At 38.4% G+C, this 144,021-nt stretch overlaps 2 protein-coding genes and 1 long non-coding RNA gene across 6 annotated transcripts; all 3 read right to left on the bottom strand.

Moving 5' to 3' along the window:
* Positions 1 to 7,045: 7,045 nt before the first annotated feature.
* LOC128225125 (uncharacterized) lies at positions 7,046 to 12,511 on the bottom strand. 3 transcript variants are annotated; one of them, XR_008259612.1, is made up of 4 exons: positions 12,207 to 12,511; positions 10,051 to 10,179; positions 9,643 to 9,744; positions 7,046 to 7,983 (listed from the first exon to the last, which is right to left on the bottom strand). It is a non-coding gene; the product is annotated as an uncharacterized LOC128225125 (long non-coding RNA). The 3 variants fall into 3 exon arrangements; XR_008259611.1 differs by lacking the exon at positions 12,207 to 12,511 and adding an exon at positions 10,764 to 10,905; XR_008259610.1 differs by lacking the exon at positions 12,207 to 12,511 and adding an exon at positions 10,817 to 10,893.
* Positions 12,512 to 22,388: 9,877 nt separating this feature from the next.
* Positions 22,389 to 96,575, bottom strand: LOC128205559 (uncharacterized). 2 transcript variants are annotated; one of them, XM_052907294.1, is made up of 23 exons: positions 96,520 to 96,575; positions 96,377 to 96,429; positions 83,560 to 83,662; positions 83,118 to 83,207; positions 82,704 to 82,781; positions 82,447 to 82,512; positions 76,721 to 76,825; positions 76,257 to 76,509; positions 70,973 to 71,134; positions 62,565 to 62,664; positions 60,647 to 60,758; positions 49,050 to 49,205; positions 48,588 to 48,670; positions 47,735 to 47,810; positions 46,905 to 47,009; positions 45,439 to 45,645; positions 44,484 to 44,610; positions 43,653 to 43,821; positions 40,989 to 41,124; positions 39,308 to 39,418; positions 38,859 to 38,968; positions 32,193 to 32,277; positions 22,389 to 31,393 (listed from the first exon to the last, which is right to left on the bottom strand). In XM_052907294.1, the coding sequence occupies exons 1-23, from the start codon at positions 96,553 to 96,555 to the stop codon at positions 31,208 to 31,210; spliced, it is 2,709 nt and encodes a 902-aa protein (XP_052763254.1). In that variant the 5' UTR covers positions 96,556 to 96,575; the 3' UTR covers positions 22,389 to 31,207. The 2 variants fall into 2 exon arrangements, with proteins under 2 accessions (XP_052763254.1, XP_052763261.1); XM_052907301.1 differs by lacking the exon at positions 83,118 to 83,207.
* Positions 96,576 to 121,430: 24,855 nt separating this feature from the next.
* LOC128205332 (protein disulfide-isomerase-like) lies at positions 121,431 to 142,562 on the bottom strand. The gene is made up of 11 exons (XM_052906894.1): positions 142,337 to 142,562; positions 139,779 to 139,976; positions 132,958 to 133,091; positions 130,796 to 130,933; positions 130,402 to 130,506; positions 129,986 to 130,108; positions 129,400 to 129,600; positions 128,674 to 128,794; positions 127,020 to 127,198; positions 126,217 to 126,312; positions 121,431 to 123,236 (listed from the first exon to the last, which is right to left on the bottom strand). The coding sequence occupies exons 1-11, from the start codon at positions 142,479 to 142,481 to the stop codon at positions 123,174 to 123,176; spliced, it is 1,503 nt and encodes a 500-aa protein (XP_052762854.1). The 5' UTR covers positions 142,482 to 142,562; the 3' UTR covers positions 121,431 to 123,173.
* Positions 142,563 to 144,021: the final 1,459 nt, after the last annotated feature.

Here is a 144,021-nt window from a genome sequence, read left to right as displayed (position 1 = left end):
CTTTTAAATCTCTGATAGAAAATTAAATGAAATTATACTTCTGATGAGAGTTTTAACAGAAATGTGATAAAAAACAATATCGGAATACTTTTGTTAGTAGCTGCTAAACATAATTATAAATAAGCTGTAAGGATTTGACGCTAAAAAGTAGTTTTACATTGTGGACATGTCAAACAAAGGAGGAAAAAATGGCGGGGCGAACGGGAAAACACCAAAACAATCGACTCTTGATGCTAAAAATCTCCAACAAGAGGACTCAGTGGATCCCCATCTAACGTACATACCCCCTTACAGTGGGCCATCGCCATATTTTCCCTTCCCCATGCCTGGGGTTGCAAGATCCAGGTTTGCCCCATCGGGATTCCATAACCACATCGGGAACCAACAAGGACCACAGGGAACACCAGACAGTAGTATCCTAGGTATGTTTAATGAACTAAACTCACGTTTAAAGTCCATGGAAATTATGCTCACCAAAATATCCCCCATAGAGAAAGACGTCTCTTACCTGAGAACACAAATGCACGAAATCCGGGAGGAGAGAAAATCGGCAACATTGAGACTGGGTGAAGTAGAGGACTTCTGTGTTGAATATAGTAAATTTACTGACGAAATCCAAAAATCAAAACATGACACTGAACACGAAATCCGCTCATTGAGAAAGCACAACACTTTTCTTTCCTCTCGAATTGAACAACTGGAACAAGAAAATGAGAGTATAAACAATCGCCACCTTGATATACATGCTTAAATCATGGAAAACAATCTAATATTCTTCGGTATTGAAGAGGCCCGTCCTTCGTATCCACCGGACACGCAAAGAGAGCAACAAAGAGAGACCCCAGAAACAACACTCAGAAAATTCCTGATAGAAAAATTACAAAACAATGAGTACATCTCGGGCGAAAACCCATTAGACATTGATAAAATTACATTCAACAAGGTTAGTAGACAAGGTAATCCTAAAGAAGCAGCCAATTCATACAAAAATAGACCTATTGTTGCCATTTTTGAACGCTTTACTGATAGAGAGGCGGTGCGTAAGGCTGGAATAGTACTTAACAGAACCCAAAGACAATACAAAATACATGAACACTTCCCAAAAGAAATTGAAGACCGACGTAGGCAGCTATACCCAGTGGTACGCAAACTTGCCGAACAAGGGGAAAAAGTCAACTTGGTGAAAGACAGACTATATGTTAACCATTCCCTTTTCGAAATTGATACAGGTCATTACATCGACAAACGCGGTGACCGGCGACAAGAGCGTCCATCGAACCCACCACTCTACGGGGAACAGCGTGAACTATACAAGAACGCCCCTCGAACGGACGTCCCACGATACGCGGAACAAACGTCCAGACAGCAACTGGGCGGCCCCAGAGTTGACCCTCAACCAACATCCCGTACACTATTTGAAACCCCAAATAGATACCGGGTACTTGCTGATAACGGACCACCAGTAGTCGAAAGAACAGCAAAAGGAAAAGAGAGGTCCCCGCTCGAGAATGACAACATTAAACGTCAAACCATAGACAATATCGTTACCATCACCACGGCGAACGACGAGGAGGCCACATCTTATCCCTGGAATTCTGATGACGGCTCCTCCAACGAACCCCCCGTGGAACCTCAAGATCCCACTGACCATTTGGGACCACACAGAAATAGGCCAGGCACGGAGAGCCAATGTCCAAGTGTGAACTGATCGGGAACGATACCCGTGATCGTGAAAACTGTCGCTTGTGTCATATAATCGACCAAGAGATTAATAAACATGTACCCATATTTAAGGTGCTTAACAGTAATTCAAAGCATACTTTAAACCCATTAAGTTATGATAAACTTGATAATAATTTATGTTATTGCTATTGTGTGTTAATTGCACGCATATACCTTTATTGTTACATAAACCATGTTATGTATTACTGCATTCATAACTTAATTTACAACATCATATACTTGTCATACTTATTGAACAGATGCGAAATCACGCGTTATGAATTGTTTTGCACAATATTTGGTAATATATCTCTGAATACGTTTTATCATTCTCCTTACAACCGAATTTCTGACAAATTAGTAATGCGCTTAGATACATTTGATATATTTGTTAATTTAGTAGTGCATGTCATCTCTTACGTATTGTTCGAAATTTATCGGATTAGTTGTACTTTAAGCATTGATGTATCAAATTTAAAGTATTCAATTGTTAGAAATTTGTTGTATTTACTAAACGAAATGCCGTTCTATAAATATGAATGGTTTAATAACATAGATTTAAATGTATCATTGAATATGTATACTTTGGAATTGATAGTGCTTATGAAAGAACTAGTTGATTTATTAGCAATCTTTAATACCAATTTTATGAGTGAATACTCAACCAATGTATGTGGTATGTTGTATGATGCTATGTATTTATACTATGCCCAAGAGTTTATGAATATTTGTAATATTGTTGCAACTGATTTCTACAATTCAATAACTGTGAATACTAAAGATTTTTATTATTATTACAAAGAACCATATCAGTCGCATGGGAATATTGTAACGTATGATAATGATGTCACTGGCAATGATAGAAATAGTATTGATATTATTAATGACACTGGTGATATTGTTATTAATAATGATAAAAATAATAATCATAATGACAATGAAGATTATGTTAATTATAATAATGATAATAATGACAATTATAAGAGTGATAACATTAACAACGAAATTGATAATAATGACCAGGTTAATAATATGAACGATATTAATAATGGAAATGATAACAATAACAATGATAATAATGATAATGACAATAATGATAATCATAATAATGATAATAATGATAATACTGATAATAATGATAATGCCAGTAATGAATATTATGATAATGAAAATAAGGATAATAATAATAATAATAATGATAATGATAATGGAGATGATGATAATAATGATAATGATGATAGTGACAATATTACTTTTAACAATAATAGCAGCAACATTACAAGCAACATTAATGACCAATTTAATTTGAATGTGCTTAGTTTAAATGTCTGTGGCTTAAAAAGTATACTCAATAGCCCTGAGTTTATTGACCTTATAAATAAATACTTAATAATAGGGCTACAAGAAACAAAGCTCGACGACCTTGACTGTGTAAACATTGAAAACTTCGAACTATTTACAAAAAACCGCAAGAAAATAACTAGGAGGAAATCAGGAGGGATAGCGATAACAGTTCATAGAACGATTTCTAAATACGCTTCAACGCTCGAAACAGAAAGTAACCTCGTACTTTGGTTTACTATCTAGAAAATAATGACTAAAACCGATTCGGATCTGCTTTGTGGTGTAACATACATTCCGCCTGAAAACTCCGACTAAGCTCGAGATGACCCGTTTCTTAATATACGTACTGAAATGAACGAGCTGAGTAAAAAAATATGATCACATATGTATTTTTGGTGACTTTAATTCTCGTACTAAGAACACTCAGGATTATATTATCGCCGATAAATCGTTCTTAGAACTACAAAATTTACCCCAGGTGTACGATGAATATGAAAACGAAATGTTAAAATTCGATTTAACAAATAAACTAAACAGGGTTAGGAAAAGTTTCGACAAATCAACAAATAATTATGGTTATCGATTCTTAGAATTTTTACAATATACTAACCTAAATATACTAAATGGTAGAACCGAAGGCGATGAAAACGGACAGTTTACTTGTAAAGGCGTTAGTGTTGTAGATTACTTTATTTGCAGTTCGTCATTATTCAAGTTGGTTAAATGTCTAGAAGTACTAGAGTATTGCCCCCTTTATTCAGACGCGCATAACCCAATCGCACTGAATCTAATATTTGCGTCTAGACCGGAGCAAGCGCAAATCGACAGAAGCCAAGTTTAAAATTATGGGATACTAAGAAGACAGACGAATATTTAAGAAACTTCAATTTAGATCAAGTTCAAACTATAGATGATAAAATAGTGAGCATTTCAAATAACCAAAACCTTTGCCAAAATCAAATTGATGAGATCGTGTCTGATATTACTAATCTATTTGTTGACACAGCTGTATCTACTTTTGGATACCATCGTACTAGAATTATAAATAGGAAAATGCCCGCATGGTTTGGTCACGATTGACGTGAAGCCAGGAAAAAATTCCATAAGGCTAAGTACGCATACAAGCTAAATAGAACCCCTATCTACAAAAATATTCTTAAGAATGAAAGTAAAAAATATAAAAATACAAGTCAAGTCACAATTATAATAAAATAACCAAACTAAGAACCCTTACAGGAAATAATCCGAAAGAATTCTGGAAAATCATTAACAAAGGCAACGAGAGTAAAACAGAAGCATCTGTTGAAGACTTGTATAATTTTTTCAAGAATGTAAACTTCGATAGTGAAATTGATAATAATAATAATAATAATAATAATAATAATAATAATAATAATAATGTAAATTCACCTATTACAGAAGAAGAAATAGAAAAAGCAATTAAACTTTTAAAGAACAACAAAGCAAGTGGCATCGATAAGATTGTAAATGAACATATTAAAAATACCTTCTACATAATGAAACACATATATGTGAAATTGTTTAACATTATATTCGAAAGCGGCTTAGTACCAGAAGTTTGGACAACTGGAATTATAAATCCAATTTACAAAAATAAAGGCGATAAAACAAAACCTGAGAACTATCGTCCAATAACACGTCTAAGCTGTCTCGGCAAATTATTTACCAGTGTTTTAAATAATAGGATAACGAAATATGTTGAAGATAATCATGTCATTAATAACTGTCAAGCTGGTTTTAGAAAAGGACACTCGACATCAGATCATATGTTTGTCCTACAGCATCTAATAGCTAATTTGAATCACCACAAAAAGAAGTTATTTTGTGCATTTATTGACCTTAAACAAGCCTTTGACTAAGTATGGAGATCTGGATTATGCAATATTTCAGGAAAATGCTTAAGGGTCATAACTAATATGTATAATAATATCAAATCGTGTGTGTTCTCTTCATCTACTGCAAAATACTCAAATTATTTTCCTTCCAATATAGGAGTCAGGCAAGGAGAAAACCTTTCGCCTCTTTTATTTTCATTATTTCTTAATGATCTACATGAATACTTGCAGTCAAAGCCAACCGTAAACGGAATTTCAATACGACTAAATGAAGACAATGAACTTCCCTAGTTCCTGAAGCTTTTTATTCTGTTACATGCAGATGACACAGTTATAATGGCAGAAACGGCACGTGACCTGCAAAATGCTCTCGATGCCTATTCTAATTACTGCACTGACTGGAAACTAAAAATCAATACAACAAAATCTAAAATACTAATTTTCTCAAAAGGCCGACAACCAAATTAATTTTTTTCACTAAACAATCAGCCGATTGATATAGTGAAGGAATATAAATACCTAGGTGTGTTGTTTAGTAGAACAGGTTCTTTCTATAAAAACAAAATACATGTTGCATCGCAGGCAACTAGAGCAACTTATAGCCTCCTCAGAAACTCTAATAGACTCAATCTTCCGATCGATCTTCAAATAGACTTATTCAATAAAACAGTTAAACCAATTTTACTTTACGGCGCAGAAATCTGGGGTTACGGAAATCTTGATATTATAGAAAGAGTTCAGCTGAAATTTTTAAAGTATATTCTCAAATTAAAAAGTTCAACTCCTAATTATATGGTTTATGGCGAAACTGAAACAACACCAGTAGCTTTAGATAAAGAAGAGAAAAAGATGTCATACTGGGTACGTTTGTGTAATAAAAATAATAATAATAATAATAATAATAATAATAATAATAATAATAATAATAATAATAATAATAATAATAATACTGATAATAATAATAATAATAATAATAATAATAATAATAATAATAATAATAATAATAATAGTAAACTATCATCGATGATATATAAATGCATATACAAAACAGTTCAGACTTTTCCTCCAGACATAATAAGAACACGATATCAATGGTGCTTCAAAATAAAGTCAATACTAACAAAGTGTGGATTTATAGGAACTTGGGAATATCAACAAGATGTAAATCCTAAATGGCTTAAACTTGCGGTTAAGCGCAAGCTTAAAGATCTGTTCTTAACATCGTGGTACTCACTTATTGAAAATGCTAGCAACAGTCAATTTTATAAAATCTTCAAAACGTCATTTGGCTATGAAAAGTATCTTCATTCAACACCCAAATCATTATTATATCCACTTATCAAGTTTAGAACAAGAAACCACAGACTACCAATAGAAACGGGCAATTGGAATAGAACACCAGTCAATGAAAGGAAATGCCAAACATGTAACAAAATAGGGGATGAATTCCATTTTTAATTCGAGTGTAACATTTTTGATAACGAGCGTAAGCAGTATATAAAACCATATTTTAACAGACATCCAAGTTGACTCTCCCATTGTACTTAACCCATTTTATAACTCATAAAGTTTCGTAAACACTGCTTGAATCCAATGATCCATGTGCAATATTTATCCTGTTAAACGGGACTATCTGGTCTTTAAATATTTGATTTATTTGAATGTATGTTATGTCTTTAATCCTCAATTTGAGCCTATGAAATGTATTGTCTTTATCAATTACCTCATTTTTTTCATGTTGTGCATGAATTTGAGTGAATAAATGTGTTGACTTGACATGTGTTGACTTGACATAAAGTCTCAATGCAATACATCAAGTAGTTGCTGGGAAATTTACCTATGTGTGCTTACACGCAAAAACTTAACCAAAATTTCTATGTCGAATAATAAAGGGCAATTATTTGCATTAAATGAAACTGGAGCTATCTTACATGGGGAAGTTTGATGGTTGAGTACAATTGTATGAGTCTCAATGCAATACATGAAATAGTTGCTTTGATATTTATATAATTTGTGCTTGCTCACAAAACCTTAATTAGAATATCTAAGTCGAATAATAAAGGCCTATTATTTGCATTAAATGCAAAGTCAAGTTACCTTACTTGGTTAATTTATAGGTTGGATGGTTGAGTACCATTGTATCAAGTCTCAATGCAATACCTCAAGTACTTAATGAGATATTTACCTATGTGTGCTTGCAAGCAAAACCTTAACCAAGGTGTGACGCTGACGCCGACGCTTGGGTGAGTAGTATAGCTCTCCATATTCTACGAATAGTTTAGCTAAAAATTGATATGAAAATACCATCTGCATGCAGACAGAACATGGAAACAAACAACATAGCAAATGAAACGTGTTTTGTACAAACGAGTAGTACAATGTTTTATTTACATATCAAAATCAACGTAAAGTAGTAATACATTCAGTAAATGTCTGTGTTGGAAGTATGTATGTGAGCAAACTATGCATGTTTTGATGAGGTTGGCAATAAACACATGTGTAAATGCACATGAAAAATGTATCAACATTATCAACATATACACTGAAAGAACATGTACAAATGTATGAATGAAACATTTATGTGTTATCAGTGTTTATGCATCATTTTCAGTTAAAGTTTCAGTATAAAGCAACAACTGGTACAAAAAAATGTGGTAATTTGCAGCATTGCTGTATTATGATAGATGGTACAGTGTAATTGCAAGCATGTTTAGTTGTGGAATATGGATGAGTAAGAGATGCTTATGAGTAAGAGCTGAGCATCGTTAATAAGGATTGTTTGTCGTTATTCAGTAAAATATACATCGAAATTGGCTGATGAAATAAACAGAGCATCCGAAAAGTTTATGGTAAGTTTGTGGTACATCTCGTATTCAATACAAGTGACAGTTTGTGTGCTCCTCCTCATAATGATTTCCATGGCAACAGGGCAATGGTCCATTTAGAACGTCTGAATGTTCTTCGAATTGTGGCTTGAAGGCATGTTACATCACAGCTGAGTACATCAGAGCTGAGTAAATCAATATCATGGTGGCGTTGACTTCCTGAAGGCTTCAGTTTTCTGAAAGTACATGTACCACATACATAGTCATTAATATTCATTGCATTATACAATGAGAAAGTGACTTCAACACAATTTTTTGGAACTTAATAGAAACTTCTATTTTTATTTTATGTGTGCTGAAATTTGTAAGTAGTTGTTCATTTTATATTCATACACAAACAGGTCTAGATGAACAAGAGACGTCATTTGAAGGTGAAATGGTGGGAACTGATTCATTTCTGAAAAATGCATGCATTTAAAGTATGATAGAAAAAGAAATGCAATGCAATGCAAAGCATTGTATGAAAATAAATAGTAAATAAAACCTGACCTGTTGGTATCTGAATTACATGCAACATGTCAACATTTAATGTTGATGAAAAATATACCAAACCCTAACAATACATATATGACTGATAACTGTGGTCTTGAGCCTATTTAAGCAACATTTTTTTCAGAAACAGACGTCAAAACTCCTAAAGTTCATCTTCAGGCTATATGCAACACATACTGCAAGTTTGGAAATGATATATCAAAGAATAAATGAATGAGACAAATATTAGCACCTGTGGTATTTTCATAAAAAGCAGAAACAGCCATTTCCCTCAAATGGTAAGCTGCAAACCTTTGAAGAGCCATTATTTCCTTATGCATTGGAATAATTTGACCAAGTAAAGTTTCCCTTGTAGCTTTCAATGGTGTCTATAGAACAGCCCCACAAAAATGGCCTGCCTGCTCTTTTAAGATTTTTTTCTAAGCAAAATAAAGTTTTTGCACTTCTTTTGCGCTTAGTTTTACATAAATATGAGGCCTATGCTCCACTGGCTGTGTTTGTGTGGTCAACATCACTGTTTTCGAAAAGAACCAACCCCTTATGGGTATCTCAATACTCAAAACTGAAGACAGTATCATGTTCGCAAGCATTTATTACACATTTTTTAGCATTTTTTTACTATCAAGGCCAATAATCTTAGCATTTCAAGGCCCATATTCTAGGCATACATGGGCAGATCTAGCTGGTTTTCGATACCAACCCAGCTCTAATGGATATCCACATACTGTACAAGTTTCATCAAGATACAATCAATACTGAAGGCTGTATCGTGTTAACGAGCAATTGTTTACTGACAAACTGATTTTTTTATACTATCAAGGCCCATAATCTAGGCATGCATGGGCAGATCTGGCTGGTTTTCGAAAGGAACCAAGCTCTTATGGATATGTAGATACTGTACAGGTTTCATCAAGATACAATCAAAACTGAAGGCTGTATCGTGTTAACATGAATTGTTTACAGATGCACGGACGCACATACAACGTACAAATTACCATCGCATAAGCTCTACTGGCCAAAAAAATGACATAGAGCCATACTGAAATGCTTCAACTTGTCAAAATTTTGCTTTTCTTATCCACTTATTATAGTTATATACAAAGGTAACAGAACTGTTCAGTTTAACAAAAGAAATTTAGTGATAATGTGTTTGTAGACAGTCTAAACACAATTTTATGCCAAATTGTTTGCTTCCGGGACAAATGGCGCAACAAAAGAAATGGCAAGACAACACCAAAACTGAAAGATTCATGACAACTGCTAGTGTTTTCATGTATGAGGCGGCTACATGATGTAGAAAATGCAGAGATAGCATAAATATGCCCATTTTTATTTTATTTTACTTTTAAATTGGATTCAGAGCTGCATCTCCTGGATTCAGATTGCAGGACTACTGCCGGGAGGAAAAAGGCGCAGCTAACTGGAGCTTATTAGCACATCATGATCTGCAAGCAAGACACAAAATCAATGTTTTACACTTATAAAACTATCTGCCAATACTGTTAAAGTTTGAAAAAGGCCTGTAAACACTCATTTGAGGCATACACAACCTTTTATGTGGTCATAAATGTGATAAATATGCAGAAAAGCTCATGAATTGAAAGATTTTCAGGACAAATTTTATGAAATATGTAGTCTTTTGGACATTTTGCTATCAGTTTTTAACAATTCAAAGGTTAATCTCATCTTATTGAGTACCCAGATGCATTTTGAAAGCATTAAAACCAGACATGCTTAGAATTTCTTCTTACTTGGAGACGGTATTCCTTTCTCTGAAATCCTTGCTGAGAGCCGGTATGGAAAACCACATGAGACCACATTTTTACCAGCAATGGTTCTTGTCCTTGAAGATTCCCCTGTGGCTACAGCAACCAGGCTGGCTATTGAAATAAACAATACATTAGAGTTTTAAGACATTTATAATGTTTTAAGGTTGTTTTTTAATGCATGAAGGGAAAAGGCTCTAATCTTTATGAAAGCAGCTCACTTTTTTATTTCTTTTGCCTTGAGAAATGTCAAATTTTTTAATGTTTAAACTGAATAAATAAATGAATATATATGAATGATTGATAGAATAAATGATTTAATTAATGAAGGTGGCATTATTTCTTTAAAATAGGTATCTCATTGTGTTGCTGTGAATGTTGAAGTTATGTTTTCTTGTCCATAAGCTGAAAATCATATGCACACTAAATAAAACATCATTCTGCATCAAGTGTGCAGTAAGTTTTGTTTTATTGCTTATAGAATTTTAAATAAATGTAATGTTTGCTTAAAAGAGCAAACAAAATGTGCGAATAGATGCACAATACAGATCAAAGACTAATACAAATCAGCAGTTTCATTAAAAAACAATATTATTATCAAAGCCGCACCAGAAATGATCGACAAACAACATGAAAGAAATTCATTTAGGAATGGAACAAACAGTATCAATGGGCTTATATGACCCAAACTTACTCACTTTATACTTCAGTTTGGATACAATTTTCCATTAAATGATCTTGAAGTACTAACAAATTTCATCATGTCGGCATGTTGGCATACACCAAGTACAGCTCGGCCGGGTGGGCAGCTCAGCGGGCGGGCTGTCTATACAACATACTCAATTAACACATCTCTGGCATACCAGTTTAAATTGATGGGTTCAACTTTTAAGTGTTCCTCCACGACCAAAAGCTGCTCATGACAGGTGCTTCAAAGCCAACACTTGGAAGATGAACCCAATATCACGTTTCAGTCTGAAAACTACTGATGTAACCTAAATCTGGCATTTTTCTTGGTCTTTATTTTATATAAACACGTATTTATTACATACTGTAAACATATTTGAGAACGAACGTTTTTTTTACAAATATTTAAAGAATAGACATAAAATGTATTCATTCTTAATGTTTACACATATTTACACAAGGTGTACTTGCAGTTTGAAGCTGTCAGCAACTGTTTCATGCATTAATCATCAAACATCTGACTTAGTGAAAACTGTAGTTTTACTTCGCGGCAGCCATTTTGGATTTTTGTTTACATTTTAGCAAAGTCTATAAATGGTCTAAGAACGTTCATAGTCCAGTTGTTTTCGTATCAAAAGTGATAAAACACTATGAGAGACCCCTCCCATGCTTAAAAACAAACCAAATAATCCTTTGAACTTGCCTTAGAACATGAAAAAAACGTTTAATCAAATTTTCACTTTCGTTTTTCTTTTAGAAAAAAAACACGTTTTCAGTTAGTTTTCAGTGAACTCTGACTGGATCCCAGAATATTTCATCATCTAATTTTAACTATAAATAGCTACATGGTTCTCCGCAAATGTTGATATAGTATATATGTGTTTTAAAGGGTGTATAAAACCGGTACCAGCATATGGTCGCCTTCCGTGGAAAATTAATATTCATGCGATTCATAAGGGGAGATTATTGCAATTGACTACAATACATTCCTACAACTACGTAGTAGGTAGCTACAATAATGAGCGATCAGGGATACTTTTTTTATTATTTTGACATGTCATGTGTATCCCTGTAACCAGTCTGCCATAGTCTAAAAATCGTCAAAAGACTGGTTGACGGCCATTAAGGTGGACTACGTAGTAGGTCACCTAAGGTCACGAAACTGTGTGAGCCACGAACGGCACGAATGCATAAATTAACGAAAAGCATAATATACGTCATCAAAATTAGCTAGATGAACTACTCAAATTCTCATCCTAATCCAAACAAATTAAATAATAGAATTAACACGCATGTTCATGATTTAGGCCTCTCAATTAATGTAGGTCACGCACATAAACAACGCATATTGACAGGTAAATATACAGTGTAAATAATGAAGCAATTTCAATAACTGTCATGCCACGCACACGTAGAGCCGTTCATGTGTAACAATCTGAATATAAAATACTTACAATACACATTTATTCCAGCTAAAGTCCATGAGACACTCTTAGGCAGGGCGCTTACAAAATGGCGACGATCGATAAGTGAAATGACTAGAATCTATGCTAGTACAAGCGGAGTAATCTGTATAATATACTTTATTGATATACGGTTTCCAAAAGGCATTCACTTCGTTCGTTTGTTTATTGATCAGTGAAATAGTGTTTACATATCATTTCATTTTTAAGGAAATTTTAGAATTGTTTGGAATTGATTAATCAATTATGGTAACTACTTCTTATAACCGATTCACACCTGTAACAATACACTTCGGTTTTCGCCGTTTTCGAGCGGTTGCGTATAAATATGTTGTATTAATTTTGTGATTTTTTAAGCTGCATTTTCAGGGTTATGCAAAATGTACGAGTTCAAGTGTACATTACTATACATCAATTCAGATTTGTTGAAGTTTAAAGATGTCATGTGTATTCAAGCATTCAATGAGCGCATTATTTCGACTGAATCACCGTGTAATCATTTGTAGTAACGATCTGATGTGCCTACTATGAACGTGGCCCTGAAGGGCCCCCGTTCAAAAATGATGACGAATTAGCATTTTGAAAGACTCGAGTATAGAAACGGTCGGAGTACACTACAGTCTGAAATTAAGTTAAGCATAATATCAGGTGGCATTTTAATTGCTTAAATTACACAACTAATCGTTGTAAAATTTTATCAATATAAAGGTATATATATGTAGCACGTTATGCCTGAATCCGGAAAAAAAATCGCAAGAGAAAACTTACAAATGATTTAAAAGCTTTAAATTTAGAAGAGAGAAAGCAGAGAAAACGGAGGCTGCAAGTAATTTGGGAAGAAGAAGTCCAAACGAAACTCGCTAAAGACATGTATGTAAATATTTCATGTTTAAAGCTGCACTCTCAGAGATTGACCATTTTTACAACTTTTTTTATTTGTTGTCTTGGAAAGGGCAATTTTTTGCAAATATCTGCAACCCAATGATGTAAGATTGTTGACAAAAAATCAGATCGTAGATTTTCATATTTCCATTCGAAAATTAATATTTTATAGCTTAAACCGTTACTAACGGTTTAAGAAAAATGCATAAATCATCAATTTTTGAACTTAAATATAAAAATCTGCGATCTAATTTTAGTCAGCTGTCATATGTAACTGGCTTCCATGGATTGTCGCAACAATTTGCTCGTTCCAAGACAAAAAAATAAAAAAAAGTTGTCAAAAGGTTTAAACTGTGAGAGTGCAGCTTTAACATGTATTAACATTTTTAGCTATATTCAAATAGTCTCCACACACATAGGGGAATCCATTAAACGCAGCCTGACGAATTGGGTAAATATGTCAATTCTGCCAAATTTTCACCGAAACTGTAAAAACTGGAGTGGGTCCGTTTTTTGACTTCGTTTGAGTTTTTTCTGAAGAAGACTTCTCTGAACTATTTCCGTTATATGCTGATTGTTTTGGGGCGGCCGTTATCTTTGATTGTCTCGGTCTTTTAGTAACCCTATGTCAATCATCGTCATCATTCTTTGGCGTCGATTTGTATGTGTTTTTATTTGTAGTTTTGCTTTTCCCTTTGCACTGTTCCTCCCCGTTGAAGCTGCTTTCGTCTTCTTCTTACTAATGTTGGTCTGTGGATCATTTATTTGTTCTTTTCGCAGCAATGTAAATTTCTTTTCATGTTTGTCCATGACAATGTTCTTCTGTTTCGTTGAATATATCATTTTCGAACGACGAGAAATCTGAGTTTGACAGTTGTTCTTTCAATGTCTGTCTTGTTTCATCAATGATGCCGCCAAGCGAGACAGCGCGACGAATGTGGTCTGCCCGAATTCGTTCATATATTTCAATGCTTACTTAATGAAGTAAGCTGTCGATGTCATTCTGAAGGTCCGTAGCGTCGGATCCTACGCTTACTTTTAGTCTAAGTCGGAGCCCCCTTGGAATTATGTTTTCGTTTATACAGTCTTGAAGGAAACGGCCATGTAGTTCGCTTCTCATCTGCTGTACTGCAAGATTCCTTAATTTGTTACGTGGATCTGTTGCAGATGCCATAGTGTGATAATTATCCGATATGAATAGGAATAAAATAAACCACACAAACACGTAAAGTTTATTATTTTAACCGTTTCGGCGTAACACCTTCATAATTAGAAATATATTTTTATTATTGGTATATCTAACATCGATGACTATAATGGGGTATGATATACATTAAAGGTAAAATGCACACATTTTACAAACTGCAAAATTGTGAGTAGAGGTAGATATTTCTATTAAATATGATTAGCCTTCTGATGTTGTAATGTGATAATTAAGTAAGCGAGGTGGAAATGTTAACTAAAATCAATTTATACAATGTTGAGAAAATATTTAATTAATGGTGAGAGCTAAAATATTAACTGTGATGTACTATTATCTCTTAAGGTAGAAATACCGTGTTTACTGCACCCTTCTTTCAAAATTAACTCTTTATACTTCACAAGAAAAAATTCTTTCTGGTATAGTAAATCTTATTTGGGAGTAAGAGTGCATCGTAGAGGGTAGAGTAGTGTTGTACACCGGTTAAGACGTGTTTTTTACTCTCGATCAAATACGTGAATCAAACTATTAAAATGTGATCAAATCTGGATAAAAAATATATGTGGACTCTGATAAAGTACTGTGCTTCAATTATATGATCAGTTAATACCAAAAATTATAATAATTATGATGATTATGACATTTTAACATAAAACAATAGACTGACAAAGGGTTCACCCGACAAAGATATGCTTTGCTGCACATGCGATTTATATACATAACAAGTAATGGAGCATAACGCTAAATAGAGGTGCTGTATGTGACTGATTGTGTTTTGTCCTCGAGGAAATACCGTTAAGCATTTAAGCCGTGTTTTTTGCAATACTTTCTACGGAAGAAGGATAGGGCCATTATGGGTATTGACATTTCCTCTTACCGCAAGCGGATCGGATTCTTCGGACCAGGCAGAGGATACAGAGGTCACAAAAGTTTTAAATACGACCCTTTTACCACTGGCACAGATATCCATCTTGTGATGTTTCTTTCTGGCGTTTTATTTATTGGAATATTCGGAGGTGGAGTTCTCTTGATTAACGCTATATCTGCAAACATCTCATCTCAACCAGAAGCAAGTCTGCCATTAAACTGGTGTATTCCAGCACATATGGCAGTGCATTTAAATGGTTGTATGCAGTATGGCACAACTTGGTCAAATGCGCCTTATTATACCTACTTTTCTAGAATCCTGCTTCTCGCTAAGGACGTCGAAACGAACCCCGGACCATTCACTCCTTCAGATAAGGAGGAGATATTTAATGCAATTAAATCAAATAGTGACAGTCTAAGGTCGGACATACATGATTTAAAACAAGACATTGTAAACATTCAGTTAGATATGAAGGCTGTTTGGGATATTTGTAAAGATGTTGACTCGCGAGTAAATAAAGTAAATGAAAGGCAAAATCGTAATGACAGAAAATTATCCAACATGGAGACTGATATTGAAAACCAAGTGTATGAGAGAGAAATGCTACAATTGGATATTGATGCAGTACATAAAGATTGTGATCAAAATTTTGATAAAATTTCTAGTATCGAGCTGGCAGTTGACAAGTTGGAAAAGGTTAATATTAAGGCAAATATAAGGGTTTTTGGCTTGCCAGAGTCCGCAGATGAAAATAGAATTAGTTTGAAAGTAAAAGTTCTGAACTCTGTAATGAAAATAGCCTGCTCTGATATTGAATGGCCTACAGACTCAATACTGGATACATACAGGGTAGGGAAACCTGGAGATTATAACAGAACTGTAATTGTCAAATTCAAACACGCTGAAAGCAAATTTAATGTTTTTGCGGGTAGAGAGAATCTCCGAAGTAACGCTATAAAAGTTCCAAATGATCTTACGACGCGTGAAAAGGAGTCGCTTTATAAATTAAAACAGAAGGGGCAAACGGGGTATTATTATAAGGGTAAACTTCAGATACGGGCCAACAAAATACAAGACTCTGACGTTGTGAACACTCGAATCGTTAGGCGGGCACACAGGAGTCGCGACCAGCAAGCTAATCCAGAACAGCAGACGCAGAGTGACGCTGGTGAAATGGAGACTGAAGCTACGCCAGACAGTGTACACGCCGAAGACTAGGGGGATGGTCAAGGCTCATATATTAAGAACTTTGGCATGAAATGTATTTCTTGGAAAATTTGTGGAATATATAGTAAACTAAGTAATGCAGAATTTATAGAATACTTGATTTCATTTGATATTGTATGTCTTCAAGAAACTTGGTGTTTAGATCTAAATGATATCCAACATATTTTACCTGGATATTTTTGTTATTTTTGTCCTGCCAAACAGTCTTCTAAAGCTGGTAGAAATATGGGGGGAGTAGTGATATATATAAAAGAACATCTTGTAAAACATGTTAAACGTATTTGTGAGGATTTCATTTTCGGAATTATACTAGTTTTTAAAAAAGTTGTTTTTGGACTAGATAAAGATGTACTTTTTGTGTCACTTTATAATCCTCCCCCTTCGTCTCCTTTTTATGATGATAAAGTATGTAATGGATTAGACGAGTTTGAATCGTTGTTGTGTAATAGCGAATGTAAGTTACAGAGATATGACCTGATGCTGTGTGGAGATTTAAATGCTCGAACTGGTTTATCTAAAGATTTTGTTGATATAAATTTTAATGTTCCGTTATTCGCTAATTTGGAATCTATATATGTGAATGATATAACTGTAGATCGTTATTCTAAAGACACTACTGTTAATACTTATGGAAAATTGCTTTTACAGTTATGTATATCATACTCATTATGTATTATTAATGGTCGTATTGGGGATGATAAAGGTATAGGAGATTTTACATACCACGGTAATATAGGATCGAGCGTTGTAGATTATTTTATATGCAGTCATAGTTTGTTTAATATATGTAATAATTTTCAAATAGATGATAACCCGGAAAGTGATCATGTGCCGGTAATTTTGTGCCTTGGTAACAATCTAAATGCAGATTGTGTTGTTGAAGACAAATGTGAGTTTATTAGCAAAATATATTTAGATAAGAATAACTGTGAGCAGTACCAAGAGGTGTTAAGACAGAGTATACTCAGTGGTGATTTTAAAGCGATTGATGATATGATGGAATTAAATTCTGCAAACATTAGTAAATTAGTTGAGGAGTTTCAAAAGTGCATACTAATAATTTCTGATCAATTTGTTAAACAAATAAGAAAACCTAAGAAGCCTAAATTATGTTTGAACTGGTTTGATAAGGAATGTAAAGAATTGAAACGTGCTGCGGTACGAAGTCTAAGATTGTACAGTTCGACGAAATCCATGACTAGATTATTTGAGTATAGGTTAGCGAGATCTAAATATAAATCTGTTTGTAGATATAAAAACTTGCAGTGCCAAAAACGCACAGCTTTGGGGCTTGAAATGTCAATGACTAATCCCAAGTTATTTTGGGGTAAAATAAAACTTTTAACAGGACGACAAATGCCTGATCCGGATATAAGTGGTGAGGAATGGCTAAACCATTTTAAAATTTTATTTCAACCTGAGACTGAAGCAGGTAATGATAATCGTATTGTCAACAATTCTAACAATGATGTTGACAACATAGATAATAACATATTAAATTCCAAAATTGAAGCCTATGATTTAAAGTTTAATAAGGCTTCTGCTGGTGAGCTACAAGCGGGTCATTTTAAATATGGTTTATATTATTTGTTACCATATATGATTCATATTTTTAATCGTATATTTATGTCTGGGCAATTTCCAAGAAGCTGGACACTGTCTATCATTGTACCAGTACATAAGAAGGGAAATTATGATAATCCCGATAATTATAGAGGCATAGCCCTTGTAGAAGTGTTCAGCAAAATATATGTAAGTATTCTGAATAGAAGACTTACATATTTTACAAAAGTTAATAACACTATAAAAGAGTCCCAAGCAGGTTTTAGATGTGGTTACAGCACAGTTGATAATGCTTTTGTCTTATATTCTGTTGTTAGCAAATACTTATGTAAAAAGGGTAAAAAATTATATGTCGCTTTTGTGGATTTTAAGAAAGCATTTGATTATGTTAATAGATGTAAGCTATATTCGTGTTTATTTAGACAAAACATTAAAGGAAGGTTATTAGACGCTATTCAAGCAATTTATACTGATGTTAAAATGTGTATCAGATGTAAGGAAGGCGTTACTGAGCCATTTAGTTGCCCAATTGGTTTAAGGCAAGGTTGTAATTTAAGCCCGATTTTGTTTTCACTGTTTATAAATGAGTTGAATGATTATATAGGAAGATGTGGTACACATGGTGTTCAGCTGTCTCCGTCCGATATAGAAGTGTTCCTTATTATGTTTGCAGATGATGTTGCGCTATTGTCGGATACAGTTATCGGTCTGCAAAGGCAGTTGAATTCCCTTTATTTATTTTGTTCTGATAATAAAATGCAAGTAAATATTAATAAGACAAAAATTTTGGTATTTAAAAGAGGTGGGCAGTTATCTCGAAATGAGAAGTGGAACTATAATAATGAAGCCATAGAGGTAGTACCAGGGTTTACATATGTGGGGATATATTTTAGTAGTACATTGTCATTGTTTAAAATGTCTGAGAGCTCTGCTCTAAACGCTAAGAAAGCTTTACATTGCCTGCTTCAAGGCATTGATTCTTTATCTTTTGTAAACTCTAGTGGTTTTTTTTTAAAAGTTTGATACAAAAATATCACCGATTATGCTATATGGTGCTGAACTTTGGGGGTTGACTCCAATGAATGTTATTGAAAATGTGCATGTTTATGCTTGTAAAAGGTTTTTGAATGTATCATTTAAAGCATGCAATGATGCGGTTTTGGGTGATCTAGGGCGCTTTCCTTTACATATCCATGCTTCTAAACGATGTCTAAAATATTGGTTTAAAATTTTAAGACTTCCTAATGATAGATATGTTAAGTTGTGTTATAATATGTTAAAATTGTATGATAGTTTAGGTTATGAAAACTGGGTTACTATTTTACGCATGAATTTGTATAAAAATGGTTTTGGTTATATTTGGGAAGACCAGTATGTTGAAAACGAATTTGTTTTTCTTAATGAGTATGTTATACTAGAATAAGGGATCAGCATCTTCAAACATGGAATCATAAGTGTGCAGAAAACATGAAACTTAATAAATTGTATGTGCATGTAAAATCGTGCTTAAGTGTAAATAAATATGTGAACTGTATTACTGTTAACAAGTTTCGAAGATGTATGGCTAATTTTAGATGCTCTTCGTACCACCTGGCTATTGAAACAGGCAGACATTCTGGAATTGCTAGAGATTTAAGATTTTGTTTATTTTGTAAAAACTTTGTAGAGGATAAATACCATTTTGTAATCAAATGCCCATTGTATAAGGACATACGAGAAGTTTATATACCTCCGAAATATTATACTAGTCCTAGTCTTCATAAGTTCTTTTTGCTAATTGCATCTGAAAATGAAACAATTATTAAGAAATTGTCTATGTACTTGTTTTATGCTGATAAAGTAAGACAAACCTTTGTGAATAGCAACTAACAAGTATTTGATGTATATCGTGGTACTACTCCAATGCAAATTTGGTCAATTTGTCTGATACATCTCATATTTGCCTTATGTGTCAACACTCTCGTTGTTTATAATTGATTGTATGCATATGTGTATAGGGGCTGGAGGCCTTCATGCAATAAATGTTTGAATTTGAATTTGAGACTTGTCTTATGAATGTGTCTTAGCCTTAATAAGACTTTTTTTATTGAATTGGGTACGGATCCGCCGCCCAATTATTTCGAAAAATAAAAATAAAAATGAAAAGAGAAATCGGATTGATTATTTTTCTAAGGACGTGAAAAGTGATGTATGTTCATGTAAAACCTGATGACTGTTCCTTTGTAACATAAGGGTGCCTTTCTAAAAATTGTTTTCAAAATGAAGCTGCGGTCATATATAAAAATAAACTCCCATTTTAAACATACCATCTGCATCTAAACGATTTTTTGTAAGAACTGACAACTCAACTGTAAGTGTGCGAGATGTAATCGCATCAGCAAAAGGTGAAACAAAATAGCACGCTATTTATGTGTCAACCGATGAAAAAGACTGGACGGAGATATCACCAGAACTCTGGGTTAGGGTTAGCGTTAGGGAGTAGGATTAAGTATGTAATTGTAATTGTATTGATTGTATGAGAAATGACCTGCCAGCATGTCTTCGATTTCGGAAACCAGTTGATCAAGGCTGATGTCTGTATCATTGGTACGAATTCGCATATAAACCAGTGTTATTGTTAAAATACATCGGCCCGTGTTGTTTAAATATGCCATATATACATATTTGTGGTTAAAGTGTTTTCTTGTACCAAACATTATTCACAGTTTAAATGTATAAAAAATATATTTGGAATTGGCCTGATCCAGTGTAAAGCTTAAGCACACAGGATTTTAACTTAACATACCTGTCACAAGTTTTTTTTTAGTATTATATTTCTAAAATTGTAGAGTCAAACGCTGGTGAAGCCAAAGAAAAGGAACCTACAACTTATGCCTTCAATACCATGATGTAAGTCCTGAAGGTTAACAACAATTGCCAAATCAAAAAAAACATCGATAGGGTTCATCTATTGGTGATGACCAACATGCCTACCAAATCTGAGGTCATTGCCTTCTTCAATTGTTGATTGGAAATGTATTTTCAGGTTAAGATCACCATAACCTTTATCCACTGACCTCAAAATCGATCCAGTTCATCTGCTGGTCATGACCGACCTGCCTTACAAGTTTGAGGTTACTGGGCCTAAGCGTTCAAAATTTATTTATTGTAAACGGCAGGGACATGATCAGGGTTGCCAGCACTTTGGTGAAATAAAATTCCCTGACTTTTCCCTGACTTTTCACTGACCAATTCATGTTTTTCACTGACCAAAATCGTCAAACACATAAACGGCCTCCTGACCTCCCCTATAGCCGTCCAATCCTCCCATTATCTTTTTGCATGTAAACTTGTATTTATTTTCCAAAATATAAAACATTTACATTGTACATCAAAGTAATGATTCAAACATAGTGTTCTACTATTCTTAACTATTTCTATTCAAACACAGTGTGACTGTTGGTCAGTGAAACATGTGAAACATTAGCATGAAAACAAGAACATAGGGCTCATTTTGGCATATCATGAAATAATCACTATAAAATTAAAGACTTTGAATGAGTATGGTAAGTAAGTGTGAAAAAAAGTTAGTGTGAAAAACATAGCATTGCATAATTTAACCAGTTTCCATCATGTTTGCAAGACAAATCCTCTTGTACAATTTCTTAGTGTCAAAGCAAAAAGCAAAGCAGGTTATATGCCAATATGGTAGTTTGGTATACATGTATACTGACTAGATTTTGTTAGTAATTAAAAGCCCTTCTAGTTCTACCCAACACTTAAACTCTGTGTCCGTAAGCCAGTTATTATTGAAAGATGTCTGTTTTGAAGTCATATTTGTTAATTTGTCATGCTAACAAGGAAGAGCCTGAAACAGAGTAATTTAATTATATTATCTGCCATCAAATCCCTTTATTAGATGATATAAAGAAACCGCAACACCTGAAACAAGGATAATAATCTATAGATTAGAATATAATGTCAGGTAAATTCTCTTTTCTGGTGTTATATTCCTACAATACAACAGAAATTACGTATTAGTCAGCTCTGGAGGCAAGGGTTGCAAAGCCTTTCAGTCTTTAGGCTGAATGATGTTCTAAGGTAAATAATGGGTATTATAATCACTAAGTTAACATATAATGCTTCTTAATATCACAGTTTACTGTTATTTGAATTTAATGCTTAACTGTGAGAGTGATAAAGTCAAATATTAAATGCCTAAAGACTGCCATAGCCAAGAAAGACCTTCAATGCGTATATTTTTCGACCTTTGAAATAATTTTTCCCTGACTTTTCCCTGACTTTTCAGGATTTTCATTTTTCACTGACCAAATTTCAAAATTCCCTGACAATTCCCTGACCTTGAAAAAATACCCAATTTCCCTGACTTTTCAAGTCCGCTGGCAACCCTGATGATACACGGTAACAAACATGTACACAATAAAGCAGAGCAGATTTTTCAAAATTTATTTGTAACAAATGACAATTGTGGGTATAACAGCTCCCTGGCTACTCGGAACAGGGAGGTAAACCCAACTGACAGACAAAAGAGCATTGACACTGGCACATGAACGCCTGATTCAAACAAATACAGTGTTTTAAGCAAATAAGGGCATTGAAACAAAAAATACCTAACTATTTAAATAATTGTTTCAATGTTTTGTCTGAAATTAAAAATGCATTCTGTCATGTTAAAAATGATTTAATAGATTTTGTAACAAAGGTGTTTTCATCATAATGATTTAAAATTTAAAGTTTAAACACTTTCATATTCATTGATTTCTTCTTTAAAAACAATGAAAGATATGATATATAAGCCATGATAAAATGACAACACTTGTTGATACGCTTAGATTAGATTTAAAGCTGCACTCTCACAGATTGAACGTTTTGACAACTTTTTATTTTTTTGTCAGGCCAATTTATGCGAAAATGCATTGACAAAAAAATAGATCGCAGATTTTTATGTGTTAGTTCAAAAATTGATGTTTCATGCATTTTTCTTAAACAGTTAGTAACGTTTTTAGCCATAAAAAAATAATTTTCGAACGGAAATATGAAACTCTGCGATCTGATCTTTTGTCAAAAGTCACTGGTTTGCAGATATCGGCTCATTTCAAGGCAAAAAATAAAAAAAGTTGTCAAAACGGTAAAACTGTGAGAGTGCAGCTGTAAGACAACAAGCTAAAATCACACAAAATAAAGTTTCATCTTAAAGAGAAACCAAGCATGCAAAACAGCAACAACACAACAACACAGCTTCAACAGTTAATTATAATGTAACAAATACATTTATAAAACACAGACTGATAAATACATCAAACATGGCATAGTTTTATCACAAGGAAATGTTAGAGCCAGAATGATGGTCCTTAAAATGCACTGACAGACAAAACAAATATTGCAACAATAATATATGCATGTACATGAATAAAACAATGTGAAAACAACAAAACAGATCTAAAACACTTAATATCAGAGACAACAGTGATTATCAAAACACTTACTCCACATAACCACACAAAAGCCCTTAAACCACATGAGCTATTACGCGGCTGATACGTTTCTTGATTGTAATGTTTGGTGAAACATGCATGGATCACTTTTTAGTTAGATTACATGCAAAATACTAAGGGCTATTCCATTTAAACATATAACCCACGGGGAAAAGGCACTTCTGAACTAGACCTCCCCCCTACAGAATAAGTTTTAAAATTAAGAATGCTAATTAATTATTTCTCGCTTCAAATGTCACCATAAAACAGTTTTCACGCACCATTCAAGAAATAATGCTTCATTCTCCTTAGAACTATTTAAAAAGAACGATTTTACTATTAACATAATCTGAATGAAACCTGGGCAAATAGCCCCCAAGTCAAATAGCCCCCATTTTAGTCAAATAGCCCCCACACTTTTGGTAAAATAGTCCCCACTTGGAAAAAAATGGTCAAAACGCCCCCAATTTGGTCAAAACGCCTCCATTTTGGTCAAATAGCCCCCACTCCTTTTTTTATTTGAAATTATATTTGAAGGTAAGTTGTAATATTTTTAAGATATTTGAATGTAAGTTGTAATATTTTTAAGATATTTGAATGTAAGTTGTAATATTGTTAAGATATTTGAATCATTATGAATGTATATTTAAAGGTAAGTTATAATATTTTTAAGATATTTGTATTTATATTTGAAGGTTAGTTGTAATATTTTTAAGATATATTGCATTTACATAATTGCTAATCAAACACTAGCATTTCTTCATAATTAAAATGTTAAAATATAAAAAATATTTTGCACATATTAAAGATTTATTAATTAGATAAGATAGAGCATCTAAATGATCACATTGTGCAATAATCCTTTGAAGAAAGATTAAAGTGGGTTCACACTTAGTTTTATAACTGACTTCAAATAATTTAGTTTGCACAATATTAAAGTACGTTCACACTAAGCTTAATAACTGACTTCAAATAATTTAGTTTGCACACCTTCTCTTTGATATTTTTAATAACAATTAATTTTGATTTAGTTTAAAATAATTGATTGTTAGCAAAGCTTTCATTGTGGAAATGAGTTCATGAATGTGGTGCTGGATGACAATTTTTAAAGTGTATATTGGATTATTCATGTTTGTTAAGTCGTATTGAGAATCTTTTAAGTGTATATTGGATTTTTCATTTTTTATTAAGTCATATTTATTAATTGTGAGTGTTTGGATGCAAAATGGACTATCCTTGTATAGATTGTGAGAAGGAGGTGCGGCCTAGGCAGCATGGAGTGGAATGCGAGTAGTGGGGGAGATGGCACCAAAGTTACAATATATACTGTGTTTCATGGCGATCAGTATGCAATTGTTAGTTGTTGTACACCTCTCTTAGCCTGTAGCATAATACAATGTAAATAGTCACATATTGATACATGATTATTTTTTGTCTTTGAACGAGCCAATTTTTGCGAAAATCCAATGAAACCAGTTATATAAGACTGCTAACAAAAAATTAGATCGCAGATTTTTATATTTAAGTTCAAAAATTAATGTTTTATGCATTTTTCTTAAACTGTTAGTATAAAACATTGATTTTCGAACGGAAATATGCAAATCTGCGGTCTGATCTTTTGTCAGCAATCTTTTATCATTGGTTTGCAGATATTTATGCAAACAAATTCTTTTTCCAAGACAAAAAATAAAAAAGTTGTAAAAACGGTAAATCTATGAGAGTGCAGCTTTAAAAAGAACATGGTGCAATAATTTTAAAAGAATACATAAAAACAAATTAAAACTGTTCCATATTTAGGTACTCCAAGGACAAAAATGGCAGTCCTTGATTGTGCGGTTAATAAAGTACTTTTCATGCAGATTGGTAGTATCTTGAAAAATGCCATTTATATCAACCAATTGGTCTGACTTGAATCCTAGTATGCTGATGGAATTTTTTTTAGTTGTGGTGCAAGTCTAACTAAAAATATTTCAAAAATAGTGCCGAAGGTGTTCCTATTTAGGTACTCACCCAGTACATTCAATGGTTTCAAACAAGAATTATACATAGGATTTTAGCTAAACTCACATTCTGTTTTTCTGAAGAGGAAACTTTGATTCATAGATGTGAATAAAATGTAAATTATTTCAAAATTAAAAAAAAAGTTAAAATATATAATTTCTTGTTGTTACTTAATTTCGATGTGTAATCAATATTAAAATAAAGAAAAACACAAAAAAACTTATGGCATTTAAAATGTAGATTTGATGTACATGTACTAATATATTATTTATAAGTAATATTTTAAAACGTTTGATATTCTTACTTGGTAAAATTGTCAGATTTATTAATATACAAATAACGTTAATTGAACTTCCTTTTGAAAAAAAATAAAGGTTTAAAAATGTTTTGGAATAAAATAAGTATGCATACATACATATAAAAAAAATATAAAAAAGTGGGGGCGTTTTTTGGGGGCTATTTGACCAATTTTAAAATGTGAGTGTGGACTATTTAACCAAAATGGGGGCTATTTGACTTGGGGGCTATTTATCTAGGAAGCATCTGAATCAATGCGCCCATATCCATGACAACCATGAATTATCAAATATCCATATGCATTATTTTTACTACGCACAAAAGAGTTCAAGCAACAAATACATTTTTACTAAATTTTGTTAAACTGAGGTGGGAGAAAAAGCATCTACCATAGCCGCTCGTGTAAGATAGGTTTATCCCGACCCTCGCGCAGGGTGTTTTGCGGAAACTCGGTAAACCTCGGATGAGGAAACTCGGTAAACCTCGTTTCCGCAAAACACCCTACGCTCGGGTCGGAATGAACCTATCTTACACTCTCAGCCATGGAAGATACTTATAATCCTACTTGATTAATTCAGAAGGTTGGATGGTAGGGAGTCCTTGAATAAAGTTTCAATACAATACATAATGTCTGTGATGAGGTACATGTACTTACTTAAATGTGGTTACATGCCAAACCTTAACCAAAATTCTAAATCAAATAATAAAGGAACATATTTGCACTATATTCAATAGTGTAATCTTACTTCATGAATTAAGTTTGATAGTTGTGAACACATATCTTAAGTTTCAATGCAATACAAAATGTATTTGCTGAGATAATGACTTAAAGGTGCTTAAATGCAAAACCTTAACCAAGGTGTATCACCGACGCTAGGTTGAATAGTATGGCTGTCTTTATTCTTGTACAATAAATTTGGCAACATTACTTACATTGCTATTCATATTGCACATACATCTTATATTCATGTGCTAACTAATGGGCTATAATTACGCTCCATAGGCAATAATTAAATAAAACTACAATACAATAGTTCACTAATGCTCAAAATCATAATAAAATAAATATATTCAGTTGATTGGCCTTCACATATTGCCACACATGAATGATAGGTAGAATTCAACTTCTAAGATCTTCTAACAATAATTTCAGAAAAAAAGCTTTTGGTAGCAGAACTTCAATACATGAGTTGCGTACAGGAAAGTTGTATACATGTACAATTAGTCAATTACATCTCTAGAATGATGTCCAATTTTCTCTACTGCATGTGCATTTTGTGGCAATATTCAATAAAAGTGAACCTTTAAACTTAAAGAATTGAATTTGCACACTTTAAAAAGTTAGAATCTGGGACCAATAACTATTAATCCTACTCCCAGTTAGAATTGAGTGGTAGAAAAAATGGGAATTGTGTTTAATGAATTAACTTTCATTGTATTTATTAGGTGATAAAATGAATTATAAAATGTTTCAATACACCTGAATGATCAAATAGTATATCAAATACTTGTCTTTCATTTGATGTAAACATGTCAAAAGGTCAACTTTTGTTGACAAGTCCTGAATGCTGAATGTAGATCATATAGTTTGCACAAAAGGAAGTTTTGTTCAGGTAGGTGATGCATGAAGAAGATTGTACATCAAAGCAGTTTGGTCAGTTGAAAAACCAGCACCCTTGCATAAAGTGAAATAAAACAATAGATGTCTGCAAAAAATCATGCTCCCTTATGCTTCAAGAGTTACAAGAAGAAATGCATTGGCAAAATGACCTTGTATTTGACACTCAAACAATAGGGAGGATACATTGATCAGTTACAACCTACCCATGAGTTTGCATGGTCCTAGGTCAAAGAATAATTGTTTTGGAAGTTAACTGAACAATATTGGTTGTGACCTTGACCTTTGACTTACATAAAAACAAAAGGGGTCATCTACAGATCAACTACAAACTACCAGCAGTACCTAGTCAACCTATTATTAAGATACTGTTTGGATAAAGATTTCATGCTGTTGAACATAACTATATCTTTTGACCTACTGAACCCCAAAATCATTTGGGTCATCTACTTTTCAAGGTCAACCTACCAGTAAAAGATCATGATGCTAAGTCAAGTTTGACTATGGCCTTGACCACTGACACAATGACAACAGAAAGAGATTGATATACTGGTCAAGAACATCTTACTAGTTTAGTTCCTTGATTGTATGTCAATCCATTCTGAAGTATTTTGCAGACAAAAGTTTCATTAGACTGCTGAACGTAACTTTGACCTGCTGACACAAAAACATACTGGTCAAGGGCAACCTACCATTTATGATTGAAGATTCACGGTCTTATGTCAAACTGTTCTCAATTAATTATGTGACATAGTCTTAATAACAACACTGTTAAACGCCCTCGGTCGATATCCTTTTATCAGGTCGATAAATCACCATATCGACCTCACTGAAGTGCAATAATTGTATAAGATTGACCTTTGACCTACTGATAAAAAAACCAGGGCTTATCAACTTGTACAACCAGCCCCTGATGTTTCAAACTGGTTCAGAATTTTCTCAAAATATTGTGGGAACACTTTTCATACTTCATGGTGATCTTGACCTTTACCCTACTATTCCATACCAAATATGAGTCATCGACTGGTCACGAACAACCTATCCATGAAATTTCATGGCCCTAAGTCAAACTGTTCTCATGTTATTGTGTGGACAAGACATGGTCTAGCCATCTGATCGACCTACTGACAAATGCAAACCTGTATCATATACATCAAAGGGGGCATAAAATCAATTTACTTCTTCATAAGCTTTTATGGTTGAAAGACAACAATCTATATTAGGGGGAAAAATGAAGCTCAATCATTATCATCTTGACATTATAATACTTAAATAGCTACAATTACAATATCTGCATATAAATATGAACCAAACAAAATACTTATTATATATAAAGCAACAATAGCAACCATGGTAAACATATTATGACAGTTAACCATTGTTTAAAGAAATAAAAATAACCCCCCCAAAAAAACACATAAAAAAATGTGCCCCCACAATAATGCATTAGTCCGATGAAAGCTGATTTGAAGAATTGTGCCATACTAAGTCAGTTCGAAATTGTGAATGAGCATTATTTAACATGCAAGTATTTTTTTACAATACTTTAAGTTCTTGTCAAAATGCATGCGGCATAAAATCCATCCTTTATAATCAACATGCTTTTTCATCTGTGACTGTTGGAAGCAAATCATTGAAATAGTGAAAGCTGAATTTAACACACAAGATTATTTGACTGTAATAAAACCAATAATGTGCCATAATCATGGTCAATATGGAGGCAGCAGGAAAGCGTTTGTTTATGATCACCTGCACATGATACCTGATCGAGTTTGGAGCAAACCCTCAAAAAGGTGTTTGAAGAGTTTGACACACTAGATGCTCAATATAGAAAAAAAGCAATAATTTGCACTATTCTTAATAAAACAAGAGCTGTCACAGAGGCAGCGCGCTCGACTATTCCGCCACTTTTCAGTGTAAGGATTGAAAAGTTTTGGCGAAACAAGCATGGATCACTGTAAGATTAGATTTCAATGCAATACATGATGTGCTGAGATATTAACATAAATGTGGTTACATGCAAAAGTTTAACCAGAATTTTTAAGTCTAATAATAATGGGCCATTATTTGCAAAATACAGTTATCTAACTTGGTTATTCAATTAGGTTGGGTTGTTGAATACCATTGTATGAAGTCTCCATGCAATACATCAAGTAGTTGCTGAGATATTATCCTATGTGTGCTAACATGCAAGACCTTAACCAGAATTTCTAAGTCGCATAATAAAGGGGCAAAAATTATATAATATGAAAGATAGAGTCATCTTACTTGATTGAATAAGAAGGTTAAATGGTTGGGAGCCTGTGTGTAAAGTTTCAATACAATACATGATGTATTCGCTGATATATTAACTTAAAAGTGGTTACATTCAAAACCTTTACCAGAATTTCTATGTCAAATAATAAAGGGCAATTATTTTGCATTAAATGCAAACTAGAGTTATCTAACTTGGTTAATTAAGTAGGTTCAATGGTTGAGTACCATTGTATAAAGTCTCAATGCAAAACCTCAAGTAGTTGCTGAGATATTAACCTATGTGTGCTTGCACACAAAACCTTAACCAGAATTTCTAAGTCGAATAATAAGGCCTATTATTTGCATTAAATGCAAACGAGAGTTATCTACCGGTAACTTGGTTAATTAAGTAGGTTGGATGGTTGAGTACCATTGCATAAAGTCTCAATGCAATACCTCAAGTATTTGCCGAGATATTAACCTATGTGTGCTTGCACCCAAAACCTTAACCAAGGTGTGACGCCGACGTTGACGCTTGGGTGAGTAGTATATCTCTCCTTATTCATCGAATAGTTCCGAGCTAATAAATGTAGTACAAAATCTTTCCTTAACAAGAGCTGTCGTAGGACGCTATTACTACAATGTAAGGGTATATGCTGCTTTGTCTTAGATATGAATACAATAATTTTGTAATATGTGCCTGCCTGCCAAAAAAAAGTCCAATTAAAAAGTTAATAAGAAATGCGGCAATGTGACAAAACCATGTTTTCAATGACTATTATGGTGTTATGTTACCAAATTTGTGAGATGGCTACTGTGTAAAATCGAAGGCCATTAATTGAACAGTTTTTGAAATTTGAGTTAAAACCCAAAGTTGACCAAAAAGTTACCCATAACTTTTTCAGTCAATCAAGGGCCATCATTTGTATTTCGGATAATATAAAGTATGTTACCTAATTGTGTGATGACCATTAACAAGTGTATGAAGTATTAAGCCAATTGAATGAAGGGTATAGATGTAATTTGTGAACATCATAAAACTTTAACCACACACAATGTGATGTGCCCTAAAATTTTAACCTAAGTTCCTAAGTCAATCATAACTTAGGCCATAACTTGTATTTAAGATGAAATGGTGTTATACAACTTAACTGTAAGATGTTCGTCAATAATTGAGTGAAGTATTCAGTCAACTGAATGAAGAGTATAGACCAATGTGCCCTAAATCTTAAACCTTAGTTCCTAAGTCAATAAGGGGCCATAATTTGTATTTGAGATAATATGGATGTACATGTATGTAACCTCATAGTGTGATGGTCCTGAAGAATTAAGTGAATTGAATGAAGGGTATTGGAGTAATAAGTGAAAATGCCAACTAGCCCTTAAACTTGAACTGAACGCCGGTGCGAAAAGTAAAGCCTCCTTATTCTTTGAATAGGTGAGCTAAAAGTCAATGACTATACGATGCCTAATCATCTGTGAAAATTTGAAGCTAATCACTCAAACTATATAAGAGGAGTTTGACTCACAAGGTAGTGGGACATACATACATACTGATGTAAGAGCAACTCTATTTGACTCCCATTAAATGTTGTGGGACATAAATACAATCCACACATTCAGCCCTCATAGGAAGAAAAAATTAATGGCACGGTTGAGGTCGCAGTCGGCAGCGAGGGAGATGCTCACAAGCTCGTGCTCAGGAACATCAGGGCCGACCACTTCCCGTAGGCCCTCTAGACACTCTTGCAGACGGGCAGACTCAGGAACAGCAACCTCCGATGAGCTGGGGGATGACAATGGGGACTCAATCTGACAAATAAAACACAGCTTGTCATAACTATTCTTCATGGGGACTGCTTGCTTGCGCTCCTGAATTCATACTCCAGAATGCACAAACAATCTATAAATGTATCTGAAAGGGTTTGTTGTTCAAACACAATGAGTTACATTATATTTTGGTGATTTTGCATAGTCTTACAGCCAAATAACTTTATGAAATGAATCATTGAGTGACTTAGTGTGTTGTGGCAGATTTATAGTACAGTAAAAACTGTATATGCGACCACCCCATTTACACGACCAACCCGCTAATAAGATTGATTTTTTTCATACCTGATCTTTTTACTCTATAATTCAATGGTCATAAGCCCCCCCAAAAAAACGTTATTCAGTAATACGACCACTTAATCCAGTCCCTTTTAATTAATCACATGTTAAATTGATCCGTTAATGTGGCTGCAGGTACTATACATGTTTGTGTTAACACCTCGATTGACACGCAATACAAAGAAGTTTACAACACGTGTCCCGGTTGTCCCAAGGATAATCACCAACCACTTTACAACAACAAGTAGCGGCTTTACGATAGAGGTCAAGATTACATGGAAAAACACGGAAGTGTTTGATAATTGTCGGGTTTTTGATTGATTTAATGCTTTTAATGGAATTTTCAGGGAGACTTACTGTGAAAATATAAATACAGGACATTAAAACCCGCTATTAAGACCATTTTCTCAAAGTCCCACAGTAGGTCTGAATAGAGGGGTTTTACTGTATCATTAATTCTGAGAAATAAATACACATCGAGAACACAAAACATAAAGCTTACATTCATCCTGTCGGTGAAGTTGTCTATCTCGGACACACTGGAGGTGGAGCTTGGAGTGTCGGTGCTCGAATGAGCTTCTTGCAGGCTGCAATAACATACAACAAACCCCATGCTCTAAATCAGATATATAAAATTTTCAAATTCAATCACGCATTAAATAATCTTCAAAGGACTTTACAAATTAATATTATGACCATTTGATACTTTAATTACGTAGCATACAAAATAGACTATCCATTGTAACGTCCAAAGTTTCTTATAACAATATATAACACAACAGCTTCTTAAAGAATGATCAAAAACCCAAGATGCTGCCGGAACATGGAATGATAAAAAAGGAATGATAAAATCTACCTTTGTTTATAGATATTAATTTTAATGAAATGAACATCTTTGATTTTTCTAAATATATAAACTGTTTAACTACTTTTTTTCTAATTTAACCATGGGGTATAACTCTTGAAACAGTGTAGTCTGAGCAAAGTAACAATTTAGTAATTGTCTTTGACACTTACCTACATGTATGTATGACAAAATCTCTCCCAACAATAATCACCAACCCCAACATTATTCAAATTTCTTGGTCATTTTCAAAGGTGAGGTTTTCAATGATTGACAGAATAACTTAAGCCAGGAATGTGTTGTGAGAATTATATGTAAGCTGATTTGTACGTAAATCATCTATATGGCAAGGGCATAAAAAATTAACAATTTTTCTTGTAAGCCAGATGAACCCACCTTAAGGTCACTATAACATTTCTATGGCCCTAGATATTTCCTTAAAAGATTACACAGTAGAAAACAAGTTTATTTTTTACAAACAGTAACAATATTTAGATATAAGAAATGCACTGTTACTAAAGATATTCAGTCCCATAAACTCCTCCTATTTACCAAGTTTGGTTAAAAATGCTAACCCTAACTGAAGATATTCAATTTCAACTTTTTTCCATTTTTAGTAACAGTGACTTTGATATTGACCAAAGGCGCCCCAAACACAATCCCATAAAAAACCTCCATAAACTCATCCTAATTACTGAGTTTGGTCACAATATGTCAACCCTAACTAAAGATATAGTTTCAACTGTTTTTCTAATTCAAATAAAGTTACCTTCACCTTGATCCTAGGGCAGCCAAACACAATCCCATGAAAGGCCTCCATAAAACTCTTCCTACATACCAAGTTAGTTTGGTCACAATATGTCAACTCCAACTAAAGCTTTCCATTTTCTACCATTTTTCTATTCTATTTTCAAACACAATCCCTTGAAAGGTCTACATTAACTCTTTCTACATACCAAATTTGGTTAAAATATGTCAGCCCTTACTAAAGATATTCAGTTACAACTGAGATATTTTAGTTTTAACAGTTTTTCTATTTTTCATAACAGTGACCATGACCTTGCCCCTGGAGCCCCAAATCCCAACTAATGAAAGACCTCCATAACCTCTTCCTACATACAAGGTTTGGTCACAATATGTCAACCGTAACTAACGTTATTCAGTTTCAAAGGTTAATTGGACTAAACCTCCCAACTCCTATCTACGTGGGATGATAAAAATAAACAGGATTGTTCTTAAAAAATATACATCAAATTAAAAATTATTAGCAAGACACAAATAGTATCCGCTAAAAACACTGGACATACTATGGCAATAATATGTAAGGTGCAAAAGTTAGAACGGTCTGAACAGGGTCACTACACACTTCTGAACAACATTCACAGTGTCAAAGACCTCAAACTAGTGTTTTTAAAAATACTCGTACTGAATACACCATTGGTGGCGATGAATCCATTTGTGTCGGAATACATTTCTATACTACCAAGGGTCATAATCTTAATATTTTCAGATGTTGCTGTGCGGATATTTATCAGCAAATCAAATCTTCCTCTACCCTCTTCATCTTCAAGGCTTTCTCTGCCATCACAGAAATGCCAGTGACATTTAAAAAAACAAACCCGAGTGTGACTGACATTGTTCTTAACGCTAGTCATCTGTTTCATGTTGCATGTTTGTGTCAGTGTCTTGCCTAGTTCATTTCAAAAGTTGATAACTGCCCAAACTTCTATGTGATCTGATGACGCCATTTTGCACGTTGTTACTAGTATTGGGTGACACTTGTTTTTTTTAGCATATAACATTCAAATAACGTCAAACTTGCACATGACGTCATCATAAATACTTCAAATGATATTTTCGCGGTTTTCCATTATTATTTCAGCAATAGTTTTGAAGGTTATTACAATTGCATTACATATATATTAACTGCACAAGATACTGCGCTGTGTGCACAATACCATAGTATCAAAAGGAGCCATTTAGTGAACAAGAGGGCCATGATGGCCCTGTATCGCTCACCTGTAGCTTTGCTAAATAAAGTGAACATTCTGACCTATTATCATAAAGATCCAATGAAAAGTATGGCCCCTAGAGGCCACTCTTTTATTTGTCCCACTGACCTAGTTTTTTACCCCACATGACCCTATCAGTAGGCAATGCTTCAAACCAAATATTTAAGACCTAGTCCTTGTGGCTTCAGACAAGAAAATTTTAAAGTTTTTTCCTATATAAGCCTATGTAAAACTTGTGACACCCAGGGTGAGGCCTCTTTTCACCACAGGTGCACAAATTGAACAATCTTGGTAGCGGGCCACTAGGTTATGCCACATATAAAATGCCAATGTCTTGTTGGTTTAGACAAGAAGTTTTTTGTTCTATATAAGCCTATGCAAAACTTGTGACTCCCCCCAGGATAGGGCCTCTTCTCCCCAGGGGCATAAATTGAACAATCTTGGTAGAGGACCACTTGGTTATGATACATACCAAATATTGAATGCGTAGGCCTTGCATTTTCAGACAAGAAGATTTTTAAACACTTTCCTTATATAAGCCTATGTAAAACTTGTGACCCCCTAGGTGGGGCCTCTTATCACTTCAGGGGCATAATTTGAATAATCTCGGTAGAGAACCACAAGGTAAAGCTACATACCATATATCAAATGCCTAGACCTTGTGGTTTTAGACAAGATTTTAAGTTTTCACTAAATAAGCCTATGTAAAACTTGCGACCCCCGGGCAGGGCCTCTTATCACTCCAGAGGCATAATTAGAACAATCTTGGTAGATGTCCATAAAGTAATTATACATGCCAAATATCAAAGCCCTAGGACTTCTAGTTTTGGAGAAGATTTGTTAAGTTTTCCATATCTAAGTCTATGTAAACCACGTGACCCGGGGCGGGGTCATTTTTGACCCCAGGGGCATAATTTGAACAATCTTGGTAGAGGTCCATTAGGTGATGCTACATATCAAATATCAAAGCTCTAGGCCTTGTGGTTTTGGAGGAGAAATTTTTTTAAGTTTTTCTTATCGGTTACCATGGCAACCAGAGTTTCGCATAATTGACCTAGTGACCTAGTTATTGACTGCGTATGACCCAATATCGAACTTGACCCAGATTTTATAGAGATGATCATTCTGACCAAGTTGCATTAAGATTAGCCTAAAATTGTGACCTCTATTGTGTTCACAAGGTTTTTGTACTAATTGACCTAGTGACCTAGTTATTGACCGCAGATGACCCAATATCGAACTTGAACTAGATTTTATAGAGATGATCATTCTGACCAAGTTGCATTGAGATTAGGCTAAAATTGTGACCTCTATTGTGTTCACAAGGTTTTTGTACTAATTGACCTAGTGACCTAGTTATTGACCGTGAATGACCCAATATCAAACTTGACCTACATTTTATAGCGATGATCATTCTGACCAAGTTGCATTGAGATTAGGCTAAAATTGTGACCTCTATTGTGTTCACAAGGTTTTTCTACTAATTGATCTAGTGACCTAGTTATTGACCGCGGATGACCCAATATCGAACTTGACCTAAATTTTATAGAGATGATCATTCTGACCAAGTTGCATTGAGATTAGGCTAAAATTGTGACCTCTAATGTGTTCACAAGGTATTTCTACTAATTGACCTACTGACCTAGTTTTTGACCCCAGATGACCCAATATCGAACTTGACCTAGATTTCATAGAGATGATCAGTCTGACCAAGTTTCATAAAGATTAGGTCAAAATTGTGACCTCTGTTGTGTTCACAAGGTTTTTCTAATAATTGACCTAGTGACCTAGTTATTGACTGCGGATGACCCAATATCGAACTTGACCTAGATTTTATAGAGATGATTATTCTGACCAACTTGCATTGAGATTAGGCTAAAATTGTGACCTCTATTGTGTTCACAAGGTTTTTGTACTAATTGACCTAGTGACCTAGTTGTTGACCGCGGATGACCCAATATCGAACTTGACCTACATTTTATAGAGATGATCATTCTGACCAAGTTGCATTGAGATTAGGCTAAAATTGTGACCTCTATTGTGTTCACAAGGTTTTTCTACTAATTGACCTAGTGACCTAGTTTTTGACCTGGGTTGACCCAATATGGAACTTGACCTAGCTTATGTTAAGATGATCATTCTGACCAAGTTTCATTAAGATAAGGCTAAAATTGTGACCTCTATTTTGTTCACAAGGTTTTTCTAATAATTGACCTAGTGACCTAGTTATTGACTGCCTATGACCCAATATCGAACTTGACCCAGATTTTATAGAGATGATCATTCCGACCAAGTTGCATTAAGATTAGCCTAAAATTGTGACCTCTATTGTGTTCACAAGGTTTTTGTACTAATTGACCTAGTGACCTAGTTATTGACCGCGGATGACCCAATATCGAACTTGACCTAGATTTTATAGAGATGATCATTCTGACCAAGTTGCATTGAGATTAGGCTAAAATTGTGACCTCTATTGTGTTCACAAGGTTTTTGTACTAATTGACCTAGTGACCTAGTTATTGACCGTGAATGACCCAATATCAAACTTGACCTACATTTTACAGCGATGATCATTCTGACCAATTTGCATTGAGATTAGGCTAAAATTGTGACCTCTATTGTGTTCACAAGGTTTTTCTACTAATTGACCTAGTGACCTAGTTATTGACCGCGGTTGACCCAATATGGAACTTGACCTAGCTTATGTTAAGATGATCATTCTGACCAAGTTTCATTAAGATAAGGCTAAAATTGTGACCTCTATTTTGTTCACAAGGTTTTTCTAATAATTGACCTAGTGACCTAGTTATTGACTGCGTATGACCCAATATCGAACTTGACCCAGATTTTATAGAGATGATCATTCCGACCAAGTTGCATTAAGATTAGCCTAAAATTGTGACCTCTATTGTGTTCACAAGGTTTTTGTACTAATTGACCTAGTGACCTAGTTATTGACCGCGGATGACCCAATATCGAACTTGACCTAGATTTTATAGAGATGATCATTCTGACCAAGTTGCATTGAGATTAGGCTAAAATTGTGACCTCTATTGTGTTCACAAGGTTTTTGTACTAATTGACCTAGTGACCTAGTTATTGACCGTGAATGACCCAATATCAAACTTGACCTACATTTTACAGCGATGATCATTCTGACCAATTTGCATTGAGATTAGGCTAAAATTGTGACCTCTATTGTGTTCACAAGGTTTTTCTACTAATTGACCTAGTGACCTAGTTATTGACCGCGGATGACCCAATATCGAACTTGACCTAGATTTTATAGAGATGATCATTCTGACCAAGTTGCATTGAGATTAGGCTAAAATTGTGACCTCTAATGTGTTCACAAGGTATTTCTACTAATTGACCTACTGACCTAGTTTTTGACCCCAGATGACCCAATATCGAACTTGACCTAGATTTCATAGAGATGATCAGTCTGACCAAGTTTCATAAAGATTAGGTCAAAATTGTGACCTCTGTTGTGTTCACAAGGTTTTTCTAATAATTGACCTAGTGACCTAGTTATTGACTGCGGATGACCCAATATCGAACTTGACCTAGATTTTATAGAGATGATTATTCTGACCAAGTTGCATTGAGATTAGGCTAAAATTGTGACCTCTATTGTGTTCACAAGGTTTTTGTACTAATTGACCTAGTGACCTAATTATTGACCGCGGATGACCCAATATCGAACTTGACCTAGATTTTATAGAGATGACCATTCTGACCAAGTTGCATTGAGATTAGGCTAAAATTGTGACCTCTATTGTGTTCACAAGGTTTTTCTACTAATTGACCTAGTGACCTAGTTTTTGAACCCAGATGACCCAATATCGAACTTGACCTAGATTTTATAGAGATGATCAGTCTGACCAAGTTTCATAAAGATTAGGTCAAAATTGTGACCTCTATTGTGTTCACAAGCAATTGTGAACAGACGGACGGACGGACAGACGGACGGACGGACGACGGAAGAAGAGTGATCACAAAAGCTCACCTTGTCACTACGTGACAGGTGAGCTAAAAAGGGCAGTACAAACATATTCTGCATTAACATGAAGTGTGGGGAAATACATTACCCCAGTCCTAGTCAGGGAAATACATTACCCCAGTCCTACTCATTTTGGATCATCTCTCTAATTCTTTATTTTGATGTAACTTGGTACCTTTCAGCACTAACTCCGACAGTTTTTTAGTAAATGTCCAGTCAATTACTGCTTAAAGTAGATGAAATTGCTACTAGTATAGATACCGCATAAGGGTGCAATATGAACCTTCATGTAGATTAGATTAAGCTTACGTAGTAAGAGAGACGGCCTCCACCTCCAACTGAAGATGTTCTGGCAGGTCTGATATCACTTCACAGGTAGAGAGTTGGGAATTCTCAGACAGAAATGACATACAGCTCTCCTGTTAAAACATAAGCAAATATTGAACTAAGTCTCAAATGGATCTTAATATTTTTAGATAGATCTGCTGGCTGATTGAAAATTTACATAATAGAGCCCCCTGTTTTTTTTCTCAGTCCAAAAGCCACAAAACTCAACAATATTTTAGCCTGAGTTATGGGAATATATGTACATGTTGCAGTGAAATGTGTTCAATGTACCTAGTTTCATTCTATTACTAATAAATATCTTTCAAGGTTTTCAATAGCATTAAAGATCATTTTACCATGATGAAAACAACAAGATCTCATAATAATTTTCTACAAAAAAAACAACAACAAAGACAGTCTAATCCACTGACCTTGAGGTTTTTAGCTGTAAGCTGATCAGCCAGGGTGAGAAGGTAAAAGACAGTGTTTTCATCTAGGTGGTGCTTCAATGCATATTCACACTTTGACCGCAGACATACAACCTACAGCAAATATTTCAAGTCTATTTAGAACACTTCTGCTTATTCCGATCATTATGTAAGATTGTGTACACAAAATGACAAGACTTCCATATCGACACAATATGAGACATCAAAATATACATAAAATGACACGACATATTTACACAGCCTGACAAGACATATTTACACAGCCTGACAAGACATATTTACACAGCCTGACAAGACATACATATTTACACAGAATGACAAGACATACATATTTACACAGCCTGACAAGACATACATATTTACACACCCTGACAAGACATACATATTTACACAGCCTGACAAGACATACATATTTACACAGAATGACAAGACATACATATTTACACAGAATGACAAGACATACATATTTACACAGCCTGACAAGACATATTTACACAGCCTGACAAGACATACATATTTACACAGAATGACAAGACATACATATTTACACAGCCTGACAAGACATACATATTTACACAGAATGACAAGACATACATATTTACACAGCCTGACAAGACATACATATTTACACAGCCTGACAAGACATACATATTTACACAGCCTGACAAGACATACATATTTACACAGCCTGACAAGACATACATATTTACACAGAATGACAAGATGTCCATATTTACACAACCTGATAAGACATCAGTATTTACACAGTCTGACAAAACATCCAAATTTACATAGTATAACAAGATATCCTTATATACACAACGTGACAAGACATCTATATAAACACAGCCTGACAAGACATACATATTTACACAGAATGACAAGATGTCCATATTTACACAGCCTGATAAAACATCCATATTTACATAGTATAACAAGATATCCTTATATACACAACGTGATAAGACATCTATATTAACACAGCCTGACAAGACATCCATATTTACACAGTGTGACAAGATACCATATTTACATAGAATGACAAGATGTTCATATTTACATAGAATGACAAGATGAATATTTTTACATAGATTGACAAGACATCCATATTTACATAGAATGACAAGACATCCATATTTACACAGCATGACAAGACATCTATATTTACACATATCTACACAGTATGACAAAATGTCTACAGAGTATGACAAGACATACCTTTTTAGACATTATGGCAAGAGTCCAATAATTACACAGCGTGACAACACTTCCATATTGACACAGTATGACAAGGCATCCATATTCGAACAGCGTGACAATACAATATCTTTGGTCTTAAACCACGAAAGCTATCCTTGCTTGTAATGTTTGCAAAAAGCCACATTTACTACAGGTATGTCTTGAAGTCAAAGAACATGTATTTCACTTTTTAGAAATTGTAAAAAGAAATTTGCTTTAAGGAAGTGGAAAACCAATTATAAGACATAATCTCAGTGAATAATCCTTTAGCAATGTGAGCCATGTGATCAATAATTGATCTAGTTCATGGGTTGGTTTGTGGGTCTAGCAGTTTAACTGGCATTGAAATAAAAACAATTCAAAAAGGCAAAAATTGGGCATGTATCCTGACTGCAAGAATGCCTGTCCATTTCTAGGTACTCACATCATATCTGTCTGCGAGTGTCATCATGTCAGATATCTGTTCAGTTGAAAGGTCATTGAGCTCCACCTGTCCGCAGTATACATACTCCAGAAACACACGGAATAAGGATGGGTCGGTGTCATGTACTGTTATCTTCCTGTCATGGCGTTATGTCAGAATTACATATTTGTCACAATGAAGATAATACTAATAAAATTGTTTTTCAATCAATGCCTGTAAATTCAGTTTTTTTTTAAACACATAAATATAATGTAATAATTGCAACATTTTAGTCTATGATGTGGCTTGAAAATAACAGTGCATATTGTTATTTACATATGCATGTTGATGTGGACTGGTAATGATGTTGGAGATCTAGTAACCCATCATATCAAAAGCTCATAAAGTATAAAGCCTCAGCAAAATTTTGAAATTGACCAATGAGGCCATGTGTAGCCTTATAAACTGAAAGATTAAGCCTTGAAACAGCTTTACATTAAAACTGAGATTGTTCAAGTAAGCGATCGTTGAAGTACTTGTTATCAGTCGAGGCTTAGTCCTGACCATTACTTCATTTTCATATAAAATATAAATGGGTCGAAACCTACATAAGTCGAGGACTCGAGCACCATTGCCGGTCCCAAGTACACAAATCATGCGCAAAACCTTTTGATAACCTCAAGGTCACATTTTTACACAGTTTCACAAAATCGTGTTCCAGAATAGGCAAACAATTCCTAGGTGTTAAAATTTTCGCGTGTTGTAAAAATTGAAATGACAGATGATAGGAGATTTGATAAGGTGTGAAAAACTGATTATTGCCATTAACACATGACGGCCATTACTTACTAAGGGAAATTGAGAAGTTAATGACGAGAATTTAATTGTGAGAAATGTAAATGAGAAATAAACATATGAATAAAATCCTACCACAACGATCCTTTATCGGAATTTCTGAAAAGAATTCCTTCTGGTCACTTTGCTTTGCAATAGAGGAAATGATAAAAAACTTCCAAATTGTCAAACACCTAAGAATTGGCATATTCCAAAGTTGCTAGTTAAGAAAATGTGCTTTTTTGTGTAAAAATAAACTTTTTTGCTACTTAGTCCCCGTTTTACTTTCACATTTTCACATTTGGTATACAACAAGCTTTGAACTAATGAGCGGTTTCCATACATGCCATATCCCCCGGAGGGGGATAAAATCCCCCGGAATTTCGACCCATCCCCCGGTCTCCAGGAGGGGGATGAAAATCCCCCGGAATTAAAGTGTTTAAAATTACGCAAATTTATCACAGGGTTTAATTATATATGCCTGTTTACAGTTATAATGCCCTTCCTGTCTTGAAGCTTAATTGGATTATCAACTGATGGTGTGTTTTAACAACACCTATTGGGTGACACTTAATAAATCAGCAGGGCACATTTCATGTATTGTTTTGATTGAAACTGACAGAATTTGCGTAAGAAATGTCAATTAGACTGGTCAGATAAAAGGACGATTTTCATTGGTTAAAACTATAATTTTTATCCAATCAGAGAGGATGTAACAAATTAAAGCGTTCTTCATAACATGTGTCATTGTCATCAAAAGGATTGATAATTAAAATGTGACAGTAAATTATTCATTAAAGAAAAGGATTATTATAACTAATAGACAATGCTGTTCTTTGTTATGCCTCACTAATATGTTTACATACATGACATTGACATATGTTTACATACATGACATTGACCTTCATCGCAAATATCGGAAAATAACAGAACTTCCAGAAGAGAAACTGAAAGTAGACAATTCGGATGAAATGACTTTTATTTATTTATTATGGTGGTGATGTTTTTATTTTTTGACCAATGCCAAAAGAAGATATGTTTATGAACTTAAACAATAAATTATGCATTTGCTTTTTATCAGAAGCAAACAAATCTGACTATTTGGGAACTGAAATGAAAAATATTGATAATTCATTCCATTCTCTCTAATAGTCTGAAAGTCATCATTTATGATCATAGGCAGCAGATTTTGTATCCAATTTTAGAGGAAGGTAAGCCCATTAAATTGTCTCTGAAACATATTTTTCTGGGAAGTATTCTATTTTGCAAGTGAGTGATTTTATTATGCAATATGGTTGTGTCTCATAAAAATATAGATGAAGTGCTGGAAAAAGGGGTAAACAAGGTGAATTGGCATGTGTGTCATGCCCGTAATGCTACATGGCAATGATGAAAATCCCCTGGTATGTGACCAAAATCCCCTTAAATTCTGGACATAATCCCCTCAGGAGCCTTTCAAAATTATGGCAATTTGTTTTTTTTCGTACTTGCGTCTTAAAATACTTTGAAATTTTGCTGAATTAGATCTGCTAAAAAATCCCCCTGAATACTACCGAAATCCCCCTGAATTTTCAGACTTTTGAACAAATCCCCCTGAATGGTCTCCAGAAAATATGGCATGTATGGGTTTCCACTATGCAATACATAAACAGTGCCGAAGTAAACAACCGGTATGATGATTTCAGACTTTGAAATACATTGTAAGACATTTCATAATGGACATAAATGGAAACTTGGGTCTTCGAGACATAGGATCACTCAAGTTTTAGCTCTGATCCCAGCATCCTCGAAAAATCGCAGTTTAACTTTATTTAGATACTGATTGTAATGTAGACTGCTTTAGTATTTTACCTGTCTATAGACTCCCTCATGCCACTTAGGAGAGCACGTTTAAACCAGTCACACCTGGCTGCTATAACAACACGGTGGGCGGGGACTTGGCACACAGCCACCTCACTCTCTGCATGTACATGCTCAGTAGGAGTGTTGCCCATGTGGTCTATTACTGTGTCACCCACTTCTATAATTAAAGTATTTTCAATCTCAAGTTTGTGCCAGATCTGTTGTTGTTTTTTTGTGTAAATGTGAAAAATGTATTTGAAAATGTTAGGCAAAAGGTTGATATTTGATTTTTTCAGATTTACTTTTTTTTTTTAAAAGTAAAAATATATTAAAATTTTATATACTATTTTCCAACAAGTTTTATAACAAAATGCAAAAAAATGCTTTTAGTAAAGCCAGATTTTATTAAACAGGTTAACGCATGCCTCTGTCAACTACTGGAGGTTATGTAAATGAATGCTTTGTGGAATATTTCCCTTAACTAACTCTAAGGAGGGAGAATCGAGTTACAATTGTTCAGGATTATAATAAAAATTATACAAGATAAAAAATTATTAAGATAAAAATGGCTTTGACTTCGGCTGCTCCTTTTAATTTGTATTTTTATTTGGCCCACTCACTTTTATTGGCTCAAGTGCTGTGAATAAAAATCATGTTGGTGTGGCTAAATAATCTTTTTTTTAAAAAAAACAAAAAGTGCATATGCTCAAATATCTTAAGTCATAGCTACTTCTCTAGGGATTAACCTAGGAATGGCTTGACATTCACAAATGTCCTCTTGTTGGCCAGAACCAAATTACAAAGAAGTACAACTCACATTTTATACAATCAATTGCTCACCTTGTGCCTGTACAATCTCGAAAGTGAGGTCCGTATTTTTCTGCGACAGGAGAAGCTTTAGGGCTTGCTGGGCTGTATGACTGTCCCGGGCAAACGGAGACACTGACAATGACTCTACTGAACTTAACTGCAAGGAATAATTAATCATCTTAATATATGTATTGTGTCTACAGTCTCAGGGCTGACCCAGGTCATTTGAGGATAAATCGTAATGCGTTTAAAACAAGCTCCTGGGGCGCTAATTTTTTGTACGTGAAAAAATTCAAAAAGCGAGAAATAGGTTCACTATTTTTATGTCCCTGGGGCGGTTGCATTTTTTTTCCCAATAAGCTGGTGCCAAACACGAGTATAACGTAATTCTCAATGACACGGTGTTGTTTTAGCAGCTTATTGATATCCAATTAATGACTCTCTTTATGACTTATGCTGTTCGGTAATTGATTTCATTGATTTAACTCATTGTTTTTTTTGCAGAGTAATTAATTATTTTGGATGATTTTTTTCCCAATATATACTTTTATAATAAAGTCAAGGTTGACATGTTAAGACCCTTATACGAACGGTGGTGTTTTGTAAAGCTCTTAACTAACTTAGTTTTACAACCAACTTTAATACACTTCAAACAACAAAATCATGTGAAAATGGACATTTTAAGCCCAATCTGAGAAACCCCAGGTAGGCAATTCATAATCAAAATCGGAATCTGTGTTTTCCCCCCTCCCATAACCACCCCTCCTAAAATTGCGACAAAATACTTTCTGGAGACAGCACTGAGTCTGCAAAATAATCAAAAGTCTGAAAGGGAGAGATAACCAAAATATGACAAAACAACTTTGACTCAATCATTAAAATAACCCGGACATGGAAAGTTTGTCTAATAACTTGACTGATTTTTATTTGCATACATGTACATGCATAAATTATAGATTCAACTATTAACATTTACAAAACTAACCTGAACATATTTTGTTCTAAATGTTGAACACTTTGGTGTGGCGCCAGAGCTTGGTGATGACTGGTTGTTTTGACTGGCACTGTTTGCTAGGAGACCAAGTGAGGTAAGGGAGGTGGAAAACTCATCCCGGTGAACCATGTCACACCCTTGCTTCACAAGGGGCTGGGCCATAGACTGGTTCTGCTGTACCTTGCATATCGCCCAGGACTACAATAGTAAAGGAAAACGCTAAAAGCATTGAAAGGCTATAGTCGCTATAGGGAGATTTTACTTTATGTACAATTTTGTTCCCAGCGAATAAAAATTGAATCCAAAAACTCCTTTGAGTGGCCCCAAAACTGTAACCAATAAGTGCTTGTCATTACCTTAGAATAGGTAATGTAAATTAATGATTTTTCAATACAATTAGCTAGTTTCATAACACTAACTGATAAACCTATACTAGGATATCTGAATACTGCATTCATCTCGCAAGTTCATCACCAAAATTGATTTTAGATTATTCAGCTTGCTTTCAAATTTCATATTAACATTGAAATCTTATGAACATATCTAACTAAAGCGGTCTTTTAATTGGCACTATTTTAAACCACATAACAACCTTCATCCCATATTGTAACCCCAGCACATTCATTTAACATGTCATGTCAAAAAGTAGATCTGACGATTCCTGATTTCAATTTGTGGTACTAAAGTCTGTTGGCCTGTGTAATCTTATACTTCTGAGGTGACAGCAAAAACAAATTCCTAAATTTTCAATATGAGACATTGACAGCCAGTTTAGCCTAACCAGTCTGTACATCAATCCGCAAGCAAGTTGTCCACAGAATATATTTGACTGAACATGGCTGAAGCATCTGAACTTTATTTACTTCAAAACTTTGCACAAATAAGGACAGAGCGATGATTCATTAATCAAGTCAGTCGTTGTTACATCAATCAATGTCTTAAATCTCAGCTAATACGTATATAATTACTATAATGTTAATGAGGACAACCTTTAAATCACTATCAAATTAATGTCAAATGTACCTTTGTTGAATATGTATCAAACTAGAGCTATCACTGAAAGTGATTAATACCCCCAAACGCCGCCTCTCATTATGATTTATCATTGTATGAAGTTTTATGAAATTCCATCTTGTAGTTTTCAAGTTACTGTCCGGACAAAAGTTTGACAAAAAAAACACAGAAAAAGGCAATAACTCTGTAATAAGCAAGAATAGAGTTATGGTTATTGTACACTGCACTTCCTCTCATTATGCTCTACCATTGTATGAAGTTCAATCCAATTCCATCCAGTAGTTTTTAAGTTATGCTCAGGACAAGGTAAATTGCAACGGACCGACCGACCAACTGACAAACCGACCGACCACAGGGTGACTCCAATATACCCTCTTCAAACTTCGTTTGTCGGGGGTATAAAAATACATTTTACATTTCAATAAACCATTAAGAAGTCTTACAATTTTTGATGTTGCTAGTTTAAAGATGTATTTCCAATCACGCCATGACAACCAATCATCCATATCATCCAGGATTTCCGTCACCTTACTGTGTGATATCTGCACCTGAATGTTGAGGAGAAATAACTTTGATAAGTGAGAATTTCAGCAGTTTTATTCCTGGCCAGGGCACATTTGAGTTTGGTTGATGGTCATCATGATAGACAAGTGGGTTGCCCATGGGATCTGTTTCCCCAACTAAGTAAACTTCTGGAAAATGACCTAGAGAGAAGATGCACTGGTTTTCATGTGAGATAAATTTCTGACAATATCATGTGATTTATCAAATTCATTTGAAGGTAAAACATTATGTTTTGAATGACATTACCAAAAATATGAACATCAATGTGAGACCCTTTCTAGGTAAAAAAGGTTCAAAGAACCAAAGTAAATGTTTTTGCAATTTACTTATTATCATTTTAATGATAAGTTATGGAATATATTTAAACACCATCATTCGGACCCAGATGAAAACTTCACCACCCAAAATAAATTGCTCATTATCTGCCATCAATGTTTGTTACATATGCTTGCTCAATTTCATTCTTTAACAAGCAATAAATGTGCTTAAACTATCACCTCAAACCAATGACCCTTGCTAATTATTTCAAAATAGCGATTTTGGATTATAGATGAAAATTTTAATTAAACAAGAAAGAAATAAAATTGGGATCAAAAAATTAATTCCAAATAGCGATAATTTTAGATAATTTGTGTTCCGTTTAACGGTGTTAAAATGTATAATGAAACTAAAGTGAAGATCATTGCCTAAAAATAAAGAAGCAACTTACAATATCACACAGAGATTCAAACAACTTTGCAATGTCTCTTATTTTGCCAGCCTGTGACACAGTGCAGAATGACTCTCTGAAAAACACATGCTCAGGATACATACAGAAAACAAAGGTTACATAACCGGCAAAATTTCATAAGCAAAAATATTAATTATCAGAAATCCTATAAGAAACTATTCTAGTTAAAGTCTGAATGGTTCTAAAATACCAATATTCTGAATGGCTGCTACTCCTTTCATAAATTCACATTCTTGAATTGCAATACTAACATAAAGGTACATTTAAAACTACTTGTACCAAGTCTTATATTATTTCCTTTGTTTTTGTTTATACATTAATTCCCATATCAGAATAGAAACAAGTCAATGGAGCTTATCTGTTCAAGAACAAGCATGTAGATAATTTCCAACACTTAAACTGCACGCTTGCACTTGACAACATGGTACAAGTGGATAATTTCCAACACTTATACTGCACGCTTGCGCTTGACAACATGGTACAAGTGGATAATTTCCAACACTTAAACTGCACGCTTGCGCTTGACAACATGGTACAAGATAAGTATGTCACCCACTACCCTCATGATTGAAATTATACACTTGTAATGAAGCATTTCATTATTTCGCATTGTGGTTGCAGTAACAATTTATAATACTGAATACCGGAAGCATAAGCATGAAGTTTCGAACAACTAAAGTTTTAATGGCAAAGCATAAGATCCAACACTAAATCATTCAAGAAAACAAAAGTTTTGAAAATCGGCCTTTTTTTTCTGAAGTTTTTCAGATATGCCAAATAATTTAACTGGTATATACAAATTATAGAGAATAAATGTAAAAGGTAATCTTACTTCTGTTGCATAAAGTGGAAGAAAGACAGTGTTGTTCTCTCATTGAGCCTTTTCAACTTCTTCAACTCGCGAACATGCAGGGCCTTGTAAATATTGTAAAATGATATTCATTCACATGCAGTAAAACACTGAGGTGATTCAATATGACATTTAATTTATAATCTGTGTTGAGAACATTAAAGCACAAAAACTTCATTAACTCACATACGAAAAATAATATAATATAAAATTAAATTACAAAATAATTATAAAAAAATTAACTTTTTGAAAAAATATTACCTTATAATTTTATGTTAACTTTACTAAATTCATTTTTTTTTCAGAAAAACTAACTTGGCACAACCTCCATTGATGTCAAAATATCTTTTCTTCAGTGAAACGTTAATATGTAAAGAATTATCTATTTTACTTATGCATAACTTTACATGATGGCATGGTCTATTTCAACCATGAAGTAGTTACATGTTTGAGCATCTTGCCAAGGACGTCACCGACATGTCCCTTCCTGTGTTTGTCTGCGCGGTCGGTCTTCTCCACCTCTGAGTGTGAAATAATCAGCTCCAGAGCAGCCTTCCCATCAACAACAAACTGTGTAAACAACTCCAGGCCCTGCTCTATCTGCAAACAAACCGGGTACACAACATGAGGTTGATGATATACATTTAAAAAATCATTGACAAGTAAATTCTTACCGTATTATTACGGCATTTGTATAAGTCTTATAATATGCGTGAATGTTCTCAAAATGTCAAGACATATATCATTGTTGTGTACGCTAAATTACAGAAATACGACGATAATTATCAAAATACACAAGACAGTTATCGAAATATGCCTTATATACAATTTTTTGTTTGTTTTTTACTTCAATATATGTTATAAATACTTTATCAACCTTAATTTTTCGGCTCCGGTTTTGACAATTTTCCGCGGCGTCCTATCTTATATATTAAGGGTTTTTACCCGTTTTCTCAACTATTTTTTTGCCTGCGTCCTATCTATGCCAGCGTCCTATATATGATATAATACGGTATGTGTTTAAAGGGGCTGTACTCCCTATGATAAAATAGCGGAAAAAAAGAAAAATTGTTGAAAACTGACACAAGAGCGGTCACAGACAGCTATATCCCCCGCCTCATGGGGATTTTTTTTTGTAACGAAAGCCAATCAATGGTAAGGGTAGTTTCTCAGGAACATAAGAAATGCGTGAAATTAAGAAAGGGCAATAACTCTTTCAAATCAGGTCAAATTGCAAAAGCCTGACAATATGACCTGCATCACTTTATAGTCATCAACGTAAGTGGAGTTGCAAGAAACCAATTTTATATGTAAAATAAGCAAAGGGCAATAACTCTTTCAAAAATGGTCAAATCAGGAAAGCCCGACAATATACGCTGCTTCACTTTATGATCATCAATCTGTGAAAGTTTGGTAGAAATCGCATGAAAAACGTAAGAGGAGTTGCGAAGAAACCAATTTTAAATGTAAAATAAGCAAAGGGCAATAACTTTTTCAAAAATGGTCGAATCGGGAAAGCCCGACAATGCGCTGCTTCACTTTATGATAATCAAAATCTGTGAAAGTTTGGTAGAAATCGCATGAAAAACGTAAGAGCAGTTGCGAAGAAACCAATTTTAAATGTAAAATAAGCAAAGGGCAATAACTCTTTCAAAAATGGTCGAATCGGGAAAGCCAGACAATGCGCTGCTTCACTTTATGATAATCAAAATCTGTAAAAGTTTGGTAGAAATCGCATAAAAAACGTAAGAGCAGTTGCGAAGAAACCAATTGTAAATGTAAAATAAGCAAAGGGCAATAACTCTTTCAAAAATGGTCAAATCAGGAAAGCCTGACAATATGCGCTGCTTCACTTTATGATAATCAATCTGTGAAAGTTTGGTAGAAATCACATGAAAAACGTAAGAGCAGTTACAAAGAAACCAATTTTAAAGGTAAAATAAGCAAAGGGCAATAACTCTTTCAAAAATGGTCAAATCAGGAAAGCCTGACAATATGCGCTGCTTCACTTTATGATAATCAATCTGTGAAAGTTTGGTAGAAACCGCATGAAAAACGTAAGAGCAGTTGCGAAGAAACCAATTTTAAATGTAAAATAAGCAAAGGACAATAACTCTTTCAAAAATAGTTGAATCAGGAAAGCCCGATAATATGCGCTTTTTCACTTTATGATCATCAATCTGTGAAAGTTTGGTAGAAATCTCATGAAAAACGTAAGAGGAGTTGCGAAGAAACCAATTTTATATGTAAAATAAGCAAAGGGCAATTACTCTTTCAAAAATGGTCAAATCAGGAAAGCCCAACAATATATGCTGCTTCACTTTATGATGATCAATCTGTGAAAGTTTGGTAGAAATCGCATGAAAAACGTAAGAGGAGTTGCGAAGAAACCAATTTTAAATGTGAAATAAGCAAAGGGCAATAACTTTTTCAAAAATGGTCGAATCGGGAAAGCCAGACAATGCGCTGCTTCACTTTATGATAATCAATCTGTGAAAGTTTGGTACAAATCGCATGAAAGACGTAAGAGCAGTTGCGAAGAAACCAATTTTAAATGTAAAATAAGCAAAGGGCAATAACTCTTTCAAAAATAGTCAATCAATCTGTGAAAGTTTGGTAGAAATCTCATGAAAAACATAAGAGGAGTTGCGAAGAAACCAATTTTATATGTAAAATAAGCAAAGGGCAATAACTCTTTCAAAAATGGTCGAATCGGGAAAGCATGACAATATGCCCTGCTTCACTTCATGAGCATCAATCTGTGAAAGTTATGTAGAAATCGCATGAGAAATGTAAGAGGAGATGCAAAGAAATGAATGTGGGCCGGACGGACGCACGCACACGCACACACACACACACACACACACGGAATTGCGCCTACCATTACTATATCCCCTCGCCTTTTCAAGGCGGGGGATAATAAACTTGGCATCCATGTGTACAATGCATTGAAACTTACTAACTGAAGTACCACATAGTTTACAATTTATTTAATTTTAGCAGTTATTTCGTATTTTTCCATTAAAAATGATTACCAGGTAGAATTCATTCCTTATGCATGATTGGCTAGTCGGTGTTATCACCTGATATTACCGAGGTAGGTGTATAGCTAAATTATGTCACCCAATTAGAGTAAGCCAGCGTGGCTCAGTGGATACGACGCTGGACTGCAATTTTGGCGACACGGGTTCGAACCCGGTCTCCGATACAATTTTTTTTTTACATTTTGGTACTTTTTTTACAATTTATTGAATTATGATGTCAAAGCGTAACACATTCTATTAGATAATTGTCCTGGAAAAACTTTTTTTGGTGCCAATCTGGCTTACAGCCCCTTAAAAAAAAACCTTTGCATATAAAAACATTAAACAAATATGACTTTTTAATTTATCACCTTTAAAATAAGTTTAAATATACCATAATGAATACCTTTACATGAATTAATGAATCCCTTTACATGAATTGATGTTTCCTTATTCCTTTACGAAACATACAGATTTGTTTGTTAAAAGTACAATTCCTGTTATTCCTCCATAGTTATTCATGAGGTATAAATAATTTGAGGAAAGACATATACATGATGATTAACTTCATCTTATTAGTCACAATTCAGAGAATAAAACCATACAGAACAAAAATTACACTTAAAACTGTCCAATTAAAGAGCCATAAATGAGAGGAGGGAATGATGGGGAGGTCATGCCTCTGTTGTGGGGTGAGATTACACAGTATGCATTACCTCAGGTACCAGGTAGGTGGGGAGGTCATGCCTGTGTTGTGGGGTGAGATTAAACAGTTTGCCCTTACCTCTGGTACCAGGTAGGTGGGGAGGTCATGCCTGTGTTGTGGGGTGAGATTACACAGTATGCCCTTACCTCAGGTACCAGGTAGGTGGGGAGGTCATGCCTCTGTTGTGGGGTGAGATTAAACAGTTTGCCCTTACCTCAGGTACCAGGTAGGTGGGGAGGTCATGCCTCTGTTGTGGGGTGAGATTACACAGTATGCCCTTACCTCAGGTACCAGGTAGGTGGGGAGGTCATGCCTCTGTTGTGGGGTGAGATTACACAGTATGCCCTTACCTCAGGTACCAGGTAGGTGGGGAGGTCATGCCTGTGTTGTGGGGTGAGATTACACAGTATGCCCTTACCTCAGGTACCAGGTAGGTGGGGAGGTCATGCCTGTGTTGTGGGGTGAGATTACACAGTATGCCCTTACCTCAGGTACCAGGTAGGTGGGGAGGTCATGCCTGTGTTGTGGGGTGAGATTACAGTTTGCCCTTACCTCAGGTACCAGGTAGGTGGAGAGGTCATGCCTGTGTTGTGGGGTGAGATTACACAGTATGCCCTTACCTCAGGAACCAGGAGGTGGGGAGGTCATGCCTCTGTTGTGGGGTGAGATTACACAGTATGCCCCTACCTCAGGTACCAGGTAGGTGGAAAGGTCATGCCTCTGTTGTGGGGTGAGATTACACAGTATGCCCCTATCTCAGGTACCAGGTAGGTGGCGAGGTCATGCCTCTGTTGTGGGGTAAGATTACACAGTTTGCCCCTACCTCAGGTACCAGGTAGGTGGCGAGGTCATGCCTCTGTTGTGGGGTGAGATTACACAGTTTGCCCCTACCTCCGGTACCAGGTAGGTGGGGAGGTCATGCCTCTGTTGTGGAGTTGAGATTTCACAGTTTGCCCTTACCTCAGGTACCAGGTAGGTGGGGAGGTCATGCCTCTGTTGTGGGGTTGAGATTTCACAGTTTGCCCTTACCTCAGGTACCAGGTAGGTGGCGAGGTCATGCCTGTGTTGTGGGGTTGAGATTTCACAGTTTGCCCTTACCTCAGGTACCAGGTAGGTGGGGAGGTCATGCCTCTGTTGCGGGGTTGAGATTTCACAGTTTGCCCTTACCTCAGGTACCAGGTAGGTGGCGAGGTCATGCCTCTGTTGTGGGGTGAGATTACACAGTATGCCCTTACCTCAGGTACCAGGTAGGTGGGGAGGTCAAGCCTCTGTTGTGGGGTGAGATTTCACAGTTTGCCCTTACCTCAGGTACCAGGTAGGTGGCGAGGTCATCCCTCTGTTGTGGGGGTGAGATTTCACAGTTTGCCCTTACCTCAGGTACCAGGTAGGTGGCGAGGTCATGCCTCTGTTGTGGGGTTGAGATTTCACAGTTTGCTCTTACCTCAGGTACCAGGTAGGTGGGGAGGTCATGCCTCTGTTGTGGGGTGAGATTTCACAGTTTGCCCTTACCTCAGGTACCAGGTAGGTGGGGAGGTCATGCCCCTGTTGTGGGGTTGAGATTTCACAGTTTGCCCTTACCTCAGGTACCAGGTAGGTGGGGAGGTCATGCCTCTGCTGTGGGGTGAGATTACACAGTATGCCCTTACCTCAGGTACCAGGTAGGTGGGGAGGTCATGCCTCTGCTGTGGGGTGAGATTACACAGTTTGCCCTTACCTCAGGTACCAGGTAGGTGGCGAGGTCATGCCTCTGTTGTGGGGTTGAGATTTCACAGTTTGCCCTTACCTCAGGTACCAGGTAGGTGGCGAGGTCATGCCTCTGTTGTGGGGTGAGATTACACAGTATGCCCTTACCTCAGGTACCAGGTAGGTATAGGAAGTCTTGCCTCTGTTGTGGGGTTGAGATTTCACAGTTTGCCCTTATCTCAGGTAACAGGTAGGTGGGGAGGTCATGCCTCTGCTGTGGGGTGAGATTACACAGTTTGCCCTTACCTCAGGTACCAGGTAGGTGGCGAGGTCATGCCTCTGTTGTGGGGTTGAGATTTCACAGTTTGCCCTTACCTCAGGTACCAGGTAGGTGGCGAGGTCATGCCTCTGTTGTGGGGTGAGATTACACAGTATGCCCTTACCTCAGGTACCACGTAGGAGTGGAGGTCATGCCTCTGTTGTGGGGTGAGATTTCACAGTTTGCCCTTACCTCAGGTACCAGGTAGGTGGCGAGGTCATGCCTCTGTTGTGGGGGTTGAGATTTCACAGTTTGCCCTTACCTCAGGTACCAGGTAGGTGGCGAGGTCATGCCTCTGTTGTGGGTTAATATTTCATAGTTTGCTCTTACCTCAGGTACCAGGTAGGTGGCGAGGTCATGCCTGTGTTGTGGGGGTGAGATTTTACAGTTTGCCCTTACCTCAGGTACCAGGTAGGTGGGGAGGTCATGCCTCTGTTGTGGGGTTGAGATTTCACAGTTTGCCCTTACCTCAGGTACCAGGTAGGTGGGGAGGTCATGCCTCTGTTGTGGGGTTGAGATTTCACAGTTTGCCCTTACCTCAGGTACCAGGTAGGTGGGGAGGTCATGCCTCTGTTGTGGGGGCGAGATTTCACAGTTTGCCCTTACCTCAGGTACCAGGTAGGTGGCGAGGTCATGCCTCTGTTGTGGGGGTGAGATTTCACAGTTTGCCCCTACCTCAGGTACCAGGTAGGTGGGGAGGTCATGCCTGTGTTGTGGGGGTGAGATTACACAGTTTGCCCTTACCTCAGGTACCAGGTAGGTGGCGAGGTCATGCCTGTGTTGTGGGGTGAGATTTCAAAGAATGCCCTTACTTCAGGTAACAGGAAGGTGGGTAGGTCATGCCTCTGTCGTTGGGTGAGATTTCAAAGAATGCCCTTACTTCAGGTACCAGGTAAGTGGCGAGGTCATGCCTCTGTTGTGGGGTCAGATTACACAGTTTGCCCTTACCTCAGGTACCAGGTAGGTGGGGAGGTCATGCCTCTGCTGTGGGGTGAGATTACACAGTTTGCCCTTACCTCAGGTACCAGGTAGGTGGGGAGGTCATGCCTCTGCTGTGGGGTGAGATTACACAGTTTGCCCTTACCTCAGGTACCAGGTAGGTGGGGAGGTCATGCCTCTGTTGTGGGGTGAGATTACACAGTTTGCCCTTACCTCAGGTACCAGGTAGGTGGCGAGGTCATGCCTCTGTTGTGAGGTGAGATTACACAGTTTGCCCTTACCTCAGGTACCAGGTAGGTGGGGAGGTCATGCCTCTGTTGTGGGGTGAGATTACAGTTTGCCCTTACCTCAGGTACCAGGTAGGTGGGGAGGTCATGCCTCTGTTGTGGGGTGAGATTACAGTTTGCCCTTACCTCAGGTACCAGGTAGGTGGGGAGGTCATGCCTCTGTTGTGAGGTGAGATTACACAGTTTGCCCTTACCTCAGGTACCAGGTAGGTGGCAAGGTCATGCCTCTGTTGTGGGGTGAGATTACACAGTATGCCCTTACCTCAGGAACCAGGTAGGTGGCGAGGCCATGGCTTTGTTGTGGGGTGAGATTACAGTTTGCCCTTACCTCAGGTACCAGGTAGGTGGCGAGGTCATGCCTCTGTTGTGGGCTGAGATTACACAGTATGCCCTTACCTCAGGTACCAGGTAGGTGGGGAGGTCATGCCTCTGTTGTGGGGTGAGATTTCACAGTTTGCCCTTACCTCAGGTACCAGGTAGGTGGCGAGGTCATGCCTCTGTTGTGGGGTGAGATTTCAAAGAATGCCCTTACTTCAGGTAACAGGAAGGTGGGTAGGTCATGCCTCTGTCGTGGGGTGAGATTTCAAAGAATGCCCTTACTTCAGGTACCAGGTAAGTGGCGAGGTCATGCCTCTGTTGTGGGGTGAGATATCAAAGAATGCCCTTACTTCAGGTACCAGGTAAGTGGCGAGGTCATGCCTCTGTTGTGGGGTGAGATTTCAAAGAATGCCCTTACTTCAGGTACCAGGTAGGTGGGGAGGTCATGCCTCTGTTGTGGGGTGAGATTACACAGTATGCCCTTACCTCAGGTACCAGGTAGGTGGGGAGGTCATGCCTCTGTTGTGGGGTGAGATTACAGTTTGCGCTTACCTCAGGTACCAGGTAGGTGGGGAGGTCATGCCTCTGTTGTGGGGTGAGATTACACAGTAGGCCCTTACCTCCGGTACCAGGTAGGTGGAGAGGTCATGCCTCTGTTGTGGGGTGAGATTACAGATTGCCCTTACCTCAGGTACCAGGTAGGTGGGGAGACCATGCCTCTGTTATGGGGTGAGTTTTTACAGTTTGCCCTTACCTCAGGTACCAGGTAGGTGGGGAGGTCATGCCTCTGTTGTGGGGTGAGATTACAGTTTGCCCTTACCTCAGGTACCAGGTAGGTGGGGAGGTCATGCCTCTGTTGTGGGGTGAGTTTTTACAGTTTGCCCTTACCTCAGGTACTAGGTAGGTGGGGAGGTCATGCCTGTGTTGTGGGGTGAGATTACAGTTTGCCCTTACCTCAGGTACCAGGTAGGTGGGGAGGTCATGCCTCTGTTGTGGGGTGAGTTTTTACAGTTTGCCCTTACCTCAGGTACCAGGTAGGTGGGAAGGTCATGCCTCTGTTGTGGGGTGAGATTACACAGTATGCCCTTACCGCAGGTACCAGGTAGGTGGGGAGGTCATGCCTCTGTTGTGAGGTGAGATTACACAGTATGCCCTTACCTCAGGTACCAGGTAGGTGGGGAGGTCATGCCTGTGTTGTGGGGTGAGATTACACAGTATGCCCTTACCTCAGGTACCAGGTAGGTGGGGAGGTCATGCCTGTGTTGTGGGGTGAGATTACACAGTATGCCCTTACCTCAGGTACCAGGTAGGTGGGGAGGTCATGCCTGTGTTGTGGGGTGAGATTACACAGTATGCCCTTACCTCAGGTACCAGGTAGGTGGGGAGGTCATGCCTTTGTTGTGGGCTGAGATTACACAGTATGCCCTTACCTCAGGTACCAGGTAGGTGGGGAGGTCATGCCTGTGTTGTGGGGTGAGATTACACAGTATGCCCCTACCTCAGGTACCAGGTAGGTGGCGAGGTCATGCCACTGTTGTGGGGTGAGATTACACAGTATGCCCTTATCTCAGGTACCCGGTAGGTGGGGAGGTCATGCCTGTGTTGTGGGGTGAGATTAAACAGTTTGCCCTTACCTCAGGTACCAGGTAGGTGGGGAGGTCATGCCTGTGTTGTGGGGTGAGATTACACAGTATGCTCTTACCTCAGGTACCAGGTAGGTGGGGAGGTCATGCCTGTGTTGTGGGGTGAGATTACAGTTTGCCCTTACCTCAGGTACCAGGTAGGTGGGGAGGTCATGCCTCTGTTGTGAGGTGAGATTACACAGTTTGCCCTTACCTCAGGTACCAGGTAGGTGGGGAGGTCATGCCTCTGTTGTGAGGTGAGATTACACAGTTTGCCCTTACCTCAGGTACCAGGTAGGTGGCGAGGCCATGGCTTTGTTGTGGGGTGAGATTACACAGTATGCCCTTACCTCAGGTACCAGGTAGGTGGGGAGGTCATGCCTCTGTTGTGAGGTGAGTTTACACAGTTTGCCCTTACCTCAGGTACCAGGTAGGTGGCAAGGTCATGCCTCTGTTGTGGGGTGAGATTACAAAGTATGCCCTTACCTCAGGAACCAGGTAGGTGGCGAGGCCATGGCTTTGTTCTGGGGTGAGATTACAGTTTGCCCTTACCTCAGGTACCAGGTAGGTGGCGAGGTCATGCCTCTGTTGTGGGCTGAGATTACACAGTATGCCCTTACCTCAGGTACCAGGTAGGTGGGGAGGTCATGCCTCTGTTGTAGGGTGAGATTTCACAGTTTGCCCTTACCTCAGGTACCAGGTAGGTGGCGAGGTCATGCCTCTGTTGTGGGGTGAGATTTCAAAGAATGCCCTTACTTCAGGTAACAGGAAGGTGGGTAGGTCATGCCTCTGTCGTGGGGTGAGATTTCAAAGAATGCCCTTACCTCAGGTACCAGGTAAGTGGCGAGGTCATGCCTCTGTTGTGGGGTCAGATTTCAAAGAATGCCCTTACTTCAGGTACCAGGTAAGTGGTGATGTCATGCCTCTGTTGTGGGGTGAGATTTCAAAGAATGCCCTTACTTCAGGTACCAGGTAGGTGGGGAGGTCATGCCTCTGTTGTGGGGTGAGATTACACAGTATGCCCTTACCTCAGGTACCAGGTAGGTGGGGAGGTCATGCCTCTGTTGTGGGGTGAGATTACAGTTTGCGCTTACCTCAGGTACCAGGTAGGTGGGGAGGTCATGCCTCTGTTGTGGGGTGAGATTACAGTTTGCGCTTACCTCAGGTACCAGGTAGGTGGCGAGGTCATGCCTCTGTTGTGGGGTGAGATTACACAGTATGCCCTTACCTCAGGTACCAGGTAGGTGGGGAGGTCATGCCTCTGTTGTGGGGTGAGATTAAACAGTTTGCCCTTACCTCAGGTACCAGGTAGGTGGGGAGGTCATGCCTCTGTTGTGGGGTGAGATTACATAGTATGCCCTTACCTCAGGTACCAGGTAGGTGGGGAGGTCATGCCTCTGTTGTGGGGTTGAGATTTCACAGTTTGCCCTTACCTCAGGTACCAGGTAGGTGGGAAGGTCATGCCTCTGTTGTGGGGTGAGATTACATAGTATGCCCTTACCTCAGGTACCAGGTAGGTGGCGAGGTCATGCCTCTGTTGTGGGGTTGAGATTTCACAGTTTGCCCTTACCTCAGGTACCAGGTAGGTGGGGAGGTCATGCCTCTGTTGTGGGGTGAGATTACATAGTATGCCCTTACCTCAGGTACCAGGTAGGTGGTGAGGTCATGCCTCTGTTGTGGGGTTGAGATTTCACAGTTTGCCCTTACCTCAGGTACCAGGTAGGTGGGGAGGTCATGCCTCTGTTGTGGGGTGAGATTATATAGTATGCCCTTACCTCAGGTACCAGGTAGGTGGGGAGGTCATGCCTCTGTTGTGGGGTTGAGATTTCACAGTTTGCCCTTACCTCAGGTACCAGGTAGGTGGGGAGGTCATGCCTCTGTTGTGGGGTGAGATTACATAGTATGCCCTTACCTCAGGTACCAGGTAGGTGGGGAGGTCATGCCTCTGTTGTGGGGTTGAGATTTCACAGTTTGCCCTTACCTCAGGTACCAGGTAGGTGGGGAGGTCATGCCTCTGTTGTGGGGTGAGATTACACAGTATGCCCTTACCTCAGGTACCAGGTAGGTGGGGAGGTCATGCCTCTGTTGTGGAGTTGAGATTTCACAGTTTGCCCTTACCTCAGGTACCAGGTAGGTGGGAAGGTCATGCCTCTGTTGTGGGGTTGAGATTACATAGTATGCCCTTACCTCAGGTACCAGGTAGGTGGCGAGGTCATGCCTCTGTTGTGGGGTTGAGATTTCACAGTTTGCCCTTACCTCAGGTACCAGGTAGGTGGCGAGGTCATGCCTCTGTTGTGGGGTGAGATTACATAGTATGCCCTTACCTCAGGTACCAGGTAGGTGGTGAGGTCATGCCTCTGTTGTGGGGTTGAGATTTCACAGTATGCCCTTACCTCAGGTACCAGGTAGGTGGGGAGGTCATGCCTCTGTTGTGGGGTGAGATTATATAGTATGCCCTTACCTCAGGTACCAGGTAGGTGGGGAGGTCATGCCTGTGTTGTGGGGTGAGATTACAGTTTGCCCTTACCTCAGGTACCAGGTAGGTGGGGAGGTCATGCCTGTGTTGTGGGGTTGAGATTTCACAGTTTGCCCTTACCTCAGGTACCAGGTAGGTGGGGAGGTCATGCCTGTGTTGTGGGGTTGAGATTTCACAGTTTGCCCCTACCTCAGGTACCAGGTAGGTGGGGAGGTCATGCCTCTGTTGTGGGGTTGAGATTTCACAGTATGCCCTTACCTCAGGTACCAGGTAGGTGGGGAGGTCATGCCTCTGTTGTGGGGTGAGATTTCACAGTTTGTGCTTACCTCAGGTACCAGGTAGGTGGGGAGGTCATGCCTCTGTTGTGGGGTTGAGATTTCACAGTTTGCCCTTACCTCAGGTACCAGGTAGGTGGGGAGGTCATGCCTCTGTTGTGGGGTTGAGATTATACAGTACGCCCTTACCTCAGGTACCAGGTAGGTGGGGAGGTCATGCCTCTATTGTGAGGTGAGATTACACAGTTTGCCCTTACCTCAGGTACCAGGTAGGTTGGGAGGTCATGCCTCTGTTGTGGGGTGAGATTACACAGTTTGCACTTACCTCAGGTACCAGGTAGGTGGCAAGGTCATGCCTCTGTTGTGGGGTGAGATTACACAGTTTGCCCTTACCTCAGGTACCAGGTAGGTGGCGAGGTCATGCCTCTGTTGTGGGGTGAGATTACCCAGTTGACCCTTACACTCCTCCAATAACTCCAACCACTGACGTAAAAACACCGGTATCCTACAATGTACGCAAATTTTGAAACATTGCTGATTTGTGGAAATTTGACCTTTTTTGTTTTTACAAGAAAAAATGTGCTCTATGCATAACAGACATTGTTTATATATTTTTGAGTTGTTTTTTTTTTCAGATAAATATGAATATACATAGTCTTTATTTTAAATAGTGAGATTGAAGAGTTATTGTGTCTAATTCTTGTGGTTTCGTTGTGTGATTTCTTTTAGGAATATCTTTTTTGTTAAGAGCTTATTTGCATTGTTTTATATAAAAAAATAATCGGGATTGATACTAGAAATGTGTTTTAGCAATTTTTTCTTCATTGAAGATCATCGTTAAAAGGTGTTTTTGAAGGATGTAATTTCAAATATTTCAAATCAAATTTTATTTGCAGATTTCCGTTGCTGTTGTGAAAGTTGAGAAATTATACAGACATAATTATCTGTTTCATTTTAAGAAACATTTTGAAATGTGACGTTTCCTGACAAGCCATAAAGGGCTGGCGGAAACCCTGAACGTAATTTGTTAGAAAATCGGAATGTCCCCCATTTTCTGGGGTATTGAAATGTATTTTACACGTTAAGCATTTGACAGCTCTTAAACAATCAGATAACCTCATATATGAATCTATTTTAAAATTGAACTGATTCTGTAAGAATCCCACTTTGTACAAAATGATGAACAAGGTCCTCTTATTTCAGTCTTTATGGATGTATTTTGCAATGTTAACTCAATACATTTGATGTAAAATAAAATAAACGAACATTTATATCGATTGAACTCTCATCTAATTTTAAACTTATGATTCATTAAGTAGCCATAGATATTGAAAACATTTTGTTGACAGATTTTATGTCACAATGTTTGAATAAAGAAGGTCATAAAATTTATTATTAATTTAAATCCATTGTACCTGTCAAAAGTTGCCAATTGGTAGTTTGTAACCAAGATCGAACCTGACCTGTATTTTACCAAAAATTATTTAAATCCATTAACACTTTCATGGGTAATTGTCCATATTTTCAGCAAATTCTAAGTTGAAAAGAGCCACAACTCTGTCCAACATTTGTGGATTGTAACAAAACTCCACCTGTATTTTATATTGTTAAATCAGGGTAACAAAGATTATTAAAATCATACATGTCTATATCGTACCAATACCATTTTTTTTGCAAAATCTAATTTGAAAAGAGGACATATCTCCATAAAAATAGTGGTTTGTAACCAAAGTTGAACTTGGCCAGTATTTAATGGTGTAACGGTAATCAATTGTTGCAAAATCTATGTTAACCCTTTTTTGAGTTATTATCCATACACTGTATTTTGAATAATGATTTTTGCAGCAGAGTCTATAATAAATTTGATTAACCCTAGAAGAGATTTTACAAGCTTTGGGTCATGTATTGGGCCTATGGTATTTTTCACAGACTTTATATATAAGTGTACAAAACATCTCAGATAATAAATGGTAACAAGAAAAGACTGATTGTTATCTGTAGACTTATATTTGGTGAGAAACTTGGCCTTGAATTCACAGCCACACAGGTTAACATGGTATTTCAGATCTTTTAGAAATTTAAAAAGTAAAAATATTTACAAGAAAATAGCTCAGTGAATTATTACATGCTTGTCTAATGCGTCATCAATAAAGTACATGCCAATTTTAGACCTACAGCTCCAAGATGCCTTATCAAGCCATTTGAATCAAAATTGTAATTTTCCAAAATATTATGTCAAAACACAATTTTGGGTTAACATAACAAGGAATAGACAGTTCCAAGATTTTGAATGTATATTGAACACTCTCACCTTGACCTTGCATACTTAATGATGTCATTTCTTTCTTCTCTTGAGAGCTCAGCCTTACGTCTTGAAAACAAATCACAGAGAACTAACAACTTGGAAAGAGCTGAAAATCAAAATAAGTATCTTCTTTATTGTACATAAATATTAATAAAAACAAGAGATGTTGGTCAAACATTATGCCCCCCCCCCTCCCCCTGAGCTCCATGTTGTAAGGATTATATGGACATTTAAATACAATATGCATGGACCTCCAAGTCAAGTTTTAGGGCCATGGATGCAGGCGGTGTCAAGTTATCACACAGACAAGCTTTTTGCATTCAAGGTCACTGTGATCTTGACCCAATGACCCCTTAAACAAGAGCTGTCACAGTATGTGACGAATGCCCCCGAATGTGACATTGACCTACGAACAAGGTCAGTACATGAAAAGTTGATCTTGCCTTTACGTGTCAAATACATATGGCAAGTTATTTTAAATTGCCTCTGAACATAAAAAAATACCACCCATACTTGACAACCTACGCTGTTATGTCCTTTTATTCAGAATTTCCTTGTGAATAAACACTTAGTGTATCTTTCAGAGGTAGGAACATGGGTCTTGCACACAACGTCTTCGTATGTGGAACACATGTAGCAAGTGATTTTAAAATCTGTCCATACAAGTAAAGTAACAGCCCGGACACGACAACCTATACTCTATGTCCTTATATGCAGCACTCCATTGTGAATAAACACTAAGTGTGACCTTGACCTTTGAGGTAGGGACACGGGTGTTGCACGTGACACGTCGTCTTGGTATGTGGAACACATGTGGCAAGTTATTTTAAAATCTGTCCATACAAGAGAAAGTTACAGCCCGGACACGACAACCTATACTCTATGTCCTTATATGCAGCACTCCATTGTGAATAAACACTAAGTGTGACCTTGACCTTTGAAGTAGGGACACGGGTCTTGCACGCGACACGTCGTCTTGGTATGTGGAACACATGTGGCAAGTTATTTTAAAATATGTCCATACAAGGGAAAGTTACAGTGCGGACACGACAACCTATACTCTATGTCCTTATATGCAGCACTCCATTGTAAATAAACACTAAGTGTGACCTTGACCTTTGAGGTAGGGACACGGATCTTGCACGCGACACGTCGTCTTGGTATGTGGAACACATGTGGCAAGTTATTTTAAAATCTGTCCATACAAGAGAAAGTTACAGCCCGGACACGACAACCTATACTCTATATCCTTATATGCAGCACTCCATGGTGAATAAACACTAAGTGTGACCTTGACCTTTGAGGTAGGGACACAGGACTTGCACGCGACACGTCGTCTTGGTATGTGGAACACATTTGACAACTTATTTTAAAATCTGTCCATAAAAGGGAAAGTTACAGCCCGGACACGACAACCTATACTCTATGTCCTTATATGCAGCACTCCATTGTGAATAAACACTAAGTGTGACCTTGACCTTTGAAGTAGGGACACGGGTCTTGCAGGCGACACATCGTCTTGGTATGTGGAACACATGTGGCAAGTTATTTTAAAATCTGTCCATACAAGAGAAAGTTACAGCCCAGACACGACAACCTATACTCTATGTCCTTATATGCAGCACTCCATTGTGAATAAACACTAAGTGTGACCTTGACCTTTGAGGTAGGGACACGGGTCTTGCACGCGACACGTCGTCTTGGTATGTGGAACACATGTGGCAAGTTATTTTAAAATATGTCCATACAAGGGAAAGTTACAGCCCGGACACGACAACCTATACTCTATATCCTTATATGCAGCACTCCATTGTGAATAAACACTAAGTGTGACCTTGACCTTTGAGGTAGGGACACAGGTCTTGCAGGCGACACATCGTCTTGGAATGTGGAACACATGTGGCAAGTTATTTTAAAATCTGTCCATACAAGAGAAAGTTACAGCCCGGACACGACAACCTATACTCTATGTCCTTATATGCAGCACTCCATTGTGAATAAACACTAAGTGTGACCTTGACCTTTGAGGTAGGGACACGGGTCTTGCACGCGACACGTCGTCTTGGTATGTGGAACACATGTGGCAAGTTATTTTAAAATCTGTCCATACAAGAGAAAGTTACAGCCCGGACACGACAACCTATACTCTATGTCCTTATATGCAGCACTCCATTGTGAATAAACACTAAGTGTGACCTTGACCTTTGAGGTAGGGACACAGGTCTTGCCCGCGACACGTCGTCTTGGTATGTGGAACACATGTAGCAAGTGATTTTAAAATCTGTCCATACAAGGGAAAGTTACAGTGCGGACACGCCAACCTATACTCTATGTCATTATATGCAGCACTCCATTGTAAATAAACACTAAGTGTGACCTTGACCTTTGAGGTAGGGACACGGATCTTGCACGCGACACGTCGTCTTGGTATGTGGAACACATGTGGCAAGTTATTTTAAAATCTGTCCATACAAGAGAAAGTTACAGCCCAGACACGACAACCTATACTCTATGTCCTTATATGCAGCACTCCATTGTGAATAAACACTAAGTGTGACCTTGACCTTTGAAGTAGGGACACGGGTCTTGCAGGCGACACATCGTCTTGGTATGTGGAACACATGTGGCAAGTTATTTTAAAATCTGTCCATACAAGAGAAAGTAACAGCCCAGACACGACAACCTATACTCTATGTCCTTATATGCAGCACTCCATTGTGAATAAACACTAAGTGTGACCTTGACCTTTGAAGTAGGGACACGGGTCTTGCAGGCGACACATCGTCTTGGTATGTGGAACACATGTGGCAAGTTATTTTAAAATCTGTCCATACAAGAGAAAGTTACAGCCCAGACACGACAACCTATACTCTATGTCCTTATATGCAGCACTCCATTGTGAATAAACACTAAGTGTGACCTTGACCTTTGAGGTAGGGACACGGGTCTTGCACGCAACACGTCGTCTTGGTATGTGGAACACATGTGGCAAGTTATTTTAAAATCTGTCCATACAAGGGAAAGTTACAGCCCGGACACGACAACCTATACTCTATATCCTTATATGCAGCACTCCATTGTGAATAAACACTAAGTGTGACCTTGACCTTTGAGGTAGGGACACAGGACTTGCACGCGACACGTCGTCTTGGTATGTGGAACACATTTGGCAAGTTATTTTAAAATCTGTCCATAAAAGGGAAAGTTACAGCCCGGACACGACAACCTATACTCTATGTCCTTATATGCAGCACTCCATTGTGAATAAACACTAAGTGTGACCTTGACCTTTGAAGTAGGGACACGGGTCTTGCAGGCGACACATCGTCTTGGTATGTGGAACACACGTGGCAAGTTATTTTAAAATCTGTCCATACAAGAGAAAGTTACAGCCCGGACACGACAACCTATACTCTAAGTCCTTATATGCAGCACTCCATTGTGAATAAACACTAAGTGTGACCTTGACCTTTGAGGTAGGGACACGGGTCTTGCACGCGACACGTCGTCTTGGAATGTGGAACACATGTGGCAAGTTATTTTAAAATCTGTCCATACAAGGGAAAGTTACAGCCCGGACACGACAACCTATACTCTATATCCTTATATGCAGCACTCCATTGTGAATAAACACTAAGTGTGACCTTGACCTTTGAGGTAGGGACACGGGTCTTGCACGCGACACGTTGTCTTGGTATGTGGAACAATTTGGCAAGTTATTTTAAAATCTGTCCATACAAGGGAAAGTTACAGCCCGGACACGACAACCTATACTCTATATCCTTATATGCAGCACTCCATTGTGAATAAACACTAAGTGTGACCTTGACCTTTGAGGTAGGGACACGGGTCTTGCACGCGACACGTCGTCTTGGTATGTGGAACACATGTGGCAAGTTATTTTAAAATATGTCCATACAAGGGAAAGTTACAGCCCGGACACGACAACCTATACTCTAAGTCCTTATATGCAGCACTCCATTGTGAATAAACACTAAGTGTGACCTTGACCTTTGAGGTAGGGACACGGGTCTTGCACGCGACACGTCGTCTTGGAATGTGGAACACATGTGGCAAGTTATTTTAAAATCTGTCCATACAAGGGAAAGTTACAGCCCGGACACGACAACCTATACTCTATATCCTTATATGCAGCACTCCATTGTGAATAAACACTAAGTGTGACCTTGACCTTTGAGGTAGGGACACGGGTCTTGCACGCGACACGTTGTCTTGGTATGTGGAACAATTTGGCAAGTTATTTTAAAATCTGTCCATACAAGGGAAAGTTACAGCCCGGACACGACAACCTATACTCTATATCCTTATATGCAGCACTCCATTGTGAATAAACACTAAGTGTGACCTTGACCTTTGAGGTAGGGACACAGGACTTGCACGCGACACGTCGTCTTGGTATGTGGAACACATTTGGCAAGTTATTTTAAAATCTGTCCATAAAAGGGAAAGTTACAGCCCAGACACGACAACCTATACTCTATGTCCTTATATGCAGCACTCCATTGTGAATAAACACTAAGTGTGACCTTGACCTTTGAAGTAGGGACACAGGTCTTGCACGCGACACGTCGTCTTGGTATGTGGAACACATGTGGCAAGTTATTTTAAAATCTGTCCATACAAGAGAAAGTTACAGCCCGGACACGACAACCTATACTCTAAGACCTTATATGCAGCACTCCATTGTGAATAAACACTAAGTGTGACCTTGACCTTTGAGGTAGGGACACGGGTCTTGCACGCGACATGTCGTCTTGGTATGTGGAACACATGTGGCAAGTTATTTTAAAATCTGTCCATACAAGGGAAAGTTACAGCCCGGACACGACAACCTATACTCTATATCCTTATATGCAGCACTCCATTGTGAATAAACACTAGTCAAGATTGAGGGCCATGGGTGCAGGCATTGTCAAATTACCAATCAGACAACCTTTTATCTTTCAAGGTAACTGTGACCTTGACCTTTAACCCGATGACCCCTAAAATCAATAGGGTTCATCTACTGGTCAGAATCAGCCTCCATGTCAAGTTTGATGACCATAGGTCTAGGCATTGTTGATTAATCACTCGGACAAGCTTTAAAATCCTTTTACCATTTAAGGTCACTGTGACCTTGACCTTTAAACAGATGACCCCTAAAATCAATAGGGGTCATCTACTGATCAGGCCCTATCTTCATGACAAGTTTGATGACCATCCGTCAAGGAATTGTCGAGTTATCACTCGGACAAGCTTTGGTCTACCGACGGACCGTCCGACCTTCCTAACGACCGACCGACATGTGCAAAGCAATATACCCCTCTTCTTTGAAGGGGGGCATAGTAAGGACTATATCATTGGAGAAATAAAGCATGAAATTTTCTTTTTATGCCCCCTTCACATACACAGATTTTTCTTACCAGTCCTTACCGATCACACAAATTCACTGATCCTTATAATTTGGCCACTATTACGACCGATTTTAAAGTTGTATTACCGTAAATGACTGTGTATTAGACGCCCTTTTTTCCCCTCAGATTTCGTTGCAAAAAAATGCCTGCGTATAATACCCAGTAACAATTTTTTTAACTTTTTTCCTGAGGTCGATCTCAAGCCTAGAGTTTGTTTAGATTTATGTAGAAAGGGATGTTACTCGCTTCATATCAATCGAGTATATATGAGTTAAAACGGCAGTTGAAGATCGGGATACGGTATATCGTAAGACGTTTATAATTTAAACAAAAATATTTTTTGATTAAAGTTATTCAATATTATTTTGAATAATAAATTGAATTGAACAATAATTAAACTTGCATATATAAAAAAGCAAAGTTGGGCACTGTCAAAATATTTTTTGTCAGTTGTACAAGAAGGTGTGAAAAACTCGACTGCTTTTAACCTGTTTATCAATGGTCATTAACTTATTTATTACGCCTATAAGTGTAAATCCTTCATCAAGTTAATTAAAACACCATTTTATACATGCATTGAATTGAATAAACACATTCTATCGGCTTTAGATCAAAGAGTCACACTGTGTGACGTCTCATAACTTACAGTTATACCCACGAGGATCTTGTGGAGAGCATGGACATTGCTATGCAGGATTAATGTATAACTGTACGATTATTGCTTCTTACAGTCTATAAGTGTGGTACAAGTTTGAAAGTTTATTGGCAGATTGTTTTACAAAGATGTCATGTTTATGTTTTCTTAATCCCTTGATTGCCCTTGTTGTTTCTTTAATCCTTCAATAAATATATCACACTTCCTTTTCAACAGGCAATAAATCGTTTAGGATGGGGTAGTAACTAATTAACTTGTCACAGTGGTGTATACGGTTAGGTAATCTAGCCAGGCATTGTAAAGATAAAAATCAATAATCTTTGTCTGTGAAACTTGGAAACTGTGAAAGTTGTGATTGATGTCCTTTGGGTAACCGTCGCCATTTTCACGAACATTTTTTTTTGTCACTGTCAACAAACATGGTGGCCGAAAATGCCAGACGATTTGACATCTTTTCTAAGTGTCTTTTAACCAAAAACATAGATTAAAAGTTTTTTTCTTGAACTTTTCACAGATTTTTTTCCCTGCGTCTAATACCCCCTATCGTCTTTTACCCAGTCATTTACGGTACAAATTATTATAATGTGTTTATATTTTCTTTTACGGATCATTATTATGTACTTATGGCAAAATTCCACGATCTGTTATCAGTTGTCAAGAATAACTTTGAGGAACTTCAAGCATTTTATTGACTGTAACTTTTACTAAAAAGTTTTTATAAAATTACATGTAAGTTCGGTTGTAAGCTATTTATATGTTCTAACAATTAGATGCAGATGCAGATGAAACCATAATCAGGCATGAGAATGGCTGATTTACAAAAAAGAGTAAAAAATTCGCCGGGGGTCAAGGGGGCAGCATGTCCCCTTGTGGGTCCAGGGCAAAGCCCTGGTAGGGGGTCTGGGGGGACAAAGCCCCCCCGAAAGCTCTTGGCTTTTAAGGGATTTCAGTACTCTGAGACTGTCTTAAAATGAAAGGTTATATCACTGAAAATCAATAATCCAGATTAATCCTTGAACTAATTAGTCAGGTTTACACTGTTATTACTTTTGTTGGAGAAGGAACAAGGTTACTGATTACACTCAGCTTCCAGTTATAAGGGATACCATTTGCTACTGTGTAGGCCTTAAATGTCATTTCAAGAAGGTAATAAAAAAATATTTTCTGATGCCAACTGACTATTGCACCAAACATATCATTTACATCAAAGTGATTTCATGCCTGATGCATAGGCATGTTTGTACCCTTTATGCTTTACTGTCTGGTATTTGAGTATACACCCATCCAATACAGTAACGAAATGACCAATATCCATTGCTACAGGGAGGGACATGTAAAAACATAATACGTCCGACATTTTATGGGTGTATAGAAAGGGCCATAACTCTTACAATATTTATGTTGGCGTTAGAAGTAATCCTGCCTCTGGCAGCCATGTTTTTTTTATGAATGAACATGGGGTGAAGAAATTTGAAACCACCAAAGGAACATATCTGTGAAAATATTTTGAAATTGGAACAGCAATTTCTGAGAAGAAGATTTTCAAAATTTCCTTTCAGTTGCGATGGCAACCAGAGTACTGCATGGAACCACTTTCATTGAAGGCATCTGGAAGGGGACCACCCATGGAACATTCCTGTGAAATTTGGTTGAAATTGTCCTGTGCTTTAGGAGTAAAAGTTGTTAGAAGGAAAATGTTGAAGACGAATGGACAGACGGATGGACAGACGGACGATCACCCTATTATAATAGCTCACCCTGATCACAAACGCTGAGCACTTTGTGCTCAAAGTGTCCAGGTGAGCTAAATACCATACACAAAATAATTTTTCTTTTGTACAGCATTTCTCATCAACACAGTCAATGTGTGTATAAAGTAAATACCTCAAAAACATACTGAGTAATGGAGAAAAATAGAATTGTCCCGATGTCCAAGGACGGACGTATGGATTGGACAAGGTTTTAAGCGACACCTGTCGAGAAATGTCAATTTTTGCAAAATCAAGGGCCATAACTCTAGTTTTACTAAGTGCAAGGAAAAAAAAACCCAGGTGCAAAACTTCATCATCTATATAACATTTCATCAAGATTTCTTGCCTCTAGGTGAAATAGTTTTGGAGTTTTGAGCTACACAAGTTCGCATAATACTTCCAGAAGGAATTTCGGACAAACAGATGCATGCAGGAACAGACATGGGCAAATGGCTTTGCCCCCCATGTTTGTGGGGGCATACAAAGAAGGAATGTTGGAAAGCATGCATTGCACTAATATTTTATAATCTCAACCACTTTGATAACAATTTAATAGCCAAAACCAACAATGTTAAATCAAAACATTTTTCTTACCAGTGGCTGCCTCCCTGAGACACTGTTTTGTAATATAACAGAGGCGGGCAGGGTTGACTGAACTGGACTGCATCTGACTAGATTCATCCACCTTCATGCCCCGGAACAACTCTATAACCTTGTCTGCTGAACTGTGCATGTCCGTCACCAGGGCTGTTATCTCTATAACCATTGGAGTAGATAAATGATCTAACTTTGATGATTTTTAAAGCTTGTTAAAGGGACTGTACTCGAAAAAAAAAAATTGTTGAAAACTAACATAAACTTGGCATTGATGTGTACAATGCACTGAAACTTATTAACTGAAGTACCACATTGTTTACAATGTATTTAAGGTTAGCAGTTATTTTGTATTTTTCCATTAAAAAAGATTACTGGGTATGTCTACCAGGTAAAATTCATTCCTTATGCATGATTGGTTAGTGGGTGTTATCAAGTGATATTACCGAGGTAGGTGTATAGCTTAATTATGTGACCCAATTAGAGTAAGCCGTCCTAGCCCAGAGGGTACGACGCTGGACTGCAATTTGGGTAACACAGGTTCGAACCCGGTCTCTGACACAAGTTTTTTTTTTCATTTTGGTACTTTTTTTTTTTACAATTATGATATCAAAGCGTAACACATTCTATCAGATAATTGTCCTGAGATTTGTTTCAGAAAAAAACTTTTTTTGGTGCCAATCTGGTGTACAGTCCCTTTAAAACAAAACAAAATTGTGTTTCTGGTTTTAATTAAACAAGAGGCCCAAAAGGGCCTATGCTCTACTGGCTGAGTTTGTGTGGTCAACATCACTGTTTACGAAAAGAACCAACCCCTTATGGATATCTGAATACTCAAAACTGAAGACTGTATCATGATCACAAGCATTTATTACACAATATCATTTTTTTATACTATCAAGGCCCATAATCTAATAATTTCAAGGCCCATAATCTAGGCATGCATGGGCAGATCTAGCTGGTTTTCAAAAGGAATCCAGCTCTAATGGATATCCAAATACTGTACAAGTTTCATCAAGATACAATCAAAACTGAAGGCTGTATCGTGTAAACCAGCAAATGTTTACTGATTTTTTTACACTATCAAGGCCCATAATCTAGGCATGCATGGGCGGATCTGGCTGGTTTTCGAAAGGAACCAAGCTCTTATGGATATGTAGATACTGTACAAGTTTCATTAAGATACAATTAAAACTGAAGGCTGTATCCTGTTAATGAGCAATTGTTTACAGGATTTTTATACCATCAAGGGCCATAATCTAGGCATGCATGGGCGGATCTGGCTGGTTTTCGAAAGGAAAAGAGCTCTAATGGATATGTAGATACTGTACAGGTTTCATCAAGATACAATCAAAACTGAAGGCTGTATTATGTTAACATGAATTGTTTACAGACGCATGGACGAGCGGACGCACATACTACGTACACATTACCATCGCATAAAAATGAACGGTAATATGTTTAAGACTGAAATGAAGAAATCCAGTATCGAGAAAATAATCAGTGCACAATTATACTTTCTTGTAACTTTTTTATAGATGAAATCAAAATGACAATAAAAAATGTCAGGAAACGGAAACGGTCCTACCTGCTTTCTTATATAAGGTCTAGAATATCAAACTAAAGCAAAAATATTATATTTGTAGATTTAGAAAAACAAAACCAATTGATGCAATTGATGCTATATACGAGCGGTGTCTCAGAAGTTTGTTGACTTTTCTCAAAGTTTTGTTTTAACAGATAGAATTACTTGTTAACGTTTAACAATAATTGGTCTTTATGAAATTAAATAAATGTAAAATTGGTCCATTTGCATTCCTACTTGACCTATAATAAATTCCTATGGAAGCCTAGTCATATCCACCAGATGCAAACCAATTTTACGTTACTTACAACAAGAAATGTCTTCTCCTCAATATGCAAAATCACTACTTCCTAACTTTTTCATTATACAGAATTATTTTATGTCATGATTTATCATATTCTTATGATACACTGTCATGTCATGCTGTAATACTGTACATTAAATTTAACTTCCTCCAAAGTCTTTTAACAAATTATGCTTATGATGACGTTCAGACACTAAGAGAATGGAATGAATTCTATTCATTTCTACCTTTTCCAAAATAGTAATATTTCTTTGCCTTTGATCATTACTTCTAATTAATTAATCACTTGTTTTCTTTTGGCATTTATCAAACCTTTTTTAAACAGTCATTTCAACCTTGCGGAGTTGTTTCTTTACATTCAATTTCACTCACACTGTGTTTTCACTTTGTCATTATTGCCTGATGTAAAATATCTAAAAAACAAAAAACAAAAAAAATATTTTTTTTATTTTTTAATTCCGGGGGATTTTTATCTCTCGTCGGGAGACTGGGTGATGGATCGAAATTTCGGGGGATTTTTCCCCCCGCCGGGGGATATGGCATGTATGTGGAATAGTCCAGCAAGGATTGCACCAGATCTCTAAGTGGCATGGACGATTTAAGGACAGGCGTCAGTCTATTGTAGACTATGATCATTTAGGAAGTTCCCTGAATGCGAGATCAACGATGGTGCAGGAAGATTGAGACATGATTCACGCAGACAGGCATTTCACTGTTAAAATGTTAACAAATTTCTACCGATGGACAAAATTTCAAGCCGCATACTATTCTTTCAAGCCGCATACTATTCTTTCAAGCCGCATACTATTCTTAAGTATTTCAATTAAAATTGATATAATCAGCAACATTAATACGCCTGTTCAGATAGCTTTATTTAATGTTTATTAATGTGGACAATTGGGTTTTTATTTTTTATAATGAATAATTGTGCGTAATAGGTTGAGCCCTTATTTAACAATTTTTTCAGGTTTTCATGCAAGCAAAAAAGAAGAGGCCGAGCTTAATCCATGTTATCTCAATTAGGTTGCTGAACAGGTCGCCTTTGTTTCAATTTACAAGACATGCCGCAGTGCGACAAAACCAGGTTTTCAATGATTAATAGAAAAACTTCAGCCTTCATTGTGAGATTCAGTTTCAAATGAAATTTCTAATTTAAGTTACACTTACCCTGACCTTGACCTTAGGGTCCCCAAATACAATCCCATGGAAGTCCCCCATAAACTATTTCTACATACCAAGTTAGATCAAGTTATGTCAACCCTAACTATAGTGATTTAGTTTCAACCATTTTCTAATATAAGTAACAGTGATGTTGACCTTGATACCAGGGGCCCTGAATGCAACCTAATGAAAGATCCCCATAAACTCTTCCCAAATACCAAGTTTAGTCAAGATATATCCACCCTAACTAAGTAATTTGGTTTCAACCGTATTTCTATTTTTAGTAAACGTGACCTTGACCCTGGGGGCCCCAAATGCAATCCAATGATAGGTATCCTTAATCTCTTCCTATACCAAATTTTGTCAAGATATGTCAATCCTAACTAAAGTTATTCTGTTTCCAATCCTAACTAAAGTTATTCAGTTTCAACTGTTTTTCTGTTTCAGGTTTCTACTTTTAGTAACATTTACCTTGACCTTGACACCAGGGGCCTTAAACATAATTCCATGAAACATTTCCATACACTCTTCCTAAATAACAAGTTTAGTATCAATATATTAAACTAAAGTTATTCAGTTTCAAGCATTTTTCAATTTTTAGTAACATAACAGTGACCTTGACCCTAGGGGCCCCAAATACAATTCCATGAAAGGAATCCTCAATCACTTCATATAAACAAAATTTGGTCAAGACATGTCAACCCAAACTGAAGTGATTCAGTTTCATAGGTGAGTTTGATGCAGCCCGCCTGAACATATGTGATTCTAACAAGCAAATTCGTTGAATTGTTATCCCCCGCCTGATTGGGCTAAGTCAAGGAATGGAAATCAATTGTTGATAGGATATATATATATAAGTTTGAGTTTGATTGCAACTGTTTGAAATTAAAAAAAAACATTGTATATAATGTAACATTTAGAATTGACCAAGAAACCTAGTTTATGACTCCATGTTACCCAGTTCCAAACTTATCTAAGATTTCATGAAGGCAAACATTCTGATCAAGTTTCATGAAGATTGGTCCAGATATATTGTAAAAAAATATAGCCTCTAGAGTGTCCACAAGGTTTTTTTAAGATTTGACTCAGTGACCTCATTTTTGACCCCACATGACCTACTAGTTTCAAACTATTCCAAGATTTCATTGAGGCATTTTGATAAAGTTTCATGGAAATTAGAGCAGATGTATTGCCTCTAGAGTGTTCCCAAGATGTCTGTAAGATATGACCTAGTGACCTAGTTTTAGACCCATATGACCCACTTTTAAAACACAGTCAAAATTTAACCCTAGAAAACATTCTGACCATGTTTGAACTTAATCAGACCAATCACCACCATAAAATAGTTTCCGACAAGACTTTTGGAAGATTTGACCTAGTGACCATATTTCTTACCACATGTGATCCAGTTTAAAATATGTCGAAGAGTTCATCAAGAAAAACATTCTGATCAAGTTTAATGAATATAAGACCATACATATTGCCTCTAATGTGTTTCAATTTTTTTTCTAAGATTTGACCTAGTGACCTAATTTTTGACCCCATGTGACCCATTTTTATAAGTGGTCCATATTTCTTCAAGGGGTACATCATGACTAATTTTGAACATAACTTAACCAATCATTACCATGATATGGTTCTGGACAAGATTTTTCTAAGATTTGACCTAGTGACCTAATTCTCTATCATATGTGACCCAGTTTTATTTACGACCAAGAGTTCAACAAGGAAAACATTCTGATAAAGTTTCATGAATATTTGACCATGTATAATGCCTCTAGTATGTTCAAAAGATTTTTCTAAGATTTGACCTAGTGACATAGTTTTTGACCCATGTGACCCACTTTTAAAATAGGTCGAGATATGATCAAGGGGAACATTCTGACCAAGTTTGAACATTTTCTGATCAATGCCTACCAAGATATGGTACCGGACAGACGGACGGAAGGACAGACGTACGGACGGACTGAAGGACGGACAACGCCAAAACAATATCCCCCTCCCGAAATCTTCGATTCGGTGGGGGATAATAACCAGGTTCCACTATGTGAAAACCTGGTTAAAAACAATACAAGTCCTTTCACAGATTATTAAGAGGACTAACAAAGATATTTATTTTTTTATCGGTATAATTAATTGATCGTTTTGTTACATATAAATGATGCTAGGGAAAATTTCCACGATCTTCTTAGACACCACTCGTATATACATATAGACCAACTTAGTTCACTTACGCTGCTTTAAAGCAGTATTTTCTAGAAATATATTGCACAATTTGATAAACCCAGCCAGGTCTGGGATCTTGGCCACCATTTTCACACATCTTCTGACAGCTTCCTCTGTTGCCCCTCTAGGCAAACACTCTGCATAAATGTAGTGAAGTGTTATCTGCAGCACATCATTTGGTAAACCAGTCAGGGGTGTTGGGGTCTTGGACCAGTCTATTCCTGGAGTTGTCAGGCGCAGGATTGTTGTGTGAACATGGAACTACAAACATTTGATTCACTCATAATAGTCATTCAAGTTACATATATGTTAAAATCCCAAGTCACTCCACAGCATATCATTTGTTTTGTGAAAATGAATTCTTCCTCTTTCTTGGTGATAACTACTTATATTAAAACCTAACATTGATAATTGCACATAAGCTGAAATTGTAGATAATATGATACTTAAATACAAGGTAACACTGCCATACATCTTTGCCAGATTCTCCTGTGATGGTCAGATCTGAGAAGAAGCCTTCCTCCAGTGCACCCAGGAACGAGTATGGAATGTCATCCTTCGGGTCCGGCGATGAGATCTATAGGCGATAAGTGCAAGGAATTAGCAAAACACATACCAGTATTGCAGCTAAATACTTGTACTTTTATTATTTCAGACGCATTATCGCACATGCAGAATGCTATCTACATGTAAATGAACCACATGTATTAAGTATGAACCGCATTCATTGTGAATGAAAAACATGCATTGTATAAATGTTCACATGCATTTTGTAAGGATCGCATGCATTGTATAATCGCATTTTGAATGGATTACAGGCATTGTACAATCTATGACATGCACTGTATAATCACATTTTGAATGGATCACAGGCATTGTATAATCGATCACATGCACTGTATAATCGCATTTTGTATGAATCACAGGCATTGTATAATCGATCACATGCATTGTATAATCACATTTTGTATGAATCACAGGCATTGTATGAATCACATGCACTGTATATGGATCACATGCATTGTGTATGGATCATGTGCATTGTGTATGGATCACATGCATTGTATATGGATCACATGCATTGTGTATGGATCATGTGCATTGTATATGGATCACATGCATTGTGTATGGATCATGTGCATTGTGTATGGATCACATGCATTGTGTATGGATCATGTGCATTGTGTATGGATCACATGCATTGTATATGGATCACATGCATTGTATATGGATCACATGCATTGTATATGGATCATGTGCATTGTATATGGATCATGTGCATTGTATATGGATCACATACATTGTATATGGATCACATGCATTGTATATGAATCACATTCATTGTATATGGATCACATGCATTGTGTATGGATCACATGTATTGTGTATGGATCACATGCATTGTGTATGGATCACATGCATTGTGTATGGATCACATGGATTGTGTATGGATCACATGCATTGTATATGAATCACATGCATTGTATATGGATCACATGCATTGTATATGGATCATGTGCATTGTATATGGATCACATGCATTGTGTATGGATCACATGCATTGTGTATGGATCACATGCATTGTGTATGGATCACATGCATTGTGTATGGATCACATGCATTGTGTATGGATCACATGGATTGTGTATGGATCACATGCATTGTATATGGATCATGTGCATTGTATATGAATCACATGCATTGTGTATGGATCACATGCATTGTATATGGATCACATGCATTGTATATGGATCATGTGCATTGTATATGGATCACATGCATTGTGTATGGATCACGTGCATTGTGTATGGATCACATGCATTGTATATGGATCACATGCATTGTGTATGGATCACATGCATTGTGTATGGATCACGTGCATTGTGTATGAATCACATGTATTGTATATGGATCACGTGCATTGTGTATGGATCACATGCATTGTGTATGGATCACATGCATTGTGTATGGATCACATGCATTGTATATGGATCACGTGCATTGTGTATGGATCACATGCATTGTGTATGGATCACATGCATTGTGTATGGATCACATGCATTGTATATGGATCATGTGCATTGTGTATGGATCACGTGCATTGTGTATGGATCACATGCATTGTATATGGATCACATGCATTGTATATGGATCACATGCATTGTGTATGGATCACGTGCATTGTGTATGGATCACATGCATTGTGTATGAATCACATGTATTGTGTATGGATCACATGCATTGTATATGGATCACATGCATTGTATATGGATCATGTGCATTGTGTATGGATCACATGCATTGTGTATGGATCACATGCATTGTGTATGGATCACATGCATTGTGTAAAGATCACATGGATTGTGTATGGATCACATGCATTGTGTATGGATCACATGGATTGTGTATGGATCACATGCATTGTTTATGAATCACATGCATTGTATATGGATCACATGCATTGTATAGATGGATCACATGCATTGTGTATGGATCACATGCATTGTATATGGATCACATGCACTGTATATGGATCACATGCATTGTATATGGATCACATGCACTGTATATGGATCACATGCACTGTATAAGGATCATGTGCATTGTATATGGATCACATGCATTGTATATGGATCATGTGCATTGTATATGGATCACATGCATTGTATATGAATCACATGCATTGTATATGGATCATGTGCATTGTATATGGATCACATGCACTGTGTATGGATCACATGCATTGTATATGGATCACATGCATTGTGTATGGATCACATGCACTGTGTATGGATCACATGCATTGTATATGGATCACATGCATTGTATATGGATCATGTGCATTGTATATGGATCACATGCACTGTGTATGGATCACATGCATTGTGTATGGATCACATGCATTGTGTATGGATCACATGCATTGTGTATGGATCACATGCATTGTGTATGGATCACATGCATTGTGTATGGATCACATGCATTGTATATGAATCACATGCATTGTATATGGATCATGTGCATTGTATATGGATCACATTGTACATGGATCACGTGCACTGTATAAGGATCATGTGCATTGTATATGGATCACATGCATTGTGTATGGATCACATCATTGTATATGGATCACATGCATTGTATATGGATCACATGCATTGTATATGGATCACATGCATTGTGTATGGATCACATGCATTGTGTATGGATCACATGCATTGTGTATGGATCACATGCATTGTATATGGATCACATGCATTGTGTATGGATCACATGCACTGTATATGGATCACATGCATTGTATATGGATCACATGCATTGTGTATGGATCACATGCATTGTATATGGATCACATGCATTGTATATGGATCACATGCATTGTATATGGATCACATGCATTGTGTATGGATCACATGCACTGTGTATGGATCACATGCATTGTATATGGATCACATGCATTGTGTATGGATCACGTGCATTGTGTATGGATCACATGCATTGTGTATGGATCACATGCATTGTATATGGATCACATGCATTATGTAAGGATCACATGCATTGTATATGGATCACATGCATTGTATATGGATCACATGCATTGTGTATGGATCACATGCATTGTGTATGGATCACATGCACTGTATATGGAACACATGCATTGTATATGGAACACATGCATTGTGTATGGATCACGTGCACTGTGTATGGATCACGTGCACTGTGTATTGATCACATACATTGTATATGGATCACATGCACTGTGTATGGATCACATGCATTGTGTATGGATCACATGCATTGTATATGGATCACATGCATTGTGTATGGATCACATGCATTGTGTATGGATCACATGCATTGTGTATGGAACACGTGCATTGTATATGGATCACATGCATTGTATATGGATCACATGCATTGTGTATGGATCACATGCATTGTGTATGGATCACATGCATTTTGTATGGAACACGTGCATTGTATATGGATCACATACATTGTGTATGGATCACATGCATTTTATTTGGATCACATACATTGTGTATGGATCACATGCATTGTGTATGGAACACGTGCATTGTATATGGATCACATACATTGTGTATGGATCACATGCATTTTATTTGGATCACATACATTGTGTATGGATCACGTGCATTTTATATGGATCAGATGCATTGCATGAACCACATGCATTGTACGAGGGGTGTCCCAGAAATTCAAGGAATAATGTCATTATTCACAAACGCAAATAACTGTTATCTTGTCATTCATTGAGGATGTATTTTAAACTAATTGCAGTTAAGCATTGGTATTCTTTATTTTATTTTTTTCTTACTCTTGACATATTCGGTATCCATAGCAACTGGCTAACCCTTACCCGGAGCAAGCGTTTATATTGGTAAAAGACAATATTTTATATCACTTTAAGGTGAGTAAATATTCTGCCAAATAAAGTGATGTTAACAGTGTGTCTGGACGTTATTTCCTGAAAATTTCAACTTTATTACTGGTTCCGTTTCAATTTCGTTGTAACTTGAGTAACATCACTGTTTCAAAAGCAAAGTCAGCCATGACGTCAACAGATGATGTCCAGTTACGGAGTGCTGTGAAAATGTGTGAAGGCCTTCAGATGTCGCCAGCAGAAACTCTAAAGCTGATAAAAAGGTCTACAACGCTTCCACCATTCAGCAAAACCTTCATATATAAGTGGCATGAGCGATTCTGTAATGGTATATTGTCAATAAAAGACGACACCAGGGCCGGCCTGCCAGTGCAAGTGAAATCGAACATTGATTTGGTGAAAGACATATCTACAAAGACAGGCGGGCAACAGCGAGACGTATTGGAGATGACCTTGATATCTCGAGATCGACTGTTTACGCCATGTGGCATGTTCGAAGGCTTTCTGCAACGTTATGCAGAAGAGGAGGATGCATTTCTCAAACGTATTGTAACATTTGACGGGACCTGGTTGTATTACAATGACCCCAAAAACAAAAGTACAATCATAGGTTTGGAAAACACCTTGGAAACCACCGCCAAAGAAATTGCACATAAAGAAGAGCCTAGGCAAGGTTTATCTTTTTAATGGATCGGCGAGGAATGATCCTGCCACATCAAGTCCCAGACGGCAAAACAGTCAATGCAAATTATTACTCAAAAGTATTTGTTATTGGTTATACTAGTATGCATTCAAGAAATATTGGTAAGATTTTCCGTTATGTGGAAAACCAAGTGTTTAGTTTTTGTCAATAATTAAGGCATTAATAAAAAAAATGAAACATCTGATCGTTTAACCATTTGATATTCTTTTAAAGGTTCTACGGAGAGATCTTATTCAAGCTTTCTGAAAGAAGCGGCTGAATGGATACCTGGACCACATAATTCTGCATCAGGACAATGCACCGGCTCATACGGGGGCATCAACGCAACTGGAGATCAGTGTCCTCAGATTTGAGCTGTTAGCACATCCGCCTTACAGTCCTGACCTGGCCCCCATGGACTTCCGTACTTTTACGGACATCAAAGGCCAGTTATAGGGTCAGCGTTTTGAGTCGACATCTGACTTATGCAAACAACACAGAGGATCGTTTGCACCCTTGACAAAGAGTGGTACATTGAAATATTCTATAAATGGATCAGCAGACACTGGAAAAGTGTGAACACGGACGGAGATAACGTTGAGAAAGTTTACAAGGAACTTGTATTGTGACGTCAGCTGATGTCCACAACGTCGTTCGTGCTCCGGGTGTTGCGTGATGGGTACTTTCTGTACATCCGATAATTGATTTATGTTTATTGTAAGCTTTTGATATTTATACATGTTTCGAAATATCAAATATTGTTGTGCTGATTTTTTTGTTCAATATGACCGGTATAGCAAAAGTCATTATACAATTCCACAAACTTCTGGGACACCCCTCATATATGGAACAGATGCATTGTATGAACCGCATGAACTGTATATGGATCAGATGAAACGTATATGCTTCTCATGCATTGTGTATGTTCAAGAGTGTTCTAATTAAAGTTCTTAATATAACTACATAAAATTATGTTCTGTTCATAATTGTATAGTAACAAGAAAGACATGCATCATTCCAATTTAATGCTACAAAATATTTAGACTAAAGGCATTTCATATCCTTTTACCTGTATTACTTTGATTGACTGTGTCACATCATGGATGCTTACCTTTTGGCACTGCAGCATGCAACATCGTTCATATGTTAGCAGCATAAGGTCATCAGATATTTCAACCTGAAACAATGTCAAAATTAACAGACTGTGTTATTTTTTTTTAGATCTATCAATAAATAGATTAGTTAAAAGTCTAGGGGTTGAATGTTGTGCAGCCATTTGAAAGATAATATAGTGTTTAAAAATAATTCAAACTTCTTTTAAGGTACATGGATATATTTAAAACAATATGGTTTTGATTTGACCTTTACCTGAAAGTTGACTTCTAGCCCCGCATAAGTGCCTATAAACTTTATAGCTTTATGGCCATAGCCTTTCCCTGTTACTACCTGTAAATCATGAAATGTATAAAACATTTATAAAGTTTCTCTGTGCTGCAAAGGAGGCAAAATACAGCGTAAATGAGCAGTGACTGACTGCCTTATCCCCTGCCGAATAAAGTTCAGTATTATTTTCCTTCACATTTTGACAGATGATAAAAAATAAACAAAGGGCAATTATAGTTTTACAGAAAGTGAGCCCTGGGTTTTGTTCTATTTTATTTATAGTTCTGTGGTTATCTGCTTGCATGCCTACTGTGAAATAATAAGTCCCGTTTTATGGTTCCTGTGCACTGCTCTCCTCCTCAATATGATCTTTTTGTATATGAAGTTTGATTTCAATACCTGAAAAACTTTTGGAGTTATGCTCCAGAGAAAAATGCAGGGGAAACCCAAACAGGTACGCCTACCATTTCTGTTTCCTTCTGCATTCAGCTGGGGAATAAAAACAATGATGCTTGTTCTCGTATTTTTATTTCAAAACTGAGGCCATTTATGCAACATGTAAAAGAGCCACCTATAAAGATGTAAGTACAAATAATTCATATGATTTACATAATACAATAGAAATTAATGAGATTGGTCTCAAAATGATTTCTCGAAAACATTTCTCCACAAAATCATCTTATTTTGATCTAAAAAAGGAAGGAAAAAAATCATTCTTTGGGAGAAAAAAATAATAAGAAAGGGAATGCGGCAGTGCCTGAGAAACTAAACATTATTTTGGCCTGAACGATAATGCCATTTATATCACCACACAAAACAAGAACCAGAAGCACATACAGACCTCGTTCACCTCAAATGTTTCACAGTTGAAGAAAGGCAGTGGTTCCACATCATCAGATACTTTCCAGGAGACATCCCCACTCTCATCTAGATTGAACTCTGTCCTGTGTGTACACCAAATAAATTCATTTGCGAAACTCCAAAGACTGATCTGGGATAAATTGAAATGTGTAAACTACACACAGGTAAATGGTTTAGCACACATGAATATAACACTATTAACCTTTTCGCATTCACCTCTCGTTTTATGTTGAGTAACATGATTAGAATATCACTGTGCGATGTACAAAAGTTTACACACATGAATAGAGTAACAATATGTGATGCATACATGACTTGTGTACACATATGAATAGAGTAACACCATGTGATGTAGACAATTCATGTTAACACATGACTAGAATAACATTGTGCAATGTTTATGTGTTAACATATGAATAAAAAAACAGTGCGTGACGTTTGCACACAAGAATTAAATAACAATGTGTTGTACACAAGTTTACACACATGAATAGTATAACACCATGCAAGTAAACATGTTTAAACACATGAATAGAATAACACCATGCAATGTACACATGTAAACACACATGAATAGAATAACACCATGCAATGTACATATGTTTACACACATGAATAAAATAACACCATGCAATGTACATGTGTTTACACACATGAATAAAATAACACCATGTGATGTACACATGAAAAGAATAACACCATGCAATGTACATGTGTTTACACACATGAATAAAATAACACCATGCGATGTACATGTGTTTACACACATGAATAAAATAACACTGTGCGATGTACACATGTTTACACACATAAATATAATAACACCATGCAATCTACCATGTTTACACACATGAAATATATAATAAAACCATGCCATGTACACATGGTTAAACACATGAAAAGAATAAACTGTGCAATGTACACATGTTTATACATATGAATAGAACAACACTGTACAGTATACACATGTGTAATTTAAACAATATTATTGAAATTTGATAACATAATTCTTAATAACTTTGTTGAATAAAATGTATATAATTCCAAAAGCATTTATGTCAAAAACACCATCATTAATTGAAACTTTTGAAGAAAATGAATAGCCATAGTCAAGATACAGTCAAGAAAATGAGTGGTCATTGAAGAAAAGGCTTTTTGCTTGGGTTATATCTTTGCTTAACATTCAAACCAAGGTAGCCAGCCAAGTCAGTGTTTATCATGTATGTATTGTTTATTTTATACCAATTTATTCAAGCTTGATTGAAAACACTACTGAAAATCTGTTTCCTGGGTAGAAACTGGTGTCCTTTTGAAAGGGAATGAGAAAGTACCCCTGTTCAGTATTGAACCTACAAACACTATTTTTTTCTTTGAGAATATTATTCTAATTTCTTGTAAATATTTTTTTCTTTGGCTTAGAGAAATTTGTCAGTGAGATAATAATGCTGTTTTAGAAATTTTATCCCTTTTTGGTGTCTAAATCAAAAGTCAGCCAGCACACAATTGGCATTTTTTTTTAATGAAGTCATAAACTTCCAAAATTATGTGATGATAACAATAAATTTGGTGCACAATTCAAATAACAAACAATTTCATATCAATTTGCAGCATAAAATAAAAAGATTTGTTAGTTTTAGTGAGACATCAGCCATATGTCATTTAGTGAATACTAGGGATGGAAGCGAATATCCGAGTATCCGGATATCCGGATATCACGCAAGTATTCGTATACCAAAATGGGTATTCGAATATTCGTTAAGAATTATAATTTCAATGAAATAGCTTAGCAGAGACATAGCAATTATTATAAAACTTTTCAGATGAAATATTTCAGGTGATCAACAGTGTCTGTCGCGAAGCGGGTATGTGTCACAAATCGTCTGCTAATTGGGTGTTTGCACAAGGCGTGATATTGTGTCCTTGTGCAGCACCCTGTGAAGTTCTATGACCTTGTTTACAATGACAAGTGTTGTTTTATGATCTCAGATGTGCTTAATCAACACTAATTGGCACTAGTTGATATTAAACGGATTGATCATTAATCCGTAGGAATTGATCGTCCAATCACAAGATAAGGGTCGTGCGTTCGAATAAGTGCGACATCGAATGAAAACTGTTGTGAAGTATTCGAACATTTCGGACTTGAAAGTAGTGTGTGTTTAGGTTACACACCACCATTGTCATTTCCTCTATAATTCAATGTGAAATGATTATTTTTAGACAACATTTAAAGGCATTTCGAGCGAATGCAGACTATGATAAACATATATATTCTTAAAGTACAAGCTTTAAATTACCTTTTAAGCCAATAAAAAAGGGGGGTCAAGTTATTCCTAAGAAAAATCTCTCCACTTGAAAAACAAACTCTAAAAATTGCACATTCCGCCATGACAGTTCTTCCAAAATGACCTTTCAACTATAGGGCAGCAGTTTATGCTTAAATCTCTATTCTAAATGATAAATCAAGCAATAATAGATACTCAAGGTATAAAAGTTTCAGGAATAATGATATTTTTGATTTACAGTGTATTGAGCATGTAAAAACATGTCTATCAGTCATAAAAAACATTATTTTTTTATTGAGAATTTTCCACACAACGGAAGTAAATATGACGCAATGGTGACGTCATACCTATAACTAAACCCGTCCCTGCATTTTTTATGAAAAACACTTTCTATTAGTCCTTCATACATAAATACACCCAAAACTAGCTCAATCTGATAGTCTGTGTCCGGTTTTCCAGTTTCACTGCCTGTCACCCAAGTGCCTGTGCGTCTGTATTTTCTAAGGCGTTTTGGCCCAAAATGCCATTCTTTGAGTTTTTTCAACTGAACCTGGACTCAAATGGCATTCTAAGCATCAAATGGGGCAGTTCTACACAACTTTGCACACATTTCAAGTTCTCGCAGTCAAATTTTCACCAAATTTGGACATTTTCAGTGCTCGTAAGATTGCAGACGACTCAATTTTTTTTTAAAAATAGGCGAAAGTTGTGAAAACCAGGAAATAGCATATTTTGATCAACCGGACAAGACAAATGCATTTGATTGTGAAAATTTGCCAGAAATAGTGAAATGCAATACATTTCTTGCCAAAAATGACACTTTTTAAAAAAGCAGTTTGGTCCCTTTTAGGTTACACACCACCATTGTCATTTCCTCTATAATTCAATGTGAAATGATTATTTTTAGACAACATTTAAAGGCATTTCGAGCGAATGCAGACTATGATAAACATATATATTCTTAAAGTACAAGCTTTAAATTACCTATTAAGCCAATAAAAAAGGGGGGTCAAGTCATTCCTAAGAAAAATCTCTCCACTTGAAAAACAAACTCTAAAAATTGCACATTCCGCCATGACAGTTCTTCCAAAATGACCTTTCAACTATAGGGCAGCAGTTTATGCTTAAATCTCTATTCTAAATGATAAATCAAGCAATAATAGATACTCAAGGTATAAAAGTTTCAGGAATAATGATATTTTTGATTTACAGTGTATTGAGCATGTGAAAACATGTCATAAAAACATTATTTTTTTATTGAGAATTTTCCACACAACGGAAGTAAATATGACGCAATGGTGACGTCATACCTTAAGCGTCATTTAACATGAAACCTGCTGATAAATAACAAACTCGAAAGCACGTGGCAGTAACCAAGCAACCACCTTGGCCGAAGTGACTATCAAATTCGCGAGGTGTTTATGTGGTATTCATCATGAGTTTTATGACGTAAAATGAGTTGTATAGCTTTGATTATAACATTATAAATTATTAAGACTGAGAAAGAATGAATGAAAAAGTGAAATAGCCATATGACGAATTAAAAAAATAAGTGAACAATTATGTCAAATAACAGAAGGTGGGTGACATATAAGAGGAAATTTACTTATTATGAACACAATTTGATACGAGTATCCGGATAGTATTCGAATACTTGATACGAATATCCGGATACCGATTTGGTATCCGGTTTCCATCCCTAGTGAATACAGAAAGTTGCATTGACATAAAGTGAGATGATATCACTCCACCGAGGGAGCACAAGGCATACACAACCTCATAGCATGAAAAGGCACACAACTGTGCATTGGCTAATGAAGACGAATTACATACATGTATTAGAACACATAAGGCATCATTTATCAAGAATACCGTCAACCAGCTGGTCCCTGTTGGAGATGCTGCAAGAAATCCACTAGCTTGAAGATTCAATGCTCCAGCCGAATGAAATGAATGGCAGACGCGACCAACGCGATAGTTATGAAGCCAAGAGGCACCTTGACCAAAATAAGTGTCTGTATTGCAGAAATAGCTCAACTCTCACATGCAAATATTGCTAATTATATGGCAAAAGGCGCAATAAAGTTTCCGGAACCAGCCAGGACCAGAAACATGAAGCGGAGCTGAGCAGTCAAGCTACCGGAAGAGGGGCCAAAGGGAGGAATACAGGTCCATTGCTTCTGGAAGCAAGTATACAATGTAGCGATTTCTTTGACAAACATTTGCAGAATGTGAGGAGTACAATGTATCACCATTTGTAACTGATGGTGAGCAGTCATGAAAAGAGTTATTAAAGGTAGCATGTAGTATAATAGGCACACAACAGCTTAGTATAATATGATGCTTTGGTTTGATTTGAACAATAATTTATACGTGTCCATTGTAAACAAATTTAAAGAGAAAGATTTACATTATAAATCATGAATAACACACATTTTAATTCACAGTATCCTATGATGCGGTTCGATCAAAGCTACAGAACGCGGATATGAAGACTGGTCTGGGGACAACTGCAAATTCAGATTCTGGAGATGAGGAATATAGATGATCAAAGCGCCGTAGGAGGTAGGTAACTTGTACCTTCATCAAGCAATGTAACCATTAATGTTGAACTGATTAATACTATAATAGTTAAGTGTTTCATGATGCCTGCAGTTTTATAATTGATGTGACGCATAATAATTTGTGATACATATGTTTCATTGAATAAGATGGAAATCCATGATAAAAGTTGGTCATGTAGGCTTTTTATATTTAAACAAGAGGCCCAAAAGGGCCTATGCTCTACTGGCATGGCTCTTGTGGTCATTTTCAATCCAGAGCATGTACCTTTGAGTAATAGGCAACAAATATATAGTTCACTTTCGGTGTTTGGGTTAGCTGAAAACGCTGCACGTTCAACATCTGAGGACAGGAAATGTTGTAAGCTGATTAGTTGCATGAACTATTTTAATATGTGCCAAGTAATGGTAATCTGAGGGTAAAAAATATTTGCTTTCAAAACTGTACTCATCGTCAAAATTTCATTTCATTAGCTTTAAAAATAAAAAGTCGGTCAAAGGTCAAAGTCAAGGACATCCGAGGACAACATTAATGCTTGTTTGCAAAACTGTTCACATGGTCAAAATTTCATTACTGTAGCTTTAAAAATTAATAAGTAAGTCAAAAGGGGTTGGGCCAGCTTTTGCCCAAGGGGCATTATTTCAAATGTTTTCAATTGCATCATATGATGCTCCACAACAAACATCAAAGGTATGGGCCTTGTGGTTTGAAACAAGAAGATTTTGAAAACATTTCTTAAATAAGTCTCTAGGTAAATTGTGACACCCAGGGCAGTGCCAGTTTTGACCCAAGGGACATAATTTGAACAACTATGGTAGTGGACCACTAAATAAAGCCTTGTTAAAAATAGCAAGGATATGCATAGTGGTTTCAGACAAAAAGGTTTTTAACATTTCCCAATTTAAGGGGGGGGGGGAGTCCGTCCCTTACAAAGAAAAGAGAAGTTTCATCGAGATACAATCAAAACTGAAGACTGTAACATGTTCACAAGCAATTGTTTACAGACGAACTGATTTTTTAATACTTTCAAGACCCATAATCTAGGCATGCATGGTCGGATCTGGCTGGTTTTCGAAAGGAACCGAGCTCTAATGGATATCTAAATACTGTACAAGTTTCATCGAGATACAATCAAAACTGAATACTGTATCGTGTTCACAAGCTAGTGTTTACACAACAGCATTTTTTATACTATCAAGGGCCATAATCTAGGCATGCATGGGCGGATCTGGCTGGTTTTCAAGAGGAACCAAGCTCTAATGGATATCTAAATACTGTACAAGTTTCATTGAGATACAATCAAAACTGAAGACTGTATCGTGTTCACAAGCTAGTGTTTACACATTTGCATTTTTTTATACTATCAAAGGCCATAATCTAGGCATGCATAAGCGGATCTGGCTGGTTTTCGAAAGGAACCGAGCTCTAATGGATATCTAGATACTGTACAAGTTTCATCGAGATACAATCAAAAATGAAGACTGTATCGTGTTCACAACCAATTGTTTACACAATAGCATTTTTTTATACTATCAAGGGCCATAATCTAGGCATGCATGGGCGGATCTGGCTGGTTTTCAAAAGGAACCGAGCTCTAATGTATATCTAGATACTGTACAAGTTTCATCGAGATACAATCAAAACTGAAGACTGTATCGTGTTCACAAGCAATTGTTTACAGACGCACGAACGCACGGATGCACTAGTCCAAATAATTGTACGTTGACGGATTTTTTTTAGATTTTTTGATATGGCAAATCCTTCACGTACAAATTGTTTAGTATCAAAAGTGGGTAGTTGTTCCGATCAGAATTCCGGGTTAAAGCATATAGCGTATATAAAATATCATAAAAACAAGAAATATTACCAGATAATGTTATTTTATATTAGTTCCGTACACAAAAAAATAAATATCCAACTTATAATTATGAGTTTGACGGCTTTTTTTCATTTCATTCTTTCCAAACATAACGATATATACATGAAGGGCACCTGCAAGGCTTTAGGGCACAGTTTTAAATCGCTCGGAACATTTCAGCCATGGCCGAGTTGTTATGATTGTATAACGAGGTCTATCTCGAAGCTTTGTCGGAGGAGGCCGAGCTATTACGATTGTATCGAGTTGTTCCCCTTCGCATAATTGTTGTCTGTGTCAGTCAACTTTCGTTTTATTGGAAAGGTAAACAACTTGTTTTAATGCATTAAATGCTTGTTTAGTGCAAAATAACATTTCACTTACATGGTAAAATATGAATATAACTCTTTATGATCAATTTCAACCATAAAATACTTCACTTAAAACAATTTCAATATTTTTAAAACCCCCCCGTTTTTTGCACATTCCCGTTTAGACGTTAGGGATTGGAAGAATCCCGTATAACACGTCTATTATTTTAGACGAACGGATGCACATACTACGTACACATTACCATCGCATAAGCTCTTCTGGCCTTTGGCCAGTAGAGCTACCGTAAATGACTGGGTATTAGACGCACTTTTTTCCCTCAGATTTTGATGCAAAAAAAATGCCTGCGTATAATACCCAGTAACAATTTTTTGAACTTTTTTTCTAAGGTCAATTTCAAGCCGAGAGTTTGTTTAGATTTATGTAGAAAGGGATGTTACTCGCGTCATATTGATCGAGTATATACGGGTTAAAACGGCGGTTGAAGATCGGGATACGGTATATCATAAGACGTTTATAATTTCAACAAAAATATTTTTCGATTAAAGTTACCGTAATTCACCTAAGAGTTTGGACACTCTAAATATTTGGACACCCATAATTATTTGCCAATTTTACCTAATTTTCGGACACCCAAAGGACATCAATCATAACTTTCATAGTTACCAAGTTTCACAGACGAAGATTATTGAATTTTATCTTTTCAATGCCTGGCTAGATTACCTAACCGTATACACCACTGTGACAAGTTAATTAGTTACTACCCATCCTAAACGATTTATTGCCTGTTGAAAAGGAAGTGTGATATATTTATTTGAGGATTAAACAAACAACAAGGGCAGAAGGGATTAAGAAAACATCGACATGACATGTTTGTAAAACGATCTGCCAATAAACTTTCAAACTTGTACCACACTTATAGACTATATGAAGCAATAATCGTACAGTTATACATTAATCCTGCATAGCAATGTCCATGCTCTCCACGAGATCCTCGTGGGTATAACTGTAAGTTATGTGACGTCACACAGTGTGACTCTTTGATCTGAAGCCGATAGAATGTGTTTATTCAGTTCTGAGTGCATGTATAAAATGGTGTTTTAATTAACTTGATGAAGGATTTACACTTATAGGCGTAATAAATAAGTTTATGACCATTGATTACTACGGATAAATTAATAAGTGGTGAAAAGCAAACATGAAGAAAAAAGGCAGGTTAAACAAACATGTAAATAAAATGTAAAAATGATAATTTTCTATGTATTCGGAGAGCGAAAAAATAATTAATTTATGGTGTCCGAACTCTTGTGAATTACGGTATTCAATATTATTTTGAATAATAAATTGAATTAAACAATAATCAAACTTACATATGAAAAAGCAAAGTTGGGCACTGTCAAAATATTTTTTGCATAACATAACTTTTCATTCTCGACAGTATGGTTGTATGGTTTTAAAGATAACCATCGCCATTTTCACGAAAAAAAAAATTTTTTTGTCACTGTCAACAAACATGGTGGCTGAAAATGCCGGACGATTTTGACATTTTTTCTATGCGTCTTTTAACCAAAAACATAGATTAAAAGTTTTTTCTCAGATTTTCACAGATTTTTTCCCTGCGTCTAATACCCCCTATCGTCTTATACCCAGTCATTTACGGTAAAAAGCAAAAAAAGAAAGTAAACTATGCCAACCTTTAAATTTATCAAAAGGGGAAAATGATCAGGATTCGCTGATTTATGCATCTGTTGGTATAACACAAATTGTTAAATATTCATGTGATGAATTTTCAGAGCAAAAGGGTTTTAATTAGATGAGGATGTAGAAATGCCTGTGACAGCACCACCATGGCAATTGAGGGCACTTCATTGCAGTGGCAATGGCAGGACTTTTCTGCAAGCATCACAGCAGTAACTACCAGATCCTCCAACAGTTATACGCATCTCTGCAGATATATACCATTCTAAACCCTTCATTAATAGTATAACTAGTGTATAACACCCAGAAAATTAATATGTGAAGGAATGGAGGCAAAATTTATACAATCTATACAGTAAAAAAAATACATCTGGTACAAAAAGCCATTAAGAATTACAGATACCAGATGCATTGAAATGCCATTTGGTAAATACCAAGTTCCTGAAAAGACTTATCTGTAGCTCTTGATTAACAGTATGTGCACCTATTCCAGAGGCTGTCATGGAATCCTGTTGTTGTACTGTAGCAGTGGTACGAGATAAATGTGCTGCCTGTATGAGGTCTGCATCGGACAGAGGTGGAAGAAGGAGAAAAAGCACGGAAAGGAGGCAGTCGCAGTTGGCTGAGTACACCAGAATGAAAAGAATGTCTTAAAGATGTTATACCAAGGCAAGAGTCCTCAATTATTGTTCAATGAATTGATTCTTATTTCTAGTCTTATTTTGTTGTTCATTTATACAGTAACAGTAAAATACCATGTCAGTATACTGTCAAAAAGTACATTAATCTCAACTTGTTTATCTCTGTTTGTATTTTTATTAATCTCATCATTAATTAAAGCATAATATTTTTGTTGATAATGTTTTATTTGTGAAGCATATTAACAATTACTTATTAACTTATGTTTGTATGTATAATGTACTGGGTATGTTGAGATTTTAAATGTATTGAAATATATATTTTGAATTTATTTAAATCTGGTAATGCTACTGTGATTCAAAAACTGTTTATTGTTTAATATGAGCGCCATGTTGTCAAGAATATTTGGACAAGTGAATGAAATGAGCATGGACCAAAATGACAGCTGATTTGTCATTGACATTGGTTACCTTTGAGGCAGTTTTAAGATTATGACCATTCAAATTGTGAGGATAGAAGGTACAGTTTTTATCATGTTCAGATGATGATTGATACTTTCAGAAAAAGGTGTATCCTCTTAGCAGCAGGGAATAAATAAATATGACATAATTTTAATGACAAATATGAGTTGTGACCTTTACCTTTACCTCAAAACCCATAGCGGTAATCTTCTGGTCACCCCAAACCTAAATGTCAAGTTTGAGGGGCATGGGTGCAGGCATTGTCAAGTTATCACACAGACAAGCTTTTTGCGATCAAGGTCACTGAAACCTTTACCTTTGACCTGATGACCCTTAAGATCAATAAGGATCATCTCCTGGTCAGGCCTAATCTCCAAGTCAAGTTTAAGGGCCATGGGTGCAGGCATTGTCCAGTAATCACTTGGACAACCTTTTCACATTCAAGGTCACTGTGACCTTGACCTTTGACCTGATGACCTCTAAAACAACAGGGGGCATCTACTGGTCAGGCCCAGCCTCCATGTAATGTTTGATGACCATAGCTCCAGGCATTATTGAGTCCTCACTAGAAGAAGCTTTGTAATCCTTTTCACATTAAAGGTCATTGTGACCTTATCTTTTGACACCTAAAAACAATTTACTGGTCAGGCCCAACCTTCATGTCAAGTTTGATCACCATAGGTCCAGAATTTGTCATGCTTGCCTTCAAGGTCACTGTGATCTTGACCTTTGATCCAATGATCCCTAAAATATATAGGGTTCATCTACTAGTCAGGCCTAACCTCTAAGTGAAGTTTGAGGGCCATGGGTGCAGGCATTGTCGAGTTATCACTCAGACAACCTTTTAGCATTCAAAGTCACTATGACCTTGACCTTTGACCGATGACCTCTTAAATCAAAAGGGGTCATCTACTGGTCAGTTCCAGCCTCAATGTCAAGTTTGATGACCATAGGTCCAGGCATTGTTGAGTTATCACTCTGACAAGCTTTAACAACCATTTCCCATTAAAGGTCACTGTGACATTGACATTTGACCTGATGGCCCCTTAAAACAATAGGGGCCATCTACTGGTCAGGCCTTACCTTCAGGTCAAGTTTGATGACAATAGGTCCAGGAATTGTTGAGCTATCTCTCGGACTACCTTTGGTCTATCCACAGACCAAAGGGGGGCATTATTATAACATATAATATTTAATCATATAGTTTTGTGAAAATTAGGAAGCAGAATCAGTCATTCAAAATTAAGTTTTCAAAAAGGCCTATAATTCAAAGGTTTTTATTCAGAACAGAATAAATCTGTATATATTATGACATGTATGTATTTTATAACTTTATAACATTTTGATGATACATTTGGCCATGTGGAGGTATTGTCCACATTCTGTCATAATACCTATTTGTTTGACTATGTTAATAAATGATAATAAAACATTTGGCTATGTGGGGGTATTATTTGAATAAATGAAAATAAAAATTGTAAAATCAAATTTCCTGTTTTCTTATGCGGGAATCTGTGAGTACATAATATGCCTCTAGGTTTGTGTTTTCTCTGCATTATTATTTGTCTCTCCAATGACCAACAAATGCACTACCTTGGTTTTGAACTATCTTGTTCTGTTATCATTGAGCATGACTAGTCAACTGTATGAGAATAAGGACGGAATAGGATCTTGGCATTATGTTTTTATACGTCAGATATATACCAATCACCCGACATCAGCCCAATGTTGAGCCTTGTTGCACATCCGACATCAGCCCAACGGGCCGATGAAATGTTCCAATTTGGCCTGACATCGAGCCAACAAAAAAATGTTTGCTGGGGCAAGGAAGATAAAGTATCCACCAGTGGTAGGAAAACGACACTAGCTTGAAATGATAAGATCAACTCAGGTGGAGAATTTGAGCAGCAAAATTACCTTATAAGCATCAAGAATGCTTGAGACAGAACCAGAAGAAAACGGCGCCTGATTAAGAGCAGACAAAACAAGATCTATAGATGATGATAACTTTACATGACACTGCAGAAACATTACCTAAAGTAAAACAGTCCAAAACTGTGCCTTGTAATCGAGACACTGTCAGTTCAAGTACTGGAACTGGCGACTCTTGCAGACATGTAGGTAGCGGAAGCCAAGCCAACTTGAACTTTGGAAACAGACTATATATTGTTAATTCGGAATGACTGAATTATATTCGGAATTATATTCATATTGTAATATTTTAATGATATGGAATATTGACTTAAGAATTACTTAAGTTTAATTTTGTCCTTTTTTCATCACTCATTTTTATATAATATCATAAGCCAAGTTATATTGATTTAAAGGGAGGGATATTATATACTGCCAATTGTAATGTCTAATGAATGATGATGTCACTTCCTATTTATGTTATTAATAAAAGTAAATGAAAGAAAGACTCAAAATTACATCACTTATATCAGACAAAAACAAGCACTGTCACAGTAACCTGACAAATGCCCTTTAAGTCCTCATTGGACAAAGGGGTCCCTCACCAGCAAGGTTCCCTGATCCGGTCCTACTAAACACTGCAAAGCCAACCAAAGCCTAGCAAAGTCAAGCAAAGCCTAGCAAAGTCAAGCAGTCAAGTCTTTTTTTAAATAAGTAAGTTTAGTAGCACTTATAATCGTTATTTAATCCCGAAAAGATAACTTTGTCGTATAAATGAGTTATTGTGATCGAGAATAAGGCATATTTGCATGATATCTGCATGATTTCTTCACTTAAGATGTACAATTATCATGTACTGTACAGTAGTAGTCAGTACACATTTTTATGTTGCATTTATAATTCATTATTGGTTTTTGGTTGGAATGATAAATAATGACTTTGATCATTGTAAACAACACATTTTATTTTTATTTAAGCAATAGTAACGTTTCTTTTCCAAATAAGAGCGACTGTGATAGACAGTAATGTCTAATGACATGAATAATAATGACAAACCCTTCGATTCCAGTTGTTTCTACTGTTCCTGCCAGCGACACGCACTCGACAATCTGGAATATTATAGAAAATAAAATAAATATTTCGTTGAATTCCTTTCTCCATTATAGTTTTGCAAATAAGTCGCATAATCATTCACAAACCTTCCAAGTCCCAATATATGCTTCTTCCGTAGCCATCTTGAATGTTTACATATTCGGTAAATAGTCAAATCGGCAGACGATACTATTTCCCGGTCCCGGTCTCAAACGCTCCCGGTCTCAGTTTGCAAAATTATACGGGAGTTATATATGCCGGTACCTGCCTGAACTGCCTGGATCCGGGACCCAAATTTTGATATTGAAATAATCTTTTTATTTTCTATGTTAGCAACTAGTCGTTTCGTACCCTGACTATTTCGTACCCTCCGATTTTTGGTTATTTCGTACGATTTGGATAGTCATTTCGTACTTATATTTTATTTATATTTGAAGTTATTTTTTTCATATGTTAAACAGTAATGGAATGAAGAAAGACTGAATTAGTTTACATATAATATTATATAAAAAAATATTCTGACACTGAGTATTAAGGCTTCTGATTTCATTAGTAGATTCTTTAGTGAGGTGCCAATAGAGGTGAGCAACCGTTGAACTTTAATTTGATCAGTCGGGCGGGTTTAAAATAATCAAGACGTGTGAAGTTCTTTGTGGTGTCACTTGTTTAATTTTATTTGATACTTTTGACATAACAATTAGATTTAATCGACAATTACAAAAAAACAGATATATCAATGAGAAATAAATAATCATTTTTTTAGTGGGCACAAAGCATTTTAAATGGTTAATGCCTTAAAGCTGCACTCTCACAGATTTACCGTTTTTACAACTTTTTATTTTTTTGTTTTGGAAAGAGCAAATTTTTGGGTAAACATCTTCAAACCAATGATATAAGATTGCTTACAAAAAATCAGATCGTAGTTTTTCATATTTCCGTGCGAAAATTAATGTTTTATGGCTTAAACCGTTACTACGGTTTAAGAAAAATGCATAAAACATCAATTTTTGAACTTAAATATAAAAATCTGCGATCTAATTTTTGGTCAGCAGTCCTATATAACTGGTTTCCATGGAGTTAGTTTTGACATAGAAATGATTTCACCGCAAATATTATAATGTGCATATGAAAAAGATGTAGTTTACACTAGCGAATCAATATAAATTAGCCCATAAAATGAAAGCTATGAATATTTTAATGCCTATAAGATCATAGTTACATTGGTTACACTGGTTTAATACATTACATTAAGGCGTGTATGCTAACAAGTGTGTGACAACGGCGTTACATCGGTTACATCGAAAATGTTCAAAGTTCAAACTCAAAAATCGATTTTTCAGGTCGACATCTGTTCAGAGTTAAACGGTAACAATAGTTACAATGAGCAGTGATTTTCAAATATTTAAAAAAGTGTTTGTTTGTTTATTCCAAATATCGGGTTACGCCGTGTTACATTGGTTACAATTAACCGGCTACATCGAAAATGTTCAAAGTTCAAACTCAAAAAATCGAGTTTTCAGATCGACATCTGATCAGAGTTATACGGTAACAATAGTTACAACGAGCAGTGATTTTCAAACATTTGAAAAAGTGTTGTTTGTTTATTCCGAATATCGGGTTACGCCGTGTTACATTGGTTACAATTAACCGGCTACATCGAAAATGTTCAAAGTTCAAACTCAAAAATCGAGTTTTCAGGTCAAAATCTGATCAGAAATATGCGGCTACAATAGTTACAATGAGTTACAGCAGTGATTTTCAAAAGTTTGAAAAAGGGAGTTTTTTCCATCTCAAATATCGGGTTACGCGGTTACATTGGTTACAACCGGTTACATCGAAAATTTGCAAAGTTCAAACTCAAAATTCGAGTTTTAGGTCGACATCTGATCATAGCTATACAGTAAATACTAAAAAGTGTTCCCTGTGTTTAAATTGTAGTTTGCAGACATAGGGTGATTGTGGTTTTATTTTGAAAAAAAAAGTAAACTACATTTGATGTTTCTATAGAGACCAGTGGTTGTTTTTAGCAGAACCGAGTAAATGGCAATTGGCAAGCAGATAGTGCATGTGGTTTCATTTTGAAGAAAAGAGTAAAACAGAAATACCAATGCGCTGTAAATTGCGCATTGAGGAACCACAGTTGCTTGATTTTGTACTGTTAGATTGAAGAAATCAATTGAAACTTAATTATTGCAATGATAGACTGGTTTTCCATAGTTTAATTAGACGGTATCCTGACAGAGACTAATCAGAGCCAGATGTATAATATTATTCGCGCTTCTAAATGAATGAAACCGGTTTGGTTACTGCGGGAAATGTTCTCGTGCTCGGTGTTTTAATCTCCGTATATAAGAAATGTTCTCGTGCTCGGTGTTTTAATCTCCCTATATAAGAAGCTTACGGGGCGTGGTCCGCCACTTGAGGTTTTATCTGCAGTTTGATCGTGAGTCATTTCCCCCCTACTGTGATTTTTTTTATTTCTTCAAGGCTGTGAAAGATGCTCAGATGCAAAATTTATGCTAACATATGTTCCATAAATAATTTTCAAATTTGAATATAGTTATCGTTTCAGTATCTGAATAACACCGTACCGGTGTCGGGAGTAGTCAGATTTAACTCAATATCGGATTCCGAAGGGAGCCGATGTGACAGGCGCCTGTGTAACGTTGTAAACTGACCCCCATAGAATAATGACACCCGGTCATTAATTTATATAGAAAATTGACTCCCTGGTCATAATATTATGACCGGGGGTCATAATATTATGACTCCCCCATACGTAGAAAAATGACCCTCACATAGAATTGTGACCCCCTATAGAATAACGACCCCCTAACCCAAACCCTCACCCTAACCCATCTAAGGTACACTTACAACATAATTATCCCCACCGATAGGCATAGGAGGCGAATATGGTAATGACACCCGTCCGTGCTTGCGTCCGTGCAACATTTTTCTTTGTGACTGCAACTCTTCATTTATTGATTCAAACCTTTAGGGGTTACTACTACCGATGCCTAGTTGTGCAGAAAGAAAAAAATTGATCCACCTGTTCGGGAGTTATAGCCCTTCAATTCGAACAACATTTGCATATTGATAGAATTGTTTTCCTTTTCTACTTAAAAAACGCCGGAAAAGTGACACAAATACCCCAAATCCAAAGAAGGATGTCTCTTCAACAATATACTGAAATTTGAATAATTTCTAACGACGAGGAGCGTCACAGGTAATATCAAAGTGCTGAAAGCACTGATGGACTAGGGCTTCATTTAGGGGAATGTTGACAACCATGTTCTAAGCATTGAAAAAATCGGCTCACATCACAAGGGGTCACTGTTTAATGGGCTAGCTTAAACTTTTGACTTAAATTGCTTGCAAGCTGCAAAGGAAATTTGAAAAATCTCGTTAAGTGTGTGTAGAGTGAGGGGGGCGGGGTGTGGGGCTAAACCAAACATAATCATATTCTCTATTATATACCCATCATCTATCCACATGCAATGTTGCGCAATATTAAATTGACGTCATTAAACCAATGCGTGCATCCTTAAAATGCAATTTATTATGCAAAGATGTGGCTTCTAAGTGATCTCATCAGTAATGTATATAATAAAAGGATTATAAGTACTGCGTTTTGATCCAGATATGGTGGAATGTCATATTCGATTCTGGTAGTTTTTTTGTAGATTTTGATTTTAGATGGCTTGTGCCTTGTGAAAACCGAATCTGCAAAAATCTACTTGAGTCGAATACAACCTCCTGGATCAAAACGCAGTACTTATAACACTATGATGTACAAAACCTGTTACCCCATGGACAGAGCATCTTTAACCCACAGGGCCATTGTAACTTTGAACAATCATTGTAAAAGACAACTACATGTCAGACTACATACAAGATGCTAAGGAAGTAGTTTGGAAAAATGAGAATTATTTTCTCCGTCTTAAAATGTATGCATTAGATAACTCAATAAATGCAGCAGTTGACCATTCTTGTATTGTCCTCTGTCACTGTCCTGATAGCTCCCTATCTCAATAGTTGCAAAAGGTTGTAGGTTCATGATTCCCTGGTCCAATATGTCATACAGAAAGAAGATGTTGAATGTAGAATCAAGAAGCTTTCTTTTCAGACACTTCGAATTGAATAGTACTGTAACATTTGGAGTGCCTAGAATTTGTTGGATTCGTAGGCAACATGTATCAGGTGTTGCAGTACATTTGGCAAATACTTTTCACCCGTCCTTGTAAATCTAAAAAAGCTTTCATTTTGCAAAAGTAGTTCATATAACTATAATAAGGTTGCTAAATCAGAGTTTGAATAATTCTGAAAACTAGATGTGCCTTTAATTGCAGCAATTTGAACTCCCAACTCATAATGTCAATTAAGCTGGTTAAGCAATACTGCAGTTCCTTGGTATGGGGATTGCTTTATTTACTTGAATAAACAAACATTTCTTGCGTTGGATAGTACAATGTATTTTTGATTTGGATTGTAAAGTATAACTTATATAAATAAATATATATTCTTAACTTTTAATATGTAATTAGACAATTAGCTAATTTTTCAACTGCGCACCAAAACTGCGCACCAAAACCCTGATCTGAATACACAAGCTAATGCATCAGTCAATTGTAACCATGCCCACCTCGGTCCCGGAATAGCGGGGACTTCTATTTTCGGTCCAGCCAACCCCAGCTAAATTCCCCGCCCTGCGGAGATAATCTGGTGGTTAAGTCCCCACCAAATGCACTGGCACCCAAGGGACTTTAGGTTAAGCCCAATCCACACTGTATTTTCCGGGAAGACCCGGCACTGCGGGGCCTACTGAAAGGTAAAAACATGGCCCATTTCGACGGCTATCCCCGGTATACCCACGGATGTGGGAGCCGTGGTTTCAATTGACTGGTGCATAATGATCCTTGTGATCCAATCTCATGCAAAGACGATTTCTGTTCTAACATTGCCAGGTTAGTTATTCTTAAGCATAAAAAAGCCTGGAAAAAAAGCCTTTGAGAAAGACTGTTGTGAGGTTAAATCTTCATTACTTCACTATTCCACAACATTGGGTGATAATGGAACTTTATTGAATATTTTGATTTTAATTTTGTTCCCTAAACGCCACAAGTCAACTGATTAATACAAATTAATTCAATTCTATCTCCACAATATTCGGCACTGCATTGTTAAATAAAACTCAAAAGCACTGCATTGTTAAATAGAACTCAAAAGTTACACTTGTAAATTATAGAACCAAATACCTTTCCCTCAAATATTTCACAAATTTATATTGATATATCAACAACAATGCATCACCATACTGTATCTCTGACTAATTATTGATTTTCATTCTTGGCTAGAAAACAAAAAGTGAGCACAAAGCGTCTTCAGAAAAAGAACTTGTCAAGTATGCACCAGTCAATTGTAACCACGCCCCCCCCCCCGCAGGGAACAGCAGGTACTTTGACTTTCGGTCCAGCCAGTCCCCGGTAAAATCCCTGCCCTGCGGGAACGAACTGGTGGTAAAATCCCGTGAATAACCCCGCACCCCGGGGATCTAAGGTAAGAGCAATTCCCTGATATAATTTGCGGGAAGACAAAACCACCGCAATCTCCCGGTATTGCGAGGACACTAGTTCTGGCTTCCATAACTTTAATGTTGATATTTTTTTTTATGTTAACAACACATTGAACAAGTCCAAAAAGGTAATATATAATGTGTTCGCTGAAGTTCTTTAGCTACGAGGACACCTGAAAGGTTAAAACACAGCCCTTCGCCCCCCCCCCCCCCCCGTACATCCCCAAGGGGATGGGTAACAATTGACTGGTGCATTATACGAGAGGAAATCAAAATTGAGCAGGCAAGATTGTTTTACCTACGGCGATGGTTTATCACAATGTCATTGAACAAAATGTACTTACACTGAGAGTGGCTCCAAGACTTTTCTATGCACGTAGGTAAACACTCATCTTATTCATAAGCCAGATGCTGTGCACATATTCATACATTTGGCTTCATTTAGAATATGAAACTTCATAAATAAGTATGCGCATATTTGATATTTTTTATCTCCATTTTGCAAAATTGAAAAAACGAACTTGTATTGCTTAAAAATGTACGTGTCAAATTAAATATGCTAACCACGGTAAGATGAAAATAGATCCGTTTGATGGTGGTAATCATTCAATGGCGGCTTTATTGATAAATTTCTTCAATAAAACACGTATGAAATTCACATCATCAGCATCCGGAAGTAGTGATAACATACATGTCTGAATCATTCGGCCGCTCTGATCAGAGTATATGAGGTCAATACAGTAGACTGGTACCCTGATTTACTTTTCCTCAAAAATAAAGTTATGCAGGTATGCGGCATATGGGTTATAGTTAACATTAATAGTATTTGAACAATAAATACCAAAAATCATGTTGTGTTTGAAAAAGTGCTTAGTGCCATGCAATGATTAGTTAAAAATAAACTTTGTATCGAAAAGAAAATATCACGGAAACATGCAAATTATGTCGAAAAAATAACAGGGACCGACTTCGGATACTGGTTTCTTTTCGGATAAAAGAGAAAGAGGGTACCAGTCTATCAATACAGTGCATTGAACGGGAAAACTTCGATGCGTACTTTTCCAATATGTTCATATTCTTATTGCATATAATCTGACCGTATGCAAGAACTTTCATGTAGTTAACCCGATTAACTCACTCGCTACGTATGAATTCCTTGTGCTTCATTAAAACAACATACGGTTAGCTTGAATTGTTAGGAGAACTATTTTTATTGGATATTTTCATTGTAATCAGTTCTGGTACTACTTTGATTATTCAAATTCTCTAACGGCAATCCAATCAAAATACAGCGTATGAATACATTACGTCAGTGAACCCCCAGAATGCAGATATCGTGAGTATCGCTATGAACTAGGCGACAAGTTCCCTAGTCCAAAAACCACTGGGCTACCCCACACCCGTTTCGCCTATTCTTGGAGGTATATATGATTGACATATAGGTAGTGATGTTTCGATGATCGATTATAATCGAAAATCGATTGGTTGGGCCTGAAATCGGCGACAATCGATAGTGTTTAGTTATAATCGATTATCGAAAAAAAAAAAAAAAAAAAAAAAAATATTAGTAAGTGTTCAGATGTTATCTTTAACAAAATGGCCGATGAAAGCCACAATGAGCAAGAAAATGAACTATTTTTCATACAACAACACTTAATAACTTCAATCATAGACATAAGGTATATGCATATAATGATTAAGAGTTTAAAACTGTACATGAATAAAACTACAACTATCTAGTATTTAAAAAAAAAACCATTGTACTATCGATAATCGGTTACTTGAGTGGAACCGATTATCGATAGTAAAATTGCAACCGATTCCCAACACTACATATAGGTGACATACAGACAGTTAAGGGTGATTTGACATCACTTTCAGGGGTGACATCAAACATTGTGCTTTTCCACGTATGAATTGGCTTTTTTACAATATTGCACTTCAGAATTTAAATGAACTATTTTACCGTCAATAGTATTTTTTTCGTAATGAGCCCTCGAGCCCATGCTATTACGAAATTAGTGCAACATGTAGGATGCATTAACATAATGATGCTTCTAAAATTTTGGACAAAATCACCATTACTATAAGTTCCAGAATGCTTACACTACATTGTACAGAAGGTAAATTAATAATTATATACATGTATGCGTAACATAATGCGATGTCACAAAGTTACGAGGCTGTTAAAAGTACTATCTCAACGAATATTGGAAAAATCTTGAAAAAAATAAATAATTTAGCTTGTTGAAATACTTGAAGCATGATACCTTTATAAGTAACAACAGATTTAGATCTAAAACATTTTCTAAACAAAAAGTCATGCACCTTTAATGCAACGGTTTCATGATCTAGGTTCAAAGTATGTTTACCGTGTACCTTGAACGTTGCAGGGGTTTCAAGTTGCAAAAGGATTCCTTTATTTATCCCCATTCCGTTAGGTCATCTGTTTCTATTGGTAAAGGTTTGATACGGCGAAACAATATCCCTCTGGTGAGACTTATCCGCTTAAATAACCAAGCGCGCTATCATTGCGCCACCGAGGCTCACGGTCAAGATCTTTCATGTGAGGAAGCTAACCAGCTAGCTTGCGGAACGTCGATGGTTCTAAGCGGTGATTTTGAACAGTGCCACCGCGGTATGAACAAATCTTATCTGACGTCACTCAGTAGAAAAATGTATTTTTACGTTGAAAACAAAACCAGAAGAATGAAACTTTATCAACAAATATTTTAGCTGATATGCATTACTATATGTAACGACAGAAATCGAATACATGTATACGCAACAAACAATTAGATTGAGTGACCAGTAAAATGTGATTGGCATCAGATCGCTGATAACACATTAATATGTAAATCAGGCAGACCCATCCAGTAGGGACCAATAACAAGCAGACCATCCTATAGGCACCAACAACAGGAAGACCATCCAGTAGGGACCAACAACAGGCAGACCATCCAGTAGGGACCAACAACAGGCAAACCATCCAGTAGGGACCAACAACAGGCAAACCATCCTGTAGGGACCAACAACAGGCAAACCATCCTGTAGGGACCAACAACAGGCAGACCATCCAGTAGGGACCAACAAGAGGCAGACCATCCTGTAGGGACCAACAACAGGCAGACCATCCTGTAGGGACCAACAATAAGGCCGACCATCCTGTAGGCATTAACAACAGGCAGACCCATCCTGTAGGGGCCAACAACAGGCAGACCATCCAGTAGGGACCAACAACAGGAAGACCATCCAGTAGGAACCAACAACAGGCAGACCATCCTGTAGGGACCAACAACAGGCAGTCCATTCTGTAGGCATCAACAATAGGCAGACCATCCTGTAGGGGCCCACAACAGGCACACCCATCCTGTAGGCACCAACAACAGGCAAACCATCCAGTAGGGGCCAACAACAGGCAGACCATCCTGTAGGCACCAACAACAGGCAGACCATCCAGTAGGGACCAACAACAGGCTAACCATCCAGTAGGGACCAACAACAGGCAAACCATCCTATAGGCACCAACAACAGGCAAACCATTCTGTAGGCACCAACAACAGGCAAACCATCCTATAGGCACCAACAACAGGCATACCATCCTATAGGCACCAACAACAGGCAGACCCATCCTGTAGGAACCAACAACAGGCAGACCATCCTGTAGGGACCAACAACAGGCAAACCATCCTGTAGGGACCAACAACAGGCAGACCATCCTGTAGGCACCAACAACAAGCAGACCTATCCTGTAAGGACCAATAACAGGCAGACCATCCTATAGGCACCAAAAACAAGAAGACCATCCAGTAGGGACCAACAACAGGCAGACCATCCTGTAGGGACCAACAACAGGCAGACCATCCTGTAGGCACCAGCAACAGGCAAACCATCCTGTAGGGACCAACAACAGGCAAACCATCCAGTAGGAACGAACAACAGGCAGACCATCCTGTAGAGACCAACAACATGCAGACCATCCAGTAGGGACCAACAACAGGCAGACCATTCTGTAGGGACCAACAACAGGCAAACCATCCTGTAGGGACCAACAACAGGCAAACCATCCTATAGGCACCAACAACAGGCAGACCATCCTATAGGCACCAACAACAGGCAGACCCATCCTGTAGGGACCAATAACAGGCAAACCATCCTGTAGGGACCAACAACAGGCAAACCATCCTGTAGGGACCAACAATAGGTAGACCATCATGTAGGCACCAACAACAGGCAGACCCATCCTGTAGGGACCAATAACAGGCAGACCATTCTATAGGCACCAACAACAGGCAGACCATCCAGTAGGGACCAACAACAGGCAGACTATCCTGTAGGGACCAACAACAGGCAGACCATCCTGTAGGCACCGACAACAGGCAGACCATCCAGTAGGGACCAACAACAGGCAGACCATCCTGTAGGGACCAACAACAGGCAGACCATCCAGTAGTGACCAACAACAGGCAAACCATCCTGTAGGGACCAACAACAGGCAGACCATCCTGTAGGGACCAACATCAGGCAAACCATCCAGTAGGGTCCAACAACAGGCAGACCATTCTGTAGGGACCAACAACAGGCAGACCATTCTGTAGGCACCAACAACAGGCAGACCATCCTGTAGGCACCAACAACAGGCAGACCACCCTGTATGGACCAACAACAGGCAAACCATCCTGTAGTGACCAACAACAGGCAAACCATCCAGTAGGGACCAACAACAGGCAGACCATCCTGTAGGCACCAACAACAGGCAAACCATCCTGTAGGGACCAACAACAGGCAAACCATCCTGTAGTGACCAACAACAGGCAGACCATTCTGTAGGGACCAACAACAGGCAGACCATCCTGTAGGCACCAACAACAGGCAGACCACCCTGTAGGCACCAACAACAGGCAGACCACCCTGTAGGGACCAACAACAGGCAGACCATCCAGTAGTGACCAACAACAGGCAAACCATCCAGTAGGGACCAACAACAGGCAGACCATCCAGTAGGGACCAACAACAGGCAAACCATCCAGTAGGGACCAACAACAGGCAGACCATCCAGTAGGGACCAACAACAGGCAGACCATCCAGTAGGGACCAACAACAGGCAGACCATTCTGTAGACACCAACAACAGGCAGACCATCCTGTAGGCACCAACAACAGGCAGACCACCCTGTAGGGACCAACAACAGGCAAACCATCCTGTAGGCACCAACAACAGGCAGACCATCCAGTAGGGACCAACAACAGGCAAACCATCCAGTAGGGACCAACAACAGACAGACCATCCAGATGGGACCAACAACAGGCAAACCACCCAGTAGGGACCAACAACAGGCAGACCATCCAGTAGGGACCAACAACAGGCAGACCATCCAGTAGGGACCAACAACAGGCAGACCATCCAGATGGGACCAACAACAGGCAAACCATCCTGTAGGGACCAACAACAGGCAGACCACCCTGTAGGGACCAACAACAGGCAGACCACCCTGTAGGGACCAACAACAGGCAGACCATCCAGTAGGGACCAACAACAGGCAGACCATCCAGTAGGGACCAACAACAGGCAAACCATCCAGTAGGGACCAACAACAGGCAGACCATCCAGTAGTGACCAACAACAGGCAGACCATCCTGTAGGCACCGACAACAGGCAGACCATCCAGTAGGGACCAACAACAGGCAGACCATCCTGAAGGCACCGACAACAGGCAGACCATCCAGTAGGGACCAACAACAGGCAGACCATCCAGTAGGGACCAACAACAGGCAGACCATCCAGTAGGGACCAACAACAGGCAAACCATCCTATAGGGACCAACAACAGGCAGACCATCCCGTAGGGACCAACAACAGGCAAACCATCCAGTAGGGACCAACAACAGGCAAACCATCCTATAGGCACCAACAACAGGCAAACCATCCAGTAGGGACCAACAACAGGCAGACCATCCAGTAGGGACCAACAACAGGCAAACCATCCTGTAGGGACCAACAACAGGCAAACCATCCAGTAGGGACCAACAACAGGCAGACCATCCTGTAGGGACCAAAAACAGGCAGACCATCCAGTAGTGACCAACAACAGGCAAACCATCCAGTAGGGACCAACAACAGGCAGACCATCCAGTAGGGACCAACAACAGGCAGACCATCCAGAAGGGACCAACAACAGGCAGACCATCCAGTAGGGACCAACAATAGGCAGACCATCCTGTAGGGACCAACAACAGGCAGACCATCCTGTAGGGACCAACAACAGGCAGACCATCCTGTAGGCACCGACAACAGGCAGACCATCCAGTAGGGACCAACAACAGGCAAACCATCCAGTAGGCACCGACAACAGGCAGACCATCCAGTAGGGACCAACAACAGGCAGACCATCCAGTAGGGACCAACAACAGGCAGACCATCCAGTAGGCACCGACAACAGGCAGACCATCCAGTAGGCACCGACAACAGGCAGACCATCCAGTAGGGACCAACAACAGGCAGACCATCCAGTAGGGACCAACAACAGGCAGACCATCCAGTAGGGACCAACAACAGGCAGACCATCCTGTAGGGACCAACAACAGGCAGACCATCCAGTAGGGACCAACAACAGGCAAACCATCCAGTAGGGACCAACAACAGGCAGACCATCCAGTAGGGACCAACAACAGGCAGACCATCCTGTAGGGACCAACAACAGGCAGACCATCCAGTAGGGACCAACAACAGGCAGACCATCCTGTAGGCACCAACAACAGGCAGACCACCCTGTAGGGACCAACAACAGGCAAACCATCCTGTAGGCACCAACAACAGGCAGACCATCCAGTAGTGACCAACAACAGGCAAACCATCCAGTAGGGACCAACAACAGGCAAACCATCCAGTAGGGACCAACAACAGGCAGACCATCCAGTAGGGACCAACAACAGGCAAACCATCCTGTAGGGACCAACAACAGGCAGACCATCCAGTAGGGACCAACAACAGGCAAACCATCCTATAGGCACCAACAACAGGCAGACCATCCAGTAGTGACCAACAACAGGCAAACCATCCAGTAGGGACCAACAACAGGCAGACCATCCAGATGGGACCAACAACAGGCAAACCATCCAGTAGGGACCAACAACAGGCAGACCATCCAGATGGGACCAACAACAGGCAAACCATCCAGTAGGGACCAACAACAGGCAGACCATCCTGTAGGGACCAACAACAGGCAGACCATCCAGTAGGGACCAACAACAGGCAAACCATCCTGTAGGGACCAACAACAGGCAGACCATCCAGTAGAGACCAACAACAGGCAGACCATCCAGATGGGACCAACAACAGGCAAACCATCCAGTAGGGACCAACAACAGGCAGACCATCCAGTAGGGACCAACAACAGGCAGACCATCCTGTAGGGACCAACAACAGGCAGACCATCCAGTAGGGACCAACAACAGGCAAACCACCCTGTAGAGACCAACATCAGGCAAACCATCCTGTAGGGACCAACAACAGGCAGACCATCCAGTAGGGACCAACAACAGGCAAACCATCCTGTAGGGACCAACAACAGGCAGACCACCCTGTAGGGACCAACAACAGGCAGACCATCCTGTAGGGACCAACAACAGGCAGACCATCCTGTAGGGACCAACAACAGGCAGACCATCCAGTAGGGACCAACAACAGGCAGACCATCCATTAGGCACCAACAACAGGCAGACCATCCAGTAGGGACCAACAACAGGCAAACCATCCAGTAGGGACCTACAACAGGCAGACCATCCAGTAGGGACCAACAACAGGCAAACCATCCTGTAGGGACCAACAACAGGCAAACCATCCAGTAGGGACCAACAACAGGCAGACCATCCAGTAGGGACCAACAAGAGGCAGACCATCCAGTAGGGACCAACAACAGGCAAACCATCCTGTAGGGACCAACAACAGGCAAACCATCCAGTAGGGACCAACAACAGGCAGACCATCCAGTAGGGACCAACAACAGGCAAACCATCCAGTAGGGACCAACGACAGGCAAACCATCCTGTAGGGACCAACAACAGGCAAACCATCCAGTAGGGACCAACAACAGGCAGACCATCCAGTAGGGACCAACAAGAGGCAGACCATCCAGTAGGGACCAACAACAGGCAAACCATCCTGTAGGGACCAACAACAGGCAAACCATCCAGTAGGGACCAACAACAGGCAGACCATCCAGTAGGGACCAACAACAGGCAAACCACCCTGTAGAGACCAACAACAGGCAGACCATCCAGTAGGGACCAACAACAGGCAAACTGTCCTGTAGGGACCAACAACAGGCAAACCATCCAGTAGGGACCAACAACAGGCATACCATCCAGTAGGGACCGACAACAGGCAGACCATCCAGTAGGGACCAACAACAGGCAGACCATCCAGTAGGGACCAACAACAGGCAGACCATCCAGTAGGGACCAACAACAGGCAAACCATCCAGTAGGGACCAACAACAGGCAAACCATCCAGTAGGGACCAACAACAGGCAAACCATCCAGTAGGGACCAACAACAGGCAGACCATCCAGTAGGGACCAACAACAGGCAGACCATCCAGTAGGGACCAACAACAGGCAAACCATCCTGTAGGGACCAACAACAGGCAAACCATCCAGTAGGGACCAACAACAGGCAAACCATCCTATAGGCACCAACAACAGGCAGACCATCCAGTAGGCACCAACAACAGGCAGACCATCCTGTAGGGACCAACAACAGGCAGACCATCCAGTAGGGAGCAACAACAGGCAGACCATCCTGTAGGGACCAACAACAGGCAGACCATCCAGTAGGGACCAACAACAGGCATACCATCCAGTAGGGACCAACAACAGGCAGACCATCCAGTAGGGACCAACAACAGGCAAACCATCCTGTAGGGACCAACAACAGACAAACCATCCTGTAGTGACCAACAACAGGCATACCATCCAGAAGGGACCAACAACAGGCAGACCATCCAGTAGGGACCAACAACAGGCAAACCATCCTGTAGGGACCAACAACAGGCAAACCATCCTGTAGTGACCAACAACAGGCAAACCATCCTGTAGTGACCAACAACAGGCAGACCATCCAGTAGGGACCAACAACAGGCAAACCATCCAGTAGGGACCAACAACAGGCAGACCATCCAGTAGGGACCAACAACAGGCAAACCATCCTGTAGGCACCAACAACAGGCAGACCATCCAGTAGGGACCAACAACAGGCAAACCATCCTGTAGGGACCAACAACAGGCAGACCATCCTGTATGGACCAACAACAGGCAAACCATCCAGTAGGGACCAACAACAGGCAGACCATCCTGTAGGGACCAACAACAGGCAAACCATCCTGTAGGGACCAACAACAGGCAGACCATCCAGTAGGGACCAACAACAGGCAGACCATCCAGTAGGGACCAACAACAGGCAGACTATCCTGTAGGGACCAACAACAGGCAAACCATCCAGTAGGGACCAACAACAGGCAGACCATCCAGTAGGGACCAACAACAGGCAAACCATCCTGTAGGGACCAACAACAGGCAAACCATCCAGTAGGGACGAACAACAGGCAGACCATCCTGTAGGAACCAACAACAGGCAGACCATCCAGTAGGGACCAACAACAGGCAGACCATCCAGTAGGGACCAACAACAGGAAGACCATCCAGTAGGGACCAACAAGAGGCAGACCATCCAGTAGGGACCAACAACAGGCAAACCATCCTGTAGAGACCAACAACAGGCAAACCATCCTGTAGAGACCAACAACAGGCAGACCATCCAGTAGGGACCAACAACAGGCAAACCATCCAGTAGGGACCAACAACAGGCAAACCATCCTATAGGCACCAACAACAGGCAGACCATCCAGTAGGGACCAACAACAGGCAGACCATCCAGTAGGGACCAACAACAGGCAGACCATCCAGTAGGGACCAACAACAGGCAGACCATCCAGTAGGGACCAACAACAGGCAAACCATCCAGTAGGGACCAACAACAGGCAAACCATCCAGTAGGGACCAACAACAGGCAAACCATCCAGAAGGGACCAACAACAGGCAAACCATCCTGTAGGGACCAACAACAGGCAGACCATCCAGTAGGGACCAACAACAGGCAAACCATCCTGTAGGGACCAACAACAGGCAGACCATCCAGTAGGGACCAACAACAGGCAAACCATCCAGTAGGGACCAACAACAGGCAAACCATCCTGTAGGGACCAACAACAGGCAGACCATCCAGTAGGGACCAACAACAGGCAAACCATCCTGTAGGGACCAACAACAGGCAGACCATCCAGTAGGGACCAACAACAGGCAGACCATTCAGTAGGGACCAACAACAGGCAAACCATCCAGTAGGGACCAACAACAGGCAGACCATCCTGTAGGGACCAACAACAGGCAAACCATCCTGTAGAGACCAACAACAGGCAGACCATCCAGTAGGGACCAACAACAGGCAGACCATCCTGTAGGGACCAACAACAGGCAGACCATCCAGTAGGGACCAACAACAGGCAGACCATCCAGTAGGGACCAACAACAGGCAGACCATCCAGTAGGGACCAACAACAGGCAGACCATCCAGTAGGCACCAACAACAGGCAGACCATCCAGTAGGGACCAACAACAGGCTGACCATCCTGTAGGCACCAACAACGGGCAGACCATCCAGTAGGGACCAACAACAGGCAAACCATCCTGTAGGGACCAACAACAGGCAGACCATCCTGTAGGCACCGACAACAGGCAGACCATCCAGTAGGGACCAACAACAGGCAGACCATCCTGTAGGGACCAACAACAGGCAAACCATCCAGTAGGGACCAACAACAGGCAGACCATCCAGTAGGGACCAACAACAGGCAGACCATCCAGTAGGGACCAACAACAGGCAGACCATCCAGTAGGGACCAACAACAGGCAAACCATCCAGTAGGGACCAACAACAGGCAAACCATCCAGTAGGGACCAACAACAGGCAAACCATCCAGTAGGGACCAACAACAGGCAAACCATCCTGTAGGGACCAACAACAGGCAGACCATCCAGTAGGGAACAACAACAGGCAAACCATCCAGTAGGGACCAACAACAGGCAGACCATCCAGTAGGGACCAACAACAGGCAGACCATCCTGTAGGCACCGACAACAGGCAAACCATCCTGTAGGGACCAACAACAGGCAAACCATCCTGTAGGGACCAACAACAGGCAAACCATCCAGTAGGGACCAACAACAGGAAGACCATCCAGTAGTGACCAACAACAGGCAGACCATCCTGTAGGGACCAACAACAGGCAGACCATCCAGTAGGGACCAACAACAGGCAGACCATCCTGTAGGCACCGACAACAGGCAAACCATCCTGTAGGGACCAACGACAGGCAAACCATCCTGTAGGGACCAACAATAGGCAAACCATCCAGTAGGGACCAACAACAGGCAGACCATCCAGTAGGGACCAACAACAGGAAGACCATCCTATAGGCACCAACAACAGGAAGACCATCCAGTAGGGACCAACAACAGGCAGACCATCCAGTAGGGACCAACAACAGGCAGACCATCCTGTAGGGACCAACAACAGGCAAACCATCCAGTAGTGACCAACAACAGGCAAACCATCCAGTAGGGACCAACAACAGGCAGACCATCCTGTAGGGACCAACAACAGGCAGACCATCCCGTAGGGACCAACAACAGGCAAACCATCCAGTAGGGACCAACAACAGGCAAACCATCCTGTAGGGGCCAACAACAGGCAGACCATCCAGTAGGGACAAACAACAGGCAGACCATCCAGTAGGCACCGACAACAGGCAGACCATCCTGTAGGCACCGACAACAGGCAGACCATCCTGTAGGCACCGACAACAGGCAGACCATCCAGTAGGCACCGACAACAGGCAGACCATCCAGTAGGGACCAACAACAGGCAGACCATCCAGTAGGGACCAACAACAGGCAAACCATCCAGTAGGGACCAACAACAGGCAGACCATCCAGTAGGGACCAACAACAGGCAGACCATCCTGTAGGGACCAACAACAGGCAGACCATCCTGTAGGCACCGACAACAGGCAGACCATCCAGTAGGGACCAACAACAGGCAGACCATCCAGTAGGGACCAACAACAGGCAGACCATCCAGTAGGGACCAACAACAGGCAGACCATCCTGTAGGGACCAACAACAGGCAGACCATCCTGTAGGCACCGACAACAGGCAGACCATCCAGTAGGGACCAACAACAGGCAGACCATCCTGTAGGGACCAACAACAGGCAAACCATCCAGTAGGGACCAACAACAGGCAGACAATCCAGTAGGGACCAACAACAGGCAAACCATCCAGTAGGGACCAACAACAGGCAAACCATCCAGTAGGGACCAACAACAGGCAAACCATCCTGTAGGGACCAACAACAGGCAAACCCATCCTGTAGGGACCAACAACAGGCAGACCATCCTGTAGGGACCAACAACAGGCAGACCATCCAGTAGGGACCAACAACAGGCAGACCATCCTATAGGGACCAACAACAGGCAAACCATCCTGTAGGGACCAACAACAGGCAGACCATCATGTAGGGACCAACAACAGGCAGACCATCCTATAGGGACCAACAACAGGCAAACCATCCAGTAGGGACCAACAACAGGCAGACCATCCTATAGGGACCAACAACAGGCAAACCATCCAGTAGGGACCAACAACAGGCAGACCATCCTGTAGGCATCAACAACAGGCAGACCATCCTATAGGCACCAACAACAGGCATACCATCCAGTAGGGACCAACAACAGGCAGACCATCCTGTAGGGACCAACAACAGGCAGACCATCCTGTAGGGACCAACAACAAGCAAACCATCCAGTAGGGACCAACAACAGGCAGACCGACCAGTAGGGACCAACAACAGGCAAACCACCCTGTAGGGACCAACAACAGGCAGACCATCCAGTAGGGACCAACAACAGGCAGACCATCATGTAGGCACCAACAACAGGCAAACCATCCTGTAGGCACCAACTACAGGAAGACCATCCTGTAGGCACCAACAACAGGCAGACCATCCAGTAGGGACCAACAACAGGCAGACAATCCAGTAGGGACCAACAACAGGCAGACCATCCTGTAGGGACCAACAACAGGCAAACCATCCAGTAGGAACCAACAACAGGAAGACCATCCAGTAGGGACCAACAACAGGCAGACCATCCAGTAGGGACCAACAACAGGCAGACCATCCTGTAGGCACCGACAACAGGCAGACCATCCAGTAGGGACCAACAACAGGCAGACCATCCAGTAGGGACCAACAACAGGAAGACCATCCAGTAGGGACCAACAACAGGCAAACCATCCAGTAGGGACCAACAACAGGCAGACCATCCAGTAGGGACCAACAACAGGCAGACCATCCAGTAGGGACCAACAACAGGCAGACCATCCAGTAGGGACCAACAACAGGCAGACCATCCAGTAGTGACCAACAACAGGCAGACCATCCTGTAGGCACCGACAACAGGCAGACCATCCAGTAGGGACCAACAACAGGCAGACCATCCTGTAGGCACCGACAACAGGCAGACCATCCAGTAGGGACCAACAACAGGCAGACCATCCAGTAGGGACCAACAACAGGCAGACCACCCTGTAGGGACCAACAACAGGCAGACCATCCAGTAGGGACCAACAACAGGCAAACCATCCAGTAGGGACCAACAACAGGCAAACCATCCAGTAGGGACCAACAACAGGCAAACCATCCAGTAGGGACCAACAACAGGCAGACCATCCAGTAGGGACCAACAACAGGCAGACCATCCTGTAGGGACCAACAACAGGCAGACCATCCTGTAGGCACCGACAACAGGCAGACCATCCAGTAGGGACCAACAACAGGCAGACCATCCTGTAGGGACCAACAACAGGCAAACCATCCTGTAGGGACCAACAACAGGCAAACCATCCAGTAGGGACCAACAACAGGCATACCATCCAGTAGGGACCAACAACAGGCAAACCATCCTGTAGGGACCAACAACAGGCAGACCATCCAGTAGGGACCAACAACAGGCAGACCATCCAGTAGGGACCAACAACAGGCAGACCATCCTGTAGGGACCAACAACAGGCAGACCATCCAGTAGGGACCAACAACAGGCAGACCATCCAGTAGGGACCAACAACAGGCAAACCACCCTGTAGGGACCAACAACAGGCAGACCATCCAGTAGGGACCAACAACAGGCAGACCATCCAGTAGGGACCAACAACAGGCAGACCATCCTATAGGGACCAACAACAGGCAGACCATCCAGTAGGCACCAACAACAGGCAGACAATCCAGTAGTGACCAACAACAGGCAAACCATCCTGTAGGGACCAACAACAGGCATACCATCCTATAGGCACCAACAACAGGCAGACCATCCAGTAGGGACCAACAACAGGCAGACCATCCAGTAGGGACCAACAACAGGCAGACCATCCTGTAGGGACCAACAACAGGCAGACCATCCAGTAGGGACCAACAACAGGCAGACCATCCTGTAGGCACCAACAACAGGCAGACCACCCTGTAGGGACCAACAACAGGCAAACCATCCTGTAGGCACCAACAACAGGCAGACCATCCAGTAGTGACCAACAACAGGCAAACCATCCAGTAGGGACCAACAACAGGCAGACCATCCAGATGGGACCAACAACAGGCAAACCATCCAGTAGGGACCAACAACAGGCAGACCATCCAGTAGGGACCAACAACAGGCAGACCATCCTGTAGGGACCAACAACAGGCAGACCATCCAGTAGGGACCAACAACAGGCAAACCACCCTGTAGAGACCAACATCAGGCAAACCATCCTGTAGGGACCAACAACAGGCAGACCATCCAGTAGGGACCAACAACAGGCAAACCATCCTGTAGGGACCAACAACAGGCAGACCACCCTGTAGGGACCAACAACAGGCAGACCATCCTGTAGGGACCAACAACAGGCAGACCATCCTGTAGGGACCAACAACAGGCAGACCATCCAGTAGGGACCAACAACAGGCAAACCATCCTATAGGGACCAACAACAGGCAGACCATCCCGTAGGGACCAACAACAGGCAAACCATCCAGTAGGGACCAACAACAGGCAAACCATCCAGTAGGGACCAACAACAGTTAAACCATCCTGTAGGGACCAACAACAGGCAAACCATCCAGTAGGGACCAACAACAGGCAGACCATCCTGTAGGGACCAACAACAGGCAAACCATCCAGTAGGGACCAACAACAGGCAGACCATCCAGTAGGGACCAACAACAGGCAAACCACCCTGTAGAGACCAACAACAGGCAGACCATCCAGTAGGGACCAACAACAGGCAAACTATCCTGTAGGGACCAACAACAGGCAAACCATCCAGTAGGGACCAACAACAGGCAGACCATCCAGTAGGGACCAACAACAGGCAAACCATCCAGTAGGGACCAACAACAGGCAGACCATCCAGTAGGGACCAACAACAGGCAGACCATCCTGTAGGGACCAACAACAGGAAGACCATCCAGTAGGGACCAACAACAGGCAAACCATCCTGTAGGCACCGACAACAGGCAGACCACCCTGTAGGGACCAACAACAGGCAAACCATCCAGTAGGGACCAACAACAGGCAAACCATCCAGTACGGACCAACAACAGGCAAACCATCCAGTAGGGACCAACAACAGGCAGACCATCCAGTAGGGACCAACAACAGGCAAACCACCCTGTAGAGACCAACAACAGGCAGACCATCCAGTAGGGACCAACAACAGGCAAACTATCCTGTAGGGACCAACAACAGGCAAACCATCCAGTAGGGACCAACAACAGGCAGACCATCCAGTAGGGACCAACAACAGGCAAACCATCCAGTAGGGACCAACAACAGGCAGACCATCCTGTAGGGACCAACAACATGCAGACCATCCAGTAGGGACCAACAACAGGCAAACCATCCAGTAGGGACCAACAACAGGCAGACCATCCAGTAGGGACCAACAACAGGCAGACCATCCAGTAGGGACCAACAACAGGCAGACCATTCTGTAGGGACCAACAACAGGCAGACCATTCTGTAGGGACCAACAACATGCAGACCATCCAGTAGGGACCAACAACAGGCAAACCATCCTGTAGGCACCGACAACAGGCAGACCATCCTGTAGGGACCAACAACAGGCAAACCATCCAGTAGGGACCAACAACAGGCAAACCATCCAGTACGGACCAACGACAGGCAAACCATCCAGTAGGGACCAACAACAGGCAAACCATCCAGTAGGGACCAACAACAGGCAAACCATCCTGTAGGCACCAACAACAGGCAGACCATCCAGATGGGACCAACAACAGGCAGACCATCCAGTAGGGACCAACAACAGGCAGACCATCCAGTAGGGACCAACAACAGGCAAACCATCCAGTAGGGACCAACAACAGGCAGACCATCCAGTAGGGACCAACAACAGGCAAACCACCCTGTAGAGACCAACAACAGGCAGACCATCCTGTAGGGACCAACAACAGGCAGACCATCCAGTAGGGACCAACAACAGGCAAACCATCCAGTAGGGACCAACAACAGGCAGACCATCCAGTAGGGACCAACAACAGGCAAACCATCCAGTAGGGACCAACAACAAGCAGACCATCCAGTAGGGACCAACAACAGGCAAACAACCCTGTAGAGACCAACAACAGGCAGACCATCCAGTAGGGACCAACAACAGGCAAACTATCCTGTAGGGACCAACAACAGGCAAACCATCCAGTAGGGACCAACAACAGGCAGACCATCCAGTAGGGACCAACAACAGGCAAACCATCCAGTAGGGACCAACAACAGGCAGACCATCCTGTAGGGACCAACAACATGCAGACCATCCAGTAGGGACCAACAACAGGCAAACCATCCAGTAGGGACCAACAACAGGCAGACCATCCAGTAGGGACCAACAACAGGCAGACCATCCAGTAGGGACCAACAACAGGCAGACCATTCTGTAGGGACCAACAACAGGCAGACCATCCTGTAGGGACCAACAACAGGCAAACCATCCAGTAGGGACCAACAACAGGCAAACCATCCAGTAGGGACCAACAACAGGCAGACCACCCTGTAGGCACCGACAACAGGCAGACCATCCTGTAGGGACCAACAACAGGCAAACCATCCAGTAGGGACCAACAACAGGCAGACCATCCAGTAGGGACCAACAACAGGCAAACCATCCAGTAGGGACCAACAACAGGCAAACCATCCTGTAGGGACCAACAACAGGCAAACCATCCTGTAGGGACCAACAACAGGCAAACCATCCAGTAGGGACCAACAACAGGCAAACCATCCTGTAGGGACCAACAACAGGCAGACCATCCAGTAGGGACGAACAACAGGCAAACCATCCAGTAGGGACCAACAACAGGCAAACCATCCTGTAGGGACCAACAACAGGCAAACCATCCAGTAGGGACCAACAACAGGCAAACCATCCTGTAGGGACCAACAACAGGCAAACCATCCTGTAGGGACCAACAACAGGCAAACCATCCAGTAGGGACCAACAACAGGCAAACCATCCTGTAGGGACCAACAACAGGCAGACCATCCAGTAGGGACCAACAACAGGCAAACCATCCAGTAGGGACCAACAACAGGCAAACCATCCTGTAGGGACCAACAACAGGCAGACCATCCAGTAGGGACCAACAACAGGCAAACCATCCAGTAGGGACCAACAACAGGCAAACCATCCAGTAGTGACCAACAACAGGCAGACCATCCAGTAGGGACCAACAACAGGCAGACCATCCAGTAGGGACCAACAACAGGCAAACCATCCTGTAGGGACCAACAACAGGCAAACCATCCTATAGGCACCAACAACAGGCAGACCATCCAGTAGGGACCAACAAGAGGCAGACCATCCTGTAGGCACCGACAACAGGCAGACCATCCAGTAGGGACCAACAACAGGCAGACCATCCAGTAGGGACCAACAACAGGCAGACCATCCAGTAGGGACCAACAACAGGCAGACCATCCAGTAGGCACCAACAACAGGCAGACCATCCAGTAGTGACCAACAACAGGCAGACCATCCTGTAGGGACCAACAACAGGCAAACCATCCTGTAGGCACCAACAACAGGCAAACCATCCAGTAGGGACCAACAACAGGCATACCATCCAGTAGGGACCAACAACAGGCAAACCCATCCTGTAGGCACCAACAACAGGCAGACCATCCTGTAGGGACCAACAACAGGCAAACCATCCAGTAGGGACCAACAACAGGCAGACCATCCTGTAGGGACCAACAACAGGCAAACCATCCAGTAGGGACCAACAACAGGCAGACCATCCTGTAGGGACCAACAACAGGCAGACCATCCTGTAGGCACCAACAACAGGCAAACCATCCAGTAGGGACCAACAACAGGCAAACCCATCCTGTAGGGACCAACAACAGGCAGACCATCCAGTAGGGACCAACAACAGGCAAACCATCCAGTAGGGACCAACAACAGGCAAACCATCCAGTAGGGACCAACAACAGGCAAACCATCCTGTAGGGACCAACAACAGGCAGACCATCCAGTAGGGACCAACAACAGGCAAACCATCCAGTAAGGGACCAACAACAGGCAGACCATCCAGTAGGGACCAACAACAGGCAGACCATCCAGTAGGGACCAACAACAGGCAAACCATCCAGTAGGGACCAACAACAGGCAAACCATCCAGTAGGGACCAACAACAGGCAGACCATCCTGTAGTGACCAACAACAGGCAGACCATCCAGTAGGGACCAACAACAGGCAGACCATCCTGTAGGGACCAACAACATGCAGACCATCCTGTAGGGACCAACAACAGGCAAACCACCCTGTAGGGACCAACAACAGGCAGACCATCCTGTAGGGACCAACAACAGGCAGACCATCCTGTAGGGACCAACAACAGGAAGACCATCCAGTAGGGACCAACAACAGGCAGACCATCCTGTAGGCACCAACAACAGGCAGACCATCCAGTAGGGACCAACAACAGGCAGACCATCCTGTAGGGACCAACAACAGGCAGACCATCCTGTAGGGACCAACAACAGGCAGACCATTCTGTAGGGACCAACAATAAGGCCGACCATCCTGTAGGAACCAACAACAGGAAGACCATCCTATAGGGACCAACAGGCAACCATTCTATACTTATCTTTATCTGATGTTTATAATCTCAAAATCGTCATTGGACTATAAAATAAAATTGACCAATACTTTCAAAGGAATGACTGAGGCTTTTAGAAGTCACAACATACACTGAAACCCAATAATGGACTAAACAAACAACACCAATTCATATTTTATTTGTTTATTCGGTCTCCTAAATTTCTGATGGTTTTTAATAAATATAGTACTCCTCTTTACTTCTTAACACTAAAACTTATATTGCTTTACCAGCAATATCTGCTGTGAACGTCCTATACACAAGTACTAGTTCAATATGAACACAACACAAACAAAAAACATGTGCTTTTACTAGTAGGACACTGTTCTTGACAATCAGCAAGCACAACTATCGTCAAATTGTTTTGATGTTCTCGCCAATTTCTTACAATCAATCATTCAAAGATGTTATGCGATGTATACAATATTAGAAATTAAAACACAAGAGCATACTGGAATGCTAACATATATACCATATATAGAAAATTCAATTGCCATCACAAATATTAGAGGAATCAGTTACAGTTTGGCTATGTATCAAAGTTTTACATTGCAACTCATTAATTAACTACCAATAACTGTAAGGAATTCAGCTGTGGCAGCACCATATATGCAAAGTCATATTCAAAATGAGATTATAAACATGGCATCAATTCCGAGACTTAACTAGTATCTAACTGTCTGTTGTAAATGCCAATGCATATACTTACATTTGTCAAATCATAATTAAATATCCTAGATGAACATATGTAAGAAACACATTAACACAGATTAACCAGAGTAATGGTTTTGAATAGTGAAGCACTACATTGTAAACTACAATATGTATGTATGAAAGTTAAATGCAAATAACAAAAATATCTCTTAACAATGAAATAAAATGGTAGTAACTTAAATGGCATTGAGAACAATATCTGACAATCACTTAATCAATGTAATAAAAACCTATTTTTATACTATTGCAATCTAGTCAGCAAAAAAAATATGCACAGCATCAATGTACATGTTGAATATAACACCTTTAATCTATATACTTGTTACAAAGGTTTAAAAAACTCAATTCATGAGTTAATCAGTGAACAGAAAATGTGTAACAATAAAATAATCATAACCAAGATATTAAAACGACAAGAAAAAGAAAACGACTAGTAAAACCCATGCCCACAAAAAAATATCCTCAGAAAATGGAAGAACATTTACACCTTTCAAAATATGCATTATTTTCCTATGAAACATTGCTTGCATATGAAAACAAACAAATAATTACTTTCACTGTCAAACCATGTTGTTCTTAAGACATACAAAACACAACCACTTAATATCATTCAGTCACAACTATGTAAAATAATGTGAAATTATTACAAGATGAATGATTTTGAAGTTTTATATCATTTCTTTCAAACTTTACACAATGAAAATAACTATATTTTACAATTTTCTAAGTTATAAATCATAAGTCTTTGTCTTAATAATATTGTCTTATAACCACTTATTATGCTACATTGCTTTGGAAATTATTCTGTACAAGTATTGGGCTCATAAACCTGTGAAATTTAATTCACAAAACTGTAAGAAACAATTGAGCACACCTTTCTCATAATCTCAACATATCAGGCACTTTTCTTAATTGACATTAGTTCTTCCTTAAGTTTAATCAATATTTAACTGCACCCATTAAGATCAAAACAACAACACATTAAACAAATCACCTTGAAAAAATACAACTAGACCAAACTTCAAAAACCAATAAAATTTCCATCAAATTTACAGCATTCTGTGCTTTGACTGTAAATTGGCAAGTGCGTGTGTCCTAGTGTTGGTTGATGACTGATATGACATTGATGGACAGCTGACAATGCAGTGTGGGTTTGTTTACAGCTCGTCATGGGTATCTCCGCCGTCTTCCCCCTCCTCCTCCTCCTCTTCATCCTCATCCTGGAATGGTGAACAATAAAAAAAAACATTTACAAAGAATGCAAAGGAATCCCAAAGCTAATTAATTATTCTCAACTAGAGCTGTCACAGGAGTGACGAATACCCCCAAATGCCGCCTGGACACAGGAATGGCAAACCATTCCTTTGAAAAGAGGCCATAACTCCAAGGTTACTGCACACTGCATCTTCTTTTATCATGCATGTATTGTTTTATTTAAATCTGTTGGGTAATTTAGAAGTTACACTGCTGACAAGAAACACTAGCCTTTCATGAGTTATCGTCCGAAAACCGTTTTTCTATTTTTAGTAACAGTGACCTTGACCTTGGCCCCAATATCGAACATGACCTGTATCTTCTGATGTTACACCTGTGTACCAAAAATTGTTCAAATCTGTCTAGCCTTTCATGAGTTATCGTCCGTAAACCGTTTTTCTATTTTTAGTAACAGTGACATGGACCTTGGCCCCACCAGCCCCATATCGAACTTGCCCTGTATCTTCTGATGTTACACCTGTGTACCAAAAATTGTTCAAATCTGTCAAGCCTTTCATGATTTATCGTCTGGAAACCGTTTTTCTATTTTTAGTAACAGTGACCTTGACTTTGGCCCAACCAGCCCCAATATCGAACTTGACCTGTATCTTCTGATGTTACACCTGTGTACCAAAAATTGTTCAAATCTGTCTAGCCTTTCATGAGTTATCGTCCGGAAACCGTTTTTTCTATTTTTAGTAACAGTGACCTTGACCTTGGCCCAACCAGCCCCAATATCGAACTTGACCTGTATCTTCTGATGTTACACCTGTGTACCAAAAATTGTTCAAATCTGTCAAGCCTTTCATGATTTATCGTCCGGAAACCGTTTTTCTATTATAAGTAAGAGTGACCTTGACCTTGGCCCCACCAGCCCCAATATCGAACTTGACCTATATCTTCTGATGTTACACCTGTGTACCAAACTGTATCTTCTGATGTTACACCTGTGTACCAAAAAGTGTTCAAATCTGTCTAGCCTTTCACGAGTTATCGTCCAGAAACTGTTTTTCTATTTTTAGTTACAGTGACCTTGACCTTGGCCCCACCAGCCCCAATATTGAACTTAACCTGTATCTTCTGATGTTACACCTGTGTATCAAAAATTGTTCAAATCTGTTTAGCCTTTCATGAGTTATCGCCTGGAAACCCTTTTTCTATTTTTAGTAACAGTGACCTTGACCTTGGCCCCACCAGCCCCAATATCGAACTTGACCTGTATCTTCTGATGTTACACCTGTGTACCAAAAATCGTTCAAATCTGTCAAGCCTTTCATGAGTTATCGTCCGGAAACCATGAAAACCGACAGACCGACCGACAAGCTCACTCCTATATACCCCCTCAAACTTCGTTTGTGGGGGTATAATGAGTCAGTGAGTATTGCTAGCAATACAATGGTACTGAAGCAGTTTTGTCCACATATGACAATATTTCTAAATGATGTGCATACTATACATTTCGGCTTGTAACCTCTTGTCACAAACTTTTATATACCTAACTTGCATACGTTTTTAGTTATGGACAGGATCCATTTTTCAGAATGTATCGAGACATTCCCAAAACTTTTGCTGTCATAGAAACCACCTGTTATGTCTGACAAAAATAAATGGACATGCATAATTTTCCAGTCCAATTCAACACCATATAGTTTCATGAATGAAGCTTTAATACTTTTTGAGTTAAGCTAAGATAAAGTAAAGAAATGATTTTTTTTATTATTTTATTGCCAAAGCAAACATGTTTTATCTGAAAAAAGAATGCCTAGTTTACCAGTGGATTTATTTGGGCAAAACAAGTTTCATGAATGTAGTATTTCATAGTTTGAGTTCAAAATCCAGTTAGTGGTTTTATCACTCTTTTTATATGCAATAGAAACTACATCTTTTGTCTAACAATAACTTTAAAATGATAATAACAACTCCTTAATGGCCCTCTATCCGCATGCTAACTTATATGAATTTTTAAGTTATGCCAAAATCAAGTCAGTGTCATTTTCACCAAATTAGGTGCCATTCCAACAACATCTTAGTAACAATTTTCAACTTAGTGAAAAATAACCTTTTTTTCTAATTTTAAGAAAACGAACAATGTTAAAATATGAAAATAAACAAGAAAATGGTCTAAACAATATATGCATATGAATAAATCTGATGAAAAGAAGCGGGTATTCAAAATAATGGATGTCAAAAATTACAAAATTTGCACCAAGTTGAAAATATTCACTAAGATGCTTATTGAATACGGCCCCTGGACAAACAAATTTTAGTGTCCCCAACCCATTCATTTAAAACCTATAACCCTTGTGTACATTCCCTGATCAAGACGAATTTTCACAACAGCACTATGGTTATTTCCATTAGACCAACTACAAAACATGATGATTGATCATCACCATTTATTGAAGTTGGTCGAATGGGTATAACTCAAATTTGTCTGTCTGGGGCCATTATTAATTATCAATTACAATGTAATGGCTCCAGACAGACAAATTTGAGTGTGTTTTTTTCATTAAATGACAAAGCCGAAACAATATCCCTCCATCAAAACCTTCAATTCAGTGGTGGGGACTATTTCTTTAGTGAACATGATGGGCCATTCTACTCTATGTTATTGAACATCTGTGCACAGACAATACTGTTTCATGTGAACACTTCCAAACATTTTTAAGATGTGGACAAACGTTCAGGTTTTGGGATGACATGGCCAACAGTGCCATCTACCAGGACGACATCACTGGTATGTCAATACTTTCGATTTTTTTTTAAAACACTTATTTAGTCAAGGGATTTAAATGAGCATTCCCCCCGTTGTTGAGAGCTGCTAGTAAGCTAGAGTCAGTAAACTACCTATCTGGTTTGTTTAGATTGTTTATTCAATACACCACATTAGTCAAGGGAAAGCACTGATTTTGAGTCCTCTTATTCTCATACACTATTTATACACACCTCCTCTTCCTCCACTCCCGCTGCATCTTTGCTGCAGCCTGATTCAAGGAATTTGCTGAATCCATCAAGAGTTCTGTCACCATTGTAGTCAACAACCTGAAATAGGGTTTACCTGATAAACTGATTTTATTTCTAAGAATAAAATAAGTCTTGCTTATTAAGGATACACTTAATCACTAAGGATTAAAGCAACTGTGCACCAGATGATCAATTTGCAAGAAAAAAAGAAAATAGTCGAAAATAGTCAAACTAGGAATTAATGTGTACAATACATTGAAACTTACTATTAAACTGAAGTACCACATAGTTTACAGTTTATTTAGGTTTAGCAGTTATTTCGTATTTTTCCATAAAAAAAAGATTACTGGGTATGCCTATCTAGTAGAATTCATTTCTTATGCGTGATTGGCTAGTCGGTGTTATCACGTGATATTACAGAGTTAGGTGGATAGTTTAATTATGTCTACCGATTAGAGTAAGCTGCCGTAGCCCAGGGGATACGACGCTGGACTGCAATTTTGGCGACACAGGTTTGAACCTGATCTCCTACACAATTTTTTGTTACATTTTGGTACTTTTTTTTACAATTATGATATCAAGGCAAACACATTCTATTAAATAATTGACCTGAGATTTGTGACAGGAAAAAAATAATTTTGGGTCCAATCTAGTGTACAGTCCCTTTAAGGACAAAAATATTAAAGTATTATATTAAACACAGCCATCAATTTCATGCCACCAAAACATCAGTTGGTAGGTTGCCATTATTTGTAGCTTTTTAAATATTGAATCAAGAAACTTACATCAGCTCCATTTTTCGGGAAACATTTGATGGTGGGGAAGCTCTGAACCTTTACATCTTCCAGCTCATTGGCAGTGGAGTCCATCTTGGCGACAACAATATTCTCATTGTCCTGGAATTTCTCTCCCAGCTGGTCCCATATGGGAGCCAGCTGTTTGCAGTGTCCACACCAGGGAGCGTCTAAAAAGGAAATGGAATAATTGATATGCCTTTTGGTCCGAAATAAAGTTGAGAGTAATATTATTAAAAAATCATGGATGTGAAAATGTACATGCATATAACAGGACTTTTTGACTGGAAGAAACTAAAACTATTTACATAAACAGTAGACCTCCATCACATAAATATGACTGTATTTACACATACCACTATATTTTACATGTTAGCATTTTATCAATAAATAAATAAAAAAAACACTCATATATTTGAAATAAACTAGAACTCCGCGAGTCGGATGTGTCGCCTGACAAATTATTTACTGTCGACATTATAGCTGTTAGATTGGCATTTTATTCATTTATAGACAATGATGTTGCCATTTAACTTTCAAGTGTAGGTGGCATTTGAACCCTCAATCAGATATACCTACGGAATAAGTTTCAGGTTGAAACCTCCTATAGTTTACGAGATATGCCACGGACAAAACCTAAGCAAGAAAATTAACAAAGGGCAATAACTCTAAAAATATGGCAGCAAGAGTAACAGTTCTTGAGCACTGCACTTGCCCTCAATGAGATCTATCTAGCTATGAAGTTTCAAGTTGATACCTCTTATATTCTTCAAGATATGCCCCGGACAAAACTTTAAGCATGAAAATTAACAAAGGGCAATAACTTTAAAACTAAGAAAGCAAGTGTTACTGTTATTGTGCACTGCACTTGCCCTCAATGAGATATATCTAGCTATGAAGTTTCAAGTTGATACCTCTTATATTCTTCAAGATATGCCCCGGACAAAACTTTAAGCATGAAAATTAACAAAGGGCAATAACTTTAAAACTAAGAAAGCAAGAGTTACTGTTATTGTGCACTGCACTTGCCCTCAATGAGATCTATCTAGCTATGAAGTTTCAAGTTGATACCTCTTATATTCTTCAAGATATGCCCCGGACAAAACTTTAAGCATGAAAATTAACAAAGGGCAATAATTTTAAAACTAAGAAAGCAAGAGTTACTGTTATTGTGTACTGCACTTGCCCTCAATTAGATCTATGTACATATGAAGTTTCAAGTTGATACCACTAATAGTTTAGGAGATATACCCCGGACAAGCGAAAATGGGACGCGGACGCCCCCGACAAAAGTAACCCCTATATGTCGTCTTTTCAGGCGACACAACAATCACATTCATAGTGACAAGTACATGCAAATGCAGGGCTTTTTTAGGAAATACTAAGAAGAGACCTGGACTTTTCATTTTGGAAAAATTTAAACTTTCAATTGGGAAAATTGATGTACTTAAACCTTTGAGCTTTATTAATTGAAGCTAAACAAACACAACTATGAAATCAGTATAGTGGTTTCATGATGATTATTATTAACAATAATTTGGGGGGAAAAAATAACTAAAAAATTTAAAAAAAAACAAAACTTTTTTTTCAATGGGTAGTTCAGTCTCTGATAGAATAGGTGAAAAAGCCCTGAAACGATACCTACAAAATTCAACAAGGACATCCTTGTCCTTATTTTTGGCCACCTCGTCAAAGTTTTTGCTCACAAGAATCTTGACTGCCTTGGCGTCCCAGTCCTCAGGAACCTCCTCGGACATCAGATGAGCCTAAAATAATTTATATTCATAGGATTTTATACAAAATATTTCGAGAGCTTAATTATAAAAAAATCTTCCACTACATCACAGGCTGATATGCGCATGTAGTAGAGATTGAAAAGTATGTGTAGGCTATGGGATAGTTTATACATTCAGTGCTCCAATCAGGATTTGAAAAGGGCAGGGTGCTAGGTCAGAAATGCCACTTGATGGTATATTAGAAAACATGGGCTTGACTCATGGGCTCGACTCTTGGACATATTGAGAACATCAAGTTATTGGTAGTTTTGTCTTCTATTACTCACTATTCACAAAAGGTTTGCCCAATTGCATGCAAAAGTCGGACTTAATTCACATGAAGTTTCTGGTTATATTGCATAATGTGGTATGCGGCTTCCACCCTTTTTGAACTTTAATCTTGAACAAAGAGTTTCAACACGAAACCAAAAGATCACAAAATACACACTAGCATCAGCAAACAGATCAAAAACCATTATACCAATATTTTTTTTTACTTTGATGTGAAAACTAAGACATAAATTATCTGCTTTTTAACATATAATATAATGTGAATTGAGTTGTTACATTTTTTAAGTATACCCAATTGTGTTTACCTTGAGTGTTCCATCTAGAACGTCACTGACAAACTGTTTGAGGTATTTGGCAGAGAGGTCATCAGACTCTGGCTTGAACTTAGTCATATCCTCCTCCAGTCTGATAAGTCTAACGGCAGGGCACTCCTCCTTCTTCAGGCCGAAGAATTCCAAAATTCGACCATTATCCTCATCATTGATGTTGATGTAGATAAACAAAACCTGTGGTGGAAGTAGATCAATGATTTACCAGGACAGATAAGAACAATAATGTATGAGTTTGAAATGCATGTAACTAATACAGCTAGGGTGTTTTTCTCTTGAGCTTTCCACTGCATCCGAACTCAATTGGGGTACATTTAACCTACTAAGGGATGATATAGATATTTGCTTTCCATTAAAAGGGAACTTTGGCTTTGATACTTACAAAAGCTCTATATTAATGTCATATCCTTTAATATAGGCTTACTAGAAATTGTTCCCAAGATAAAACAGTCTTAGGTGTGATCTATAAGGAGTGAATCAATATCTATGATATACATTGATACAAACTAATCAAAGGGAGAAAATCAGACACGGATGTTATTAACCAAAAAGGAATAATTACTTTGCCCCTGAAGCCAGCAGCAGTTTCCTTGTATGCGAGCATATTTTCACTGTCAGCATCAACATTGTCTGTAAACAGGAGAATGTGGGTCTTCACATCTCCACCGAAGATCTTCTGGGCACTCTGTAATGTGCATTCCGATAGTTAGCATTTCTTGAAATTGATATCAGTAACAGGACATTTAAAAATTATGTTGAATAAACTTTTACCTTGTAAACAAGGTTCAATATGAAAAAACATAAAAATCTTTAATGGTAAGTGGACGAGAAAAGTTTATTTTCACAAAAGTGGAAATTACTTTCTTCGTGGAAATGGAAATTATTTAATACTCAAAATATCTAAAACCAAATACTCACTGACACCAGACCTATACTTACTAGTACTTACATCCTAGACCTATTCTTATTTGTACTTACATCCTGAGTGAATTCAATGACAAGGGGCAACTGGTTTCCAGAAATGAAAGTTTTCAGGTTCTCGGCAGTCAGTTCTCCCTCAAACCTGTTCTTGCCTTCATCAAACTGGAACAGAAGTTGGAATTAGCATAATTATACACTTATATCTTTGCACATGTTTTCAATCTTAACTGAAAGACAGATTGCCAATGTATGTATACTTAAGTCTTTCCAAGAAATAATCCCACTGTTAGTGCGCAAAACCTTTAAACAGACAGCACTTTTTCGAACAATTCAATTCTAATGCCAAAATTTAGAGGTCCCAATTACAAATTCTTTGTCAAATAAAGTATTATACTTTATTATGAAATACTGAAACCTTCCAGATTTCTAAATTTTATTAATATACATGTACCTTCTTGTAGAGCATGACCCCATCCACTTCCATCTGGAACTCCTTAAAGAGTGCGTCCTCTGAAGCGATAGCGAATGGAAGGTCGTCAACACTGGAGGCCACTTCGGTGAACACCTTGGCTCCATCACTCTCAGAATCCTGGGGGATTTAAACAGGAAGGTTAATCTTATTAACCACAAGGGGGGACCTGGACATACACAAACACAATGGGGCCATCCTTTCAAAAAAACCAAGAGATGTTTGTCAAACATTATGCCCCCCCTGAGCGCCATGTTGTCAGGATTATATGGACAATTGAATGAAATATGCATGGACCGAAATGACAGCTGATTTGTTGCTGTTTTAAGATTATGACCATTAAAGTGTGAGGATAAAGTGTGTTATGACCGTCATGACCTTTGACTCTATGAACTCAAAATCCAGTCATCAGCTGGTCACCAGAAACCTAAATGTCAAGTTTGAGGGCCATGGGTGCAGGCATTGTCAAGTTATCACAAGACAAGTTTTTTTCGTTCAAGGTCACTGTGACCTTGACCTTTGACCCGATGACCCCTTAAATCATAAGGGGTCATCTACAAGTCAGATGCAACTCCAAGTCAAGTTTGAAGGCCATGGGTTCAGGCATTGTTGAGTTATCACTCGGACAACCTTTTACCATTCAAGATCACTGTGACCTTGACCTTTGGCTCTATGAATCCTAAAATCAATAAGGGTGATCTACTGGTCAGGCTTAACATCCATGTCAAGTTTAATGATCATAGGTTCAGGCATTGTTGAGATATCGGTGGGGGAAGATTTTTTAACCTTTTTGCGTTAAAGGTTACTGTGACATTGACCTTGGCCTGATGACCCCCAAAGTCGATAGGGGTCATCTACTGGGCAGGCCCAACCTTCATGTCAAGTTTGATGACCATAGGTCCAAGAATTGTCGAGTTTGCTTTCAAGGTCACTGTGACCTTGACCTTTGACCCCTAAAATCAATAGGGGTCATCTACTGGTCAAGCCCAACCTCCATATCAAGTTTGAGGGCCATGGGTGCAGGCATTGTTGAGTTATCACTTGGACAACCTTTTATCATTTAAGGTCACTGTGACCTTGACCTTTGGCCAGATGACCCCTAAAATTAATAGGGACAATCTTCTGGCCAGGCTCAATCTCCAAATCAAGTTTGAGGGCCATGGGTACAGCCATTGTCAAGTTATCACTCAGATAACCTTTTACCATTCCAGGTCACTGTGACCTTGACCTTTGGCCCAATGACCCCTTAAATCAACAGGGACCATCTTCTGGCCAGGCCCAACCTCCAAGTCAAGTTTGAGGGCCATGGGTGCAGGCATTGTCGAGTTATCACTCGGACAACCTTTTACCATTCCAGGTCACTGTGACCTTGACCTTTGGCCAGATGACCCCCCAAAACCATAGGGGTCATCTCCTGGTCAGGCCAATTCTCCAAGTCAAATTTGAGGGCCATGGATGCAGGCATTGTTGAGTTATCAATCAGACAACCTTTTACCATTCAAGGTCACTGTGACCTTGACCTTTGGCCCAATGACCCCCAAAAACAATAGGGGTCATCTACTGGTCAGGCCCAACCTCCAAGTCAAGTTTGAGAGCCATGGGTGCAGGCATTGTTGAGTTATCACTCGAACAACCTTTTACCATTCAAGGTCACTGTGACATTGACCTTTGACCCATTGAGCCCAAAAAACAATAAGGGTCAGCTACTGGTCAGGCCCAACCTCAGGCAATGTTGAGTTATCACTCGGACAAGCTTTAAAATTATTATACCATTAAAGGTCACTGTGACCTTGACCTTTGACCCGATGACCCCCAAAATCAATAGGGGTCATCTACTGGTCAGGCCCAACCTTCATGTGAAGTTTGATGACCAAACGTCCAGGAATTGTTGAGTTATCACTCGGACAAGCTTTGGTCTACCAACGGCCGACCGACATGCCTGTGCAAAGCAATATACCCCTCTTCTTCGAAGGGGGGCATAATAATAAACAATCGATTTTTCAAACTCTTATTCTAAGTTGAAGATATATATTTGGAGAAAAAAATATTAATTTTGCTGGGCCCATCCCAAGGCTTATCTAGATTCAACAGTAGAAGTTGAATTTCAATTTCTTATAATCCCTCAGCTATTTTACATGACTGACCTTGAAGAATCCAATGATGACAACATCATCCTTCTCAATCATCTTGTTAGCCTCTTCCACCTTGCCCAATGTTACTGCTGCTGGTCCTGTCTTCTTCTTCAGCCAGTTGGCAATGTCAGCACCAGTTCTACCAGCTGTCAAATAATTATACAATAATTCAGCCATTTGGTGATGTCAGCACCAGTTCTACCAGCTGTCAAATAATTATACAATAATTCAGCCAGTTGGCAATGTCAGCACCAGTTCTCCCAGCTGTCAAATAATTATACAATAATTCAGCCAGTCGGCAATGTCAGCACCAGTTCTACCAGTTGTCAAATAATTATACAATAATTCAGCCAGTTGGCAATGTCAGCACCTATTCTCCCAGATGTCAAATAATCATACAATAATTCAGCCAGTTGGCAATGTCAGCACCAGTTCTACCAGCTGTCAAATAATTATACAATAATTCAGCCAGTTGGCAATGTCAGCACCTATTCTCCCAGATGTCAAATAATCATACAATAATTCAGCCAGTTGGCAATGTCAGCACCAGTTCTACCAGCTGTCAAATAATTATACAATAATTCAGCCATTTGGCAATGTCAGCACCAGTTCTACCAGTTGTCAAAAAATTATACAATAATTCAGCCAGTTGGCAATGTCAGCACCAGTTCTCCCAGCTGTCAAATAATTATACAATAATTCAGCCAGTTGGCAATGTCAGCACCAGTTCTACCAGCTGTCAAATAATTATACAATAATTCAGCCAGTTGGCAATGTCAGCACCAGTTCTATAGCAGCTGTCAAATAATTATACAATAATTCAGCCAGTTGGCAATGTCAGCACCAGTTTTCCCAGCTGTCAAATAATTATACAATAATTCAGCCAGTCGGCAATGTCAGCACCAGTTCTACCAGTTGTCAAATAATTATACAATAATTCAGCCAGTTGGCAATGTCAGCACCAGTTCTCCCAGCTGTCAAATAATACAATCATTCAGGCAGTTCAGATCTCTTCATGGATTGTCAGGGTTCGACACTAATGGTGTCCAAGAATTGCCAGGACACCAGATTTCATGTAGGGGTTAGGTTTCCAGAACCTCAAAGTAAGGTGTTCCCATGGGAAACATGTGAAACCATAATTCAAACTGTAAAGCAGAAAGTAAGATAGAAACCCCAAATACATGACTGTACATGTCAAGCCAAAATTAATTAAAAATCAGAAATATTTTATTCGGCATTATTTAGCATGGGAGGTAACTAAGTTCACACTGTTGGTTCTGCTATTCCATTCCAAACTAACTCTGACTAAAGTTATTTAGTTTCAACTATTTTTCTATTTTTAGTAACACTGACCTTGACCTTGACCCCAAACGCAATCCCATGAAAGTATCTATAAACTCTTCCTATAGACCAAGTTTTGTCAAGATATGTGGACCCTGACTAAAGTTATTCAGTTTCAACCGTTTTTCTATTTTTAGTAACAGTGACCTTGACTCTAGGTACCCCGAACGCAATCCCATGTAAGTTTCTATAAACTCTTCCTATAGACCAAGTTTGGTCAAGATATGTGGACCATGACTAAAGTTATTCAGTTTCAACCGTTTTTTCTTTTTTTAGTTACAGTGACCTTGACCCTAGGGACCCCAAACGCAATCCCATGAAAGGTATCTACAAACTCTTCATATAGACCAAGTTTGGTCAAGACATGTCATCCCTAACTAAAGTTATTCAGTTTCAACCGTTTTTCTATTTCTAGTAACAGTGACCTTGACCTTGACCCTAGGTACCCCAAACGCAATCCCATGAAAGGTATCCATAAACCTTTCCTATAGACCAAGTTTAGTCAAGATATGTCCATCCTAACTAAAGTTATTCAGTTTCAACTGTTTTTCAATTTTTTTAGTCACAGTGACCTAGACCTTGAACCTAGGGACCCCAAACGCAATCCCATGAAAGGTCTCCATAAACTCTTCCTATAAACCAAGTTTAGTCAAGATATGTCATCCCTAACTAAAGTTATTCAGTTTTAACAGTTTATTTTTATTTTTGGTAACAGTGATCTTGACCTTAACCCTAGGGACCCCAAAGGCAATCCCATGAAAGGTACCCATAAACTCTTCCTATAGACCAAGTTTGGTCAAGATATGTCAACCCACTAAGTGGGAAACCTGGTTAACTAGGATTGTATTACCGTAAATGACTGGGTATTTGACGCACTTTTTTCCCTCAAATTTCGATGTAAAAAAATGCCTGCGTCTAATAACCAACTAGAACTCTCGCGAGTCGGATGTGTTGCCTGACGAATTATTTACTGTCGACACTATAGCTGTTAGATTGGCATTTAATTCATTTATAGACAATGATGTTGCCATTTAACTTTCAAGTGTAGGTGGCATTTGAACTGAAGTATCTATCTATAAAGTTTCAAGTTGATAACTCGTTATAGTTTTTGAGAAATGCCCCAGACAAAATTTAAGCTTGAAAATTAACAAAGGGCAATAACTCTAAACTTATAGATGCAAGAGTTACGGTTCTTGTAAACTGCACTTTCCCTAAATCAGATATACCTACGGAATAAGTTTCAGGTTGATACCTCCTATAGTTTACGAGATATGCCATGGACAAAACTTTAAGCATGAAAATTAACAAAGGGCAATAACTTTAAAACTAAGAAAGCAAGAGTTACTGTTATTGTGCACTGCACTTGCCCTCTATGAGATCTATCTACATATGAAGTTTCAAGTTGATAACTCTTATATTCTACAAGATATGCCCCGGACAAAACTTAAGCATGAAAAATAACAAAGGGCAATAACTCTAAAAATATGGAAGCAAGAGTAACATTTCTTGTGCACTGCACTTGCCCTCAATTAGATCTATCTACATATGAAGTTTCAAGTTGATACCACTAATAGTTTAGGAGATAAAACCCGGACAAGCGAAAATGGGACGCGGACGCCGCTGCCGCCACCGACGCCGACAAAAGTAACCCCTATATGTCGTCTTTCAGGCGACACAAAAACAAGCTTTTGAACTTTTTTTCTGAGGTCGATTTCAGGCCTAGCGTTTGTTTAGATGTATGTAGAAAGGGAGGTTACTCGCGTCATATCAATCGAAGATGGAAGTTGGAAGATCGGGATACGTTATATCGTAAGACGTTTATAATGTAAAAAAATATTGTATGATTAAAATTATTCAATATTATTTTGAATATAACAATAATTAAACATGCATATAAAGAAGCAAAGTTGTGCACTGTCAAAATATTTTTTGTCAGTTGTACGATAAGGTGTGAAAAACTTGCACTGCCTTTAACCTGTTTAACATACCAATACTACAAACTGTTGCAATAATGGTCTTGTTTTTTCGCACTTTGCCACGTTCTTTATTCTTTTCTGTAGGTGTTGACATTTTCAAAACAAACCCCTACAATATAAGGTTTTTGCATATTTTAACTTTTCATACTCGACAGGTTATCGTTTACGATATACTGTCAGAAAGAAATCTTACAAATCGTCATAAAAGGTACTTTTTTAGTGCCATCCGACAACAAATTGTCATAATTTGTTATGTTTTATATAACATGAAGCGAATAAAAATGAAACCTATATTGCTTTGTATTATCAAATGGTTTTAAAGATAACCATCGCCATTTTTACGAAAAAGTATTTTTTCGTCACTGTCAACAAACATGGTGGCCAAAATTGCCAGAAGATTTTGACATTTTTTCTATGCATCCTTTAGCCCCAAAAATAGATTGCTTTCTCAGATTTTTCAGCCTGCGTCTAATACCCCTATCCAGGGTTTCCCCCAGCCCTTTATGGCTTGTCGGGCCCGACGTGCCTTCCGCTGGCAAGGCTAATTACCGACACGCGTTAATTATGCCGACATGCTTTAATCCGCGTAGCGACAACCTTTATCAAAACAATCATCAGTTTTGACAATACACAGTTTTGTTGCGATTCCAACGGTTGACTGACAGCCAGAAGGCGTGTCGGGACTATTACGGCATTTGTATCAGCCATTCAGGATCGACGACAGCATGAAGGCGTGTCGGTGAGGTTCAACAGTGCAATTAACCAAACTCCTCCTATTCTTTATCAAATAGGAATGGGTGAAAAACACCACTGTCGTAATTGCGACCTTCATCCCTAGAATCATCTATGAACGCAAAGTAAACAATAAGTTGTTATTTGATTTCGGTAACATAAATCATGTGTCGTTTTATTTTGTTTTTTAATTCCGAGTGCGTTTGTTAACCAATTAAATTATTAAATTGTAATTGGGAACCGTGTTAAGATATCGGTGTTATTATAAACAAGGGTTATGCTATGTCGTCGTATGTAATTGAGTCGCGTTCCCGTCTTTAGTTTAGTGTAAAGTTATATTTTGTGTTGCTTATTATTAAACTTTGATTATTTTATCGTTCTTTTAATTTATTTAGTAAAAAGATAAATAAATCGGAAATACACATTACATTGCCTTTAAGGTATTATTTAGCCGACCCGACTTTAAAAATATTAGCTGTTGCAGCTTTAAATACGAATAGACCCACGAGCAGTCGCTTTGCTCCGGGCTCTTTTGTGTTCCAGCATGCAGCTTGCTTTACACGGTTTGCTGTGACGTCAACGGTGTCAATATAAATAATACCCGCACTAAACGAAACGAAACATGAGTCGATCAATACCGTCGATATTGTATTGTCGGAAAACTTGAGAAATACCAATAATTAATGAAGAGAAACCATTAAACCTTTTCACAAATATTTTTAATGTTAATCGGACTTGAGTTGGTAATTCTAAATCATAGGAACATAACTGTAAACTTGTTTAAAATGCAGGAAATTGCACCATTTTGGATACGAAAATATAAGGAGGACACCCCTCCCAAACCCTCCCCTTCCGACATGCCTTATGAAATTCCTGGCGGAAACCCTGCTATCGTCTTATACCCATTCATTTACGGTATTCCCTCAGTGCAAATATAACCTCCATAGACCTAAAAACTTGATCTAAGACACATCATCACTAAACTTACATGTACATTAATGAAAATCACTGTCATAACCTTAGTTTCAAAGTAGAAACCCTTCAGGCTCTTCTCGACAAAAAATACATTTAGTTGATTTAAGTTTAATTCACCTTCCGCATACATGTACCAAGAATGTATAAAGAATCTAATTAACATTTAATTACATTAAACATTATACTATACTCATTCATCTAATTCCTACCATTAAACTTTGAACATTTTGTTAAGTTTTTAAACGGTTATTGACCTTTTGGTATTTTACAAAGTAAACTGATATTACCGGAAAGAGAACAATGTTGAAGGGATATAATTAACGTCTTGCTGTCTTAAATGTTTAAAACACGAATCAAAACAACACTTTTTGCTGCTTTCTTAAGTAATATGACCGGATCCTACCAGTCGTACAGTTATAAGTGTTATAACAATGTTGAAGGGATATAATTAACGTCTTGCTGTCTTAAATGTTTAAAACAAGAATCAAAACAACACTTTTTGCTGCTTTCTTAAGTAATATGACCGGATCCTACCAGTCGTACAGTTATAAGTACAGTTACGAAGATTCACAAATTATTATTTTTTTGAGATACCACTTAGAACTTCTATAACAAGAGCTTTCACAGAGACAGCGCGCTCGACTATTCCGACGCTTTTCAGTGTAAGGACTGAAAAGTTTTGGCAAAACATGCATGGATCACTGTTAGATTAGATTTCAATGCAAAACATAATATGCTGAGATATTAACATAAATGTGGTTACATGCAAAAGTTTAACCAGAATTTTTAAGTCTAATAATAAAGGGCAATCATTTGCAAAATACAGTTATCTAACTTGGTTATTCAATTAGGTTGGGTGGTTGAATACCATTGTATAAAGTCTCAATGCAGTACATCAAGTAGTTGCTGAGATATTATCCTATGTGTGCTAACGTGCAAGACCTTAACCAGAATTTCTAAGTCGCATAATAAAGGGGCAAAAATTATATAATATGAAAGATAGAGTTACCTTACTTGCAGGGGTTCCATTAAAGGAAGTTTGGATGTATATTACTCCCTAGAAATGGGTTAAAACTTCCAAACTTAATTCCTTGGAAGTACAAAAACTTACATAATTTTGAAGAAAACTCAAGTCAAAAGCTTGGAAGTTCAAAATATCAAAACCTGGTGTCAATATTACTTTTATGCTCAGTCAATCAGTCTTGAAATAAAATGAATTATTATAACATAAATCTGTGAATTTGGCAAGTTATAGCAAAAAAGAAGATATTTTTAACATACTATTTAAAAAATACTGGCAAAAAAAAAAGAAATTGTATTCTGGGAAACTGAAACTTCCAAATTTCAGTAAAAAACTTCCAATATTGATGGTCAGGAAGTTCATACTTCCAGTGTTAAATTCTTTATGGAAGCCCTGTTACTAGATTAAATAAGAAGGTTAAATGGTTGGGACCCTGTGTGTGAAGTTTCAATGCAATACACGATGTATTCCCTGAGGTATTGACTTAAAAGTGGTCACATGCAAAACCTTAACTGGAATGTGACGCCGACATCGACGCTTGGGTGAGTAGTATAGCTCTCCTTATTCTTCAAATAGTCGAGCTAAAAATGGTTAGCCTATTAAGAGCTACAAGACGCTAACTTCTAAATGCTAGTAAAAAAGTCTATCTATTTTAATTTAAAAGCAATATTGACTTTTCAATTCTTAACAAGCATTCATTTGAGAGAAAAAAACTAAATTGTTTTTACTGATAATAACAAGGGGATCCTGGTACAAGTTCAATCATTGATTCTTGTTTTAAAACTCACCATTGTAGTCGATGGGTTTGCCGTTTCTGAAGAATTTTATAGTTGGGTAACCGCGCACCTCATATTTTGTGGCACACTTCTGTTGTACAGTGGCATCGACCTTGGCAAGTTTGATCTCAGACCCTTCTTCTGAGAGCAACTTAGCAGCCTTCTCATACTCTGGAGTAAGGGCTTTACAGTGTCCGCACCATGGGGCATCTATGGGGAAAATATTAATAATAAGAAATCGATGGAGAAAAAACATAAGTCACTCAGGGACTCATTGTGATACTGAATACATAAGATTATATGAAATGAAGTGTATAAAATACACTGCTCAATTGAAGATAAGAAACCCTCAAAAGTCATGAATGCGAAATTATCAGTCAGTAAATAAATGTTTCAAAATGAGCAGCACAAATGGAGTTATTTTATCTATCAATATAAGACAAAATAATGGGTCATATACGTGTATTATAGCGATAAAAATTTCATTTTTTGTGCTTTCTTTCATTTATCTGTTTGACATATTGTCTATTCATATTCTTTAATACTTTATAATCTGCTCTCCACATTTAACAAAATTAAACTTGCTTTTTATGTTATCAACTCTTAACGAGAGTGGAATTCAATAAATGGTTAATTTACAGTCTGTCACAGAAATTCTGAAGTTCCAAACACGACCTGCCTATCACAGAAAATCCAGACACAACATCATGCTGATAGATTACAGTTGTAATTATCATGATATTGCTAAATATACATTTCAGCAGATGTACAGGTAGCTTTCATTTGTAGAGAAAAACAAATGAGTTGCATTGAATTACCTTACCGTTTTATCCTGACAAACATGAAACCATCTGATATGTCTACTTAATTTTAAGTAAGGTTTCTCACAATTCACTTAATAAATATTAGGGACAGTGAGACAATCTTGTATTTGTCTATACTAACAGGGAAAACAAATAAGGCTTCAAGTTCTCAGAGATATATAAGTATAATTCAGTACATAAAAACAATAATGACAAGCAGTAGTTTTTGTAAAAACAACAACTGATGTCAACCCCTATGCACGTCATGGCAATACAGTACACTCAACGAATTAGACCCACTTCCCTCGCTCACTCTGAAGGCGGTTTTCTCTTGGGGTAATACTGTTTCCCCTCACTGAAATCAACACGAGTTCCTTGTTTGAATTCTGAACCATGACCTGTGATCATGCACTATATAAATAGCAAATAATCATATATTTATTATTATATTTATTATTTGAAGTTCAAATTAGCTAGTGACTTTTTTGTGAATTTTTAACAGAAAATGTGGCAAGAATCCTTAAACCATACACTGTGAACTTTGAACGTTTGTTTAACCCCAGTCTCTTAATGTTTATCCTAAAATAGTAACATTTCTTTTTGGAGTTAATGTATTCAACAAAAGAAAAAGTCATGTCCAGAAATGCATTTTAGTAGAAAGCTTTATGCAAAATGAAACTTTTTAAAGTTTTTTACCACATATTTTCTTGGGAGAGAATCTGAAAAATAACTTGAAAGGGCATACAAAAACAACAACAGTCATTTAATGTTGCCATCATAAACGCTTGACATTTATATTCAAACAAAATTTTAATGGAGATCTTAGGGAGTCTCCACTACATTTCGCTGAGTTTACCCCTCCAAGGAACAACGCGATTGAAAATCATTAGGCGGAGGGCCGATTATTCAAACTCCACAGAACACTGACAGATGGGTCTTTGTTTTGCAATGGGATATGAAAAGTGGGTCTAACTTGTTGAGTGTACTCTATGTTGAATATAGTCCTATGATCTTTGACCTGTAAGTGTGACGTTATCTCAATATGGTGAACATTTGAGACAAACATTAAGAATAATTGCAATTTTTGAATCTGAATAACAAAACACCAAACATGTTTTAACTTTGCAATTTCAATTCCCATCTTGAGAACTTTTAAGTTTTGTGGTCAGGAATATCATAAGATATATAAAATATGATAAAAAAATAAATAAAAATCATGTACTGTAGCATTGATATTGAAGTGTGGAGAAAATGTAACCTTTATTTAATGCACCAGTCAATTGTACCCCCACCCTCCAGGTCCGGGGGTATACCAGGGATATGGGCTGTGTTTTTACCTTCCAGATGGCCCCGCAGTGCCGGGTGATTGCAGTGGTTTTGTGTCCTGACGCCAAAAATAGCGTGCCTTACCTATGGTCCCTTGGGTGCGGGGGCATTTTGGCCGGGATTTTACAACAGTTCGTCGAGATTTTACCCGGACTTGGCTGAACCGAAAGTCAGTGTCCCAGCTAATCAACGGACCTGGGGGGTGGGGGGGGCATGGCTACAATTGACTGGGGCATATGTTATGGCTACAATTGACTGGGGCATATGTTATGCAGCATAACAGAACATAATTTTACCGCAAAAATATGACATGGACTAAGTAATTAACAAGCAAATCTAAACAAACTTTAAAACCGTTTTGATAAAAAAAACTAGTGTTCGAAAGAACATCAAAAATAATTTGTTACTTCTTTCCCCATAGTCAAAATAAACAATACTCACAGAATTCGACCAAGATGAATTTGTACTCATTTATAGCGTCTGCAATGTCATCATCTGTCAAAACAAGTACATTGTTTTCCTCTTTGTACTCTCCTGCAAATATACCGGTAACGGCTACCAGCAGAAATATTGCTAAAACTTTCATTTCTGGAAAATGAAATGTAATCACAATTTGACAGACAAGTTCTGTTGTATACTCAACGTGGCAAAGAGGCCGGTAGTAGTGTGCGCATGCGTATATCGACCGACTATTCTCGTGTTTTTATCTGATTGGATGATGAGATATGTGATTTACATGACATCGTTATGTTGAAGGTTAAACTACACCAATATTTGTTAAGTACGAGTCTGTAACACGATGCTACGAACAAATGTCGTACATAAAAGAACACTGAATGCGCATTTACTACATAATTTATATTTATTTATAACTCTTTACTGTAGAGATACTGTAGAGATACAATGATAAATTGTATCAAGTTAAGCAGAAGCAAATCATCAACTCAGGCTTCAAAGTATTCTGTAAATTGTAAACATTCATGTTTTCTTACAAAAAGTTGCAACGCCAAAGAAATCTGTTTACTAGTCATGGTACACATGATATTAATATATTTGTTATCATATTTTGAATGAGGGTATGAGCACATGCTTAAACATTCTAATACTCTGGTAAGTGATTGAAATAACCAGGGATGACGTTAAAGATCGAATCAAACATGTATCCCCTACCCTGGTACCATTACATGGAATAGCAGCCAATTAGTCATTGCGCAGTAAATTACTGCGGGACAATTTTAGCTGACATGACCTAAAATGGCTGCATGAATAAATAGGCTATAAATCACTGACTTGTACTCTGTGTTTCTTATCTTTAAAATTTCCTACAGGTATGCGCGTGAATATGTACCGATTTTTCAAGTGCAGTGCTTTCCTTTGACAAAGGGAAATAACCACTGCGTCTGACCAGCGACCAGTCTAAATGAAAAAGGCAGCGAATAGAATTGTTAACTATCGTTCGTCTGGCTGACAATTATTTATTAAAACATGTTTCATATCGATTGTTTAAATATTCACGGACATCAAAACGGTTTCTTTACAATATAGATTAAGGGAAGTTGAAAGAAATGTGTTTTTGATACGTATTCACTTTTCTTACACACAGGCATCTGAATCATTGTTTGTCACTTAAATTTTGTTTAAAAACGTTTCTTTTTTGTATATCAAAGACACTAAATATCTTCAGATGTGTTGTTAATCTCATTGTATGTACCCAAAATGGTTTTAAACAACATTTAAGTGACAAACAATGATTCAGATGCCTGTGTTCTTACAGTCTCACAATTTTACTTGTCCAATGAAATGTGTAAACATGTTTCCCTATACATACAGCCTGGCCGCGTCTTATAAACAATATTGAAATCAATTTGACCAAAACACCTTATTGTGGACCGATTCTCAGTAAGGTTTTCTTATTTAAAGGGGAATAGTAAATTAAAGTTAACTGTTGACAAATTACATGTTGTTGTTTTATTTTAATGCATTATTGTTTAACTCATTTGACTTTATGCTTAATTTATGTACTGTTTAAAACATATCTGCGATATTTTGACATCTTTTTACTGGGGATTTTTTTCACGGATTTATAACAAGTAGCATTTAAATAACCATAATATTATATTAACCCA

Source organism: Mya arenaria, chromosome 2 (genome assembly GCF_026914265.1).
Source record: "Mya arenaria isolate MELC-2E11 chromosome 2, ASM2691426v1".
Lineage (NCBI taxonomy): Eukaryota > Metazoa > Mollusca > Bivalvia > Myida > Myidae > Mya > Mya arenaria.
The sequence above is the reverse complement of the archived record's forward strand: the minus strand, read 5'-3'. Positions and strand labels throughout refer to the sequence as shown.

Coding starts and splice junctions, on each gene's coding strand:
- LOC128205559 (XM_052907294.1), bottom strand. CDS start 96,555: ATGGCTACGGAAGAAGCATATATTGGGACTTGGAAG. Junction 83,663..96,376: donor GAAACAACTGGAATCGAAGG/GTTTGTCATTAT, acceptor GTGTACACACAG/GACAGAGTTCAATCTAGATG. Junction 83,208..83,559: donor AAACATTTGAGGTGAACGAG/GTCTGTATGTGC, acceptor TTTATTCCCCAG/CTGAATGCAGAAGGAAACAG.
- LOC128205332 (XM_052906894.1), bottom strand. CDS start 142,481: ATGAAAGTTTTAGCAATATTTCTGCTGGTAGCCGTTACCGGTATATTT. Junction 133,092..139,778: donor CAAACCCATCGACTACAATG/GTGAGTTTTAAA, acceptor ATTATTTGACAG/CTGGTAGAACTGGTGCTGAC. Junction 126,313..127,019: donor TCCCGAAAAATGGAGCTGAT/GTAAGTTTCTTG, acceptor ACCCTATTTCAG/GTTGTTGACTACAATGGTGA.